This window comes from Excalfactoria chinensis, chromosome 4 (genome assembly GCF_039878825.1).
Source record: "Excalfactoria chinensis isolate bCotChi1 chromosome 4, bCotChi1.hap2, whole genome shotgun sequence".
Lineage (NCBI taxonomy): Eukaryota > Metazoa > Chordata > Aves > Galliformes > Phasianidae > Excalfactoria > Excalfactoria chinensis.
In genome coordinates this window covers 17301688-17445866 of record NC_092828.1, presented here as the reverse complement: position 1 = coordinate 17445866, position 144179 = coordinate 17301688, and the positions used below count along the sequence as shown (strand labels likewise).

At 38.1% G+C, this 144179-nt stretch overlaps 3 protein-coding genes across 4 annotated transcripts; 1 reads left to right on the top strand and 2 right to left on the bottom strand.

Annotated features, from left to right (window-relative positions):
• Positions 1-6702: 6702 nt before the first annotated feature.
• On the bottom strand, positions 6703-65000 carry STIM2 (stromal interaction molecule 2). 2 transcript variants are annotated; one of them, XM_072334800.1, is made up of 13 exons: positions 64656-65000; positions 32438-32568; positions 24249-24363; positions 16376-16487; positions 15695-15810; positions 15277-15454; positions 14182-14359; positions 13483-13650; positions 13199-13299; positions 12712-12950; positions 9388-9589; positions 8964-9112; positions 8122-8546 (listed from the first exon to the last, which is right to left on the bottom strand). In XM_072334800.1, the coding sequence occupies exons 1-13, from the start codon at positions 64858-64860 to the stop codon at positions 8509-8511; spliced, it is 1932 nt and encodes a 643-aa protein (XP_072190901.1). In that variant the 5' UTR covers positions 64861-65000; the 3' UTR covers positions 8122-8508. The 2 variants fall into 2 exon arrangements, with proteins under 2 accessions (XP_072190900.1, XP_072190901.1); XM_072334799.1 differs by lacking the exon at positions 8964-9112 and having other exon boundaries at positions 6703-8546.
• A 13063-nt stretch (positions 65001-78063) lies between these two features.
• On the bottom strand, positions 78064-121291 carry TBC1D19 (TBC1 domain family member 19). The gene is made up of 21 exons (XM_072334604.1): positions 121044-121291; positions 114080-114152; positions 113253-113298; positions 112310-112385; positions 107636-107710; positions 106482-106545; positions 105618-105664; positions 102483-102593; positions 101729-101801; positions 100956-100994; positions 97052-97164; positions 90925-90999; positions 90339-90401; positions 87445-87529; positions 85510-85554; positions 84245-84277; positions 82470-82579; positions 81262-81353; positions 80539-80654; positions 79465-79535; positions 78064-78436 (listed from the first exon to the last, which is right to left on the bottom strand). Exons 1-21 carry the CDS (start codon positions 121140-121142, stop codon positions 78362-78364), a joined length of 1581 nt encoding a protein of 526 aa, XP_072190705.1. The 5' UTR covers positions 121143-121291; the 3' UTR covers positions 78064-78361.
• A 15685-nt stretch (positions 121292-136976) lies between these two features.
• On the top strand, positions 136977-142681 carry CCKAR (cholecystokinin A receptor). Its single transcript, XM_072336144.1, has 5 exons — positions 136977-137097; positions 137840-138091; positions 139913-140174; positions 141459-141586; positions 142155-142681. The coding sequence occupies exons 1-5, from the start codon at positions 136977-136979 to the stop codon at positions 142679-142681; spliced, it is 1290 nt and encodes a 429-aa protein (XP_072192245.1).
• The last annotated feature ends 1498 nt before the right edge of the window (positions 142682-144179 follow it).

Genomic DNA, 144179 nt, shown 5'->3' with positions numbered 1-144179 from the left:
GGGTACTAGGGACAAACTGAATTGAAGCCTGTGGCCATCTTAATACACACCCACCCCAAATTGCTCCTGAGGTAGTCTACATTGCACTGCAACTGAAAATTTATATATGGTCAATTTACAAATGGCTTCAATTACCATTAACCCTGTTTTCTCCAGGAGAAACTATTCATAATTTAAGTTGTCTGAAAACCATTCACACTGATTCCACACTCCCCACCTGCACTGTTACTCACTTGCCAATTTCACTGCAGTTTTGTCACCTGTAGATAGATGGGACTTTAGACAAAAGGTGTTGAGTCTGAAGCATCAGTTACCAGACAACTCCCTTTGAAAAAAAATCACTTTTTGTTGATGCACAGGTAGTGCTAGTTCTCAGAGCGGTGAGATGTTACCAACTTAAACAGCCATTTTTTTTTGGTGTGGTGTTTTGTTTGTTTTTTTTTTTAAGGGAGATGAGGACAGAGACAAAAGATTATCTATATATTCTATACAATCAAAATCACAAGTCTATGCATCATTATGATAGTTATTTGGAAAGGCTTTTTACCTTTAGAATAAAATTAAAGAACTCCAGATCTTCAATATATGAAGCAACTTACAAACTCAAGGGTTATTTCAAGCACAAGCCACTGGATTTCCAAGGCTAACTGTAGCCCGCAAGCTGCCAAGCAGAACTGACACCACCTTTCCCTTCCCAGTACAGTAGCTGTCAAGGTTAATGACAGCATGATAAGCAAAGAAAGTCTGGCCAGATTTCTATGCATAACAAAGAAAAGTTACTTCAAATTGTTAAATGTTTTGTAGTTTTTGTTTGTTTTGAGAGTTCATATACTCCAGGAAAAAGTCTAAAATGAATTAACACTACATAAGATTTTCACTTACGCATTTTCACTTTTCAGAACGGAAGTAAGATTTATTCAACATTAAGTGTAACAACACATCAGAAATCAATATCCACTTATAAAATAAAGCAAAACAACATGAATAAACACAAGAAAATACTGTCTGAGACTCTCCAAGCAGGACATTTCTCATAAGACTCACAGAAAAAAATATGCAAACAAAGACTCGATTCCCAAAAACTCAGATGTTGGGTTGCAGGGATTTTTTTTTGTTGTTTTTGTGTTGTGTTTTGTTTGTTGTTTTTTTCCAGTTGTAAAGCAATATATAGCTAATGGGAGGTAAACTAGAAAGGGGAATGAAATGCATCATGCTGTACAACACCAAAGAAATACTCCAACCGCATTTTTGTACAGCCTTAACAACATGCAGTAGATGAAGTCAAAAGTAAGTATAGTGTGTATATACTAGAGAGACAGAAGCTAGTCAGTCCCAGGGCTTTGTTTCTTACTTCAGTTCAGTTAACAAAAACAAACAGAAGTAAATAGAGGAAGAGCAGAGTCTGCATGGAGGACAACATATCTTCCCAGAACAGTAAAGCCTTTTGAATAAGATTTAAACTGTGTACACATTTATTTGTCTTGGTCCTCTTATTATGTCATTGGAAAAAAAACCTAGAACCAAAGACAGGCTTTGTGCAGATATATACATTTTTATAAAGCTGTAGTTAAAACAAAACAATGCAAGTCACTCAAATTCTGATAATCTTTTCAGTCAGGCATTAATATGCTGAACACTTACTACTAAATCTTTTTTAAACTGAAAATAAGAACAGGGCAAGACAATTCCCAAACAGCCTTGCTAACATATAGGGCAATTTAATTTTTCTGTTGCTTGCAGGAAAACAGTGTGAAAACACACACGCTATACAACTCATTCCACAAAACGAGCCTTTCAGATCAAAAGCTGGGATGTTGGTTCAAATCAGTCCATACCTGGCAGAATTATCTTTTGCCAGTCTCTTTTTTTGGTTGTTGTTGTTACGTGAATTTCTTTTAAACAAACCCCTAAGAACTCCCAAAGTTCTTGTCAGATATTGAAAAGCAAGCAAGCACAGCACACATGCAGTTATTAGAATTAGCCAAATATAATTAACTACAAAGTTCCAAGCAGTAAGGTACATCTACATTCCCCTGGGGAGACTCAGTCCTATTGGGAGATGGATTTCAAAGCTGATACCTGGTTCAATTCAGTTCTCTGCCTTTCACCAATAGACCTCCAGAAATCTGTTCTACCAACAAACTAATAAGCTGGTACAAATATCGAAGATGGGTGTTTCTGCAGAAGACTGATTTTAATTAAATCCAGTAAGAATGGGCTGATGGCCGACAACTCAAAACTGACCTTTATAAGACTGGACATACTGACCTTAAATTTAAATTACTTCAAGTCTGAAAATAATTGGGCAGCATCAAGTTAAGATACAAATAATAATAATAAAAAAAACAAATGAAAGACAATTAATTTAAGACTGATAACTTTACCACTAAAATAAATCGCACCAGTCAATGACATACTTGGCTCAACTGAAGTACAGCAATGTTTATACAACCATATCCAACCATGACTTAAGTCTTTAAAAAAAAAAAAGTAATCTACCACTTGTCTATAAGTAATTCTCAATTACTGAATTTAAAAAAAAAAAAAAAAAAAAAAAGCTGTACTCTAAACACAATTAACTACCATTAGCTGTATATGATTTTTTTCTAACAGTAGAAGAATCGCAAAAAACTGAGCAGAATTAAAGTAAAAGGAATGTAAAGGAGAGTTAATTCAGATGTCATCAACATTAAACGAAGTCACCTTTAAGACATACTACTGAAATCACTATCCAGAACTGCTCTGAGGTCTGGCGATCACTTAAGTTAGTGCTGTAGCTACCAAATCTAAAGCAGGTTTGAAAATGGAATAGAAAGATCAAGGCAATGCCGTGAAGAGTTTGCTCTGCAAACAAAGGTTAATTTCTTGAACAAAGTTACTGATCTGAATGATGAGATTGAAAATATCTCAACCTCCAGCACCAAAAGCTGTGAATATCCTTTAGCCTTCTGATATAGGAGCAGATGATACATGCCTTTGCATTCTTTTTCATTGTATGTGATGAGCAAGGATTGCCCTGTAACACTTGAGATCAACCAATTTCCATTTAAGAGAATTTCAGCAACACATGAAATATATGGAACACATTCTAAATTTGTTAAGCATGAAACTCCCACTCACAGATCAAAAATTGATCAAATACATTTTTACTTTTGAAAGACAGTGGATTGATAAGTACTGCCATCTTGCTTAGGTAACATCAGATGCTAGCAATAGGGAATAACCATTGTTTGAAGTTGTTCTAATTAGCATGAATTAGTGCCTTTTGTTTATGCAAGGGAGGACTAGGTAGAGTTTCAAATCAGTACCACATCAAGTGGGCTGGAAGGGAAAGCCATCTACGAAAAATGTGCGTGAAATTGTTGAACTACTTTAGCCTCAAAATACTGCTATCTAAACATTTACATGATGTCAAGCTATGACACACTACAGGCAAATCCCTTTTCCTGTTGTTATTGGCTATACCCAAATCTGTGTTTAAAAGACAAAAGCAGAAAAGTTTATAAGCACTCGAAATTAAACAGCCTTAGCAAACAGCCATTATTCAACAAAGATGCAACATCCAGGATTAAAATGCCTTGAGCAATTGGGAGCAAGCTGTGTTTCAATCACAAATCACTTTAGTCAGCACATCTAGAACATATTAGAAAACTATGTTCATCACCCTTAACATATTGCACAAGGAGATAAGCAAATGGTAAAGAGGTCCAAGAATTCCGCTATTTGGCTTCAAACAAAAAAAGTTAAACACTTGGGTTTATTTGCATTCTTCTCTCCCGTTTCTAAGTAAATGAAAAATAAATGCCTGTTTGCATATATTATACAATTTAGATAGCAATCCTTCAGAAGCCTATCTTGGAAGTGGACTGAAACTATCCTGATGCTGTAAATGCTGGTGGTGTAAGATACGCTGATTGGAGTTGCTCTATATTCCGCACATGCTCCTTTCCCATATATTCAGAGGCAAAAAAAGCAGAATACTTTAGGCTTCCATTTCTAATGAATTTTATGCATTTAGTCATGAAACTAATACCCAACTCTAGCTTGCATCCATACACATCACAAATAAACACAAGACATCTTGGGTTCCAATGCTTCCAGATAAGGATGGATAGGCTCTGATGGAGAATTTGATGAAAAATTTTCCACATTAGGCAACTGTCCATCAGAAAATACATAGTAATTTGCTACCTAGGTATCAGCAAAGTGGGGAAAGATAAGTATACTGTATGTGTCTGGAACTGTGCAAGTACAATTTCAAATTCCACCATCCACCAAGGAAAAAAAAAATAACAGCTTTAATCTCAAAGAAGTCCACCATAAACTGGTCATAAAGCACTCCCCACAGCAACCAGAAATACCTTTACTAAAGTTTTTGTGCTATAAGGAGAGAGAAAAATCATAGTTTTCAGTAAGGGACTGTGGAAAAGTTTGGCCTTTGGGTTTTGTTCCTTGTCAGTATATTTCTTGATATGAAACCATCATAGACAGACACATAATCCTCCCTGAAGAGGCTAGACAGCATCCACAAAGGGGCCCCCTATCCTGACAAAGGATACTTCAATAAAATGTTTAAGAAAAAAATGATCCTCACTTTCAGAAGGTGATCTTAAAATAGAACATGATTTTAGCTATAAGAGTTCCAACACAAAAAACCAACAACAAAAGCTCTGATCACAGCCATGCAGAGTTTAGAGCTCTAATGTCTAATGATGACATTAGATTGTCCCAAATGACTGTCTTACAGTAGTTCTAGTGGTTGGATCACTGATTGGACTCAGTGGCTGCCAGCTTATTCAAATTACATTAAGCAAAGAGAGGTAAAATTTGGAGGACCTTTTAAAGCTTATAATCTCACTTCTGAGATGTTGACACACCTCAGCTATTCCAGTGCTGAGGGTGGATTTGATGTTTACCAATGAGGATCTGCCCCAGTGTCTATGAACTCAACATCCTTCCTTCACCTCATCAGATGCCTGACAATTTTAGGTTTTTTTAGTAGGGTGGAAAAAAAGCACCAAAAGTTTGAAAAAAAAAAAAAAAACAAAAAAAACAACCAAACAATTCTACAGTAGTCATAACAGCAGGAACACAAGTCATTGATATTGTGGACAAATTAACCTTTAAGGGCTCAATTAAATAATGGAGAAAGCTCCATGAATTTCAATCAATTACAATTTATGCTCCAACACACAATACTTACCTCTTCTGATCATATTAACTTAAGCTTTTAGTTATTATATTTATTGAGTAGCAGCTATAGAGTTACAGGACAGCTGGTGATAAACTGAGTGTTGAAAGCAGGCTGTGCTCCAGAAGCTATCACTATGACAATCTCATTTGTAGAATACTATAACATTTTTCTTCCAGAAGCTGGTAAAATTGTGTATTTTAATAAATACTTTTTTTCACAGCCAATTAAGAAGCTACCACTGCTTCTGTTCTACTTTTCAGTTACAAATACTACAGAAAACTTAATTTGGCTTTTCAGTATTTGAGCTTGCGTGACTTTCACACAAGTTCTCTAGGGAAACTGAAGCAAGGAGCTGGACTAAATCATCTCCAGAGGTCCCTTCCAACCCCTACTACTGTGTGATTAGTAAACCATATACAAATATTTGCACTCTATCAAAAAGCTGCTTTATCTTCTTTGGTAATGGTAGAGACAATTCCTCAACTTAACATTGCAACATCTACCATTCAGCCTCAAATCTTAATTAAAACTCATTTATTGCTATAGCCTTCTCAAGTGCAGACAAAAATTGAACATTTTCTGGTAGTATTTTTCTTTATCTTGTTTTGAAAGCAAATTAAGTTCCTTAATTTTATGCATTTTCCCTTTTTACTTTTTTCAAGTACTTCATAAGTACTTTTAAATATGGACTCTGAAGACTCAGCATGGAGGTGGTTCACCCTGGCAAAAGTCTTTTTACATAGGTGCTTTAGTACAGTCTAACAAGGACAGAGCAAGCAATCTTAGTTCAAGCACATCACTGCTACTTTGTGATGACTATTTTTGCAGTTTTAACTGTTCAGTGATGATTCAGAGAACAATATAATTCCGTTGTTTTCTATTCAACCACTTTTCCTTTTCTCCAAACTTCAAAAATAGTTTATTTTCCCTAAGTTTTTTGAATAGATGATGTTCAATCACTCCCTGACAGACAGCAGAACTCTGGATTCTTTCTGTTCTCTTAAAGAATTAATCAGCGTTCCAGGACTTTTAAGGTACTTAAACATCTCCATCCCAACTTCTAATGTTCCTCTTCTAACCATTTCACTACCCCACTGTAAAGGCTTCTGTTAACATCACCACTACTTACTAAGGACAGAACTAACATATCATTTATGTACAATGGAACCTAAACAGAAAATTACAGAAAAGAAATGCATATCATTGGACTTCTGTTAGATACAGGTTTTTGTTAAAGGCTCCTTACTAGCAAAAAAATTTAGGCAGTCAGTGAATTAATTCTTTCACACAGTACAGCATGAACATATTGGCGAGGAATGAGCCCCTACTCACAGGCCGCTTGCTGGCAGTGGCACCCCATTACTGAGGCAACTAGCATACCCCCTTATGGAAGAGCTGAAACAACTCAGTGAGCGCTGGATAAATTGCTTGTGTTCACTAGAGCAGGAAATATTTCTTTGGAATGTACCTCAAAATAAATTCCTGCTCAGTATTAACATTTTCAGACAAACTGAATAAAAGGCACTGTTACTCAAGCAGTACATTTGTTGTTGCCTACTGTTTAAAAACAAAAAAAGTTTTTCAACAATTAGCTACTGTTGCCCTAAACAGGCTTCCTTGCTACCTCATAGTAATTTCATCTCACTGTATAAAAGCTCAACAAAAACTCTTTCTGAAGCACGTCGAGTCTCACCTTTATGTCTAAAATTATGAGTTAGTATAACAGTATGCATTATAAAATTATACCATTTACTTCAGACATGTCTGGACAGCTAAATCTTAAAACTATACAAAAATAAAGTGTATGAAATCTTACAAAAGAAGGACATTAAGACATTAATAGCTAATCCAAAAAAATATAACAATAACTTATACACAGCAATAAGCATAAGCAATGTAGCCTACAAGAGCTTTGAATAAACAGAACTCTGAAATATGTCTGAAACAAGCATCAGCTAAAATTGGAACATTCCCAAAGCACAATAATGTTTCCAATTTATTATCTTTGCCACAGTACAAACGTTCACAAACCAGATGTCCGTTGTCTGTCAGTCTGTAAACAAAAGCTACTAATCCCCTCCTCATTTTAAGAGGGTGAATATTTTCAGTCCCCAGTCAAGTTTCATATCGATCACTTGCATAAGGAATCAAGAGCTTCTTCTCTTGTTAAATTACACGCAACTATATAAATTTATCATACAGCCTGCAGTGAAGTAAAATCACAGTGACAGTCCTGGGAAAAACATTATCTTTACAGCAGGACTTGAACCATCCTAGTAATAAATGCATTAACAAAGCTTCCCATAGTAAAAGCGTGGCATTTCCATTTCCAGAAATCAAGTCAATTAGAAATCCTAGGTCCTACTTAAAAACCCCAAAAATCTAAAAGTGAAAAGTTTCGTCTTCTCAGTCAAATGTAAGTCTTTCAGTTTCACTTGCAGAGAGACTTTTCCAGTCTGTAAAACAGTAGTGCAATTCAATTAATTCTACTTTTTATTTTTCTTGAAGTCCAGTAGATAAGCGTCCTAGCTCTATGGAAAGATAGGAAGATGCTCCAGTAAACAGTAAACTTTGGCAAGCCCAGGAAGGCTTACTAGTTCATTAAAGCTTTTAAGTCCAAAGTGGCTTAAAAAGGATTTACGAATAAACAAAAGGAAAAAGAAATAAATAGGCAGAAATGAATGTAAACTGTCTGAAATTTTTAATGATTTCTCATTGACAGCTGGCACGATCTTTGACAAGAGAGTCAGTTAAACAGACTTGACCTAGAGAACATCCCATTTGAAAACGGAATGCTCAAATGGAATTACATTCCTAAAGATTTTTAAAAAAGAGTTCTTATAATGTTACTACAGACTTCTTCTGCCCACCTCACTTACACTTCTTCTTAAAGAGACTTTTTATTTTTGATGGCTTTTTGTTTTTTTCACCATTTTGGTACAGGTCCTGTGGGATGCTACTTATCCTAGGGACAGAACAAGCTTCTTGGCTGGGTTTACTATCACTGCCGGCTGAAGAGCATGAGGTGTGCCGAGGCTTTACAACTGGGATTCCACTTGAAAGCTGGTTCATGCTGCAGGACTTCTCCAGAATTCCGTTATAAACTTTGCTTGCAGGGCTAAAAATCATGCTTTTAGTTTCTGCCATGCCTACACAGTCAGGAGAGCCCCTAGATATATCTGCAGTTAGAGAAGAAGAGTCTCCTGTAGATGATTCCTCCAGTGAGAGTTCTTCCCGAGATACTTTCTGAGGAGAAAGCGTCTGGTACATCTCAAGACTAGATGGAGGAGACTGCTTCCTTCCAATGGATGAATTTAACGAGTCACATTCCGAACCTGTTTCCTGTACTTCCCTGAGTCAAAGCAAACAGAGGAGAAAACAATGAAACTTTAATTGCATGGAAAAGGAAATAAATTTAGAATTAACATTAGTCTAAAAGCACCACCCACTTTTCCTTAGTAGTTAATTAACAAAAAAAAAAAAAAAACAAAAAAAAAAAACAAAAAAACAAAAAAAAAACAACACAACACATTAGGTCAGGCATTTTAACTTACAACTTGAATTATATCATTTTATTACCTAAACTTTAGTTAGCTTCTGTAATCGTTTTTGTGGGCAGCAGAATCTGCCCAGAATCAGTCATTTGTATCTCACTGAAAAGAACAAAAACTATCTTTCTGGCACGTGAAGTCAGGAAAAGTTATGAAATGAAAGGAGGAAATTTAAGTCTATCATATATAAGAAGTTTCTTCAGGACAAGTGTCCCTACCTTTCAACAAGCTCATTTGCTCCTTCCAAAAGGAATTTAACCTTTTCCTATGAGGCCATGTAACAAGAGTAGGTACACGCTCAACATGCTGTAAGAATTGTGTTACCATCCATCTTCTCTTCGCCCAGTAGCTGACATTGCTTTTGATCCTAGTTTCAGATGTGAAAGCCAGTAACATATTGTAATGGAGAATCAGGGTTAGTTCAGTGCACCCTGGATTGTAACATTACTTAACTGTATATGACATACTAGCTATTTACATATTCATACCAGACAAGAACACTCTCTGCTCCCTATGAACTGTATTATTTATATTATCCTATAGATTACTTCAATTTTTTGACTTGGTTCAATCTCTAATTCTAAACTGATAGTCTCAAATAATCCTATCAGATTTTCAAGTGCTGTTTGCTAGTCTCCGTACCATTGTTTATCAGCAGAGAAGTAAATGGCTTCCTCCTCCTCTTCAGTTCGATAAAGAGCTGGACAGCTCGACACAGAAAGGATGTCAGGGTCAGGGGAGTGCAAAGCATGCTGAGACTGTGGAGATGATGGCACAACATTGCGTCTTGATCGACACAAGCTACTGCTTCTTGCCAGTGTGCTTGGAGGTTTTACAATGGACCCTGAGGCAAAGAAAAAGCAAACCAAAATCCCCCAAGTGACATTGATGTTAATAATATCTACTCTGAAGACTAAATAATAGGTGTCTGCTTCAGCCACAGTGATTCTTAAGCATCTTCAACATCGCCCAATTATTCAGTGGACACTGTTTAACTGTTTAGAGAGAAGACAGACTGACATCACCTTATACATTCTACTGTTAGATGAAGTGGCTAACAAAGATCCAACTGCAACAATTTTGTGTTTGCCAAATACTGACTGTGCACACCACTGGCTTACTACCCTGTATTGAGAGCAAGACTCCCAAACCCTCTTAAAGCAAGAACAGCAGTGCTAAAATTAGTGCGTTAGGCAATATCCCTGCGTTTTTCTTGTGTAGTGATTTGAAGCTTAAAGAATATGTGAAAGCTTTGCAAGTTAAACATATCCAAAAAGCCAACTGAATTGCATTAGTTGAGAATTAACATTAGACACAGAAGACTAATTTATCATATTCCATTTAAATTAAAAGATAGTTATATATAATTAAGCCTCATTTCAAGCTCAAGAATTTTGATTTGATAACATATTCTTTTACCATGCAAATTGTGAATATTAATGGGTGGAGACTGCAACACAAGAATTGACCATTCAAGCATCTAATATGAAGGGAAAAACTATTATCTTCCTCATCCAATTTCTCATTTGGAAGTTGATTAGGTAGCAATACTTTCATGTAAAGAAACTACAAACCTACTTTCGAGGCAAGCTGTTATCAGCCTCGTATGCCTTCTTCCCACTGCCCCACAAAATGCATCACTTTGCTTAGATAAGACTGTTGAAGATCCTGATGTTGAAGATCTTTATCTAATTCAGAACACCATAGATTCAGGTATTCTTTGGTTTTGTGGTTTTTGTTTGTTTGTTTTTTCTTTTTGGTAAACAAGGATGCCAAGCCCTAACAAAATGCATCTTTTTTTATATACCAGTTTTGCAACTGCTAGATTAGCTTCTCTTCCTGGAATCTCAGAAAAGGTTCAGTTCCTGTTTTCAGTGCAGGAAGTCACAACTGTCACAAAAGAGCAAACAGCTGAACCTTCACCAGTGCTTAGACTTCATGATCTACTGTGCTGAGAGATAAAGAACAGCTTTCAAGTTCCAACATAACAGTTGTCATGTAACTCAAACTTTTTATTATACTTTGAGGAATGCCCTACTGACCTGAAATGCAGGCGCTGACAGCTCAAAAATAAGGTTTTGTCACTACAAAGAAATTTCTAAGAAACAAAAACCTGGAAGTTTACTAAGGTCAAACTACAGAATCCATTCAGGAAACATGTTCTGTGTGTCCAGGTAAATCAGATGCCATTCTACTTGATGGTATAAAAACCAAGACTGAACCATCGTTGAGAGGAATTACAAACATTTTGTTTCCTTGTAGGTGCACACACAGAGGATTATGAAGGATTAAGCTATGGCAACTTAACAACTAGAGTTTTCAAATACAAATGAAATACACTATGTTGAGGAACTAGCAGAATCCCAGTGAGCCAACGGAAAACAGGAAGTTTTATTATCGCCTTTCTTGTAATGCCTTCATTCTGTTCTCAATCATATTTTTCCTAATCCCATTCTGTTCTTCATCTTAAGGACTGATTAAATAGATCTTAAGAAGAGATCAAAGGATGTTGGGCCAGATAACGAACCCAGACTAGTAAGCTCAGTTTTGGTTCATACACTGAAACAGCACTGCTTGTAACTGACCTCTCTGCACACTGCCTTTTATCAGACATTTTACTTCTGTCTTTCCTAGTGTACATTTGCCATTTTTTGTCTGAAGTATGAGAATAAACCTAACCATTATCAACCAATTGCATAACTTTACTATACTTGAACTGATTTCAGCAACATCATTCAGCATATTTTCTCTTTTCCTGCTTCCAAACATCTCCAATTGAGATTTTCATTTATTGTGTTTTTCCTTGTTGTTTTTCATTGAGTACAAACTTGAAAAATCACTTCCATGAAAGCAGGCTCGTGCCTTACCAAAGCTCAGAAGGCACATTTAAAGTTTTTTTGTAGTATTATTGCATCCACTGGTCATCCAAAGAATTTGTTCATAAGGTTTAAATCAAAGTCCTCATTGTAAAGATTATAGAGACAGTATTCTTTAGAAAGTGAACAGAACTTGCAGAAGAAATAGTGTTGCAAGGGTTTTCAGAGAGGCCTGTAGAATACATGCAAGAAGGTTGGTAAGATCAGAAGGAAAGCGTGCCCAAAGCATATGGATTGAAACCAGCTAAGTGGCAAATAGTCCCATTATGCAACTTTAAAACACTAATTCTAATTTCTTCAAGCCCTGGAAGAAAAACATACACATATGACAAAAGTTTCCTCCCTACTTAATTCTCAGCTTGATGCTTCTTGAACAGCTACCTCATCTTTTTGATTTGTTTCCAGAGCCAAGTTAATCACAACTTCCCTGAAAAAAGCTTGTGTTGACATAATGACTCAAGATATCAGGGTGGTCTGAAACCCCAGTGTATATATTTTGATCATAGTTTAACCAAAGCTGGATCTCCCTCCCTCCAGCATTTGGCCTCTGTGCTTTACACTCAAATAACTCAATGCATCTCAACATAAACATTCTCCCTGAAAGCTTCCCTTGGACAACAACAGGAATTTCTTTCAGGCACTGAAGAATGTTTTAATAGATATGTATAACACTGCCTCTCAAAGGATAGGACCTTCCACATAGCTGAAGGGATCCTAGGCAAACTCCATCCCTGTCATCAGAAAGAACAGGTGCACTGAGAGAAATTCAACATTATGGATTATACATGTTTTGTCTAAGTCGCAAGTACAAAACGCAGACTTTCAAAACTTCAGCTGGCTTTGCACCCTGCGTTCCTCCTTCCTGCCCAGTCCCCAACAGTGAGAGGGAATAAAGGCTTTCTCCTTATTACAAAACTCCACTTTCAGTTTATGCAAGCCTCAAAGGAGACCTGAAAAAGTTACCTCAAATTTTATTTCTTCTGACTTTGTTCCAACTCTGTATTATTTTTAGCACTCTCCTCTCACTTGACTTTAAAATCCCATCCCTCCAACACTTTTTCCCTTCCTTTATATTGAACTTAACACTTACCGTGAAACTGTGAAACTATTGGAGGAGTATCTTCATCTAAGTCATCAACTCCCCCTGCAATTGGATAAGGAGGAATGGAGACTCGGGGCATAACTACCCAGCTGTGATCAGAGTAGAGAGAGGAGGTCAAGCTGGGTAGCCCAGAATTGTGCGCTATTTGAAAACCACAAATCTTCTCAATCTGTTGCCATCGATAAAGACGCTCCCGCAAGCAGGTTGTCAACTCAGACAGTGCTTTCCTGAAGAAAATCACAAATTAAAATTATATTTTTAATGACAAAGCAACCACTGTGCAGTCATTCTAGAATACCTCAAGGTCTGTTAAGACTGCCCAAATATTCCCAACATCAATGTATTTTAATCTATCCACATAAAAATGCAAAAACATTAAGTTCCATAACTCCAATTCAATTGCTTCAGGAACACAGAACTTGCTTCCCTCCAAGAAAAAAAAACAAAAAAAAACACATCTTGGTATTAGTCTTACTTGGCTTCAAGGATTTTATGGTCCACTTCATCCAGTGAAGAGCTGTGTGCAACGTGTAATGTTCCAAACACAGTGCTTCTCTTCTTTTTTATCTTTTCTGCCTAAGAAGCAGAAATGCACAAATTAAATGCTTAATGCATACAGCAATATATATGCAAAATGGATGAATAGTATAAACCAGCCCAAAGCAGAAAAGATATCCACACACTTACCTGAGTAATTTGTATTTAACGTTAAATTTATTTAGCAAAATATTGGTCTTTACAAAACAGTGAAGTCATTACCTCATCTTTGGCGATTGCTAATTGCATTTCAGCATGCTGTCTTTTGATATTGTAATATTGTACTTCCACTTCATGCGTTAACTGAAGCCACTTCTGCAATGCTTCAGGAACTGACCAATTACTCCTCAGCTCAAATTCCTTCTCAGCCTTTTTTAAAGCCATGCGCACCTGACAATCAAAAAGAAATGAAAGCATCACCAAGACTATCATTAGAACTGACAGCAAAAAAAAAAGTAAAATATAAACATCTTTCTACCACACAGCAGCATACTCAGGCTTTACAAATCTTTTGCAAGTGTCACTCTTCTCAGGAAGTATAGCAAACATTTCTGAAACTATACAAGGGCTGCTCTGAATGTTATACCTCCTGCTACACTGGCCCACAACATATATCTGACCTGCTTCTACTAAGAAGAACAAAACAAAGCCAGTTGTTCCACTAGTTCCCATATGAAAACAATGCAGTAAAACTTCTGTAATCCTGTTCCTTGCATCTGATTACATGAGCTCCTAATATCACAAGGTCTTACATAATAAAATACCCCGAAACTATAATGACAATTGACACACTTTTGTTTTAAGTATGTTTAGACTTCTCCATTCAAATCTAGCATCAGAGAAAGACTATTTTAAATACTCCTAAACTCTAATAAAGCAAGAACTCATTTAAGTCAGCATTCAAATACAGTTTGCAGATACCTGCACCAGCTCCTCCTCTGCATATTTGAGCCTGCTGAGCTCACATTCAGCTCCCTCCCTCAACTCCCTTAGGCGATGAGCTTCTCGTTTGGCATCATTGATCTCATCCATCATTTTGCGCTCCAGATTTTGCTTTTCCACAGCTACATTTCTATTCTCTTCCTGTGCTTTCTCAAGCCTTCACAATCAAACAGAAAAAAATGAGAAAACACACAGCAGGTTTGTTAGATGTTACCATCCTCCAGAGAATGGAAATGTGTTCAACATCACAACTATACAAATTGAATGGATATAAATTGAAACCGAAGACTCCCTCTGGACGCCAGGAAGAACGCCTGTGCTGTGCAGGTGAGCAAGCACTGGCACAAGGTGCCCAGAGAGCCCGTGGAGTCTCCCTCCTTGGAGATCTTCAAAAGCCACCTTGATGCAGTCCTGGGCAACCTGCTCTGAGTTGGACTGAACAGCCTCCAGGGATCCCTTCCCACCTCAGCCATTCTGTGACAATAAAAACTGAACAAGCTGCATGAATCTGCAGCATCATGTTGAGATGTTCATAGTGTCAAGTAAAACACATCGACTTTTTGCTGAGCCTTCATTAAAGGTAATAAGATCAAAGTATCAGTTCCCATAGAAAATTGAGTTACAAACATACCAAAAAAAACCTAACAACTTTCGTAACACTAAACAAGCAATATAATCAGTCACAGTGTGATTCCATCTTAAGAACTAAAAAGAGATGAAACATGCTTCCATGTTGTCACTTTAAAGTACATAATATAGATTCCAAAGTGAAAATAATCATACCTACTTCTAAATCATTAGATAAAGATGGAACCTCTATTCTCTACTCATATCTTTCTTTCAATCATATCATATCTATCATATCATATCATACTTTCTATCACAATCTCAAGTACCCAGGAGCAATACCTACCCAAATCCCCATCAGCACTGAGGTAACAGTTTTCATTTTAAAAAATGAACAAAATCCAAAGGAAACTTAAGGCAAGAGGTTTTTTTGTAAGTGGTCTGTATTCAAACTTCACTTCAAAAAGAAATCAAGGACAACATTAACTTTTGTTTTTGTTTTTATACCTTTCCTGCAAGTCAAGAAGACTTTGTTCTGCTGTTTGCAGACTTTCCAAGTCCTTCATCATTTTTGTGATGTGTTCTTTTGAGGTTCTGTTCTGTGTATATGCAAACCAGCAGCCTCCAAAACCAATAACTATGGAAACTGTTAATACAAAATCCTTCATCCAATTGTGAGGGGGACCTGTACAGAGAATAACACAATCATTAACTGCTTCGTAGGTACAGAAATCACAATAATGTGTTAGTGGTGGCTTTTTTGTGTGTGTGTGTATGCATTGTGGTGTTTTTTTCCTTCCTGCACAGCATAGGCTGTGATTAAACCTGATGTTAAACAGAATTCCTACGCATTTCATACTTCAAGCTAACTCAAAAAACTCCTGTTCATTTAAAAATAAAAAGGTAAGGTAAAAAAATTACTAACGTGTAAGAGGTCCAAATAAAACAACATCCAAGGCTTTAAGCTGAAGTTTCTGTCTATGGCTCCGGTCAATTATTTTCAGGTGAGAGATCATGAAAGCGTGTTCATTTACTGCTATCCTGTTAATGAAAAACAACACATCACATACTTCAAACTGTACTCAAAACATTTCTTGAAGAAAATGCAACCACACTATACAGAATTTTCCAGTTAGATAGACTGTGATCAAGCAATTAGATTAAGAGATACAATACAATGATAGTTTTGCTATGAAAAACCACGTGGTCAAGGAAAAACAATCAAACCATAGCACTACTCTTTCTGGAATATTCATGAAATAAATCCCTCTGGTATGGCTAAAAGCAATGACTTATCTATAAACTTGTGACAACAACTCACCAATATCCACAAAAATTATGCTCAAGTGAAAAGTGTTTCTGCAGATAGTTCTGATGCATACCCATGCAATACATTCAAAGTTGTCCAAAAGAAATTGAGCTAATATAAATATAATGTAAGTCAGTGATAAAAGCTTTGATAGAAAGAGATAAAACTAAGATGAAAGGAATAGCAGGAAAGAAAACTGTATCTAGAATTACTTCAGCAGAAAAACATTAGCCAGCCTTTAGAAGCACTATGGCTATTCGGTGTATCATTTGAAACTAATTCACAAGAAATATTCACCTGGGAAGTGTTGTTCCATTAACGTTGCTCTCCCTAAAATTCTTTTCATACTGGGGCAGTTCAACAAATTCTGACAGCCACTGAAGAGTGTCCTCTTGAGTCCAGTTATGAACTGAGAAAAAAAAGGTTTTGATTAATTCCAGCAAAAAACAGTAAGAAGACATTGTAGACAAACAGTAGAAAAAAAAAAAAAAAAATGAAGTTACAATGAGTAAGAGAGTTTAGCCAAAAAGAACTGCAGACAAATTAACATTTACATTAACCAATGTATGGCAATAATTTAAGTTAACATAACAAAATTCCACCCAGGAACCTGCTCCCATTTTCACAGAGACTTGTGAAACTAACCACAAAATGGGAGCACAGAAGTGAGTAAGATGGGGAGAGTGAAAGAAAATACTGAAAGACAGTAGATATGTGACAACAAAACACATCAACTTCTTAAAAGTCCAAGATTTGTGTTATACACACTTGTATTCCTGCTACAAAAAATGTTTAAATTAATTCAAAAATCTCGAGTATATAATGGCAGGAGTCGATACAACTTGTCATAGCTATAAATGCTCTAAGTAAATAAAGAAATACTATCCATAGATTTTAACCCCAAAAACCAATTCCAGCCATCACAGTCCAGCTGCCACAGCTTCAAGCTTCACACTGACAAATTAAAAAGGCAATTGTTTTGTCCCATTTCTTCCCTTGCCTTTGCACCAAACCTGTTCTCCAGATGTTGATCTTCAGACTCCATTTTGTCATAATACTCTAAACTTTGATAAAAGATGGTTCAAGTCTATTTACAAACAGATCCTTTCCACATTGCAAAGATTCTTAACTGTTTCTTTAATGTGAAACCATCAGATTCACAGGTCTTCCTAAGAATATCAAAAGGTTAGTCAAGATCATCCAAGATAGTCCTTAACTGCATCATACAAGTACTACATTCACAGATTCAAAGCAAGTGCACTGTCTGAATTAGAAAATGTCATCTCAAATAGCTACTACACACTGGAGACCTCACTGCTGACAGTACAGACCGCACCATTCTGGAAGCGGCAATTCGATGAGTTTACAAATAGAACTTTCAAGTTTCACTTGAAAGTTTTCTGCAATCATACTGTTAAAAATCAAAGTGAAATTGTTTATGTTTTTAATAAAAATTCAATAATATTAAACTTCTTATTGAAGAAGTATATACATTGAAGTTGCTTATAATAAATTACTTCTGCTCTATTGCAGAGACAAAAAGGTACAATGTCTCCTTCACAAAACATTGAAGAAAGTTCCCAAAATCATCTAGTTATCATTAGGAAAAAAGTCACTTTCCTATTCATTACCCATCACAGTACCAGATACCTCCATTAATAAAGAAACTTCATAAAGCATCAAGGTCGATCAGTTCTGAACTAAAATGAGAGCTTACACTTGCTGTGATCTTCTCATACAGTTTCCCTCTGACCAAAAAAGTAAATGCTATTAACAGTTATACATAGGTCTGCCTATCTAAATGACCTTTCTCAACTTTAAGAATAATCATAATGTGGAGTCAACTCTTATTCTAGGGTTTCACGTTCTGAATCTGTCCACAAGAAAGCTAGCTTTGTCTGATAAAAACAAAGCCGTAAGGAACAAGTGTTTTTCCTTTTAATAAACGTCTCCTGGTTTGACCTTCAACACCAACATAGCAATCAGACTGCCTGTTTCAGTTCTACAGAAACCCACAGCAAATTAGCTGTCTGACTAAAAGACTGTATATCACACTGTGAAAGCATAGAAGTTTCATGCTTGTCTAGATCTTAGTTCACATCACTGTAATCACTAGATTGGCAAGAACCCTTGGATTCAGGAAATACCTTTGCTTTTTTGATTTGTATTTAACCATATCATACTTCCCATGTCCACAGAAACCATCTTACAAACAGCTACCTCCACTATGACACTACTCAGTCAATGTTAAAGAAAATACAATTAAGCCTGAGTCTTGTGACTTACAAAAGCAACTAAACTGTACATACTTGCAATTTATTTTTTCTGATTCCAAAAAACAGTACACTTCATTAAGTCAGAGATCATTCTCCCCCCATAAAAAAAAGAGATGCAAGAAAAGCCTTTTCCAGGAGTCAACAGCTTTCCAAAGGTATAAGAGAAATGTTAGAATAGTTCCAAGGGTCAGTCTCTTAATTAAATAGAGATTAAAAAGAATAAGACAACAAAGATCCAGGGGGGGAGGAGGGGGGGAGGGGGCTGATCCAGATGTCAGTAAGAATATAATCCAAAGCAAAGTAAAACTATACAGTGTCATACACCAGGTCTGCTAAGTCCTAGACCTGACAGTCTTTCCATTTTTATAGACAAATTCCTGCATCCAAGCAAAGACCAGACAGTAGCTAAATAAAAACACTGCCAACTTTTCCTCATGTATGAGAAGTTATTTTCCTTGATCCTTGATCCAAAATTGATCATGTTCCCCCTCACTCAAGCTCTGCTATCCACAGCTAAAAATTCAACTGCAGAACAAGCTCCTAATTCCCTACAGGATCTGTCAAGTACATCCCACTTACTCAGAAGCAAGTAAGAAATAATTATCTGATTAACTGATCCAGTGGCAAACAAGTGTGGCTGTAAAAGAGGATGTGCAATTAACTAATGAGTGAAAGTAATCAGCAGCTGGAAAACAGCACACATGCATGCTGCTTCCAAATCTGAAGAAATGTGTGGTGTTTCTAACCATCCAGCAGGGGAAAGAGGATTGTAATAAACTGGAGAGAGTGAAGCAACAACAATCAATGGATTGAACAATGAAATTAAGAAATTTTACACAGCAAGCTTAACCTCAAGAAAAGACACTTGCAACCAAACTCATGTTTAGAGAGGAGTTAGAGCAAGGCTCAGAGTTCCTCTGTAAATAATTAGTAGCAGAATAAAAATAAGGTGCTTTGAGAAACAAATTGTACAGAAAAAATAAAACTTCAAATCTGATAGAGGACAATATTTTCAGTACACAGAAATGATTCAGTTTTTAGAAGTGCATAAAGAAAAACATCAGGATAAATGAAAAGTAACAAAACTTTGGTCACATACCCTCTCCCCTTAACATCACAAAGAGCAAACTAGTTGCCCTGAGCAACACTAGAAGGTACTACCATCACACCCAAACATTTGGGCAGACTGAGATACCATTTAGTTTGTAAAAAAGTACACTTGTTTCCCATATGAAGCTCAGTTTCCACATTTAGAAACTGCTTCCAATGTACACAATTTCTTTGTAGAAATTGTCAGATTTTGACCTTTTACTTTCTATGCAATAGTTAGTTGCTTTTTCATCTCTTCGTTTTATTTAAAAGCAACAGAAAACAGCTTTCAGCTGGATGGCAAACTAGGGAATGAGGGCAGACCCAGGGACTTTCCTGGGAAACCAGAAACAAGCATTCCATAATAGATACGTCCTTGGAGCTTCCTTTTAGCACCACAGAAGCTTCCTTCAACTTAAGAAGAAATTCCTTTAGGTACCTGTAATGTTTGAGAGTATTGAGAGCATAATACAAAAACAAACTGCAGTTTACCTTGTCATTTTATAAAGCCAACCTTCATGTTAGACAGCTTACTCCAGATTCCAAAATGATGCTGAGCAACGAGTGCTCTACCCAAAGCTTTATCCTACAGAAAACTACTTTGGTGTTTGTAAGTTGTTGTATGCCTGCTTGCAATCTACTTCCACACAAGTGAAATTCTAATACTAGGTCTGTATGTCCCTACCTTTTCAAGATGGAACCTCAACTTCCCTTTCCTGAAGCACCACAGTAGAGCCCTCGAAAACTGATTTACATCAGCCATAACATTCAAGCTTTCTTTTTACTTATCTTCTATACAGTATATGCCAGTCAGAAGTACCACCTGACTTGTCTCCACTAAGACCTTACAACCAGTATAGACATTTATCCCTCAACAGCATACAGTAGTGAAAAGAAAGCTGGCCTTCATTCGGCAGAAGCAGCAACAGCCTGCTGAAACATGATACAGGAGAACTGACGACATGAGCGTACTCAAAGGCAAGCAGGCAGCTGCAGTTCACCTCCATCAGCACTGCCAGTTTGAATGTGACAGCTTCAAGTGTGCTGAGGGAGTGACTTTTCCTTATTTTCATCACCCAGAAAGAATACAGTAGATAGCGGATAGAGGAGCAGCAACTAAACGGCTCTAACTTAAATGCATATGGCATTAAAGAGTAATCGTAGTAACCTTCCATGTCATACCTATTTCTACAAGTAACTATCTTGAGAGACAGTATGTCAGCAACATGCCTTGGGCAGGCAGGTGTAAAAGCCACAGTGTTCACACCCCAGTGCAGCACTCAGTCTCTAGATTTGCTTCAGCTGTTCTATTCTAGATACCAATTTTGGTGTTTCTTGTTAACAAACAGCTGTAAAAACATGCTTGAAGGTGAAGGTAGCAAGATGACCCTGTATGGAGCTGTTCCTTGCAAACCCATATTCATTGTCCATTAGGAGATCAGGCAATAGATATACCGTTATTCATGTTGAACTTATCACATAGAATACAGGGAGGCAGCTGGAAAGTAAAAAATTACAGTTATCAGTCCCAATACTCTTATGGGCCTCCAACACCTTTCACAGGTCAGAATACATAGAACAGTAAGTAGTGAATGACAGCCATATTTTGAAAGCTGAGAACAGACTAATCAGGCAAAAGCAACACAGAATCACTTTGGTTTATGTTTATGACAAGCATGTGAAAGGAGTCCAAGGTTTTTACTGTAGCAGCACCTGCAGCAGCTGCATTATGCAAAATATTCTGCAACCAGTTCTTAACAATTTTTAATTTACATTAGGTAAATGGTGACCCTATCTTTCCAACAGCGTAGCACTAAAAGCACAAGTTTAATTCCCCTTCATGCAGAATGCCTGTCTGCAGTACTGTACCCTCCTGCTCCAAATGGCACGCAGCCTTACATAACCCAGCCTTAGCCAAGCCCTGCACACGTGTTTCCAGCCTCCGGTATTTAAAACCTGAGACAGTAAACGAATTAGAAAGTGCAAGGCAACCATAACATCTTTGTGGCATGCAGCTTAGACCCAGCCTCTGCAACAACACTCGTGAAATATTACCTCAGATTAAAACAGGTGATCACACATAAATAAAGACTTACAAAAAAAAAAAAAAAAAAAAAAAAAAAAACACCTTTTCCTCTAATAAAGAAGGAACTAAATTTCAGGTTACCTTCATTTAACAGAGAAAGAAAAAATACAGGACAAGGGGGACAAGGGAGAAGCTTTTTTGTATTATAGAACAGTTCAGTGGATGCACTCACTACAGATTAGACATCAAATAAGCCATAAAGGCAAAAGAATGGCTTGCAAAATTCTCTTTTATAGATTTTTACATTCAATCTGTCAAAAATAAACAACTCATTAACTCCAGATTTGACCAGCATATTTTTGTTTTGATACCAAAATAATAATAATAATAATCAAGCCCAGAGTGCAGCACCCTGTCCATTCCCCAAGACAAGTCAGAGAGGATGCCCAGCTGAAGGCTCCTGCCCTGTTTGTACAGAATTCCTTAGTAGGGGAGGCTGGGCACCTAAACACCTCTTCTGGTAGTAGCCGAATTTACATACTCTTTGTCCATTAGGGAGACAAAAACCTAAAAATTTGACTGAGCAGAAGCAGCAGAACAAGTTCATCCATCATCACCTCTGTGCTGCAGCTACTGCTTCTTAAAGGACCCTTGTAAACAACAAAAAAAACACATGAGGTGGTGACTCTTCACCTTTAACTCAGCAGTAACTAAGCCTGATGAACAGATGAAGTACTCTGCACATGCACAATTGATGATGTGTTAAAAAGACAGACAAATGCCCTAAGACAAGCAGAGGAACCATAATGAAAATGCATATATATGCAAAAAGATCAGCACTAATAGAAATCACAAGGCTTTTAAGAAACCTGTGCTTTCTAGGCTGAAAACAAGCTATGCTAGTTCTGAGCCACTCCTCTGAAAAGAATTCTGTCTCTCCATGGACTTAAGATTGAGATTAAAAAATTCAAATAATCGGTATCATCAACAAAACTAAGAGACATCTGTTTTGTACTAAGGACTCACCAAAACTGTCTGGCAATGGAACAACCAACAATAGCCTAAATGATGATTTAAGCTATAACATGGTTCTTCTTTGGAAGGCAAAACATAGTAGTCCTGGAATTCCTTGAACTTGTGCCAGCGCAGACTGTGCCTTACATATTGAGCCAGATAGCAACATCATGCCAGAAGTAGTTAAATAGAAATATTCTAAAGCTTTTCTTGCTTCAAACTTTGTCCATCTTGCATCATAAAAAGCAACCGTGAGCTGTTTGATAAACACTGAAGAGAAACAACCACACAAAGTAATCTTTATGGAAAGGGCAATTCTATTAAGTATAAACACCTTCTAGATGTATTGTTTCTTAGTTTCTGAATAAGCAGAGGTGACAAGGGCACTATTTGGAGCTTGTATAAGTCACACAATGTTTTGCTGAGCAAAGCCTTCATCTACTGATACCACTACTTACACTGCTTTCCACACTCTTGATTAATGTTGTCAAATTGCATTAAACTGGCACTACAAACTAGCAGCACTTAAATCAGAATTCCTAAAATGTCTAGAAAGGAAAAGTAGTATCTTCCATGTTTCCCCAAGTCAAATGAAAATAGATGAGAGGATTCACACTTTCTACCGGTCACCAAAACCAAGCATGTTTATAGAAGAAATTCAGAGACATTTCAAGACTACTTAGGTTTACTTTTAAGTTCTGAAAGCAGTGAAAAGGTTGGTAATCACAAAAACAAGAGTTTGGGAATCTCTAAATTACAAAAATTTAAGTGAATTTAAAACACCTGAACAACTTTTCATCTTATGAGGAAAAATTAAAAGAGGATAAAGTAAATAAGAAAGCATCTCCAACAGCTGTATTTCAATTAGTAACATAAAGCTCAAACATCTTTAGCTTAAATCTCACTTTTCCTAAAGCATCATTTACACCACACCATTAGTTTCACTTCAGAGTTTCATTCTAGAGGGAACTTTTTCAGTGGTCAAACCGTATCTTTAATGAAATGCAGAACAAAGTCACTATAAAGAGAATGAGATCTGACAGTGCCCTCAACATCTTTTGAATCTTACACTACTTGCTACATTCAAGAGACCTGGAACAAATTATACCAGAAGTACCTGTTTACTGAGTATTATTACAGCTTGAATTACATATAAGTCCAGAATAGACCATATTCAGCAATGAACAGAAAACAGCTACCATTTGATATCTGGGATATCTGTCCTAAAAATTCATTCAAACTGAAGGGGTGCATGCTGGGCCATTATTGCATTAGTCTTGCATTCCAAGTTTTAGAAGACTTTACAAAATGTTTTGTACTAAGAACTAGGTTTCATAGCCCAAAGGCAGCAATAGAGTGGAGGCACAGTGCAATTTCTACTTTATAATAAAGTGCATAATGTTTAAAAACACCATGATAGTCACCTTCAGGGATTACTAAATTAAAAACAAGTTTATCTGGAATTCAATGCCTGCAACAGGTACTTCCATTAATCACAATCCTGCATCAATGAATTTAAGCTGTCCTAATTTACTCACAATATATCCAGCAAAGCAGGTGGAAGTTAACTCTAGCTGGACTGTGTGTGTGTTCAATTGGATTTCTATGAATATCTACTCCCTGAGCTAAAAGGTACCATTACAGATTCATGAAGATGCTTAAGAAAAGATCATCCATTTATAACTCTAAGTGACTTGGTAGAAAATGGTTGAATTATGTCTATTTCAATGAGCACCAAGATCTCTAGGTATCCTTTTTTACCTACCTTCAGATGTTTTCCATCGTCTCCACAGATCCTCAATAGTGATATGCTTGTCTTCTCTATGCAGATGGCTATGTTTATTAGAAGCATCCTTATACTGCATATCTTCCCTTAGAAACTGGAGAAAACAGGAAAATAGCTTTAATTCCTAAGTGATGTTGACTTCTAAACAAACTAAATAAATCAGGCAGAAGAGAAGCTTTGCCGTCTCTTCCTTATGCAAGCACCACAAAATTCATGCAAATCAACTACGTCAGATTCAAAAAGTTTATTACTTTTTACAGGATTTGATTCTGCGATTATTAAACCCTAGAAAAACTGAAGCTGCAGTTGCTAGTATATTGACAACATTACTACTTTATCTTAGCCTTACAGCATTTACAAGTATGCACCATGTCAATCACACCGCATACTTCTCCATTCTGAATATACTTAATCTTCTTCAGCTGTGGAAGACCATATAATATTTGATACCATATCAGTCCTTTACAGATAGTGAGTAATACTCAAATCCTGCTGTAGCAGCTAAAGCAAACTGTCTGATAAGAGTTCACTAATACTACAACAGTCCTATGAGCAAGTACCAAAAATTTGTTCTACTTCAAACTGAAAGTCAGAAATCGCCCTAGAGACAATTTTCTTCTTGCTAATGATCCCTCAGTGGCTACATTCCAAGTACCGAAGAATTACACATAGCTGTTTCATTTGCAATGAGTAGCAGGAAGCCTATATAACAAGCTACCATGCTGTTGGGCTACAAAGCCAGCAGAGGGAGCAAGAGTTAACAGATCTATTCTCAGCCGGCTCAGCTGTGAACACAGTCAGTTACACCAGCTTTTGGGTGGAAACAGCCGAATTTCAAGTTTTCTTCACAAATAGAGACAACAGACCCAAATTCAAAGCACAAAGCTTTCAGATAGGAGAGAAGGAAAATGGAAAATGTCAGTTAAATACTCAAGAAAAACCTGAGTTTGATTTAAATGAAGTACCTACACACAAACTCCCAGCTTGCATTTAATAATCCACATGTAGTAACTCCTCAGGAGAGGTTATGCCCTTCTGAGAATTTCTCCATAGAATCCTGTTCACCTGTTCAGTCCTACCCACCTTACCCACTTCAGATCCTGTGAGAATAACAATAACATCTTCCTTCATAGGGTCTTCTAACAGAAGATGGTCACAATGAGAAAGTTACCACATGTATATTTAGACCAGACAATGTCACTTCTCAAAGAAGGAATGCATTGTTGTGTAATGAAGAGACAGCACAGTTGAACATGCATCTTTTTTGTTTAAAATACCATTATTTCAAAGCAGGCCTAATACAGAAATTCTTCAGTAGAAGTTGCGTCCTAAACTGAAGAAAGCCCTAAAAACAGAACAGTTCTGGTAAGAGGAAAAAATAGGGGGGGAAGAAAGGAGGGCAGATTTTTCTATTCTTCGTCACAGCAGCTAATCTCTCTTCTGTTGCCTTGGCCATTAAGTACACAAAGAGCAGGTTAGAAAAATAGCTCTAAACAGAGAAGTTAAAAGAATGAGCTCTGCAAAAAAGAAAAAACATCTAAGGATTATCTTAGGCAGTGCAATTACTCAAAAGAAGAGAACTCCTTTTAAAAAGACTACAAATTTGAAACCAAGAAAGCAGACGAATTACATAAAAATACATCAAGAGAAAAAAAAACATCTGTCAATGTAAGTACTTAAAGTAGTAGAAAGTGTTTAAATAAAAAAAAAAATAAAGCCAGACAGCTAAATTCCAACCTGGAGCTTCAATTCCAGATGTTTGGAGACAACTATACTCCTACTACAAGAACTATCATCCCAAAGGCCAGAATACAGCAATGTAATAAGGTGCAGTGGAAAATTTCTCCCTGAAGCAAACTGAAGGTGGAGTCCTGTTAACAGCTACAAGGTTAAGCAAGCCACCACAGTCCACTTTAGAAAACCTTCAGTACTCTAACAGTTAACTGAAATTGCACCCAGCCTGTAAGGAAACACAAACCTGAAGCAAGAACTACCACTACCATAAAATTTTGGTCCTTCTCAGCAAGAAAAAGAAACAAACCAAAATCCAGTACAGGTTTGACATGCAAATAGCACTGACAAACTAAAGCCATGCATAACACCACCAAAAAAACCCCCAAACCAAACAGCTGCGTAGGTTTGAGTACTGAAGTTGTGAAATATCCTCACATCTCAAGGAGCAAATGAATAATTGCATTCTTCTGCAAAATAGTGGTAAAGTTAAATTAACCACTCACACTAACTACAGAAGGAAGCATTCATCTGCTATGTTTATTCCTTTTTCTGGAGTAAGACTCAAGCTTATGATTTCCAGTTTCAGAAACTTAAAATAGACTCAAACTGACACAATTACTTTAAGAGCAATTATTAACATCTCAGTGTTACCATCTCCCTCAAGCAACTATTCACTTCTACAACATAATTCCCCCCCAAGTTTTATTATTTTCTCCAAAGGAGACATAAAAAGGTTTTAAAAAGTTTGTTCTTTTAAATTACTACCCTACCTTCAGATACAGCCAGTTCTAAAAGCAACCACCATTAGACAGCCTTTCAGGAAGCTCTATTGCTATGTATTATCCACTGCTACCAGATACATGACACCTGGCAAGAATGCTCTTAAGGAAGAATGTGACACACAGCATTCATCAATTTCCCCCACAGAAGTGGTTTCTAAGAATGTGAAATAAGGCAATGTATCAAAGCCTACTGAACACACTACTAGAAAAACTATAGTCTATAGTTGTGAAAGCAGAGGATACTGCATCTTAAGTAATCTAGAATTTCTAACAAAAAAAAAAAGATTACTGCAGTCCAACTGAACATTTTACTTATTCTACTGTAACTGTGATAGTCCCTTCAAAAGAAGCTTGAATTTCCACAGTCACACTTCCTTGTAGCAGGACTGCCTGGCTGCAATGTGCATAAACAGGTGCAGACAGCCACATATTAGCTTAAGTACCTCCAGAGGCACAGCATGAGGTAAATCTGATTCAAAACACCCTTGAACAAGTTCCCATGCAACAGCACCCACGATAGCACCCGCTGCTGTTTCTCAGACAGCACAGTGACACACACATCACATCTGGGTGCAAAGCAGGCTCCTGACTTGCCTGCCCCGAAAAGGAACCACTGGTGGAGGTGCTCCAAGTAGCTACAAGAGAAAAGGCAGTTCCTATTTTAGCTACCCAAGACAAATGCATTAGTAGTCGAATGACAACATTCAATGTAAACAAGACCTCTTAGTACATCTGCAACAAAGTTTAGGTAACTAAAAGAGTAATCTCAAGAGTAAGCCAATGGCTTTGAAGGAAGAGTTCTGTCAGTCACACTAGTGAGGACATACAGCATACTCATGTGAAAGACCCATGTTCTTCACAGAATGTTTTTGTACAGAGAATTAAATGAACTCCATGGATATCCTGGAGATGCAAAGCAGCTGTAGCACTTGCAGTCTGATCTGCTTAAGTAGACATCTCTACAACAGAGCACTTTGCCCAACAGTCTGACTCTGAAGCACTGACTACATAATTATATATACCAGTGCAGGGACATTTATTATAAAAATGATGACAAAATTCAAAATATAAAACGTTCTTCAAGGTTTTCTTAGTATCTTGCTGTGTGTACATCCACAAATACGAAACTGAAGCTCAGCTTATAGCAAAACTCCTCCCAGATGAAATGACAACACCCGTGGTAAGATCCTGGCACATAACAAGGTCCCAAGATGCTAAACAAAAGGGTAATGAAGCCTTCCAACCTCATTACACAAAGTCTGTAGGTTTAAAAACATTTGGTTGGATTTCTTCATAGCAGGCTCAGAACTACATGTTGTAGTTTTCTGCCTTGCTACCTCTAAATACAAAAACATCTTAGCACGCAAATTCTGTCCATTTGTTCCATCAAATGCCCATCCATACTGTCTACCAGACACATTTTAAAAGTTTATTACATAAAGATGTACTTGTCTCTGCCCTCCAAAAAAAATGTTTTTCTAAATCTTCATCCTAAGATGTATCAATCATAAAGAACAGAGATATAGTGTATACATTTGACTTTCTTCAAGAACACAGAAGGGGCTGCTCACTTACGGACATCAGAGTTTAATGGCACACTCATGCTTCAGTGCTCCTAATACCCAAAATATTCAGTGTTAGCACCACATTACTTGACGCTTAGTTCTTTAGGATTTCCAAGCATGGAATTGCTGCAGTTCCCCTGAAATGTTTAGTAGTTACCCCCTGACCAGAACAGATTATTGAAATGAACAGAGCTGTAGTTTAATCCAGTAAACTACACAGTTTTGTATTATTTTATTTTCCTTTATATATGATTACTTAAGGAATTAAAGAACAAAAGATATCCACAGAATTCTTATACCTACTCATATTCACAGCTTAACAGCTCTCTCTGGAGTAATCTGGAAAATTTCATGTTGGAAGTAGCTGTGTTACATTTTATTTCTTCAGATTGTAAAATAATAATATTAATGCATAATATTCTAATTTAGTAACCTTCTAAATCAGACAGTGATGTATGCATGTATCATCCTAACCGCCAAAAGAAAGGAGGCCTATACCACTAGGAAACCTATACAACTAGCAAATCAATTATACAGTAAAAAGTGAACAGCATGAGCTGGATCTCCTCTACTACAAGAAGTTAATCACACATGAACACCAAACATAGGGTGCACAGAAGGAATACACTTGACAAATCACCCCAATTCTAGAAATAACTTATTTTCAGTTGAGCTGTTGAGACTTCACTGCTCCATCTCCTTCATTTTGACTTCCTACTGGATTATCTATTTAATTATTTACTTTTTTGGATTTTTTTTTTCTTACTCCAATTCATCGTCATCTTCCAAACGTACTCTCTCATGACACTGTTTCTTCCATCTTTCTTGGGTTGCCTTAGATGCAAATAGGACCTCAAACCCTCCAATAATGGCTGTACAGAGCATGCACACATTCTGAAATGGTCACTTCTACTTAAAGAAAAATCTTTGACTATCAAACATACTACAATGGAAGTGCTGTTTTACTATTCCCAATCATATCATACAAGCTATTTTTCTGCTTTAATCACTGTACTGGAGACAGTTTTCCTTTTTTCTTCATTATGCAAGTATATTCTAAATAAAATATGAAGATATTAAATCATCTACCCAAAGATTCCACAGAAGCTGTAAATTCACGCCACTGGCTTTTGTGTGATATTGTACACACATTCAAGATATCAATATTTCAAAAACGCCAACTTATCTATTTCCTAGAGTGATATCTCTTAAGGAAATTGCTCAATGCAGGATCCACATATGGAGCTTCGTTGGAAACAGAAGAAAATTCTACAGAATTAACAAGCATATACATCTGTCTTACTGTTTGAGCCTCACCTCTAAAACAGGCAGTACATGCATGGTGTAACAGATGCTTCCCGAAGCAGATAGCCTCCCACAGCAGATGACTAAAATCTCTGTCAGCAATATGTCCTCCCTTTAAGTTACCCTTCAACAGCCTACATATTTAAACCAATGTAAACACTCGCAACCTTTAGTACATAAATAGTAAAATATTAGCAGGAGCCAGAATTGATAAATTCATATTCACCTATCGTAACAATAAATACAGACTTCTTTCTCCATCCTTCCTTTTCCCCCCCACTCTCTCCTGCACCATCCTTTGGCTTTTCATGCTGATATCCTATTTCAGGTAAACTAATAACTAGACAGTAAAGCATAATTTATTATCCAAGTAATCTTTTTTCCTTTAGTTTTTCTACCTTTAAAAGTCTTAGGTTATACTAAGTATCATAGAATGGCCTGGGTTGAAAAGGACCACAATGCTTATCTAGTTTCAACCCCCGCACCACATGCAGGGTCACCAACCACTAGACCAGGCTGCCCAGTGCCACATCCAGCCTGGCTTTGAATGCCTCCAGGGATGGGGCATCCACAACCTCCCTGGGCTATCTGTTCCAGTGTGCCACCACCCTCTGTATGAAAAGCTTCCTCCTAATCTCTAACCTAAACCTCCCCTGTCTTATTTAAAACCATTCCCCTTGTCCTGTCACTATCCACCATCATAAACAGGTATTCCCCCCTTCCTGTTCTAACGCTCCCTTCAAGTACTGGAAGGCTACAATAAGGTCTCCCCAGAGCCTTCTCTTTTCCAAGCTAAACAAGCCCAGTTCCCTCAACCTTTTGTCACAGGAAAGGTGCTCCAGCCCTCTGATCATCTTAGTAACCCTCCTCTGGACCTGCTCCAAGAGCTCTGTGTCCTTCCTGTACTGGGAGCCCCAGGCCTGGACACAGTACTGCAGATGGGGCCTCACAAGTGCCGAGCAGAGGGGAACAATCACTTCCCTCTCCCTGTTGGCCACCCCTTTTTTAATGCAGCCCAAAACACAGTTGACCTTCCAGGCTACAAGCACACACTGCTGGTTCATATCCAGCTTCTCATCCATGAAGACCCCCAAGTCCCTCTCCGCAGGGCTGCTCTCAGTAGTCTAAGAGGTCTAACATATCTAATAAAGACTGAAGGGGGGGAAAAAAAAACAAACATCTAGCCAGTCTACACTAATGAGGTCCCCTCTATCCTCCTTAGTCACCCAAATGCGTAAACCATTTACTGAGGTCATCTAGTAAATCCCATAGAATAAAAGTTAAATGAAGTTTAAATCTAATTTCCCACAAGAATGATACCCAAATTAACTGTGAGCTTTTTTCAGCTTCCAAAAAGCCTCCAGGGAATACAAAGTTTCCTAGGTAAGCGCAAGTTTCCTTACTCCCTAGAGAAATTCACTGAATGTTTTTATGTGAGACTGCTAATTTACAGAAAAATTAAAGCAAAAAAGGGACACAAGAAACTTTAGAAGACGACACCTGGAGTTACTGTTAGGGGTTCTCAACTGAATTAGCAAATTAAAATAGCAAAAATACTTTAACAGCTTTACCTCTTGTTACCTTTCCTCTCTCAAAATAACTTATTTACAAGAACTTCCTTCCTTTGTGTAAATATACACTTGTAATCATAACACTGTTCTAGTACAGCAGAAATTTAATGTGCTTTGTTGTATTTTTCCTGCCAAATAAAAAATGTGGTGAATATGATGCACTTCCAGGAGTCTTGCTGTAAACTAAAACCATGCAGCATGGAACAGTAGGAAATAGAACTTGCTGTTAATCCCCATATTTAAGCGACACTTATTTCCAGTAAAGTGGTTTATTAATTATCTGTTCTCATCTTTAACCAAAAGAAGCAGCATTATCCACTCTTACAGTTACAGAAAACATCTGCTTCTGAAGCAGTGTCTATTAGGACACATTTTGTATATATTCAGATCTACTGTAGTGAGGTAATCAGGTAAGTACATTGTTAAACTATCAAATTTTTGAAGATTGAGATCTGGTTACAAGCACTGAAGGAATGTACAGATTACTAGTTTAATTTACAATCAAAATGCTATTCTTATTAGCAAATCTGAAATTACTATCTTGAAAGAAAGTACATCTGTGCAAATACTCACTGATCTGCAGGAAACTAAACGTAGAAAGCAGCTAATGTAGATTTCTTTTCATTAAACACTTCAATATTTAAAAAAAATGAAGTGTCAGAGAAAGGGCTACATTTCAGCTATCTTAATTTATGCACAGTGAGTATTTTGAACATACAGTTTCAGTAATGTGTATGCCGATTATGACAGCATCTCTTCAAGAACTGCTGAAATTTCAGTCACTTTAACATTTTTATGAGTAGCTTCAATTCCCTTTGACATTCCTCTGGAATGGGAAGAAACTTGAGTTTAGAAATAAAGATGAAGTCCATGTATAACAAATGCAGTGCAAGTCTAGAGAGTCACACAATCCTCAAAGGCTGCTTAGAAATCTCACAGCCACAAGAGTTTTGGTTTGCACACTGGACTGTGCATACCCTGAACATTCACGATAAGCAGTTCAGCCCTAATGTTACTGAATGTTCTCATTGCTTAACTGCTGCCTGTGGCATATTTTCTTACCTTCCACATTTGGCGGTAAAAAAAAAGGGGCTGAAATTTAAAAAAGGTACAACTACTAGAGTTCTTGAATATCAGAGCAGCTAAGTAAAACAAGGAGAAAAGGACAGACCTTGAAGGTATGCACAAGAGAGGGCTTTCTATTCTCTTACCTCATCACTTTCATCTACTTCAATTCCACCATCTTTGTCATCATCCATTTGCTTATGGATCATGCGAAGTGCTTCCAGACTGAACCGGTCCTCCTCAGTAAAGCACGGTGGGCTGAGAGAACTGCAGGGATCTAAAAGGAGAAAAACAAATCAGAACAAATATATATATATTAGTTGTCTCTCTAGAATACGATGATTCCAAGCAAGACATAGAATGTGAATTTCATATGTGTGTATGTACTTGACTGCATGTAACCTCCAGGTTATAGATAGATGGCAAAATTTTTACCAAAGAAAAAACATCTTCTCTTTAACTAGCCTCATAGAAGAAGCTGGGACAGTTAGACTCCTGCAATTTCATCCCCTACCCTGTAATTATCTCTACTTCTTCGCCAGCCACTCTGCATGATCTATCATTGCAGCACCAAAGAAAACCACTGTCTCGTTTCCAACCTCCTTTCAGAAAGCCTGGCAAAATAGAAGCAGAGGAGGATGAGAGCAAGAATAAGTTCTCATGTCCTGCAATCACAGCTTCATAAGCAAATAACAAAGGAATGATAGCTATACTGCAGTAATACTGTAGACATAGTACATATAGTACTGTAGCATACACAGGCACAATACACAAAGACTGCAAGTGAAGAAAGCACACCAAAAAGAAAACACAACTGACAAAAATATTTGATACCTTATAACCCTGTACACACTAGTTCCGATGCATGTAAACCCAGATGACAGAAGATGCAGAATGATTTTTTATTTTTTTAAAGTTCAGCACTATTTCCTACTATATAGTCATTATTAAAAGGCACAATTCCAATAAACTACAGCTAGGTACACTCCCACACCAATGAAAATACGATTGGAGGAGGCATGATTATCTTTTGCTTCTTTTACTATCTACCAGAAGACTAAGCTTTCATGTTGTGACAAAAGATATTAAAGGTTCATTTATATTAAACATGAATGAAATATATACAAATTGACAGAATCTAAAGCTAACATAGAAAAAATTAACATATCAATTAAATTGGCATGATTCTGTTTTTGTGCCTGTGACACAAAAAAATAACTAACAAGAAATGCCTAGAAGACTCTACTTGCATAAAACTACAGAGTTGAAGTAAAAAGCTGGCAAACAAATCACAACTGAGATCTCAGACACATTAGCAGGGCTAATCCTACTACAGACAGACACGAGTCCAAAGCATTCTTACTTTATATGCAAGTTTCATTACAGAGAAACTGACAGTTCCATCTGTGTCTGCATATCAATTAAATAACCAACACAGCAGCACTATTATGAAACAGAAAGAAATCTCAGAGATGCATGAAACAGTTGTAAAGAAAAAAATAACTAAATATTTAACCAGACCCATCATCAAAGTTTTCAGCTTCGGAATATAACTTGAAAGAAGCGACACTTCAAGATTTAGTCTTTTAATGTAAAAAGCTGTTTTAATTTGTTTAACTTGCACTTAGTACTAATTCTTTCATAGTAGAAAATATCAGATAAATGGATAAGAGTTTGCAAGCACTCAAATGCTTTTCCATACTTTTTTTCAGCTAAAAGGCCAGCTTTCCAGATCGCAAGTCTTCTCAGACTACACCCTCTTAACACTGGGGCTGATCGGTTTCCTAAACAGAGTACTTATAAATACACCTAAGAATAGAACAGTTGAGTTGGAAGGGGCCATCAAAAAAATTGAGTCCAACTGCCTGACCATTTTAGTGCTAACCAGAAGTTAAAGCACATTTGTGAAGGCATTATCCAAATGCCTTCTCAATAACGACAGGCATGTGGTACCAGTCACCCCCAACCAAGAAGCTAGTTCTACTGTTTAACCAACCCACACTGAAGAACTTTTCCTTATGTCCAGCCTGAACCTCTCCAAACCTTTTTCGCTTATTTAAACATGAAGGCACTTGAAAAAGCTACAGCTCTTCAGAGAAGTAAACAGGCCTCTACTTATGCTTCAAATATCCCACGCCTGGTCCCAGGAACACTTGATCTCTCTCAACGACAGAAATCCAGTTGCTACTTTTTGGTTTGAGAAACACAACAACAGGAACACATCAGGCACAATGAAAAATAATCCATCCTAAGCAGAATCCAGATTTACCTCCAAGTTTATTTTGATACAATCAAGTTAAAAGCAACACTACCAGGCTAACAATTGTCAACCCCCTCTTCAGAGAACAATCTCAAAATCACAAAAAAATTTTACAACTATTCATAAGAATACTTATAGAATCCAAAACAAATCCAAAACAGGGTTCTAAAATACAGCACCTTGACTCACTGGTAAAGCAGAAGCAATTAAAATCCTAAGATTATCAGCAACTTTACCCATTCAGCCAATTAGGATGAAAGACATGAGGAAAAGCCTTAAGATAAAGCTAGCACCATAAATAAAAAGCCCAACAGCAACAAGTGAAAAGACTATTTGTTAATTCATTTCTCATTTGGAATCCTCTCTAAAAAACGGTGTTCTTAGATTCAAAACCTTCTACTACACTTAAAAGACAAACCTAATTCTTAGTTCTGGACTACTATGTATGTCCTAGGCTGATAAGTTGTCACAAATACTTAAGAGTTCAACATTATTATCACAGGAAAGAGAACAAAGACTATCAAGCATTCATTCAAGGACGTACCCAGTAACTTAAATTTGATCCCTCCCTTAATGAATAAATCAACAGGAATCAATGAAACAAACAAAAGTAAAAGATGATGTTCAAGTGAGGAGGACAAGAGGCACACCAGCACACCACATTGTGAGGACATGCCTTCAACATAGGTCAGAAGTGAAGAAATTTCAGACATTATGCTCACAGTAAGGACAGAGTGTTTTACTGAAACATGAGGTGTAATTCATGGCTCAACAAACTTGGCAGAAGCTCCAGGAGTAAACCTTTCTCCTGCCTTGAGCAAGTCAGAGGCTGCCTTCCTAGCCCTGACAGAGCAGGAAACAGCAGTCCTCAGCAGACCACTGTTACTGACTGCTCTTACAGGTGGCAGTCTGATAAGGAACTGAGCTCAGAGAGATTCAATCTAGTACACAGGAAGCTGTTTGCTCTTACAAATAAGGGGAAATTAGCACTTGGTTCTCCTCCTCCCTTTTAAAAAGGAGAAAAAATAAGGCAAAGCTACATGAGAAACTTCTACCTGAAGTTCTGAGCTGTAGCATCACAGCTTTTCCATCTCATTTCCTGGAGGTAACAGGACTTAAGCTTGCAGAGTGTCACTGTCAACACAAGCCTGTAAGAAAAATTAATTACACCCATATCTTCAAGCTATCGTGTCAGCAAAGCCCATGAAATTTATTTTAGGAATACACGTGGCTCCAAAGCAAAAGGGTGTAAGATCACAACACAGCCCGTCATCTACCCTGCATTTACTTTTCCTCAAACTGCTGGCAGCGTAACAGACTGCAGAATGAAAATGAACACAGCAACAAGCAGGCAGCCCTGCAGTTATTGCCCCCATCCTGCACATGGATTCTAGAGCATCAGAGAGGTAATGGTGCCGGAAAGCATGTCACAGGGACTCTGGTCAGATGCTTGTAGTTTTGATCTAGTCTCAAAAGCATGCCCAAGGCTTCTCGGCAGCTCGAGGCACCTCTTTAAGAGTTAAGCCAACAAAAAATCTCAATGATTTTTAAGAGTACCTAAAATCCAGTGCATGCCTTGAAATTTCCCAATTAATTTGCTTAAAGGAACTTGTTGTTGAGTTACTTGGCCAGTTGGTTACAACACATGTTTGTTCAGCACTCACCCAGTAGGAACAGTACTTTCTTTTTCCTTACACTAAATGGAGCAGTCCTACAGAAGCCTACAACACTCCTGTGACTGCCTTTTTCTGATACATTCAGGAATATACCCTGTTCTGCTAGCTTTATGGTTTCCCACTACTAAGAGGCCATCTGGGATAAAGGGAATCCTCACACAAAAGGCAAGCACTGTACTATAACGTCAGCTACTGAATCACATATTCCAAGCTGAAAATAACTGTACTTCAACAAGCTGTGATGACAGAAGTGGGATTTCTCTGCATTTTTCAGAGTTAAAGCATGTGGTCACAACACTCCCTGCCACCTCTCCAAATGCATCTTCCTCTCACTACAATTACTACTTCCTTATATTTCTTTTCATGATTTAGTTTTACACTGTACACTAATACACTCCGTTTTCCTCATCAACTCAGAAAAACAAGGAACAAAAATTTAAAGAAATGGGTACTGATCTGACACATGAGAGATTACTGAAGTGTCTTGAAAGCGTTATCACAAACATCACCACATTTTAAATGGCTACTTAGAATAAAAGCAACAAACATACAGCTTTTATCTCAAGTCCTTACATAAGGTGTCATTAAAATCTTCAAATGCTTGTAGAGAGATCCTTAGATTGAGCTTCATTTAATCTTTCAATTAACAGCTCCCAAAGCAAATCACTCCTACTCTTAATAATTAAACTCCTCCATGCGACAAGTAGGCTGAGCAGGGTAACAGTTAACTTGACAACGTTATTTATGACATTTATTTAAGTGATGAGAGAGAAAAAAATAAAGTTCATCATTGCAGCATATCTTTCCACTAAAAACGTTAAAGCAACAGACAATTTTGACAAAAGAACAGAACACATTTATCTTCTAATCAAAATATTCGTGTTACTTAAATGAGCTTTCTGAAAAGCAATATGCAGTAACACTAATGACAGCAAGAAAAGGGGAAGGGGTGCAGTGGGAAAGGAGAAAAGACAAGGACGTCCTGCTGTCTCTGAAGAATTTTAAAGCTTTACAAAGCTTCACGTTAGTCTTTTCCGATGCTACATATTAGAAAGACAGATAATTTCTTCAATTGTTTCTATTAACTTATACAATAACAGATGAAATTCAAAAGATTAAACTCATCTGCAAACTCTGGTACCTGAAATACTGTTTCTGAATATATATATAAAGTTTATTGATTAATAACACAAAGGGAGGCTGAGAGATGACATGATTTGCAGTTCTGATCCGAAAGAGCTTCCATAATTTTTTAACAATCAACTGAATAACCTTCATTTAACAAGAAAGGACACTTTAGACAACCATAAGATAAATCAACATCCTTTCAATTTGTATACAAGTGATTTTTATACCAGTTTCAAATCTGTTTCTGCCACTACTGAGAAGCATCCATTTATTCTGCTGTATCTTTGGTATATACAAGTTGATTACATGTACACATACAGCAATTTGATGAAGACAGACCAGGGATTTTTTCCTGACAAATCACCATCAGCTTCTGCTTTCACCACACCAACAAAAAGTAGTTTTGAATTTGAATACTCCTTTTCTCTCTCTCTCTCTCTCTCTCTCTCTCTCTCTCCAATAGCATAATTCACAAACTAGTGAACTAAGTGCATAACTTAAAAGAAAGAATTCTAGCACTACCAAAACCAAGTCTTCAGGTAGGTTACAATTGTCACTTCTCAAATCCAGATCAAAAGCTGTGAAACGAACAGCAGGGCAGACATGGTTAAGTTTTGATCACCTGCTAAGACACAAAAAGCACCTTGCACAATTTGAGAACTTTCTGGCAATAACTGTTTACTCAAAGGAAAAGATATGAAAGGAAATCAAGAGAATTAACCTTGATATCAAATCTGATTTTCCTTTAACAGATACAGAAGCAAATCTTCCAACAATGCTCGTTGAAAAGGGAAGCTATCATACAGAGCTCCTAATGCATTACTCATTACAGATTGTTCTAACAAAAACTAAGTGTCTGTATAAACATTTCACTTAGATTGTAAGTCAATTAGCAATCTACAGCACTTCAGTGACTAGACAAAAGCCAAGAAGATGAATTTGTGACTCCTCCATCTCCTTTGCACACCTTCCCCTGCACAAGGGGAGAAGCTGAACCACATGTGTATGAAATGTTCAAAGACAGCTGACTTGAAAGAGGAACTCCTGCTAGCCCCAGTAAAACAGGACAACATGGGGAGATGGAGATGTATCTTAAGGCAGCCAATAACAATCTTCCTTTCTCCTCCTTCCAACCTTATTTATAAACAAGATTTCCTATACATTCATGAACAGTGAAAGAAAAAAATGACAGACATCTAATATCTCCTCTTAGCAATATAGCAATATAGAGAGGTACTTCTCACTTTAGTAAACTTTATCATATACAAGAACAAGGACAGAAATGTAATTGTTTAAAGTTCAGATGTGCTATTTAGCACACCTTTTAAAATGTACGGTATACCTTTCACTTTAATGACTAACATCTGAAATTAGAATACATTCAAGAAGAAACAATTTCACATAGGTTCAGAAGTGACCTACAAGAGAAACAAACCTTAATTCAAATAAAACAATTAGATAGTTGCCATGTTCGCCTTGTATTACTTACTTTCAGAAGCCATGGTTATTAACTAGGACTATGAATTTAGTAATCAAGTTCATATGTCAACAGAATACTGATAAAGCCGATTAAACAAACTACAGGTGCATATTCGTATAAACTAAATGACTGTTAGTGCATAGCGTATCTAAGTACAAAATGGGTAGCTAAGCCTTCTACATGTTTTAGGTCTAACTAGTTATTTTCTCCTGCTGTCACAGCTTCCTCCTTTTCTAAGGGTGGGAAGTTAGAAATAGATGTACTTTGTGCTTAATCATTTATGTGAATGCACACAAAAATCTGTCAGCTCCAAACAAAGAAAAGAAGACAGCATAGCATTTAAGCCACTTTCTAAATTTGGTCAGGAAATCAGATTTGAGGATGACCTGCAACTGCCTAATAGTGTGCCCACATGGTTTCTGCAGACTTCTTTGTAACTCAATTCTATATTAAACCTCATCATCTTGCTTCAAATTGCATACTTATTAACACCTCTGCTACAAATTGATCTCACAGCCTGATCTTTAGCCTTCTGGTGAAAGCCTGCAGTCAGTACTCAGTGTACCAATCTGTACTAAGATACAGCTCATGAGTTAAGCAGAGTATGGGCCACTACATCTCTCTGTAGAGGACAATGATCTGCAGAACTGAACAATCTCATTGCTGTGGCATCACTGGTAAAAAGTTCCAACGTCTCATGTTGAAAGTGTAGTTCAAACCTTAGAATTAAAATGAGGGAGCTAAAGCACATGAAAAAGATTCCCATAGTACTAAACCTTTTCTATTTAAAATTATGTAAAAGACAAGTGTTAGAGATGCAGCTCTAAAACCTTCAAAATACCTTATAAGACCCAAACCAATTCACATTTAGGCAATTAGAATTAAGTGTCCTACGATTATAAATTAGAGGATTGTTTTAAGTCATCGTTTTCATTTAAAATCATACATAAACTTACATTCGAGTAAAACCAAAATAATTACACTCATATTTGTTTTTACATGTGATTCATAATCATATCCTATATCCATGAATCAGACACATAAGCATGACATTGCTGACATTACTGAATTACTTCAAGTCTTTTACACCATCCGATCTAGTACACATATTATTAACTGTTCTAACCAAGGAATCAAATTTAATCCTCCGTGAGCAGCATTTGTAGCATCATCAAATCCCTCACAGTTCCTGTAACAACATGTTGTCAGAACGTATTTATACTTTAAAAGAGCATATCAGAACTGTACAACTGAAACCTAAACTACCAAAATGTAAGATTATAATAAAATAAGCCCCTAACATTGAGGCACCTTTTTTTCCATTGTAAGTTATCTGCTAGAATTTCAGTGTTTGAGCATTAAATTTATTAGCCTATGCCTATACTTTCAGAAATCCAAAGGTGCTGACTGTAGATTCATGTCCTTTAATGGATATGGCCATTAAACAATTCCCTCCAGCACTGAATTTTGAGCATGTACATATATCAATTTCTCTAAGTAGTTCCATTAGCCTAGGTAAAGATTTAGTAGCGCACACTGCTAGCTAGTAAAGGACTATTTAATTCCAAAAGCTTCTACAAACTGCTCTGCAGTTCACACTCACACGCAACTCCAGATTGTACAACCACACTGCACAAATGTTTTGCTCCTCCTGCTAATATACTGCCTATTTTTCTTATGACAAATTCCACCACGTGTTAAACCAGGCTGACAAACCTACTGCTGTCGTCCCAGCTCACCTCAGTGGTTTATTTCATGCAAATAAGATCCAAATGTGTCCCCTTGTTTCATTTGTTAAGGTTTTAGAATGTGTAGAAAAAGAAGATATTCACATACATGTCAATAATATAACATCATTACGTTGTTGCTCGAACTTAACACAGGCAGAAAGGAGAGTGTCAGAATAAGCCACAGATGTACATACCTTACATACATTTCAGCTGACAGAGCTTTGATGAGTGTATTCTTGGGTCTGCAGTAGTGAAGGGCATAGTGGGCCAACACTTATCCCTTAGATGTTAAGTGGGCATTATAAAAAGAAGCCAGCTCTACTAATACAGTGAGGAGAAGCCAAACATCACATATAGAAAAAGAAAAAAGCAGGAAATTTGGATCACCCCAAGAGCTGCAAACCTCAAAAAAAGCGACGTAACATGGTCTGATTATTAAACGGTGCATGATAACAAAAAACATAGTTTTTCTCTTCAAAAACAGATGCATACTTTCTATATAAATTTGAAGCAGGAGGCTTGTGCCTCCAGAAAAATATTGAGAAGGGATGCACAATAGTAATGTGTAAAGCTCCTGAATTCTCTAAGTTCGCCTGAACAACACTAAGTGTTACTTCACCATTTGTTCCCTAACAGCACAAACACATCCAGGATGTACAGAGCTAAGGCAATCATTCCACATAAGCTCTAAAGAAGAATAAGCCGAAGCACAGCGTTAAAATGATTCCAAACTGTTTGTACCCCCACCTTCCTGCCCCATACTGCTCTCTTCCTTGTACCAACAAAAGCACATTAGTGCAACCATGCTGCAGGAAGGCTCGGGAACTAATTCAGCATGAATAACTTGCAACTGCAAAGGAGAAATCAAAGCAGAAGCAGGCAGAACTGCACAGCATCTGAACCTCTCATACAACTAAACTCAGCCAGCAACACAGCAGGTGAGCAATAAACAAAAACAGAATGAATGCAATGGAACAGTGGCTATGAATGCAATGGAACATCTACACTGCTGAGAGAAACTCCAGCCCCATATCTTAAATCCTCACCCTCACTACTGGGATGCATATTTGCTGCAGATAACAACCACCAAGTTGAGATGATGTCACACACATAGTCACCTGCAACAGGCTGCTGTGTGGCTGCACATAACACAACATAGAACTCAGTATATTCTTCATTCAAGCTAATTGTTTTGACCACTTTCCAAAATGTAAGAACCAGAACATGCAGAACACACAATAGGATCTGTCCCAAAGCCAGCAAACTGACACCTGTCTACCCAGCACAAGGGATTGGAGTCTTTCATTTTGTTTTAAATTGTAGATTTCATAACAAAAGAATTTCCTGAAGAGAACAAACAGCCAGACAGGTATTTACAGAGAACTCAAGGGAAAGCACAAGCAAGTATGAAGATCTTTAACACTGTGACAACTGAGATTGCAACCACCTGCAGAAGAATACTCATTTCAAAATAAAGTTTAATGTCTTTGTTTCTTCCTCTTTCCCCAGTGCAAGATAAGTACAAAATCAAATGAAAGACCAGTAAGCTTTTTCCAGATAGCAACTACTCTTCAAGAATACTTCATGACAATTACACATAAAGCTAACTAAAATTAAGAGTCTGACAAGAGACTTTAAACGCTAACAGTGACGTGCAACTGTCAGACTTCAAAAGACTAAAGCTTGACAAACGACATACCAGATTTTATTTAAGCTCCACTGGATACATGCTGTAAATGGAGCTGGATCTCTCATACACTGAATTACCAACACTTCTGCTACTTACTTGCTGCAATAGGCACAAGGAGAAAAAGTGGACCAGTGCCAAATTCCAGTGCAAGTGTTTCCACTACATCGCTCTTTTTAAATATCAAACATCAACAAGTATAATCAATCCATCATTCCCAATTATCAAAATGAAAATAACTTCCAAAAGGTAAGAAAGGTTGCCTGCCCTTAATGAAACCAAAAGCCAGCCAGAAACATGAAAAATAAATTCTACTTCAGTATGTTCAGTTAAGATTCTATTTCATTTGAATTCATTGAATTTCAATCACGCAAGGCTTTCTATTTCCCACAGAAAGAGAAAAGTACCACAAATAGAATATATAAAAAACTTTAACAGAGTTGTTTTAAAGAGTTGGAAGTATCTTTTGTCAGGTATCCCACTGCTGTTTTATAGCCTTCACAGACTATAAAACACCTTTGAAGTTCATTCATATCTCAAAGAGAAGCATACTCAATACGTTGTAGCTTTTCTTGTGTTTAATTGAACATAAAGAACTGTACTTTATTTCCATGGTCTGTTGTCATGCATCAACTGCAACACCTGACTAAGCTGACATCTGAAAACCAACTATTTCACTTCATTCACATGTATCAACCAGTACAAATGTTATAATCTTTTGTGCATCAGCACAATTATTCGTGCATTATAAGTCTCTGCCTTAAATGTGTTTTTCGTAGGTAACAAATTCAAAGTAATTTTCATACCAAGTCATCTGCTGGAGGCAGAAGAGGACAGTGTTTGCATTTCTGAAGAATACTGAACAGAATTGGTGTATAGATTATCTCAGGAAAAGTTAGGAATATCATGTCTTACTCTCTATAACATAGATCTAGAATCTCATTTTATCTATTGAAATACAAAACAAAGTTTCCCCTTTTCATCAAGTCCCGATTCTTTACTAATGCTTCCATCAGTACACAATAACACGCTGAAGAGTTTCCAGTTACCGTGAAAACAGATTAACATTAAAATATCCTCTGCAGACATTTTGAACTGTTTACAGAGGTTCCATTCACTCAGGTGAAGTTTTACTACCAATGGCAAATGAAAGCTACTTAACATTATCAAGAAATTAATCAGAAGTTTTCATACTGGGAGGAGACAAGCCCCACATGGGTACTCAGAAATTCTCTGCCATGCAGATGAACCCAAAGTCTTAGAAGTGCTCCAGACAGACCAAAGAATGGCAATATTTGCATACGTAGCTACTGCATGAAAAGTGAAACCAAGTTAGAAAAGAAAAGCTGCCCTCTGTTGCTCTGAAGTGCAACATCAGAGATGTAAACTTAGTATGCTCACCATAGCCTAAGCAGACAGCTATCTTACAAAACTTCCTCATTTTCATTATCTACATCACATCAGCCAGTATTAAACTACAGGACTGACCTATTGCCTGCTAGCTCAGCAATTATCATTCTGCACCTGGAGAGGAATAAACACATACATCAGTATAGGCAGGGGCTGATCAACTGGACAAAAGCTTTGCGGAGGACTTGGGTGTCCCAGTGGACAATGGGATGGCCATAAGCCAGCTGTGTACCCTTGTGGTCAAGAAGGCCAGTGTTATCCTGGGGTGTGTTAAAAAGAACATAGATAGCAGATCAAGGAAGGTTATTCCTCCTCTGTTCTGCCCCAGTGTGGCCACATCTGGAGTACTGTGTTCAGTTCCATGCTCCTCAGTTCAAGAAAGACAGGAAACTTCTAGGGAAAGTCCAACAGAGGGCCACAAAGATGATTAGGGACCTAGAGCATCTCTCTTATGAGGGAAAACCGGAGACTTGCTGCTGCAAGACTGTTCAGCCTAGAATACAGACTACTAAGAGGGTATATTATCAACACTTATCAGTATTGAATAGGCAGCAGTCAAGTTAATGGCACCAGGCTCTTTTCAATGATGCCCAGCAACAGAAGAGGAAACGGGCACAAACCGGAACAGAGAAAGCTCCATACAAATATGAGAATGAACTTCTTTACCCTGAGGGTGAAGAAGCACTGGAAAAGGCTGCCCAGAGAGACTGAATATCTCTTCAGAAGTCTCCACAAAACTCTTAGATGGTTTTCAATATAATCTATTGCAGGAAACCTCCTTTAGCAGGCCCCTTCCAAACCCTACAGTTCTGTGACACTACACCGTATCCAGGTAACCCCTGCTTTTGTTTTGTTTTTTGTTTTAAGTAAAATATTGTATCGTTTGACTGTGTGTATACACACAAACACAGACTTGCAGCATGCAGCTGATTTCAACCTTCTTTCAGAGGCTTATTTTGATTCCAGTACTAGAACACACTCTTAAAACTTTCACATTCCAAATCTTGTGTTTAACATACTAGTTCAATTTTATAAGGCTTAAGAAAACAAAATGTTTCAGTCTTGCGTAAACTCAAAGAGACCACTTATTTTCAGAAAGCTGTGCTTGTTCAGTAGTCACGTGAAGAGGATGCTATGGTGATTAACAGCAGCCTGCAATCTCTTGACAGCAGATGGTAAACCCTATTCCACAGTGGTAGACACAGGGCAACAGTCAAACTATGTGCTCAGAGAGTCAAGTTACACATCAAGTAAGTCTTTCTAACCAGGAAAGCATTGCTACAACCCTATGGTAGGCTAGACAGAAGACACAAAATCTCCATCCTTGGAGATCTTCAGGAGATGGCCAGAGAGCTAAAGATGACCAGCTCTGGTTCTCTTGCTTATAACACAAGACTAAGTTCCAGGGGTACCTTTGAACTACCATCTGTCATCTTCTTGCATGTGGAGACATTTTGTGTAAACTACCTTGCAAAGGCAAATCCAAAACTGTACTTAAACATGACCACACCCAGTCCCAAATAAGTGGGGACCTGTATTTCTAAGTGAGATGTCTGTTGCAGAAATATACAGCTTTTGTGCCATGATTAAAAGAAGAAAGCTTCTGGCACTGTTCATAGCTCCAAGGGGATTCAGTGATGTTAAGGTACACAACATAAGCAGCATCACCTTTACTTCCACCAACTTATCTGAGATTCTCTAAAGATGAAAAGAGATCAAGGTTTAATAGGTCTATTAACATTCACAAACAATTTATAGGTTCAAAGTTTCAAGAAGGGTTAATTTCCTTTCCTACAAGGGAAGAAGAGGGAAAAAATGGAGTTGTTTTGAAACTCTTTCACTGCTGCTGTGAGCAGAGAAGGTAATTTATGAACAAGTGTTACATAAGTTACTGCACTACAACTGCAATCTCGATCAAAAATAAGATTCAAGATGCTTGCAGCTAAAGGGGGGAGGGAAAGGAATTACAGACAAGTGTAGCAAAAGTATCTCATGTAAAAAGAATCTGATATATTAAAAAATAAGAATCCGTGACCATTAGACTTGTTCCACGTTTTTTAAACAGGAGAGCAGTAAAAATGGTTGCTAATTAAATGCACTAAAACAGAGAAGCAACTAAAATCAGAACAGCAGAAGTGAAATTAAGGAGATCAGCAATATTAAAGCAAACAACATCCTGAAAAAGTACCCAAGTTTACTCCCATAAAGGTTCACTCTTAAACAAAAAGAAGTTCTAGCTCAACAAGAAAAATACTGATAAGAAAGCTCAATTGCAACTACCTGTGGCAGCACCCTATAGAGAAAGCCAGTTTGGGGTTTATAAGAATTAATTCCAATCTTTTCTGAGCAGCACCAGCCGTTCCATGCAACTGTACAAGCCTAAGCATTATTTACTGAAAGGTGGGTTTAATGAACTTAAAGCCTTTTATCTAACATTTGCCAGGAATAGCTTACTCAGTAAGGGGGGAAAAAAGATAAATCATTTAGTATTCAATCAATCAGCAAAACAACAGGTAAAAATCAATGTGAACATTATTTAAGTTTACCATTTTATTAATGTACACAATTGGAATTTGTTTTGGTTGCTGTTTTTTTTTTAATCTACAAGCTTTGGGAATACAGAAATCAGTAGGGAATATAAATTGGAGTAAAGTTTAATCTCTGCATTTCATAAAAGATTCTTTGTTCATTTTGTTTTAAACAGTAATTATTTCAGACCAAGTTTTAATAAACAAATCTAAACACTGGAGTTCTTTAAATTCCTTTGTTTCATGTGAGATCACATGGGCTATTGGCTTACTTATCCCTTACAAAAGATTTTCTGTTTTAGTAAGACCTGATTAATAGAATTCTTTTAGCTAGGCAATTATTATACCATGATTTTCAAGGTAAAGACATGACAGCAAGACAACTAGACTAAGTCAAAAATTAAGCACCTACTATTTCAATTTCATAAAGTAAAAGAACTACAGCAAAGAAAACATTTTATAATTTGAATGTTCAAACCAGTGTTCAATTGTTCAGTGATGACAACGCTGCAAATATCAGCAGAAAAGATAAAAATTATAGATCAAAGTCCATTTTACCAACACTTAATTGTGCCTTTCTATATGAGAGGTAAAACAAACAGAAGAGATCTTAAAAATCACACCAGTAAGGTGGCATATGGAATACTAACTGACAGAACATGCATAGTCTCTATATTTTTACTCATTGGTCCCCATACTTTTACACTAAAAGCATGTATCCCATTTAGTCTAAGAAGAATTTCTGCCCAGTCTAACATGGAACACTATATACAAGTGAAACGCTCCTTATACTAACACAAGCATACAATTTTCTTACCTGCAAGGCTTTCTACCTACAGGCTAATTTGAAACGACTCCCTGAAAGGAGACAACAAGAAGGCGGGGTCTGTCATTTAAAAAGATCTTTCATATGCTTAAACACTCACTTGAACTGCTCACATTAGATGAGCAGCTGTTATAACTGTTATGTACGCACAGAATCCAGTACACTAACACCCCATCCCTGGAAATATTCAAGGCCACACAGGCTGGGGCCCTGGGCAGTACACTCTAGTGGGTGGCAATCCTGCCCATGGCAAGGGGACTGATCTAGTTAGTTTTTAAGGTCTCTTCCAAACCAAGCCATTCTATGAGGACAAATAACTGTATGAAATGGCCTTTAAAAGATATGCTAAGTAACAAAAACCCAGCAACTAGGCACGATGAAGACAAGCAGGATTTTAGTTAGTTTTTCCACAGAGACGTCTTGATATGAGCGTCCTCTGAAGACCTACCTGTTTCCTAAAACACTTTTTTAATCCAATCCCACAGGTATTGCTACATATCACATTAATACACACCAGCTTCATATATCAAAGACTGAGCACATGCCCACTGACCTACTTAAGAAAACCACCTGCAGTAGCACAAACCAAACAAAGGAAGAATTTGAGAGTTTTCAATCTTGTCTAAATTAAGTCTAAAGACAACTTGGAAAAGGCAAGACAGGGCAAGAGTTTCACAAGCAATTTATTCTTCAGAACACCGTTGGAGAGCAGAATTCACTCAGCTACCCGTCATCTCAATCCCAGCTTGCCGGTGTCACCCCAGCTCTGCCTGCACTGCAGTGCCTGCAGCCAACAGCATTAACCACCCACACCAATATACAGCTGTGAGGAGCCACACCTCGGGGAGGTTTCAAACAGGAACAAGGAAATCAAGCCAAGCGTTCAGCCATGCCTTGTTACCACCAGCGCAGCTGCAAACTGCCTCAAACCCATCATTTCCATCAGCTTCTTCCTTCCTCGATTAAAGCACCACTGCCGAACCGCACCCAGATCCCCTGCATTACCGGGGGGGGGAGCAAACTACAGCACAAGCACAGCCCCAACTATGGCATCAACTCATTGGGAAGACAATAGAAAACCGATGTTTGAAACGAGTCCTGAGATTGTTTCTACGGGTGCAAACATTAAACTCAGCTTGCGCACGCCTCGGGCAGGACTTGCAAAGCAAACAATCGCTTTTAGCACATCACTGAGCAATCGACGGCTACAGCCACCACTCCGTGGTTTGGCATGCTCAGTTCACAGCCAGGAAAGCAGCACCATTTGAACAAGCTACAAAAGTATCTAATGCCCCAAACACTTTGTAAATACTTTGTATCTAGCACAAAAGCAAGTTTACAGGATTTTGCACAGGCTGCCAGACAGCCTCTGCTACCAACACATACTGTAACGTATCAGGAGCCCGGACAAGCACGTTTATTCCAACCATAAACAAGCATAATACTTAAATAGGAGTAGAAAACTGATAGCTTGTTACTTTCTACTTTCAATGCAGTCCCTTCCTAAAATAAATTGGGTTGATGCATTTCCTGTTTGTGTCACTCCTCCCCTCCAACCCTCAATGCACACAAACATCCCCTCCATATTTTGCTCATACTTTTTCCTTTCCAGGTCTCCTCCATGCTCCCCATATTACATGTCCAGTATCACAAGGCTTTCATTCCAGTTCCTAATCAACTTCTATCTGTGAAAGGGATATAATTAAGATGGCACTGTCTGCTAGTTTGGATATACCGATACTAAACTCATCTTCTTAACGCATCCTTAAGAAAAAACTGTGCACGTTTTATATGCCACATATAGTGACAAATCAGTCATTTCACTGTGAAGAACCTGCTATTCTCATCCCCTCCTACTAAAAATTCATTCCTCACCTTCTAGGGTTTTTTGTTTGTTTGTTTTAAAGCAGTGTCAGCAACATCTTTTTCCTTCCCACTGCCTGCAACTGTTACAGTGGGGCATTTTCTCAACAACGGCAAAATATGCATAACTAAATATCACTGATCGGTTGTTTTTGTTTTTCACAGAACCAGCCAAAGTAACTTTTGCACAAGCATGCACACGCTCATCCAAATGGAGTTAGAAAAACCCTGATTTCCAGGCTGGCTGGATTAACTAAAAAAAGACAAATCTCAGTGTACAAAGATGATTGCCACTGACTGTGAAGGAAGATCCCTTAAGTCAGCTAAGCAAGCCAGGAACATCTTTATACCATGTGCAGAGAACAGAAGTGAAGAACAGTCTGAGTAGCACCTTCAGATGTCTCGCTGTAACATGGAAGTAGCTCATCTGTTACAGAAGCGCTGTACCTAAACTAAAAAGCTCTGCCTTCCAACCTTGCCAGAACATGCCGACAGGACTGCCTGGTGCTACACAGCACCACTAGAGTTCACACCAGCTCACAGGTCTCAGCAGAGCATTTCCTCAAACCATGAGATATGGTCCATCACGCACCTATTTCTTACTCAAGAACACTGGCTGTGTTCCCCCATTCCAAATTAAGCTTTCTGAGTAAAGATTCAAGACGTAGTTTTGTTAGAAGGTAAATACCAGAAGAAACCACCACCTACGTTTACCACACCCAGAACTTTTCTCCACTGAACTAAATCATACTGTGGGGATAAAAAGGAAAAAGAAAAAAAACCTGCAGGTGCCTCAGTATCCTTATTTGTTCTTCACAAGAACAGAATTTAGCTTTCACATGAAAACGTGCTTGCTTTCTTCCTTTACCATTAGGAAATAGCAGAGAACACAAAGCTAAAAGAAAATGTCGCCTTAACTACACACAGAATTTGAAAAACTAAATCACTAGAAGATAATCCACACTATCAAGGGTTTGTGTAAAAATATACACAATAGCACAATTTATTCAGTAGAAATCAAGAAAGCTTTCCCATATTTCCGTTTGGGCCCACAGTTGAGCTCTGCTATGTAGAGTCAAACTACTTCCTCATAGTATGTTCTCCATCTGTCTGCTTTCTTAACATCAACTGTTTACCAAATAGGGAATAGCTATCCTTCCTTCCTTATTAGCTTCCTTTTGATCAGCCTATCAGAGTACTTGGATTTTTTTCCTTCTCTTGTCAATAGAATAAATACTGCATAATTATGCGCTAGGAAACAACAGCTACATTCAGATCTGTCTGGAAAGCACTGACTTTCCTTTTGAAGTTGAAATCAACAGCCAAATAACGGTACCAGATCCTTTTAGTAAGCTTTTGTACAACAGCAGAAGAGACATTGTAGCTCGTACAACCAAAGAAAAGACAACTGTTCATAGATAGGCTATAAATACTGCAGACAAATAATGAACGCTAGATACAGAATAAATCTTTTTTACTCAAATGATTTATCAGCTTATATTCAAAACAAAGCTTAAGGCTTTCCTTCTCATCAGTGTTGGAGATCTGCAAGTTTAATTGCAGAACTGGATCCAAGTATAACTATTCTGTTCTTTCCCTCTGAATTTTGCTATTGATCATGTATGTCAACTACAAAGCCCACCTACAATAATTCAAGAGGAATCCAAGCCAGAGCTGCAGGAAGGGAGATATAGAAGGGAAGGTGCGGAAGTATAAAACCAACCACTGCTGACTGGTCTACACAGAAAGTCACCTGAGGTAATTATACACATTGGAATTTGCTTTAGCAAAAAAAATTTCTTACCACAAAGTTTGCTAATTGGTATTAACTCAATTAAGTTATTTGCTTAATAAGTAGCTGTTAAATTACTAAATGGAGCAATGCAGAGGTAATTATACACCCTTTACTCAAGTACTCTCCCTAGTTCTAATCATCTCAAAAGAGTATTCCGAACAAAAGAAATCTTCATATGCAAAGAGCACACAAGCAGAGTGATAGAAAAACATGAGGGAAAATAAATCAGACATTGGTTTTATTTTTTCTAATTGATATTATTTTGAAAAGCTACCAGTAAATAAATAAATAAATAAAATTAAAACTGTCTTTACATGGTGCAATGTTCATTTATGACACTGAATTAATTATACTGAAGATCATCATGCCCAAAAAAACAAAACTCTTTCCAAAAGGGAGATGCACATCACAGAACGATACTTTTTATAGGTAAGGAAAAAAAAAACAAGGAGCCCCGTACAATTCTTCACACTAGAACATAAAGCAACACGTAAAAACTTTGTTACAAGAAGTCTTCCTGAATCACTACACTGCAGTTATGTGCTAAGACAACATCCTTCTCAAGCCACAGGTAGATGGCTAATTCAAGACTTTAGATAAGCTACTTCACTTATTCTGTAAGATCACGTTCTTAAGTTTTAATCAGCCCACTTCTGGATTACCAACAGCTGGCAGGGCTGTAAGAAGGAAGCAGACAATAATATGACTAAAACCAATATTTATTAAGGAATATTTAGTTTCTCTATATAATTTTAGCCATCATTCATCTACTGATGAACATTCAGAAAGTTATCACAGAATCACAGAATTGTAGGGGTTGGAAGGGACCTCTAGAGATCATCGAGTCCAACCCCCCTGCCAAAGCAGGCTCCCTACACCACGTCACACAGGTAGGCGTCCAGGCGGGTCTTGAATATCTCCAGAGAAGGAGACTCCACCACCTCCCTGGGCAGCCTGTTCCAGTGCTCCGTCACCCTCACCGTAAAGAAGTTCTTGCACACATTCATGAGGAACTTCCTATGCTGGAGTTTCAGCCCATTTCCCCTAGTCCTGTCCCTACGCACTACTGAAAACAGACCAGATGCTAGTAATCCTTCATTATTCTTATTTTCATCTGACTTTCCTATTACTTCTCTTGTGTCTACCATGTGCTTGGGCAATAGTGGTGGCTGGGTGGCATATTAAATGTTAAGGCCAAGCACATGCACAGTCAGAACGAAGGAATTAATCTTGAGCCACCTTCCACTGAAAACTGACTGCATTACTCTTGTTATGGAATGTTTCACTTGAGTTACTTACTAGAATCACTATACACAAACATGGTCCTAGCAGTTCAGAGTGGATATTATGATATTACAAGGCAAGTCCTTCTGCATATACTGTGCGCTAGAATGAATGCAAAACTCCCTCTAACATGAGATGTTGAGTCAACCACCAGTTCCCAATACAATAGAACAGCAAAAGAGCACAGAATTTTCACAAGCGGTCATTAATCAGGACAACACCACAAAAAGTCAGAGTAATCTCAGTAAAAATGCTTTAATTAATCTAAACAGATTGGCATCATGTCTAGTAAAAACATGAACTCCAAATTTTCCACATATTCACATCTATAATTCATTCCATATCTGAACTGCATCATTAACTTATAAATAACACAAAAGCTGATCAGGAATCTACTTTTGGTTTTTGTTTAGTACTTTTTTTCCCCCACAATCAGCTGCACTCAGAAGTACTTTACAGAATTTAAGCATCAGTGCTGATTTACTGCAACTTGCATTAGCAATATGTAACTGCTAGAAGTTCTCCATTGAGAGCTGACCAAGAAAAGCACAGAAAACAGGTGTTCTAAGGACTAGGAAAGACCCTTCAGTTCAAGGCAACTGTAGCCTTCAAACAAGCTGCATGTTAAATGTCCTCAACCCTTCTTGAGTATTTTAGATTTTCTCCAGCTCTCTTGAAGACTAGTCTATGCTATCATAAAAGACACTGCCCACAAATTTCATCCTTCCCACGTGAAGTGCCTATGAATACTAATGAATCCCTAAGAACGACTCTAGTGCTGTGGTAGCTTGCAAAGACAGAGTAGGCAGACCAACATTCTCCTTGTGACTAAACCAATCACAGTTGCATGAGTCCGAACAATTGTGGGCGAGAATATCACAATTTCCAATTTAGCACAACATTCTGCTCTGAAGTACAAAGCGTTACTTGAAGTTCCCAGATGCAATCAATGCAGAGGTGGAATTGTTCTCTTTCTTTTGTATCTGTGTTTCACTTTTATCTACAGATCTAAAGCATTTCTGTTAAGAGTTCCAGAACCACATAAACTGATGGCAATGTAGTTGATACCTCTGGTACACCTTACAGAATACAGATATTGGCATATAGATCTGTACCACGTGCAAAAAAATGAGAGGCCTTGCACTGTAAGCCAAACATTCAAATTACATCTGTAAAACAGTTCAAAAGTTGAAGTGACTTCAAGCATGGATCATCTTCTCTAATACATCGTCCACTAGGAAGTCCCAAACATTTTGAAAGTAATAAATTATGGCTAACAAGGATATGAAAGATGGGGAGAAGGAGTTAACACCACCTCCCCTTCCCTAACACATTAATTATAGCTTCCTAGCTAGTATTACAGATTGACTGAAACCTAATCCCACAACATTTTAAACCTAAATGGCAGGAAACAAGACTTCAGTGCACTCAAGAAGTGCTATGAATGTAAATATCAAATTAGTACCCAATCTGAGCAGTAGTTATTCTCCAACACTCAAAAGTTTAAAACATTAAAAGCAACTTTTTTCCTCCTCCCCCTCACCCCGTGTCTCAAGAAGCGTCTAAGGTTAGATATAAGATTACGGTTTAAGGCTCCTCAGGCAGGATAAGATTTTGCTCCTAGAAAAATATCTGTGTAGAACTGAGAGCACACGTTTTTGCCTCTTTATATCCAACAGGAATTTTACACTGAGGTAATGGTGTGATTCACATATCCAAACAGGCTTTGCTACCTCATAGAAACATGAGTTTGCTCTCCATGCTATGTTACAGAAGGAGGCTGGATAACTAACTTGGATATCAACACCAAGAGCTTTAAAACGAACATGAACATGAACTTTAAGGATAGGATTCAAGTAACAGCACAAGAAAGCACTTTAAGAACTAAGGGCTGGGTCATACTTCTACAAATTCAGCAGTGTTAAATGACAAATGAAAATTATTAAGCAGGAAACTATGTACAGTGAAACATATCCAACTATACTTTTTCCATCCTGAATGGTCTGAAACACCAGTTCCTAAATGCTACAGCACTCTCCAAGTCCAGTATAGCACTACCAGCTCTCGGCATGACCAGCAAACAGGCAAAGAAGCCAAGGAAAGGGCAGCAGACCTACTGCTGGAGATACCCAGTGTGCAAAGCACATGCTGCTGGGTCTGGCTGCTTACCTCAGCCCCAGACCCTGTACTTCACCAGGAAGCATCCCACACACTTCCAACCCCATCTGGAAGCAATGCTGAGACTAACAGTAAAGCCTTCCATGTGACCTGATGCAAATCCTTATTTGCCTGCTTCCTCCAACAGAAAAAGCAGCCAGACAAGAGCTGAAGGAGACCTGAAAGGCACCCTTAGTGTGACATTGTAACAATAATAGAATACAATTTCTGATCACAAAATAATTTAATTAATTAGACCTCTATAACTGAATATAAGTTATCTTTAAAACCTTTCACATCAAAAAATAAAAACTGAGGTTGATTTCATTGTTACAACTATTAATTCAAATGAAGTTCAAACAAAATGACTAAGAATGAGTAAAATCAAGGGGCTCTGCCTGTTTAACTAACCAGCTAATTAGAACTCACCCTTTGAAGTAATGGGTGTTTATCACAACTTTGAGATAGGTCAAAGAGGAAGTGAGTTTCAAAATAGTTCTAAGTAAATGAGAAACTTAAGACCATTGGGTAATGCTGTTTCATAAAACAAGTGAATAAATCAGAGCCAAAGGCTCATTATTCACGCAAGTATGAATTCATCCAAGTATGAATATAGCTATTTAAAATTCTTGGACAAGATATACTAGATAGAGGCAAATACTGTTCATTTCCTAACACTTAGAACTGCAATACTTTGACAGCTTCATTATTAGTATTGGTACCTGTACTCATAAACACTATGAATGTTTTAATTCACCTTGTATCACGTTACTAACATATGCTTACTTCACATACAAACTTTAAGAAAACATCCAATAAATACATTATCTATTAGGCAACCACGGGACTAACAGCTTTGTATGGTTCAGTTCCAAATGACACAAACTGCTCTATATATTCAAGTTCTTCAGTTCTCACTACCAAGCCTCACAAAATGGGCCCTGAAATACCCAAACGATTGTACAAATGGCAGCCTCCATGATGACTGCAGGACACACACCTACTGTTGATTTCTACAGCAGATTACGGTTGATGCTTCTAATTCTCATCTATATACAAGAAGTACAAAAGAACTTCATACATACCCCTGTATTTTCCATAATACTGAACACAAAACTCACCAAGGAAAACATAACCGGAGCTCTGCTTTGATAATGACATAAGTGCTCCTTGAACCTAACATGTCTCTTACTACACTCCAACTAAACTGTCAAGAACTAAGTGTCTCCTTATTGTCACTGAGAGTACAACACAGACTTGGAAAAGTAAATTGTATTTTTACTTCACATGCCATGCTTCCACTAACGTCCTTGTTACCAGACTAATTTCACTTCCACTTTCATTTTTTAGCGTGCACAGCACAATAAAAAGAGGCGAACTGAACTACACACGTTCACGAAATCTTTCTGTAGTCAGTTTTCAGATTAGAACACATGCCAAGATCAGATGGCTTAACTGCTTCTTGCACAACTGTGAATGTTCTAAATGGGATTATTAATTTCATTCTCATAAGCTTCTGAAACCTTTTCACGAGGAAAAAAAAAGTATAAGAGACCACAAGATGTGCCAAGTTGTCTTCCCTCAACATCCTGCAAATAAGAGTATAGAAAGTAACTACTGGGGTAACAAGACAATGGTTGTCTTATACTTTAGTTTCTACAAGCACTTTAATCTGCTGCTGACAGCTTTTTGGACATACGAAACTATGAATAATACAGAAAACAAAAAAGAAAGTCATTGTAATTCTACTATCTTCCAGCAGAAAATAAATTTCAGCTTTAAGATACCATTTAGGAGACCGCAAAAGTTCAATAAAATCAATTTACCAAGTCAGTGCCAGCAAAACCAATCCACAAGACAACAGCTTCCACTTCAGAACTTCTCCCCACAAATTTACTATACGAATTATGACACAACATACAACATTATGATATTCTCCTTTGAGCATTTTAGCCTTATTCCTTTCACACTAGCAATCACTTTAAGCATTTGCATAAAACAAAAAATGAAACGCCAGTGGAAACCAGCAAGCATTTGCCAAACTGTCCCATCTCAAATAACATAGCCACAGTGTTTCCTGGTTTAATTCCAGCTCTTCAACAAAGGTGTGCTGCCCTCCACCTTCCTTCCCTCCCCCAAAAAAAGAAAAGCATGGAGCAGGCGGGATGTCTGTTTCAAACCTGATCTTCAATTAATGCCCCAGGTCTTTTATCAGGAAAATAACTACCATTAACTAGCTACAGTTGCCTCTATTACGATAACAAACAGGTCTATCACACCTTCAGCAACAGCTCTTAAGACTTGAAACCCACCCAGCTTCTGCAATGCCCTTCATCCACCTCCTTGGCCTTCATCGCCTTCCTTCCTTTGCTGCCACAGCCCCTGTTCCATTGACCTTCACATTATTCCAGCAGATGTCAGTTTACTCAATTGAAATCATTCAGAATGAGGAGAACAGGCTGGAGGCCTAACCCGCTGCTGATAGCACATATTGGCTCAGGCTCCCAAGGAAGTATGGCTGCAGGCAGGCTTTTTAAAACCAGAGAAACCTGATGCTTCTTCATACACAAAAAACATACACACAAGAACTCTGGCAAGCTTTATCCAAACCTTTTCTAAGTCTTACATATCCTTCACAAGTAATAATAGTATATCTACTATTTTCCTTTCTTCGTAACTTGCAGTATTTCTTTCCAACCAACAAGAAGGCCTTTACCACAGAACAATCCACTCTCAGAATCAGAATTATAACAGCTAATCGGAATTTCAGCTACCAAGTTAAGTTCAATCCAAGTCTTTACTTCAGGGCATGAAAGTATCCAGTTCAGTAAGTTCCTCCTTCCTTTTCTCCCCCCTTCCCCAGATTCTGGGTTTTTATTGTTGGCTTTTGTTTTCTCCCCCCTGCACATCAGACACAGTCCCACATCCCATCATCCCAACATGCAACCATCACTTAACACCTTCAGAGAGCCATGTGGACAACAGGCTCCCCTTCATCATTCTGCTGCATGTCCAACTTTCACTCAACTCTGAGCTGGCGCTCCACTTACTATTTACTGGTTTGAAGTTGCATCATTTTTATTCTAATTAAACTTAACACTTTACTTACAAATGCATATCGCTCTTTAAGGAGATTTTGATTTTTATTGATCTCATCACAGTCAAGGTTGTGCACAGCACTTCCTTTTTATTGAGATACGAAGTCTTACTATTTTTCAGCATCAAAAAAATCACTCTTGCCTATCCTTTAGAGGATGCTAGAAACAGGCAAATATGAGGCAGCATAAAACAGTGTCTGAGTGCTTTGGGGACAAAAAAACACAGATGCATAGTTTCTTTTAGGAAAGTTGTTTATTAAATAAAGGAAACAAACCAGTTCTACTTGGATCCATTATGAGAAATACTAAAAGTGGTTAAACCAAATCCGTTTAGAGCTCAGACTCCATTTCTTCTTTCAAGTTGCTAAATATCTACAGCTCAGTCAGAACGGGCAATGTCTTCATTATCCTGTTCATTTACAGAATCACATTTCATTAGTTTTGCCTTATGCAACTAAGTAGTTAGGACAAGCATGTGATTTCGGTTTTGAGTAATGATCTCTCTCTCATACAAACAGCTGGTAAAAACTGAGTTAACTCCTGAAAGAAAGGAGTAATTCCAAAACAGAAAACTCTACTCAGCTCACATAAGCTTCTACTCAAGTGGCCAGCACTACCTTCTGCCAAAGCTGCTACCTTCTCACACATGTTCTTGTGCAGCAGCGCAGTGAAGACCTGATCCTGCTGGGGAAAAGCACCAACCTCCAGTGCAAACCGTTCCCAAAACTAGCTCACCTCCAGCCACAATAACATTAAGGAAGAGGTCAGGACAGACAGAATAGGCAGGGAGGAAGAGAAAGCAACAAGCAAAGGAACAACACTTTGTGTAGCAACAGTAGGTACTGAGGTCATTTAGATCAATAAAAAGCCACATCTTTCACAGCGACGGTCACCGCCTGCAACTCAACCAAGAAAAGACTAATTACAGGGACTACTGTTTCATAAGACCAAAACAGTTATTTCAAATGCAGTGGTAGATTGCAGACCCAGAGAATACAGAACACAGGTTCATACACTGAAAACCAAAGGATCCCTCTAATTGTCTCATTCAGCTGTTAGAGCAGTATCTACAGTACCCTCTCTATGGGCATCCCAATAGCATTTCAGGAGATGCATCCAAAGAACATGGAACAGAGAAGAAACTGAGACAGACACGCTCCCAAAAGAGTAGTGATAAAGTCACAAAAAAAAGAAGTAAAACATACACACATTGGGAAGACAGAGCTGCCTCAATGCATTTCACTTGCACCTAAAAAGAAAAACACACGTAGACAAGGATATTTTTCCTTCATGTCACATGATATATTATTAGAGCTACATGGAACTATATAGTTTAATTTTCATATTTAGCAAAACAGTAAGTCATACTTAACACTAAAAGGCAAACTTTCATTTTCAAAACATTTAAGACTAGGCAATGAAAAAAGTCAAAAGTATTTTTCATATAGGCTTGCAGTGTTACAGTAAGAGGTGATCGAGCAACCTTCTATATATAGCAGTGTAGAATTAAAACCACACTAGAAGGAAGTCTCCTACTCAGAATGAGTAGCTTTGTTTCAAAATCGCAGACCACATGGCTTGGGTGGTTTTGTTTACTTCTCAACAGTATTGTATGCCTTGCTTGCTGTTCTTCTAATACTAGAAGGCAATTCAAATTCAGATAAAACAAACCAAGCTTGTCATTCTCAGACTGTAAGCGAAGAGAAACAATATAAAAATATTTGTATATGCTTTAGGTTAGGCAGACAACTTGAAAATCCACTTGCTTACTGAGGCTAGGAAGGGTATATCCAGAGGAGGAATAAGTTTCAAATAAAACCCTATGGCTGGAAAAAAACATCAAAATATAGACAAGTTACTTCAAGAATTTCCTAGTGAAGCTCACTGAACGTATTTCAACATGCAAACAGATGGCAGTATAAAGCACTTACTGAGCCATTCCCTCTTTCATAAAGCACTACAGATGCAGGAAAAAAAACACGAAATGTTTATTATTGATGACAAATCTCAATGGCAGTCAGTCTACTGGAGTTATTAATATTAACGTTGGTGTTAAAATTCCCTTTCTAAATAATATACTTGTTTTGCAGAGAATTATTAATTTTAACTAATTCAGTTCACAGCCACCTGGTGGAACAGATGAAGAACGGTTCCTTTGCAGTGCAGCATTCCTGCATGAGTGGAATCATTTCCAGCTAACAACTTCTTCCCCTTTGTTTGAAACCACAAAGTGAAAAGGAGCATTCACACCACACCTCAGTGTATAGAAAGCTTACTGTTTTAAGCAGAAACTATCCCAAACACAGAAACCCAAAATGCCTTCACCAGGTTTTTATTCAGTAAGAAATAATATTTGAATTAACACATTACCAAAGTTTGCACTTGCTCTTATACATGGCTTTAAATCATTTCATATAAACCACTGTCTGCTGCTGATCTCTGTCTTAGAAGCAGAGCACATGACAGTTTCTTACAGAAGAACAATTAGCCACAAAGAAAACAAATAAATCAGGTATTAAAACTTTAACTGGAGACAGCAGCAGAGGGCTGGGCTGTTGTCAGTTCTGAGGTGCTTCATAATGAAGAAGCAGCAGAAGGAAACAGAACACAGGGCCTGGAGGAAAGGGATCGGAGTTATCTTTCCTATAAATATTGGTACTGCACAAGCTGAAGCTTCATACAACAGCCTGGACCTCAACATCTGCTTCAGACCAATCAAGTTCCTGCAGTGCTGCTTGCAGTTTGCAATGCAAGTTACAGCAATGCCATTCTCCTCCAGCCCTACACCCAGGAGATCCTAGAGAAGTAAAAAATTTACCTACAGCAGCATCAGGGTGTCTGCATGCAGGGGCCATCCCCTCATGAGCTATATAACTCAGAACACAAGGAAAAGATGTAAACTATAAAGTCAGTGGTTCTTACTGGCCAACAACTCCGTTAATGAGTTAACTCAAGTTTTTTGTTTTTCATTTTTAACTAATCTGCCAGGCACGTTATTTTTTATTTCCAAGGCAAATTTTAGTCAAAACTCTGGAGTATTATTGATGATATGGAATTAAGTATTCCTCTAAGAAACCTCTGATAAACACTGTGTTTTTGTGATTGGAAGGAAGACGAGGAAGGTTTAGAAAGAAGAAGTATTAAAGAAAGCGACAAACACTCTTCAATCAAGTGTGCAGCGCTCACAGAAATCAAGCAAACAAACGCAAGTTGTGTAGCACCCAGGCAATGAGCGCATTCCATTTATGCCTGATTCTAAAGGAGAACTCTGCATCCTTGTTTTATTCACCTCCCCCCTCTCAGAGATGCAAAGATAGTTTCCGTGGCAACAGGAAAGCCTTCACAGTATCCAGAAGCAGTAGAAAACCAACTTACGTAATGACTGGGAACTCACCTATGTTTTGAAGATGTATAGGTGCTTATTTAATAACACCACACAGTGATTATTTACTCTCAACACAAACCCTATGTGGTCAAGATAAACATCTGAAATTCCTGTATTTGAAAAAAGCGTTTAACAGGTGTGATGCAATAGACTAGTCCCAATGAAGTCTGCTTGTACACTGAGGTTTCCACAGCAAGTCTCAAAGTCGGCTCTTACATAAAACGTTTCTCACTTCTCTGGACTTTTAGACAACACATTAAAACTCCAAAAATCTGAAGGCTGTGATTCTCCTAGCCTTTCCACAGCACTGCAGCTCTTTACAACATGATCCTCCCCCTAGAGCTGACAGAGAACAGATACTGAATTCTGAAGGACATACAAAGTAGAGCAAACAAACTAAAATCAACTAGAAGGATGTCAAACTGTTTACTTCATATAAACTTCAAAAAAAAAAAAAAAAAAGGAAACTATACTTTTCAGTGTTTTCCACAGCAATAGTATCATCGTGGGAAATCTTAACGCTATCAATTGCCTCTGCCATTGGGTCCCGTTGCCATCCTTTGACAGATGCAAGGCAGCTCAACGCAGTTTGGATAGATCTTTATCAGCGAGGTTAGCTAGAAGAAAATGAGTCATGCCCGGGTTGCGTAGGAGTAGCCAGCCTGAGCCTGGTAGGAGGTCCCCAGAAAAGCAGAGATTTCTTCAGAAAGCTTACAGCTGAAAGAGCAACTCAAAAACCTGCTGATGGAGCAGTGATACCGAGTTAAGTAACTGTAGATAAGTGCTCTGAGATGCAGTCAGTAACCGACAGCTTGAGGTCGGCATCATTAGTGGACAAAGGACTCCAATTTCTGTCCTCCCAATAGAAACGACAGGACCAGATCGTTAAGGGCTTAACTACAGGCATAAAATAGAAGTAACAAAAGAGAACAGGCTTGGGATACTCAGTTTTTATCACTCGAAACAGCAATCACCCTTCAAAAGCAGCCTGCTGCTGAGGAAGTGACAAATCTCACAGTCCCACTTTATATGACCAGGACATGCCAAAAGCCTCAAAGACCATTTTGCTACATGATCAAAACCACTACACTCTGTACTCCTCCACCACGTGAAGCCTCACACACAACTGCACCAAGTTCCAAAGGGATTACTCCAACTAAAGAAAGGTCACCGCAGCAGTCCCAGTCACCTCAGGATGCACATACACGGACTGCACGGCTGGTCTAATGACTCACCGCCCTTCATCCCACTGCTGACCCGCCCGCACAGCCGCGCTCACTGCACTGCTGTTAGCCTTCAGAGCGTGCCATGAAGGAGTCCGATAAGAAATCGGGTTTTCTGATGCCTGCGTTTCCTTTCACATTCCTGCAGACTAACGCAACAGCGCTCATCGCCACCCTGAGGGGTGCAAGAGGGGTTCAGAGCAGTGAGCTCGCTCCTTGCCAGCTCTGAGCGCTGGGATGAGCATGCCTGCTCATGAACGAATAACTATTATTAAGCAACACACAAATCTTTCAATAACTTTCAGAAAAATGGCAATTTAGTTAAAGTCAGTGAATAAACAGAATGTGAAAACCCAAGGTTCTCTTCAGGGCTAGAATAGGGGATCCCTTCAACTTTCTACCACACCAAAGAGCAAACAAGCAGAATCCAAACAAACACACAATGCCTCTCAGTACTCCATTTAGTGCAAGAAGACTTACAGATCTCATTTTCTTAACGATTTGAGATGTAAAGGACAGCTGTGTATAGGTCACAAATTGCCATTTAAAAAGGGAGCACACTCACAAGACACAGCAGTAATGATTACAAATTAAGACTCTGAATACCTGAAAGTATAACTGTCTCCTGGTCATAAAAATCAGTCGCACATCCCTTCACTGTCATGTCAGTTAATCCCTAGATTAACTTTGCCAACTTTGCCTCTAACCCAGCAAAACCTTTCAATGACAGGATGCAACTTAAATGCTATTGGTAAAAACATCCCTGTTGATACTTAACCTAAAACTCCCCCAGTACAACTCACTTCCTCTTAACCTACCTCTTAGCCACAGAACAGATGGAAAAAGTTGTGGTTTTTTTTTTATCAATACCCTTATGTGAGCTATTTCTTACCTATTTAGTGACACAATCCTCCCACAGCCTTTTCCACCACACAAACACAGCAGCATATCAGTCAGATTCTGAGCCTCACAGTCCGCGGTGCTGCTTCCTTCTGTCCTCGTTGGCTTGTTTAATACTCAAGACTAGACACAGAAGAGCAGTGAAGAACAATAAAATGTTCTGGGTTTTCTTTAAAGAGTTTTCTGCAATTCAAACCAGATTAACGTATCCCAGGACAGCATTCGCTCCTACCAGCTGCATCACGTTGTTTGTTCAGCTCAGTTTGCAACTGTAATTCTGGTTAATTTCCTACAGCTGTGCTGACTGTACACCTACACCTTGTACACCTACACCTTATTTGAGCACCTGACAGACTCCTCCTAGCACAACACTCCACACTTTGTTAACTTATCTTCTGGATTTTACCTCTTAAGCACAGAGAATTTGATTTTCAGCCAATCCAGATGACTGCTTGCATCGCTCCTAACTTGCTCTCGCACCTGTATGTTCTTTCCCTAGAAGATTATAACTATTATAATCATTCCCTGTACAGTCACAAGGTTCTCCCGTAACCTTCAGGAGTTCCTCCAGCACTGCAACCTGCAGCCTGCAGTTGTTTGAGTTCACCATCAGAAAGGCAACCAGCTCAAGCTATCAGCCATACGCTGCACCTGCAACCAATGAACACCGCTAAAAACCACCGATTCTAAGACAGCTTTTAAGCACATAAGTTCTCCAGACACAACTGTTACATAAGTAACACTATAAACTGACTCCTAATACGTTAGATCCCTCAAATTTATTTCTTCCCTGGGCACATTGCTGGTGGAAACACCACAGCATCTGACAAACATCTGATTTTACAGTCCAAAGAACACACCGAGACTTTTCTCCACCCAAACTGACACCTTTTGATTGATTGAGCATGAAGTGTAGACAGCATCAGTACTATGTATAGCAAGAACTGCTTAATGCCACCTACAACCTGATTAATTACGCTCTGGAAAAAGAAAGAAAGAAAAAGCTGCTCCAACACAGCACGTTCACAAGAGCCCTAGGAGGTATGGCTCCTGCCTCCCAGGCTGCAGATGCTCACGCTTCCTCACTTTGCACAGCAAGCCAATGGAACGGTCATCTTCGAGTCCAGAAGTGCCCTGTCCTCCAAGCAGACCACTGGTACACCACTGAAAACTCACAGCTCGAGCAGAGGGTGCCAATGCTACCTTCAAGCAGTGGATTTTGCTCTGGCAGGAACACTCTCTGCTTTGCTTTAGAAGCGGTGCATTTCCCCTTTCTCTCCCACCTTCCTCCAGGCAGCGGGCTCTCAGAAGCACGCTATGAGACATGGCAAACTTCAGAACGCTCAAGTGCTGCTTGCGCACAAACGCTGCTCCCCTCAGAGTACGGTCTGAGGACTGTAGAGCCTCCCACTGCCCGCTACAGAACACAGCTCCAGGAAGCTGTACGAGCACCTCGGAGGCACCAGGACCTGCCGAAATATCATTTGTTACAGCGTTTCACTGCAACTGCTGACCGCGTGCAGACAGACACCCGTTCGCCACAAGCACAGCAGCAGGCACACCGCCACTTTCCCTTAAAAACAAATAAATGAAGCTGTCCGCAGACAACAGCTTCACAACAGCTTCTCACACTTGTCCTTTCGGGAGGAAGGGCCGAGGGAGGAACCGCAGCGGTGCCCGCAGCCGGACGTGCAGCCCCCCAGGCGGGGTGGCTCCGGGAGGACACCGCACCCCGCTGCCCCGCCGAGCCCCCGCCCAGCTCAGCCGGCCGGGAAGGCGGTGTCGCCGTGCGGCAGGATCCGGCCCGCATCCTGCGGCAGCTCCGGCCGGGGAGGGGCAGAGCCGCAGTGCCGCCGCTCCGCGCCGCACCGGGGCAAGCAGGAGCGGGCAGCGCGGCGCCGGTAGGCGCTCCCCGTTCCGCGCGTAGCCGTTACCTGCTACAACCGCCGCGCTCTCCGCCGCAGAGGAGGTGGAGGAAGAGGTGGCGGTGGCTCCTCGCGTTCCCCGCCGCCCACCGTGCCCGTCCGCAGCCTCCAGCTCGCATTCCGCAGCGGCGGCGGCGCCGACCAGCAGCAGCCCCAGCAGAAGCAGACGGCCCGGCGACGCGGGGACACCGCGTGGCGCTCGGAGCCCGCTCATCGCTACGCCGTCCGTGCGAGGCGCAGGGGGAGGGAAGGAGGAAGGAAGGAAAGGGCTGGAGCCGCTCCGCTACCCGCTGCCGCCGCGCCGCTCAGCCGGTCCCACGCCGCCTCCTGCCGCTTCCGGCGGCCAACGCCGCCGAGCCGAGCGGGCGACACGTCACCACGCCGTGACGTCACGGGAGGCGGAGCCGGAGCGGGGGGGGCGGTGGTGGCGCCGCGCTGTGGAGCATCGGGCGGGGACTGTGTGAGAGCGGGCGGACCGCGGGGGGGGGGCGGTGGTGTAAGTCCGCGTGGCTCCGTGCCGGAGTAATGAGCGCGGCGGGGAAGGCGACCACCTCGGGGCGCTTCCTCAGGGGAGGGAGTTGGTTTCCGTGCTGCGCTTGGGCTGAGCGTTGTGCGGTTAAAAGCACGCGGTACTTTACGGCAGTTCGGAAGCACGTGGAGGTGTTGTGAGGCGTCCGGGCAGCCCCGGCGCTGCTGCAGGCTGCAGTCAGCAGCGGCTCGCCCTGCCCCGCGGCCATGGTGCGGAACGGCGCCGTGCGTGACTGCAGGGACGGGAGCTGCGGGCAGGGAGACACAAAGCGGCTGTTAATGTAATTGATTGGGTCATTCTACAGTGGACTTGTGTACACCTCGTTTGCTGAGCAGGCCCAGTTACAGCCTTCCTCTACAGCTTGTAGTCTCTTCAAACTTTGCTGCTAGGTCTTTGTGAGACCTGAGAGAAAGACCTGAAAGCCTCTCAGGGCATGGAGCATCTCATCCTTTTCCCTTAGGTCACCCCCTCCGTTCAGCAGCAGACCCTTGGTTCTCAGGGTTACCACGCTTGTACTTAACGCAGTTGAGGAGTGTTTTCTCTGCCTCTGGGTATAACTGAAAGGTTGAAGCTGGAGAATGAATGGCAGTCTGGGTGTTGACAAACCTGACTAAGCATGCGGCAATAAAAGGGTCTGTGCTAATGGCATCCCAATTCACAGATCGTGAAGACCAGCACATCTGCGCGGAGTTTTGCAAGACGCACTGATTAGAAGGAAAAGAGCAGTGAACAAATCCTGATGAATCACGGAGACGTGATGAAAGACACCGATCTCTATCAGCTTCTGAATGCCCTGAAGAACCATTACCAAAATCTCCACGTGGTCACCAACCTTGGAAGAGCACCGGAGCAGTGGGGAAGATTTCAGCGCTGGCATCATTTGTCCTTGCATACTTTGTAGTTAAAGGTGTTTCATTGCATCTTCTAAGTAAAGCAACCTTCCTGTCAGATAGCAGGGATACTTGGTACGTTGTTGTCACAGTGTCACACAAGTACATATGTTTATATCTATTATTTGTAGAAAGCAAACTCATCTCAAGATGTGGGCTTTAGCCATTTATGTGACTTTTCAGTCCTGATCAGTAATAAGGGACTTGTATAGTTTTGGTCATATGTGCTTTGCTGTATGGATAACCCAAGATTCCTTTTGGGTCCCGTCTTCCACTGATCTTCAGAGCGGTTTTGTTTGTTTGCTTTGTTTTTAATGCTCTCTGTTTTGCTGCTTTGGGTCGCTGTTTCTGTCAGCAATTTGCAATCAGCAAATTCCTTCCATCTTGCTTTGCTGCACACATTGATTTATCCAAATAGAACAAAATGGAGAGGAACTAATCTTCAGAGTTGCTTAGTGCAGTGCTTTCTAATAGGTATGTTTGGCCGGTCCAAAAGGGCCCCGTGAGCAGGTTTGAACAGCAAGGCAGAATTAAAGACAAACAAATATCTGTGGTGCTCTTTGGTGCTATTTACAGTCTCTGTAAATTCGTTTCTCTGGGGAGAAATGCAGACAATCAGATTAATTTGTTAAAAAACGTTGCAAATACAAACTGCCAGTAGATCAATGTACATTCAAGTATCTTATGACCTCCAGATTATTGTAAGTTGTCTGAAGAACAGTTGATTCTACACAACCGGTGTGAACAGAAACAGTCACTTGTGAACAAGATTGTTAGTAAAATTAAGCTTTCTTCTTGAGCAGATAATAATTTGTATCTGTAAGCAACTAATGCAAAACAAACTAACCACAACCTCGCAGTTCTCTTATTTCCTATGCTGATAAAATCTTGCATGAAGGTGGAGTTGTAGAGTTTAGGGCCCCATCCACAGCTGTTTCTGAGTTCCTGAAGTTATATTTTGTATAAAGAAGGTTGCCAGCTGAAGAGGAAAAAAAGAAATGAATATTCTAAGTGGTCCTGTATTCCCAGCCCGTAATGGACTCAGAAATTATGGGCGAAAGATATTATCAAGGTCCAATGATGGAATTAGAACTGAAAGAATGGAAGTGAATTAAGTGTTCTCCTTGTCTGATGAGTGTATTAGCCCTTACGATCTTATCAAGGACCAAGAGGCTGGGTATCTCTGAAATGAGCAAATTGCCTGGAATTATGCTAAGATGCTGGCAAAATAACGACATCTCTTTCAATCAGTGAGAAGGAACAGTCATTAACTGCAAACTAAGCGTGTAGCTCTCTGAGAAATGGTTGATTACGTCTCCTAATTTTATGGTGCTTTTCCATCGCAGTAATGTGGGGTTTTTTTTTCTCTGACACTATAAAATAAAGCAAGTACAAATATATTAAAGAAAAGTCTTGAAAAGCACAGAATATTCAGTGAATGCTCATTGCAGCTGAGTTTCCCATTAGCAGGGAAGCTTTGCTTGTGGTTGGTTTTGTTTTGCAGCTTGTTGCATTGTTTCTTCTTATGGGAGCAAAGATGCCACTCCAGCTGGAAGATGTTGGCTGTGCATAATGTGGTTGAATTTTGTTTAACAAACAACGATTCGATCTGTTTACACAATAACTGGAGGCATATCTGGAGATACCACATCTGAAGGAAAACGATGGGCAGAATGAATGACTGAAATATCTGAGGCAGCGCTTTGATTTATGGAATATGGAGCAGGAGCAGCTTGCCAGGGCACAACCTTATTAGTGAGAGAGGAGCAGGAATCTTCCTATCTCACTGACTGTTATTTGGCATGACAGTTAGATTACAACGAAATGATGGGCTGTTATATGTTTTGACAGCTACAAGGACATTCAAGAGTAACACAAAAACAGCTATGGAATTAATACCTTACAGATTATAGTGATCAGAAGTTTGCTGAGAACTGCCAAGGGACAACCTTTGAGATCTAGATGTGATTACATCCCTTTCCTCATCTGATGTACCTGCCTCATAAATGAATACCTACCATACCTTAGCATATTTCATTATACCCCCCTCTTTTTTTTTACCAGCTAAAATTGGTTGCCAGGCAGTGAAGGTTCAGGTGTGTTATTAAATTTTAAGAAGGCTTTGATTGTGACAATTTTGCATCCTTGGTAAAGACGTAATCAGTTCGTTTGCAGTTCAGATTGACTTTAAGTGATCAGTGTAACCATTCTTAAAGTCTAATGAGCAGCAATATTACACAACCAATCTGTACACCAAAGCAATGTGTCTGCCATCTTTCTGTTCTCAAGCTTGAAAGAATTCAACCAATTTCAACACAGAAGCAGTAGCTGTAGAGATGAATCACCAAAAGGGGCTTTCTCAGAGGGATGGAAGTGCAAATAATTTAATGCCACGTGAAGAAAAGGATCCCAGCATGTACCTAATATTTCTTTTACCGCCTCCAAATCTCGGTAAATCTAAACCTCCCCTTACCTGGTGTTGAGACAGTAAGCGCTTTGTGACTGCCTAGAGAGCAAAACAAGGAAAGAATCAGGGGATGATAAGAGCCCCTACTTACAGGATTTGCTTTTTATAACAAGCATACTGAAATGTTAGAATAGAAGCCACAGTTTATTTAAAAAAGAAGGGGGGGGGGAGGGAATTTGGGCATAGTAATTTAGCATGTGCCCATGTATTCACAGCAAGGAGTGAAGACTGCCTCCTGGGTCATGCCTGGGTATGGTTTCACTGGAAGAAAAAGGCTTTTCTGCTCACTTGTAATAGGAACCATTCTGGATGGAGTCTGCCTGTTCCAGCTGGGAGAGGTGTTCTGAGGAATCAGCTGTAACCAAGAGAAATGCTGCATTATCACTAGCTTACATAGCAACTTCGAGATATTTTTTTTTCTGTCTAAATAAAGAGCCAAAGCCATGTTAGCTCCTAATACATAGAGCTGTTCTTTGTCTGAATGAGCGAGGTCTGAGCAAAATGCTGTCAGCTTAGTTGTTTAACATTGAAGTCATTTGCCTCTTTAGGTAAATATTTGGGATAAGAACAAAGAATATATTTGACCTTATGTGGAGGCAAGAAGGAAGTGACTGGAGATTTACTTCAGATGTGGTTCTGGTGGTTCTAGCAGCTGTTGACTGAAAGGTGGAACAGCCAAGCACTCATTCAGAGAACAGAAATTAAGTGTGATTATATTCTTAAGACCTATAACTAGCAGAAAGTAATAAAAAAACCTGGTAAACTCATATATTGTGCGTAAATACAATTCTATTATCAGATGTCTGTAGTGAATTGAAATGGCTGCTCTGAGGTCACAGCAATCAGACAGTTTCCTGGAATTTCTGAAGGCAAGCTGCACATCCTGTAAACAGGAGCTCTTCCCAGATCCATCAGACTGCAATGGTATGTGCAGCCAGGTACTGAGTGCTGTGTCACATCATAAATAAGATCATTCAACAGAGGCAGAGACAGCTAGTCTCAAATCACCCAGGATGTTGAAGGAGACACAGAAACCATTGCCGAGAAAATAACAGCTGTTTTGTCTTCATCTCACTTTATTTCATTTATTTATCTATTTGTGTGCGTCCTTTGGTTTAGGTAATAGGGGAAAAAAACAAGAGGAAAAAAAAAAAGCATTGGAGGCCATATCCTCAGTTACAAGAATGCTGGAAACAGATGGTCTTCCTACTTGCAAATACAACCTTGGGCATTTGGCATTAACAATTCACAAGAAGCTGTATTTCTCAGAACAGTGAAAACAAAATTCATATAAAACTTGCATCTTCAGAAGCAATACGTACAGTTTATTTCTGCTCCTGCTTGCTTTGCAGGTTATGATAGTTGGAGGTTGTGTGCAGTATGCTAAGCTTTTCTGAGAACTGTATTTACTAAGTTTTAACAGGTGTTTTTTTTTTAATAAACCATTTGTGGTAGTTAATGGGGAATTACAGGGAAGGGTTCAACTAAGAGTTAGATATCTAAATGAGTGTATTGAGTTTGTATGTTCTGGTAGCAGGAGGGCTGCAGGGATGGCCTCTGTGGGCAGAGCCCAGCAGTGTCCCACATCAGATCAGAGTTGTCTCCAGCTGCTCTAATGGGCTTCCGCCACTGCCCGAGCTGAGCCATGAGCAACACTGCTGTGGTCTGCAAGAGCAGATTAAAGAAAGGGAAAAACTTCTGCATGGTGGCAGCTGGGAGAGAAGGGTGAGAAACTGTGAGATAAACAGCCTCACAGCCACCAAGGTCAGTGCAGAAGGAAAGGGGATGCTCCAGGCATGGAGCAGAAGTTCCAAGCAGCCTAGGAGAAGCCAGTGGTGGAGCAGGCTGTTCTCTGGCAGCCCATGGGCGCTGTGCAGAGCAGATCCCCATGTGCAGCCATGGAGGAGCCTGAGCTGCAGCAGCAGATGTGGCCTGAAGAGTACCTTCAGGAACAGCCGGAGCTGCAGCCCAGGGAGAGGAATGGAGCCCAGGTGGAGCAGGAGGGCTGGGGGAGCTGCAGCCAAAATGAGAGGACTAGACTGGAGGCAGGTGAGCTTCCTGGGAACAGCAGAAAGTGGACCTGGTCTTTTTCCACATCTTACTTCACATTATCAGGAATAAGTAACTGCAAGGCCTTACTGAAACTGATATACCTGGTAAACATCCATAAGGATGAATGCTTACATCTTGCTTGCACATCCAGTGGCAATGGGTAAACCTTTCCTGATGATTTTCTATTTGTCATTATATTTACACTTCCACTAGTTCAGAGGATATCTTCAGAACCAATCTTGAAAGACTGAAGAGGAACTCTGAGTAGTGCTTGGCTCCAGAGATGCATTCCCAGTGGGATTAGGTGTGCTAACACCAGCAATGTTCCACTTCATCTGGAACTAGCATTTGTGATCCTTCAAACGTTTCAATATCACTCCAGGACCTTCTACACAGTCTTGATGCTTTTATAATCTGAAGAAGAAAGACGAGCTCAATAAACAGTTATCTACAATTCCCCCAGAATTAGGTTTTTAATGCAGAATTGAGGTAGTTGAGGCACTTGTCCAGGATTACTGGAGAGGCATGGTGGCAAACTATGAACTATGTCAGTGGGTGCTGCTCTTTAGAGCAGGGCAGTTACCACATCCTGGGGGTCTTAAGCTGGAAGGAAGAGCGTGACCTGAGGTGCACTTCTTTAATCCTAACAGCTCCTCCCTTCAGACAGCAGGTGCCCTGTAAACTCATAAAGAAATAAGAGGGCTAGTAAAAAATCGAAAGAAATAGTATGAAGGAAATAAAATGCTAAAGTGCCCAGCTTTAATCCTCAGTAAAACATTAATACAGCCCTGAGTCTCTAAAGAAGGTTTCTGTCCCATAATAACCCTGCCTTTCAATGGTCCAGAACCACCAAAAGCAGAGTGTGCAGCCTTAACCTGTTTGCATTGGAACAGTTTCCTGAGCAGTATCAATAACCATCTCTCTGGCTAAACATCTGCAATGAAGTCAGAAAGGAGATATTCACCCTGCGCTTGCTATTTAATATCCTCACCATGGTGTTTCCTAAAAAGGGGCAAATATTCAGTCTAGGGCTAATTGAAAAGGTGACAGTAATTTCAGTTGGGTTAGGTCCCTTTTTCTGAGAGATTTACAGCAAATTCTACAAAAGGAGAGCAAAACATTGAGGCTGTTCTTCATTATTCTTCATTAAGTTGTTTGAAACTTGTGAACAAGAAACACATCCATAAAGAGATGCATTGTGTAGCATTTTACATTTAATTTTCTTTGTGCTGCTGAAGAAAAGATGGCATTTTCCTTTATAAAACTACAGAAGACCGATTGCTTAGCTATAAGAATGCTAGCCTTGAGTTGGAAACACAGCTAGAATAACTACAAGAATCAAAGTTCCTGCTCCTGAACTAGGAAAACACAAATATTTATGTAAATAAAGTCCTTTATATAAAGGAGAATTTCACCATTTCACCAGATATTTCACCATGAAATACCTGACAAACTAGAAAGAAGTCTAACCGAACTTCTGTGGTTGGACTTGATGATCTTCAAGGTCCTTTCCAACCTGGGTAATTCTATGAGTAGCATGTAACAATGGGAATAATTCAGTTACCTGATTGAAAGTTATTACATGCACAGCTGGGTGTGACTTCCATTAAAGCCAGGCTACTCAGTATGGTCTCAAACAGGCTCCTTTTAAAATCTGAGTGATCAAATAGACTAACATCCAGCCTGAGAAACTGACTGTTCCAAGACATGGTGGTCAGAATATCTCCAGTGTATCACAAACTAAATTTGAATGTCTAAATATGCCCTTATGTAGGAAGCTGTGGAGTAAACATGAACGCAGAAAGCAACCAGAGCTTCCATCACAAGCTGTAACGCTGCCAGTTTTCCAGTCAACACTAATGAACCAGAACTAGGCTTCAAAGCAATGCTTATGTTTTTGTAACCCAGAAGCACTTTAAAAAGAGAGAGAGAAAAAAAAAAGGGACAATGTTTTGACACTAGACAGATAATCAAACAACTTGAGATAATAATTCTGAACAGACAGCAAACTAAGTACGATTGATTTTTACAACATATATGTGTAATGATTTACTCCTTATTACTGGGCTCATTAAGAGCATAACTTTATACTACATAAGAGCATAACTTTATGCTAAAAAGAACTTTGCAAGAAAAAATTACAGAATCCAGCATTCGTGAAATAAGCTATTGTTGAATTAACTGTCAGATATCCACTAAACACATTCTGTTGCTATAGCATATTTTGTCTTTGACTATCTCATTCCAAGTTTTGTCATTTAAAACAATGCACAGAAATTGATTGCCTGCTTTGTCTTACATAAACTGAGTATTTAAAGTCCTTTGTTAAATATTGCATTTATTTTGGTCATCATCCCAAAAGAAAGAATTTGTTCAAACTGTTCAGCCAAACACAGTGTCATTTGGCAAAGCACTGTGGTCCTCCATAAAGCCAATTCTCTAGAGATAATCGCTAGCGCGTATCAGTAGTCCAACATCTAAAACAACACACTGGCTTTGAAATACAACTTCACAGAATGTGAAGCTCAGCCTCTGCGGGCTGTAATGTCTGACACGGTGCAGAAACAGGTGAACCTCCTTGGGCTGGTGTGCAGTCTTATATAAGCAAAAAAAAACCAAACAGGTTTGCCAGAAAGCAGCATTACCCATCTTGCCACCATTTTGGGGCTGATCTCCAGGCAGTATTTAGCACAATTAGATCACATTACAGCAGGTTAGGGACTCCAGTTTTGCAAAGCACACTGAACCAAAGGCAAACACAGTGTTCTAAGCAGATTTTGCCCTGTCCCCCTTGACGTCTGCTGGATGCTGCTGCACCACATGACATCCGCAGTGACACAAGCATCCTGAAACGTTTCCCAAAAGTGTGATTAGTCTGTATGGCAGTCAGTTGGTGTTATGGCCTGACCAATGAAAAAAATACTAAGAGAGGACATTTTATGACTGTTTTAAAGCGGAGTGCAACCATTCCACTGTTAGATCGAACCGATCTTCCCTGCTCCAGCATTTTTGTTAAGGTATTGAAAAAGCTAAGAATAAAAATCTGTGACTGATTTCAGTCAGCGGCAGAACTCATTTTCTGTCCCAGAGCTCTCTCAGTTCCTGCTGTTCTTTATGGCAACCAGTGGTTCCCACAGAGCTGCTGGCAGACGTGGTGCCCTGCAAGATGAGCGGCCTTGTGCAGAGAGCCTGGAGCCTCTGCAAGCTGCCACCAGAGAAAAGGGACACTTCTTCCCCTCTCATACCAGGGTGACTTCTCCTCTAGGCCCAGCCCAGGCCCTGCTGCGTGCCAGCCCAGTGGCCACACGCCTCGAGTTATCTGCAGCCAGAGGAAGCTGAGTGTGGCCGGCCATATGAGATACAGAGTTCTGTTAATCTCAAACCCTGGTTAGGACTGATTGCCTTTCCTGTGTCCGCTCTGGGGATGAAAGCAGCACCGTCTGCCAGCAGTGAGGCGTGAACAGGAAAAGGCTGTAAGAAAGGAGGGAAAAGGAAGAGCCCTGCAGCTCTCACCACTCCTGCATCCTCCCCTCCCTCCCCCATTTCCTAACATCAAATACCTGACAGAGCAGCAGAGAAGTATTTCACTGATCAGATAAAGGAGAAAGCCTCTTCTCCTTCCCAATCGAGAATAAACTCCCACAGTTTCACAGAATATTTCAGTAGCTCTTAAGCAAGCTCTTACTTAGGGTTGATAAGCAGTTCCCTACACATTACATTCCCATATTTGATCTTTACACAGCAATCAATTCAGTCTTGTTGGAAGAACTGTATGAAAGTCACTGACTTACTTTCTGTTTAGAAGAGAGTAAAATAGAGTTTGGGGTACAATTTTTTGCTGTTTTTTTGGTAACACATAAACACTTGCCTTGCAGCAACGGCTCCTCCCAGCCTTTTCCCTTTACTGGGATATTTTACAATCACCATCCTACATTGCTCATAATAAAATTTGTTCCTATGACCAAAAAAATCCAGTGAAAAGTAGAAGCTGTTCTAGTTATTCAGCTGTTCCATTACCCAGCCATCAAGATGAAAGTTTCAATATATTTTTGGAAGTACTGATACAAGATAACTTGGTTACATTTTTAGAAAAGCCTATTTGCTTTTGCATTTTTTTTTAACAGTCTATCTGACAATACAAGAAATCTTTGACAGATCAGAGCCAGAATTCTAAAGGTAAACAGCAAAAATCGATCTTTATCTGGAGAGATGGAAACAATTGGTTCTTGGACTGAAACATCTCTATGTTGATTTCATACAGGGGGGTACAGAGTAAGGAAAAGAATTTGGCTAAATTGACCCATTCAAAGCTCAGCTAATTCTCTTTAAATTAATGTAAGCACCCATTTATTTATGTTTGTTGTTGTTTTTTTAATCAAAATATGGCCACTGTTTATAATGGCATAAACAAAAAGGGAGTTTTATGAATTTGGAAGTCAAATGATATGACTGTGGACTTAAACAGGTTTGAACTGCTCACTTCAGAGTTAAGAGCTAACACTTAAAAAATGAATATTGCCTAGTAGAAGTATCTAACTGTGAGATAGAAGCCAGTCATTTTATTTTTATAAATATTTGAAATGAAGGAGGGTTATTTAAACAAGAGAGATGAAAAATACAAATACCATCCAGAAACTGAAGCACAATATTTTGTTGAACTAGAAGGAGAAACTGATGTGAGCACAAAAACAAAAATACCCCAGTAAAAGCAATTTTTTAAGAACAGATTTCAGGAAAGTTCTAGAAGAGTACAGTTGAAATCTAAGGAAAGGATCCAGTTTGGTTTTAATCTTATATTAATCTCGTTCTAAGGAAGTTATACTCATTATTCCTATGTACACCTGTGTTTGTGTCTCAAAAATGTCATCTTAAACATACAATAAAAGTCAGCATAGGTCTTCAAGAGATTCACTGCCATAGCTGGTCCATACAATCCCTGGTTCAAGAGCTGCATGTAGTCTGTGAAGCCTTTGGCCAAGCCTGAAGCATGAGGCACAGCATCAACATAGGCTGAGGAAGCAGCAGCACAACTGCTCTGGCCAATGATGCACATTGATCCACGGTAGCTGCAAAGAATAAGATCCCCTGTCCAGCCACCAGGAGAAGCAAAGGCAAAGAACTGAAGGAAGAGCAAGTTTGCCAGTGGAGAAGGTAGAGGGGACAGGAGGGAGAAGTGAGAATGAATGTTAGAATGAATAATGAGATGCCAAGTCACGGCAAAATAGACCACATTGAGATTCACAGAATTCCTTGTTTGAACCATAATCCCATAGTCTCTATCTTTTCCTAGTTATAATCACTTCAAAACTATTGAAAATGGGAAGAAAAAAAAAAAAAAAAAAAAAAAAAGACAAAAAGAAGAATGAGAATAAAAGCCCAGCAAGGAATGGGTTAGAATAATGGTCAGATTATACACCATACACTGGAGCGATGGCAAGGAATAGAAGGTCACCAGGCCTTTACGGGATCTCATTTGCTATTTAGTAAGCACTTCTAATTCCCCCCAAAGCCACGGTAACCTTGTAATGACCTTACAGAGCCACAGTTCTTGTGAATCCTTTGTAACATTATGATTTCTAAGTTGGTACCACAACTCACAGCTTTTAGAAACTGCAAAATGCTCAGTTTTCAGAGGTAGATGTGCATGATGTGCTGTCCTGAAATACGGTCCTGTACTTAATACACAAGTTGAGCTTCCTGAAATATAAACAGGAATTCAGGAGAGACTGCTCATGTCTTAGGAATTTACTCTGTAATCTTTAGCAAATCTCTTAATCTTTCTATGCCTCCATTCTCCATATGTAAAATAGGGTAATACTGTCTGTAAAGATAAAAGTTGTCATGTGTGTCCTCTTTTTTTTAAAACTAAATGTCTAGAAAAGCCTCTGGTAAAAATGTTAAACCCCTTCTGTCAAATATTAAGGAAAATATCTATGTTGTCATCCAGAAGAAAACTGCTGAAAATACTCTTGTTCAGTGTCAAACCTATTAAATGGTTTTGTTCTTCATAAGAAGTGACTGCGCTGAATCCAAAGCTCTACTTTAATTAAAATTAGCCTTATAAATTTACTAGCAATCTATAGAAGTTGAGTCAGTTTCTTCCTGTATTATATGGGTAGACATAATTAGAACCACAGACATAAAGCTCAAACTAAGGCGAGATTACAGTTTAGACCGCTTCTCAGGCAACTGCTGAACAAATTAATGAGGATTTGTATTTCACTGTCACAGATTCAGTATGTACCACAAATGACAAACATATATATGAACATGGGCTGCTCTGCAAATAATGCCTCCTATTTTATGATGTCAGCCCATGAAGTCAGAGATGTATTTTGGTGGTATGGCAGCAGAGGTTGAACCTCACCACAAATATTCTGTTACATTTCATGACCATGCAATAGGTGGCAGCAGAGGGGCAGTCTGACAAAATGGCGCAGGACACAAGTGAATATGAAGTGTGTCATTGAACTCCTCTGTGAATTCCACCAGTCTGTCACTGAATTCCTCCATGTGGAAAAAATGGCACCCACTGACATTCATTGACGCTTGCTGAACGTTTATGGAGACCAAACAGTGGATGAAAATACAGGGAGGTAGTGGTGGTACATTTCAGCAGTGGCGACAGCAGGTCACCTCCACTGGTATAGGCATTTATGAGCATGGCATGCAGGCTTTTATCATCACTGGTGAAAGTGCATAGCTACTGGTGGTGACTGTGTTGAAAAACAGTGCTTTGTAGCTGAAAATTTGCTCTCTCAAATAATGTTATTGTGCTCTTTATGTCTGTTGTCACTTCCACGGAAATAAATAGGTTGCTCTGAAAGTAACACGTCTTACATAACTTAGATGAAGACAGAAGTCCCATTGCAAGTCCCAAGGAACCCCTTATGGCCTCATGACTTTGCCCCTTTTCCACGTATTAAGACATGCTGAATCAAATCACATTAATCATTTCCACTTTGGTATTAAACAAGTCAATGGAAAAAACTGGAAGACCTCAAAAATGGTATACTTGCTAACAGACAACAAGCCATCCTGACGGTGTAGTGAAAATCCGTCACACATTGATACGAGTTTGGATTCTGAACTGAAGCCTGAGCTGTTGAATCACCAAGGCTGGAAAACTGGCAAAGGCATAACGCTGCCCTCCCAAAGAGGGCGTGGGGTACTGCGAAAGAACTCTTGGCATCATTCTCAGGGGAATATTTTGGCTCATGCATGGACTGGCTTCAACAAGTTCAGAAGGAAGCTATGCTCAAGCTTTCTACAAGGGAACATATCTTACTACATGGGGCCTTTGATGAGACTCTGGGAAGGAGTTTAGAAGACTCCTGAGAGAGAAGTTAAAGTATCTTCATTTTCTCAATTTATGGTATCAGAGCTGATATGCTCTAACCTGTGAGCTGGAAAAAAGTTTTTTTTAAGATTAAAAGAGAGCTTTTATAATTCTGACATTAACATTACAACACTCAGGGGAAGAATTACATTGTTTATTATATATTACATGCATTTTAGACACTGATTCATAATCATTTGTTTGCAGAAGTTGTCATTCTTAATGTACAAGTAATAACCATTGTTGCAGTGAGAGTCAGCAGCATGCACTACACACACTTCTGTGTGAAGTTACTGTTTCCAGTTAGAAAATTCTATTCAGATTTCTAAATGGATATTATACATACAGTTTAATTTTGGTTTTATGCAGACATTGCATAGTTGATCATTAGCTTCTCATGAGAGACTGGAAATGCAATATCAGTATTGTTGAAGCAGATCAGGTGACAGTAGCAAACAAGAAGATTTGAAGAAGTGGCATAACCTTCAGGGTTGAAAGGTCAGCAAGGACAGCCTAGGATAAAAACCCAAAAGGCTTGTTAAACTTGACATTTGAATCACATTTCTTTATAGAAGCTAAAGAAGTCAGGAAAAGATTCAATATTGACTCATAACAATAGTTAGTTTCAGATTCGACTAGAAACAAATTACACCGGTTTACATCAGTGTGCCAAAAACTTCTCTTGCTTTATTTATCATCCAAACACTTCAAAGAAAAAGTGTATGTTTACTTATATAAAACCAAGTAACTTTATTTTAGCCTTTAGTCTTACTCGAAGTACACAGGGCATCAAGAGGTCTAACATTTCAACTTGCTTCTAAAAATAACTGGGAATTAAGAATCCTTATCCTGTGGCTTGGCTAGTACTTGTGAAGCAAGTCCAATGAATGTAATGACTTAAAGAGTCAATGTCTTCTGATGAAGTGTGTTTAAAAACCAAAACAAACAAACAAAAAAATCAAAACAATCACAATCTTTCAAAGCTTTAAAAAATACCTATCACTATTTTAACAAACTATCACTATTTTAACAAATTAGTACAGATAAACAATAATAATCTTCATCTTAATGAGTGATTTTTTTTCCATTTCCTATCTGTAAAACGATACTACTTGCAATGAATTTTCAGATTCAATATTAACAAAATTAACTTTGTTAAATCTTTGTAATATTAAAAAAGCACAGAAGCAGCTGCATTAAAATATACTAAGGAAGAAAAAGTACAAATCTCCACAATACTTTTAAAAACAATATATCTCACAAACATATTTTGAGAGTAAAATAGAAAAAAAAAAAAGCACTAATTGCACAACACAGTTCGATAACTGGATTTTTGTAAGAAAGATACTTCTATTTCCATTTAGTCCAGAGCAGCAATATTATGTACTGCATGTTCAAAATTTATCTAGTTTTTACCTAAGGTAAGAATTTAGGCAGAAACATTTGCACTATGTACCACGTGCCATGTGAGGCTTAGGTTACTGAAGCTGGCAAAGCATCAGAAACTATTTCAATCTCCTCTAACTGAAACTTATCCTTACTTCAGCTGCAGCCAATGATGTCACCTCCATCAGGTTGACTGCTCGGAAAGCAAATACAGCAGCTGCCAGGACTGGAAAAAAAAAAAAAGAAAAAGCCAACAAACCAATATTTAAGTTGATGACCTATTAATTAGTGGTTAGGATTAATCTTGATCTAAAATGCCAACCTTCTCTGTCCAGAGTAATTAGTTTGATTTTGAATAATAATATACTGAGAATGTCAGTGCTCGAGTTTCTTTGGCTATTCACAAAAACTGATAGGACAACAGACATCCTTTCAGAAATGTTTGAGTGAAAACGCTTGTGTTTAAGATGAGTAGCTTTTACTTACAAGGGACAAGGTGATTCTCAATTATTTTATTTCTAAGCCAATCACTTGGATTTATTTCAATTGTGAGCATTATATAACTTGGAAAAAAAAGTGTTAATTCATTTTGTGATCTCATATATAGGCATACATATCTGCATAGCTGTCTCTTACGTAGAAATGGAACTAAAACTTCTCTTTTATAAACATTCTTTGTACTTAAAATGTGATCCAACTGAAGATACATATAACTTCCTTAGAAGCCTCTACCATGCATAAATCTTAGGGCAGAATTTCCCTTATAAAGTACAAAACTTTCAAAGTCTCTTAAAAGATGGGGTTTTAAAAAAGAATTACAGCAAATCAGGACAACTTTCAGCTGTGCTAAGTACGGAGGATGTACTTTCCATAAGATTAATCTTGTGTTTTGTGAAAGGTAATGAATTCAAATCTTAATCATTGCCACATCAAACATTACCAATGAAGGTGGGAGAACATCTTATGCTTTGCTCAGAGCACTACTTTTGGACTGCTATCACAGCAAAGAATTATAAAGAAGAAGCATATTAAACAATTACTTCATGTTTTTGTTAGAGGTGTGGTATTTATACCATTTCTGAAAAGTATTCTCTTTGACTTGCATATAATCTGCTTTCAGCATTTGAAGAACAACTAAGTTTTCTTGTCACAAAATAGACTGTGAGTTAACATGTATTTGCCTTTCATCTATATGGACTTAACATATTTTGTAAAAATAATTCCCTTACCAGCAAGAACTTCTAGGGAGTTGTACCCAAGGATTCTGTCCCACAGGAGCAAGAGCTGATCTGTAGCTAAATAACCAGAAAATGCTCGTACCATCCATTTAAATGAAATCCGCAGTCTGAAAACAAGAAATAAACAGTATTAGTTAGATTTTTCTCTCTCCCATGATTAGACAAACCCTCTATCACCAAAATATTCTGACCAAAAGATTAAATTAGAACGATCCTCAACATTTATCGCCCCAAATGTTTCATCAGTTTCTGCTACTATTATGAATATCAATTATGACAGTAAGATTTTCAGGTTCTATTGCACTTGGTGCCATGAATATACTACAGAGAATGACAACCACCTGCTCACTCTCCTCTTCCTTCAATAACTTCTGCCCTACTGAGCATATCACAATGTAAATGAATAATAAATATTTTACTCTTCCCTTAGTTGCATCAGATCTGATGTGAATTATTGAAACTTAACCCAGTAATATCTATCATTTCTCATACAAAGAGCAACTACCCTTCTTTTTTCATAGAACATACTGAAGGAAATGCACAATGTACGTATATGCATGTTAGACAAAGGACTCCAGATGACTTTCAAGGAAAACTGGCACATTCGTGCCTGCAGTTTGGAATAATTTCTCATGGTTTTTAAACTGAAATACAACAGGACAGCCAGCATCTTAAGAACAATTAATCCATATCAAGTTAGTAAGATGTACTTACGGCTGAGCCCCAATTTCTCGAAGGTGATAAAAGAGCTGAGGCAGATGAGTTTGTAGAAGAGTCTCAAATAGCAAACACAATGACACAATGCCCTAATGAAACAAGATTATATCCTGAAAACTAACACTCATGCTGTCAAATCTGAGAAAACAGTATGGGAACGTAAATATGCATGAATTTTTAATTCAAGAAATAAAACACTATGAATGATACAATATACAGTTCAGGTAAGCAGGACATGAGCAACTCTAATGTCTTCAGTCATTAAAGCTAAAATTTTATATATATATTTAGCAATGTTATATGTTCTGATAGCCCCTTTCAGCTCTCAGCTGCATGCCAGGATCTACTCTGATTGACCTACTCAAAATATTTCCATTTTTACAATATATGTATGCTAAAAAAATGGAGGATGTGAGAAATGATAACTGAAATGAACAGCAGTGGGGATAGGTACAAATAATTTAAATAAAAACACATTTTAAAATTTCTTTAACAAATTACCATGAAAAGGAATAGATTCTAGTCCGACCAGTTTTCCCGCTATTAATGACTGAAAGCACAATGGCCAGCCTTGAAACAGTATGTTAAATATAAGGAAAGGATTTTCTTTTAACCAGGAAATGGTTTGAAAACGAAATACAACTATTCAGCCTTTTGTGAGGGAGAAAAGAAAAACATTTACTATGTTCTACTCTTAAAAAATAGAAGATGAGCAAAAACTTCTACAACTCTCTTACAGTTATAACAGATGGCTGTGAATGTAAGTTATTTAAATTGTATCTGCAGTAATGATAAAAAGCATATGCTTTCACTCAAAGATGGCTGAGTTAAAGAGCTGTTAACATGATTTTACTGAAAAGATATCTGTATATCTTTGACTACCTTATAGGCCATCTACCCTAGAAAACACTTAAGTGAGCAACTGCATGTCATCAATTAAAATAGGACAGAATATGCATTTACATAACAGCTAGAATTAAGAAGCCTATTAAGCAAAATACATTATTTCATAAAGTACATTATATTCTCTAGCAAAGACTGAAATTGAGATAGAAAAAGATATCCAACATCCTTCCCAAGCTTGCCTGAAACATTTCATTACATCATAGGATTTCAACCACAGAGAAAAATTATGTCACTGTATAATATCATTCTATAGCAAAGAGAATAATAAGTGATTGGATTTTAATTCCTAATGAACTTACAGAGGGATGAGAAGAGATGGAATGGAGTCTGAAGAAAAAACGCACATACATCTCACGGAATATCTGATACAATTTGGAAGGTTCATGGTACAGAAAACAAAGTGGAGCAACTGAAAGGATAGAAGAATTATAATTGACACAACATTGTCAACTGCTAAAAGAATTTAATGGTTAGAGGCATGAAATATGGTGAAAACCATGTAATATATATTGGCACGATTTACAAAACTTATACTATAAAACCTATTCAAAGATTGTTAAAATAATCTACCATTTGAAGCACAAAGTTAAGCAAGGGAATACAATACATTCTAGCATACAATTCTTAATATTTCAAGAATCTAAACTGCTTAGAACATGCATGTGTGAATTCATTCTTTTACATATATAAATCAGAGAGGATGGATTACTATAAAATGACACTTGTGTATGAGAGGTGGGGGCACAAAGGCAAAGTGAGATGTTCACTGAAATACATATTTACACTGGCTTGAGAAAAGCAGAGGGTTTTACTAGTGTGTACGTGTAAGGATTGAAAGCGGAGGGAAAAGAGTTGGCAAAGTGCTTTTGTACACAGAGCCCAGGAGGATATGAGAACAGTGCCGGACAGGTGGCACGGTACAAGAGTATGTGTGCAAACATGCAGAAGTATACGACATTTACATCAGGTCCCGGGTTACTTCCTCCTAGAGCAGCTGTTCGGTCCCAGCTTCTGCACACACAGCTTGGATTCTTACTGTAGTGTTTCCACTGCCTGCCTTTTCAGTCTCCCTCCTTCTCACAGCCTGTCTATTTTGTGCCCATTCCAAGTAAAAGGGGAAAAAAGGGAGGGAAGAGGCTCCCACCCAGTTTGATAGCGCTGTTCTAAAGGGCAGAGTCAAATCCAAACATTTTGAAAAGCAGTTCCTCATAGAAGAAATTGAAAGCCTCCTAGTGAGCACTTAAGGAGGAGTGTATAACCAAGCTGGTTCTTACTTCAGAAGGCTTAGATTCCCCATTCCAGTCCAAATTTCTATTTCATACTAAAATTGCCTTTTACCTCTGACAATTAAAAGTGTGGAATCATTCAACTTTATTAGTAGCTAAATATGGAATTTTAAGGATAATCTTGAACTCTGCCTGAAAAGAAAAAAACAAAACAAAAAGAAACAACAAACTCACCATCAGCACCAACACCAACTCTGGAAAACTGTAACATAAACTCTCACGGTGCTTGAGTGCCTCTCTGCAGTACATCTACTCTGTAACGTGCCTTGATGCCTCGCTATATCTGAGAACTGGGGGGATTTTTCTGCTCTCTTCCTAGAAATCATGTTGATAATCAAGCTGTCCTCTGTGCAGGGCAGTAGCAACCAACCTATCACTAAATGGTCCTTTAACTCCTATTCAAAGACAGAGCAGCAGGCCTTTCACATAATTCATGTTTTTAGGACTGACAGATAAATTGGTCTACCCAGAACACATGAAGCATGAGGAAAGAGAACTCTGCAAATGAACTTTCTCCCTCCATTTAAATATATTAAGATGCCATTTTTGACTTGGATCCCAACAGCTCAGTGATTAGCTCTCAAACTGTGTATGGTATAAGGCTGTAATGTGAGGAAACAGAAGCATCTTAGAATTTTATGAATCACATACAACAGCTTCTATATACAAAGAAGTAGAATATAGAGAGCAGTATCCTTACAGAAAAGTACATACAGCCTTATACTATGATACAACAAAAAGAAATCCCAGACTGTTAGTATGTATGAGTTTGTATGAGTCATACTTACCATACATAGAAAAGCCATGAAATGGGATTACACCTAAAAAACAAAGATTTCTCTTATTGTTCTTCCTTATAAATTGATTTTTATCCACGCTAGAAATGTACTTTCCCCCCAGGTTTCTAAATTGTATTCTGCCTGCTACAGGGATAAAATATCTCTTTGTTATAGCACCCACAGTCTCAGATCGCTGGCTTGTATCTAAGTATAAGAATTAGGTAATTTACTTCTCTACCACCAATGGCGTGCCATAACACATGCTATAGTTCCTAGAAAGCCAAGTAGAGCTCTGTTTCCATGAAGTTACTAAGCATAAGCTTTGATGAAATCAGAACCTAATTTCAGTTAAATGACAACCAGTAGATGTCATGCACTGACAAGGAGGGAGCTGGAAAAAAAAAAATGGCCAAGACTTCCAGTAACTCATGTACTACTGAGACAAAACATTTAGAGGACTTGGCACTTGTATGACAGTTCTCTCCTCCTTTGCGACTGATCTCAGCACCCATTCATTAATTTTCCATGGCACCAATGAGAGGGAACTACTTTAACAGGAGATCATAAGGACCTTCATAGCCATAAAGCTGCCAGGAAATGTGGAGGCAAAAATGGAAGAAAGGAGAGCAAACAAATGTGCTATCACTGACACCACTGCGGCAGAGGAGGCACAGAAGGTAAGGTCAGAGATAAGGATTCAAGATTGGTGATGTGAGGCCTTGAAAGCAATAGCAGTGAGCCTGAATTTTAAATGTGGCACAAAATCAGGGGAAGGATTCAACAGTCTAAGACTGAAATGATCAAAATAAGAGCTGAAAAGAGAAAATGAACAACTGAGGTAACAACAGCAATGATAGCGATTTAAAACTGTATAGATTTGTTAGGCCTGAATTTCTAAAATGAACACTAATTCTGACAGAGACTTTCAAACATGGTGTGCAGAGCATCAGAGCATTGAAAAGCTGGGGGTCAGGATGTGTCTTTCACATCCTCTAAGTGGAAGATCCTCTGCCACTGGAGTACAAGCTGCTGCACCAGAAGTTGCTTTCCCTTTTTCTTACACATACAGGCAAACTCCATGTCACTATTAACAACAGGCTGAACATGCTTCTGCATTAGCTTCAGTCCAACGTAATCCTTTAAATTAATGAATATGGCAGAATAACAGTAAAGCACACTTTGAAATAGAAAAAGAGGTTAACACTTAATTGAGGATAAACATATCCTGTACCTTTCCAGTTTACCACTAGAGGAGGCAATAGTATCATTCTCACCGTTTGGTGGATAGAAAACAGCATATTCTTCTATTCCAAGTTTTCCTGTGAATCATCAACAATTAAAACGCAATAAGACTATTAAAAGGCCTAAAGATATAAGTTAATAAATAGATTTAAATGACAATTATAAAAATGGTAACTACACATGTTATTGATCATTTGATACTGTCTAAAAGCATGTAAGCAATGTAATAGAACTGATACACTCTCAAATGTAAAACAAAAATGCAGCACCACCAAGGCACGATGATAAACAAGGGAAAAAAAGAACAAGAATTTTGGCTGAGGCGTAATATTAAGGAGATTTAAAGTTGTTTGCTGCAGTACATGAAGACAGTGAAGTAAGAGGGCTAAGTCTGTCATGCCGTGGTAAGCTAACTTAGGGGACGGAAAGTCCTTTAAAAAGATAGAAGAACACCAGATAAAAAATATTCCAGACTTCACTAAGTCTGCAACAGAGAGGAATATGCACGGTACAGCTGTGATAAATCAAAACAAACAAAAAGTGATCTAGTGGATACAAAAGACTAATTGAGTCATGAGAAATGTTGACTATACAGATTAAACCTACTAGTTTTCTCTGCAGAATGAACATCTCACATTAGTCAACAGTATCGTAACTACACAACTTTCTCATTTTAAATCCGCTATACAATTTTTCACAATTTATTTAGCACTATAAAAAAGGTTTTTAAGCATTTTACAATTACTTAAAAACTCTTTATTGTCTCTCTGTTTTAAAATAAGAAATTCAACTACAATTGTTTATGTGAAAATTAATAGGATATTGACAGGTCCTGCAGATCTCTGTGCATTTTGTTCCTTCTACACAGAAGAATGGCACAGAAACTTTGCCAGGTTCAAATTAATTTGGACTTAAATATTTTCCCATAGTACAAATTGACAGAATGAAATCCAAAACTAACTTGTGAAGCTCTTGCCCCCCTACCCATGAAAACAAAACCCAGTATTTTCCAATTACAGGGATCACCTGTTTCATTAAACTGTGAAGTATTTTCACTTTTCCTTTCGATTGTATGCTTGCCCCGTAGCTGGGACTTGTAACCTGGAAGGTGATTATTTTTAGCATGAAGCATTTCTCTTGGAAAATTAGCCAAAAATAGGACCTACAAGCATTGCACATATATGCTGCACATGCTCAGCAGAGACTTAGATTTCAGCAACTTCATTCTCCACATTTGTTTTGGAATAAATAGAATAGTAGAGTTTCTGGGCTGCCATGGCTCTATGCCTGAAATGGCTAAATCCAAAGGAGGTGAGGATCTAAGAAGCGAGGCAGCAGAGCTCAGAAACATGGCAGAAGCTGGCTGAGAGGGCAAGTAGACTGAAGTGATAAATTTAAGACTATTAAGTTACCAAAAAAATAAAAATAAAATTAAAAAAATCAAGCCAAAGGTAGGGTAAAACTCAGGAAGACACCGTGCAATGAAAAAAATCAGCATAAGCCTGCTTGGTAGGGCTGTACTTTTCCAGTCTATGTAACAGAGCCTGATATTCTTCAGCAACATGTTCTGTCCCTGTCTACAAATAACTTCCCAAAGCAGAGTTTTGAAGGAAACACTCTACCCCCACTTCCAGTTAGTAAATCTGTTGAAGTTGCAGAGGACAATGATGTGTATTTCAATTTCTATCCCAACTGATGACAGATGTCACAATTTTACTATACCGTCATAGATGGGTTTTTAATTTATTCTGGAAAAACACTGAATAATTACATACAGAAAACTACCATAAAATAACATCATCGCAATCTGGCCTTTATGCAATCAGTTTCGAAATTGCAATAATAGAAACCACAAAGATGTCATCTGGATGCATGATGTTCTTTATTCTTTTAAATGTAGTCTATCAGGTGTAACAAACCAAAAGAAATTCACATACTGTATTCTTTTTTAGAACAACCCCCATTACCTCGTATGTATGATTTTGGTGGGGTAGCACTGCTGTAAGCAAAGTGCTCCAATACTGAAGTATCTCGGGAAAAACAGAGTAATACCTGTAAAAGACAGCATAAAAAAATCAGCTGACAATCAACACAGAAATGCCAAATAAAGATTCAAGCACCCACTTTAATTAGCACTTGTAAGATGCTACTGAAGAAAGCTAATATGGTTGAAAGCTATTGACCAGCTCCAGTTTGCAGTGTCTTGTTAAAATTTCCAGGCTGACTTTGAGCTTGCTACAATATCATTTTCACATTCATTTGTTGTCAGCAAAATATCCACAACCTCCAATCTTCCTCTGCCTCTAAGCATCAGTTTACTCCCTTCTGTCATGTCATATTGACGTACACCTGACTAATGGATATGTTGGAACATTCTGGAATGCTTCAGAAATACTTTTCAGTTTTTTCTTAGCTCCCCCTTTCCCATTAATCTCAGTAGTTAAAGTGGCTGTGCATGCACCTGGCTGCTTTGATGTCTAATAGGTCATTTTCCCATTTGGTTACTATGACTTAGGGAAGTCCAAGCAGGAACATATGCAAATGATGAATTTACATTTTAATATACATGCATTTCCAGAGGACTGATCCTCATATTCTCCCTCATTCCCATAAGCTTTGCAGAATGCTTGCACTGTTCAGTACTTTCCAAAAGAACAAGTGAGAATGTTCCCCTCATATCCTTAAGTTCTGAAATGTATACTGTATTTTACAAAATACACCTGCATTTTTCATTGCTTACATAAAAGAACAATTTACTGTTCATAGCAGCTGAGTAAAAAAAAAAATATTAAATGCATTCCTAGGGAAAAAAAATAAAACAATAAAGAATCTCATCCTATATACAGTTGAAAAAATACAATAATTATTTTACTTCAATATGTTCCTTCCTGTTTTTCATGCAATGAGAGACTGTGCTATCCAGAATGGACACAGGAGGGCAGAAGTAAAACAACCTACAATTTGCTGACTTTTAAATAACTAAACCCATTGTTCTTGCAGTGCTTTCAACAATTTTTCTTTAAACTGTAGCCAAGGTGTAAGATGTGGAGATGGTTTATACAGTGTTTTACTACATCATTTCTTACGAGTGAAACAAATGGAGTTTTCCTTCAACAAATTATTGCAAACGTTTTCCGGAGATCAGCATTTATCGAAATGAAACATGCAAAACTGTGACATCTGATGACCGCTCTGGCTTTTTGAAAGCAAGTCCAATTTGAGAAATTTCCCTTTTCTGAATTTCAACGTCACTTCACAGTTACAAACATCTTTTAAAAAATAAATACTTTCTTTATCTTCAACAGTTTAAGCTAAATATTATCTTTGTGCAGTACACAGCCATTTTCACGGCTGCCAAAATACAACTGACAATAACAATACACAGGCAAATGTAATTCTCTGTATATGTTAACTGAGGTGAGAGAAAGAGGAACTAATCTAGAAAGGACATAAATTGTGTCCTCTCACAGGGGAAAGAATGTAACCTTACTTGAGGCCTCCCTCACCCACAGAGGGGGACACAGTGCCCAGCACCAGAATCAGGAAGTCTTTAAATTAAGACCATGCAACTTTACAAGAGGTAGACTCCAACCCAAACACAAGTTCTGACTATACTGAAAACTGCAGGGTGAGGCTCTTTGCACATATTCGTTATGTGGGATGTAAGACTCAAGTATTAAAATAGAACATCTGACACGAAATCACAGATGTACAAATCTGTCGATTTCTATGTTATTTTTCTCGTTCACGGGAATGATGCTGCTGTAAGAAATAATGACACGACCACCTGTTAAGTACAGAAATGTCTGGTAAACTACTGGATATGGGAAGACCAATGCTGAGTTGTCACTCTGGAGTTATTTTTTTTTAATTGTAATCCATTTTAAACAAAATCACATGCAGACATTAATTTTGTAACCATTTTAAGTGAAATAAACGATAATTTTTTGAGGCTGCGATTTTAAATGTTCATGCTTAAACAATCACTATGTTAAGAAATATCATATGTAGACATGATTCAATAACATTTAAATAGCAACCCATTTTTTTTTCACTCATATGGGCTAAACGACATTAAGGATAGTTTTTGCTTTTGTTAATTTTCCATATTAATGGCAGTTTTACATACTACCATTAAAGTAGAACGGTTTCACATAGCTCTAAAAACAAAAAATTAAGCAAGTCTAACCTAACAAGTGTGACTAATGAAACTGAAAAAAACATGGGAATGTGAAGTTTGCTGCATGACATCTATGTTGACACTGCAATCAAGTACACATTAGGAAATTCATAAATGTAATCTCCTTCTGTTCAAGGGTATCTGACAGACAGCAATGAAGATAATTCTGTATAAATTAGCTGTATTCCCTCTTGCAAGTAGCAGCTTTGGTATGGGAAGAAGCTTAGAAGTAACCATACACATCATTACCTTATGCAAAACCCATGTGTTCAGCTCAAGAACATTGTCAATAAAATATATTCTGTTCCTATTGCAGTATGTCACTGCAATATTTTTGTTTTTAAACTGGAAATCTGAATATAATTCTCAACTCTTGACATCTCTTCATAGCACATCTCCTGTTAATCATTTTTTACTATTACAAAGCTAGAAAGAGGAAAAATATAGCTGACTTCATATTTTTTTTACATTGGAAGGATGATTGAGGGTCCTTCAGGAGTTTTTAGAAGCAAGTCACGCTTCATCTGTACAAACACAAGATTCGCCTACAGTATATATACTTCAAAGGCGCAATAAACATAATGCAGCAAACATGCATCTGTTAAGGATCTCGCCATATACTGCCACAGCAGTACATTTTCTATCTCCTCTGGTAATAAATTAATAAATTAAGGTACCTACCTGATACAAATAATCCTCAAATACAAAATAGTAATCATCATTGCTTGCTGTTAGCTTTACATCCTGAAATTTAAAAAAATAAAAATAAAAATGAAGCAGTTTGAAGCTGAAAGATTTTGAACTACACTTAACTGAATGGCAGAAGACACTGTTTCACCATTTAATAATGAAAAAGCTTATGTTTAAGCATATAATCCATATTGTAAAATGCAAAACCATGCTATTTAGTTATTAAAGTATTTAGAACTGAAACTTGAAATGGAATCATTTGGGCCGCAGTGCTATCTGACTTCAGAAATCATTTATTCCTCAAAATGAAGTTACTATTTTCTCTATGACTAGTTTTTCAACATTTTAAACAAATGTCTTACACAAGAGCCACTGCAGGAACAAGAAGAGAGTTTACAAGAATAAATTCACTCTAATTATTCTGACACTTCTTAAAATAGAACTATGTAACATTTTCTTTCTTTTTAAAAAAGCAAGAAAACAAACAAACAAAACAAAACAAAAAAGCCACCCACAAATAAGACACTGGCGCAATGACTACATAAATCACTTGGGCACTGGTTAATGGATTACTTACTTTGTATATCAGGCTGTCCACTAAAAGGTCATGCTGGATCACATTTGACTTCAGCTGCTCATAATACAAGATATCCTAAAATTGAAAATATTATCATTATCAGTCAGAGAGAAAACTGCAATTTATGTTTATAATAAGAAAGATGATTTTTAATAATAATAATAAAAAGAACAATTTAAAGCACGTATTAAACTCAAAGTCTCACTACATAATTTAGGAAGCACTCCATCACTGTTAATTTGCCTTCAGAAATGAGGCATATATTTGAGACTTCATAAAGTGAACTTCTCTTTATGTTTATTCGCATGTTACATAATTAACAGAATGAGAACGAAGGAACTAATTCAAACCAAAGATTCTCATCTTTCAACTTCTGGGTCACTGAACAGTCAAAACAGTTTCCATGCTAAAATCACTGTGATTTTTTTTTGGTTGTTAACCTCTACTTTCGTGAGTCTCTCCATTAATGAGTTCTGTCATATCTTCCAGCATTACTGAGCCGTAGCCAATATCTTATATTAATCTAATACGAATCTCTAAATTTTTAAAACATTGAAAGATTAAATCATGATTAAGTATATAAAAAATCTGTTGATGAATACAAATAACTCAGATTTGTTTTAAAACTTCAATTACATCCCGAATGCATCCAGAAGATGAACAAACAACAAGAAATTAAAAGAACAAACATTTCTTTGCTTTTCTTATTTTATCCCTTTATTCACAGAAAGAGCTTGCAATGGGAATAAAAAATATGTTACATGTTACACTATCATCATGTAATTCATAAATAAGTCTGTGCCATTATGCCAATAATTGGGTATTACCATTTCAAATTGTTTTAGATGGATCTAGAATAATGTATTAACTAAATTACCAGTCCCAAGGCCTTACTTCACAATGCTTTTATTTAAAGTTTCAGTGTGTCTCTTCAGACACCACACTATTATATTACTAGATGTACATAATATTGCTGATTCCTTTGCAAAAGATACAAGACTGAAGTAAGGATCTAAAGAAAAAAAGAGAAGCAAGATAAAATTTGAAGACAGAATTACAGAAGGAGAGAATGAGAAGGCCAAGGGAAGGCCTTACAGAAAGAGAGAATGAGAAGGCCAAGGTACAGGGAAGGCCAAGGAACACTGCAACTGTTCTTTGCATTGGTCAAAAACTGGAAAGTGGTGAACAGCATACACTGAGAAAGTTATTAACACATTACTAAACTTAATTTGAAATGAGGATAAATGTATTATTCCTTAAGTACTGGTAACTAGCAAAGGGAATGAGGAGATGAAAAAAAGAAGAAGTATAAACAGTGCACTAATTCTTTACCAAGGGTGATGCAAATATTTACTAAATATAAACTAGCAGCAGCCTGAATGTAGCACAGTTTTTAAATGCTACAGATAACTACTCTAATACTCAGGTTAGAATTTTAAAGCATTAATACAGTGGCCTATAAACGTGCAGCACTGTTGAAAAAATTATCCATAAAGTTTTTCTGGTTTCATTTTTTTTTTCTCCTATCTCAAATAGCTGCACATATTATGACAGATGAAGCTAGCAAAAAAAAGCAAAACACTCAGCATATTGTGGAATTAACTGTTTCTGCCCTGTGTGCAAATAAAATGCCTTAAACATATTCCACAAGCACTAATGTGCTTGATATTTCACAAAGTTTACAACCAAGGCAGCATTTAAATCCTTTAAGAAACACGTAGCCAATTTCTCAAACATGCACAACAAAATAATAATAAGAGTTTTAACTTCAAGAAAATACTAAGACAAAATGGGAAGAAGATGAGAGTGGTTTGCTGTGAGTGTCAAATTCTTATTAAAATCTAATCATTCAATAAGATTCCAAAATATGAGATCCTCAAGGCAGCAAGGTGATGAGCTCTCAAGCTCCTGAGGATCACTTCCAACACTGGAATGAAGTCCAATTAGAACATTCCAACATTAGAATGAAGTCTTCTGTTGCTCTACATAGGCAAGAAACAGTAAGACAGTTTGTGCAGCATAGAGTCTGCAGTCAAACAGAAGCATCATGATCTCCTTTTCTACAAACCAAAACATGAGAGACAAGAAGTTTAACTTATTTACAAGTAATCACTCAAAAACCTCACAATAGTGATAGACACTGAACTAAGATCAGCAGTTCTTCATCAATAATTTTCACCACAAATAACCTCTCTGAGTTACATGATCTTTAGAAGAGAGGTGTACCAGACAGTACAGCAGAAGAAGTTGTGATACACTTCTTCTTGATTATCATTAGGCTCCCATGTAATTACAGGTCAGTTGTTTAGGGTAAGATTCAGTAACGCATAAATTGCTCATTTTAAGGCACACAGCCTGCCTACACACTGCAAGAGTTAGGCAGCTCTGAATACCAGTGAGAAAACGGAAGCCTCTCTGACAAGAACAGTGTTACTTCATACGGTGACAATCCACAGGGAACCCCCCCAGAAAAGTGCACCTTGAACCTCTTCAAAAATTGAAAGGCTTCTGTCCAACAGGAAACCATAGCTTGGAGAACTCTGATTAACAGAGCTCCCCTTTCTTGCTGGGGAAGTTTTGGTCAAACTCAGAATCAGAACTCCAAGGACATTTTATATATATGGCAAAAAATATCACGTCTTGAGCCACTCCTCTGTGTTGTCTTTATAGTCACTCTCACCTGCAATTTAACTAGCTTCAGATAATACAAATCATGCTTCAGTAGCATCTAATTTTGCAGATTATGAAACCACCCTAGAACTGTGCAATTAGATCGTATGGATTACATCTTCAGAGAACTGTAAAGTCAATAGGAAAAGTACCTGAAGTTACTGCCCTCAAAGTTCAACAGCAAATGAGTGACACTTTTACCTAAAAATTCCCCCCCCAAAAAAATATTTCACCCATCGTTTTCCAGATTTATCTATTAACCACTTTGCCTTGGCTGCCCAGAGGCAGAGATAATGGTGTTTATGTACTATTCATAGATCTGTGAAGCTTCATGAATTAATGCTCATATTCCAATGCGAGCTTTTTAGTCACTATGTATTTGCAACTAATGCTGTATCCTTAAATTGCTTACATTTAATCAGACTCGAAAGCCAGAAAGATCAGGTTGCATTAAATCGTTGTTGCAAGTCTATGTTATTTTTAGTCTTTACAATTTTCTCAGGCATAATTCACAGAAAACATTAAAAAGTACAATAAAATCCCATGCCAGATACTCAGTGTAAGTCAAATATAGTCCCAAATCTCCGCATTTTACTTGCACAAACTAAATTCTGCTACAACTCCGAAAGCCAAAACAATAATGTAATGTTTAGAAAACAGAAGCAGCAGCAGAGAATATTAACAACTTCATCATTTAGAAGTTGTTTGTATAGCACAAACCTGAGCTTCTTCCCCTTGGTGGTTGTTTTGCTACCAAAGGAAAACATTAAAAACAAATTTTTTCATAGAATGCATTGAGAAGAGTTAATTTAGCAATATCAGATGGATCTGTCAGTTTCCTGGGAAATCTTACATAAACACAGCAGAAAAAACAGTCATCAAAACAAACTGAATGCTAAATCCACCTGAACTGACTCTGCAAGTGAAGGTTAGAGGCAATTTCAATTACAAACAGGGCTCAGACAGATGTCAAGATAACATCAGAAGAATAAAAACAAAACCTGGCATTCAAACACGAAAGTATATCAAAAGAACAAAAACATTCAATTCTTTTAAAGATTGAAGAATATTTATAAATTGAAAACTAATTATCTATCTATACACATACACACACTTCAGGCTTTGTAGCAATTTAAGGAATGGTCTCAGCTTTCCATTTTATAATTTTAAGGTATCTTAAAATATTACTCTATAAAGTATGACTAGAAGTTTAAATAGAATAAAATCCAACCAACAATCATAGACAAGATACAGCCGCCATTTATTTTAATTAATAATAACTAGCTAACTTATATCAAATAAACATTTGAACTGCAGAGAGAAAGAATTTAAGAGACTCTTAGTAACTGCATGTCATCCCATTGGTGCAATGGAAGAGACAAGATGTCCCACAGGAAATCCTGTGACTGTGTGATTCAAGGTCACATGATAATACACACACACACACACACACACACACACACACACAAACTCACACAGCAAGTTGGAGTGTCTGTACAGACTTAACTGTGATACTGTTTGGCTTTTAAATATTTCACTACTCAATCTTAAAACAATGCACTTTTAAACAGTTTCTTAAAAATGTATCATTACAAATGAAAACTAATAATTCATTGCTAGGCAGTGTATTTAAAAACATCTAAACAACTGTACATAGAACTTACAGTTGCTGACTATGAAGCTAGATTGACAATTATAGCCCAGGATAACAAACACTATGCTACATTATGCAGAAATAGCCTTAGAAAATGAGATAAAAGGTTCTGTCACAGTAGCATACTATACAAGCATTTGTATACTCAGTGTTCTAGTAAACATTCTCCAATATAGTGTATCTTTCTACACGTACAATCATTTCTGTTCTATGTGGAAGGATGTGGGGGATTTTTTTTTTCCTCTTTTCCAGTTCCTAATTTCAACAATTAGAAGCTGTTGACAAACTTGCAGTTCTGCACCATTTCATCCATCCTCACTTATCACTTTTTCTTGAGGTTATTGTTACCATTCTCCAGTTACTTGACATCACCTCAGCTGCACCACAAAGCATCGTCTCACCAATAATTCCCTACATACAGCCAAATAAGATCATTCTCAAGGCTCTAAACTCTGTAGGATACCTCCTGAAGGCGAATGTGAAAACAGAGCTTCTTCCTCCTTAAAAAGAAAAATGACTGTTGAGAAACATCCACATCAATTTCAGGAACTAGATTTTGATAAACCTATTTGCGTACTAGCTCATGCTTTACACGAACATAAAGTTAAATATTCTGTCTTTTTATTATTATTTTATTGACTTTCAGTCATCAAAACAGAATGCTTGCTTTTTTTTATTATTCAACTATGTCACTTTCTACATTAAGATAAAGATGCTCGGAGAGCACAAAGGACTCAGCGGAATATAAGCTGATGCAGTATAACCAACAACATTAATTTAACATGGTAACAATCCTGCTCTCTTACAGAGAAATACTTCTAAAGTTGAAGTTGATCTAAGAAATTCATAGCACTTAAGTCTTGTGCTAAGCATCTTGATTAAGATATACAATATTTTCTTATTATTTCAACAGCTCTTTCTTCTACAGAAGATTTAATCTTTACTTACTAGAAACAAAAGCCTACTTCACTTTTTCAAAAAAGAATAAGCTAAATAATTCCGATTCCAGGCCAAATATTCTTAATAAAGACTTGTTTTCTCACTAATACGTGCTAAGTAAATTGTCAATGAACAGGATTCAGGTTTGTTTTTTAAGGATAAGGGCTTACCATTATACTCTGTAGTTACCAGCCTCAGAGTTATAAGAAAGCGACTACATCTTCAAAGGACATGAAATACAGTAAAATTGACACATTTATGACTAATCCTACATCTCTGCATGTTATTTTAGTTGAAATCTAAATATTGTATCAAAATATTCACAATTCTGCAATGACTTAAATAAGAATTTAACTTCCTATGGTATGAATATACTAGATATACTGATTGTCTTCTAATACTGCAACAGATTTCACTCTTGAGGACTCCAGTAAAACACAAAGTACTATGAAAAACTGCTGTTGTACAAACAGGCATGAAATCAATCCACAAATACAAAGCAATTTACCAGATATGTATATGCAGATTATGACTGGTTCTAACAGCCAGGAAAAAGGTATATGTGTTTTCTTTTTATAAAACTTCAGAGAGTTTCACCTTGATGAGCTTTCTTGTCCCCTTTGAAAAAAAATCAGCACCATTAGGGAAAAGCTTAGAAGTTGGCTAGCTCAAATAGTCTGTTCCACGGTATTGTGTTTATACACTTAGAGAAGAGCCTAAAAGACTTCGCCACAGCACTGTTTCTGAAAGGAATTTGTATCAGGTAGTGTGAAAACTCAGTAGAACATTTCTATTCTTGAAAAACAGCACAAAAAAAATGTGTTTGCACACATGTTCACATATTGCTCTTGCTTTGCCCCTTACCTCTGGCTGATTAGAAATATTCAGAATGAGGGCCCACAGATCAGCTCGGAGTGCTGTTGGACATCCCTGACGAACATATTGTTGAGCTGCAGCACTATCTTGCTCCGCTAAAACTAAAAAATGAAGCAAGCAACAAACAACTATTACTTTAGATTTCCAAAGCTTATCAGACTATCAAGATCCTTATTTTTTAATTGTTATTTTCTAACTACTGAAAATCAAATTTATACCAAAAATAATAGAGTTCTGTAACATTTCTATGTATTTGAAATGGACATTAGTCTGGGATACAAAAGTAAAAATATAAAAGGAATAAAATACTGTATTATAATGAAACATTCTATTTCATTGAAAGTTAATGCCTTCTTTTTCTCTTTTTACGTAATCTCTCACAGTTTTCTGCGAAACCAACTTTTTGGAACCATTTATTTTAGATGATGTTTGTTATATAGAGAGAATTCAAACATTTATTTGGCAAATAAAACACATACATGCAGGTAACAAAGAATGCAAGAGAGTAAGGTTAGTACTTGATAGCATCTGATAGTGCAGTTTAGCCCTATAAACATGTAACAGTTTGAGTGCAGTTTAGCCCTAAAAACACGTAACACAAAGATTCAGGAACAGGGTGTACAGTCTCGTTTACTATGTTGTAAACATTAAATAAAGAGAAAATAGAAAATATTTAAAAGGTCTGGTTTCCACAATACAGTTTTGAAGTAGCTCCTTGGGAAAGAAAACAATTTACATTCTGCCATTAGCAGATGAAGAGCACTTAAATGTCTTTACTTAAGACTAGTTGCAGCTTCTAGGCTGACATCAAGTGGAACAAGTAGTCATACATAGCCACAAAATACTCCTGTATGAGTGATATCTTATATCAAATATGAGATTGCCACTTACTCTGCTTTCTTATTATTTTGATGTTAACTATCTAGAGATGGGTTGGGAGAATATTTCTGTGAGCTGACTGACTTTTGCAAAGTATTTGAATATTTTAGAAAGTACTGTGAACCATAATGTAAATAATCTCAAGATGGAAAATATCAATTTCATTGAGGCAATTATGATACTCACATTGTCTTTTTGATTTTTCAGCTTGATTATTAGAGCATGTGATAAAAAAAAACTAAGTTGCCATAGACAGTAAGAGCAAAAAACTTAAACAACTGCCCACAGATCAATACTGTTCTGGTAGTGAGATGCTTCCAAATCTGTATCCTCCAATTTTTCAGCAGTAAACAACTTGTTATTCTAAATTTAACTGTAATATTATATTCACCATATCAATCCTGTAATGGAAGGATGAGGTCAGATTCAAAAACCTATTGAATTGATTCCTCTCTTTTTCCCACTCCTTTTAAGTACTGAATAGACTGGTCTGACAATTTCTTGTCTAACCGATATACCTCTAACACAGATGTTGCGTGATCTCCTTTCCTTCCCCTAAAGAGCAAAAAGAAAAGATATTCCTGCAATTCCCACAAAACTTCAGAAAAGACTGTGACTCATCTCAGTGTCTATGAGTGTTTACCTTGCTGTTTTTTACTGAGACACAAAGTATGAAAAAATAGCTTTATCACATACAAGATGAGTTTTTAAACATTATAGAATTTCAAATTAAAATACAATAAAGGCAGCTCCCTCGGGCTAGGTAATATTTTACATAAAAGAAAATCAATGCATCTGTGACAGGCAAGGTCATAAACAACATCCAATGGAGCATGGAAAACAATTCCCCTTGAATGAACTTAAATATTCATGATCAAGACTTCAGCTTGCAGTTTTAAAAGATTCTGTGTCTTTGCACAGATAAAAAGCTAAGACAATCTAAGACACTAAATTGGCTGGGAGTGTGGATCTGCCTGGGGGTAGTGAGGCCCTACAGAGGGATCAAGACAGGCTGGAGAGCTGGACTGAAGCCAATGGGATGATGTTCAACAAGACCAAATGCCGAGTCCTGCACTTCGGCCACAACAACCCCAGGCAGCGCTATAGGCTTGAGGCGTAGTGGCTGGAGGACTGTGTGGAGGAAATGGACCTGGGGGTACTGATTGATGCACAGCTGAACATGAGCCGACAGTGTGCCCGGGTGGCCAAGAGGGCCAATGGCATCCTGGCTTGTATCAAGAATGGTGTGGTGAGCAAGACTAAGGAAGTCATCCTGCCCCTGTACTCGGCATTGGTGAAGCCTCACCTTGAGTACTGTGTCCAGTTTTGGGCACCTCAGCACAAGAAAGATATGGAGGTATTGGAGCAGGTCCAGAGAAGGGCAACGAGGCTCGTGAAGGGCTTGGAGAATCAGCCCTACGAGGAGAGGCTAAGGAAGCTGGGGCTGTTTAGTCTGGGGAAAAGGAGGCTGAGGGGAGATCTTATCGCTCACTTCCAGTACCTGAAAGGTTCTTACATTGAGAGTAGGGCAGGTCTCTTCTCACTAGTGACATGTGACAGGACGAGGGGAAATGGCCTCAAGTTGCGCCAGGGCAAGTTTAGGTTGGATATTAGGAAGAACTTCTTTAAAGAAAGGGTGGTTAGGTACTGGAATAGGCTCCCCAGGGAGGTGGTTGAATCGCCATCCCTGGATGTATTTAAGAGCCGATTGGATGTGGTACTCAGGGATATGATTTAGCAGAGGGTTTCTAGAGATAGGGAACTGGTTAGGCTGTGGTTGGACTTGATGATCTTCAAGGTCTTTTCCAACCTGGGTAATTGTATGATTCTATGACAATCTGTGTAATAGAGCCTGCCATACAACGACAAGATATGAGCATCAAAATTTACATTGTATGTGGATTTAAATCTCAGTAAATTTGAGTGGAGATTTTATTGGGACAAAATAGAAAATAATCAGGATTGTTTAATCTGGAGAAGAGAAGGCTCAGGGAAGACCTTATAGCTCTCTTCAGCTACCTGAAAGGAGGTTGTGGCAAAAAGGAACCTCTTCTCCTACATGCCTAATGATTGGACTGGAAGGAATGGTCTCAAGTTGGGCCAGAGGAGGTTCAGGTTGGATATTGGGAAATACTTCTCCAAAAGAGTGGTCAGCTGTTGGAGTGGGCTGACCAGGGAAGTGGTTGAGTCACTGTCTCTGGAGGTGTTCAAGGAACGTTTAGATGCTGTACTGAGGGACATGGTTTAGTGGGAAAACCCTAATGAGTTGCACTCAGAACAGAGAACAGACAACGGACAAAATAAGAACCACAAAAAGAGAAGGAAGATAGAAAGATTATTGATTGGTTAGTGAAACAACAAAAGGGAATGGAAGACTTTTGGAATTGTATCAACCCCCTTTTTTTGTTTGATAAAGTTTAAAAGGAATCACAAGGGACAGTAACTAGTGGATACTGACGGGATTTCAAACACTGTATGTATGCATTTATAAGCAAATCTGAGCTAAGAAAGGTTTATTCTTTTCCAGATCATTTTTCATCCTTCAAGGAAACTCCTGAATGTTTTCAGAAAAAAAAAGGTGTATACATGGTTGTTACGTACTGCAATATTTAACAAGTACTGCAGTTGCAAATAACCATTACAACATTCTTTCTGGAGACGTAAAACCCATTACACTAATGAGAACTGTGTATGCAGGGAAAGGAGTCCAGAATCTTTTGATTTTAAAATGAAATTCAGCAGTGACCTAAGTTATCGTCAAAAAGCTGCGTGTCTATGCTTCCTATTTAATTTTAATGAAATATCTGTGGAACTATTTATCTGATAGCTCCTGGTAGGCTGCAATGCTTCCTTTTCCATCCTTGTCTAAATTACAATGTTATTATTGACTATGTTTTGTTCTAGTCCGTCTAATTTGTTAAAATTCTAAAGGCATACAAGATATAAAATTACTAGATTTATTTGTTACTAGTCAGTTTTTTTATTTATTTTACAGATGGAAACAGATGCCTACCTTTTTGTCCAATACGTACATGCTCATTTTCAAAGAACTCTAGAAAATAAAGAAATAGAGATAATATTAGATAAGAAAAAAACAAACAAACAAAAAACAAACAACTAGCACAATACTCTATATTTTTCTACATATCTCTACAAGTAAAAATTAGATGAATGTGATGGCAGTAAAATTAAATTGCACCAGCATCCATGTTCTTTTTCAAGGAATAATCTTAACTTCTGGTCAGAGAGACAAAAATACAAAAGCAGAACTATGCTACAAGAACTAAGTCTTCTAATTAGGTAAATTGCCATTATTGCCATTTTAAAAGAAAAATGACTTCATAAGATAGGTCTTTTTCATTTTTGTATAAAACATCATTTTAAGACTTGGTTCTACAAGAATAATTGCATAGAAGGAAAAAAAAAAAGACATTTGTATATATGTATTTATGTTAACAGTGTCGCACTACAGGATTTACTTAAGATTTTTCTGAATTTTCTGTATTTTGGGAGACAGGCTATTTTGTTCTCTAGTGTTCAAATACCTGAAATAAAACTTATTTTCTACTGAAGCTGAAGATTTTATATCTTCTTTGAATGTGACCCTCTCTATTTGAAATTCTGTCTATTATTAGCTATATTTTACCATGAAAATTGCCACAATCCTAGTTACAGAACAAATATTTATGGTTTCTTGTGAAAGAAATACACAGATTATTTGATATTTGCATAGTATTCTATGCATTAGTGTTCTAATTAAATGAGTGAAGCACAGCATTAGCTAACCAGGAGGCACTTGTGCTGAATCATCAATACCCAGCTGTCCTATGTTTAAGTCTAGTTCACTGAAGTCTTCTTTCTGAAAAGAAACAAAACCATAAAAAAGAAATTAACAATATCAAAATCTAAATGCAAATATTTTCTCCACAAAATGTATTTCTTTTAAATGCATATATATGAAATAAGAGCTCAGGTTTTTAAAAAGAGAAGAATCTCACATCAGTCCTTACTCTAGTTTCAGTTCTGAAGTTGACTACAAGCTATGCCAGGATGTAATAAAGTATAAACTAAACATTAGGTTAATGAACTCTAATTCCAAGCTGTTCCTCAACAAAGATCCAAGTTTTTCTACCGGCATAAAGTCCTGACAAACCTTATCAATAGGGCATTAGGAATAGCTCTCCTATCATCCAGTCATAAGATTTATATTCGAGCAATTCCTTTCATTTACAGCCTGAAATTATAACAAAATTGAGAATTAATTTAAAAAGAAAATGAGAAACTGATTGTCACGTTAATCGATCTTGTGCACTTTGAATAAAACTGAGAGATTACGATAAGTTGCAGGTTTAAGATTTAGAGGTTTTTTCCACAGAAATTAAGTTAAGAAAACAGGCATGAGCAGATGTTTAGCACAAATCAACAGCTGCGTGGCACAGAATGAAAATTTCCCAACTGACTGACAATTTGGTATTTATGTTTTCTTTGTCATTAAGAACAATTTTTATAGAAACTTACTGTTAAGGAAGAATATACTTACCAATTCTGGAATATCTTTAACTTTTAGAGGAACCTGAATTAGCCCCAGATGATTTCTGAAACTAGGCTGCTCTCCATTTTCATAATTGGGGTTTCGAAGATTCATCAGTACCTTAAAAATGGTAGCTCTGTCATTCCTTGCACATATTTGGAAATTTACAGTCAGAACTGTCCTTAAAATCAATACTGCAAACTGGACCTTTGGAATAAAACCATTTCCCGCAACTGCTACATACACAGGCCCAAATTATCAAACTATCTACATTTTCAAAACCAGAAAGAAGACAATTTTTTTGAAGAAACAAACATATTCTACTTTGAAAAGTAAGCTCAAAGTATGAAATAAAAAAGCAGAAAGCATTTTTGATAAATAAGATTAAGAGCTGACTACATACAAACGTCTTCAATAAAATTAGCTTCCTTCTCAAAACTGCTGGAAGCCTTCTGATGGCAGGAGTATCTAGGATATTCTACAGCACTACTGCTTTTTTGGAAGAATCTTTATTCATGAATCACAGAATCATAGAATCACAAGGTTGGAACGGACCTACAAGATCATCATGTCCAACCATCCTCCCATAACCATAGCTACATGAACATGAACATGCTTTTACATTGGCAATCCTACATAGTGTTTAATCAAAATGATACGCAATTTGCTACTACAGTATATTCTTACTAAACAACAAAACCTCCAAATATTTTCTTCTGTTTAACATTTATTTATTTATTTGCAAATAAATTAAAAATCCAAAGTAAGGATAAAATTTAAAGGAGAAGAACTTAATGTCAAGGTAAGTAACTGGAATATATAAAAGAATTTAATCTGGCATATATTCTGATTATATAGGTATATGTTTTCATATTATAATGTTAAGCTGGCAAAGATTTCTTCTAAGCTAAATTTCCAGCTTTTATGAAATTCTGCAACATTCTATCTCTACAATTCTCAGTCTTTTAAATATTCTAATACCATAGAAACTCACCATCAGACTTGTAAATTAAAAGATTAATGAAACAAACTGAAAATTCTGGAAAGAAAACAGCATTAGGAAAAAAAAGTTGCCTAGAAAGACACTACAATAGTCTAAAATGAAGATGGATTTGTTTACAGATTCAACATCAAATGCACAACTCAACTGTTAGTACAGTAATGGAAAACAATAAATTAAAATTTAATTAAAATTTTCAGACATTAGTAACTTGAAAAGAGGAGCTCTTCAGAAAAGTAATACAGTGAATATAAAGTTTATTTGGAGGATTCAGAAATGTATTCACAATTGATAAGCATGAAACAATTCATACTTACTACAGTCAGTCTTCTCTACCAATACAAAAGACAATCCACTAAACTTAAAATGAACCACTTCAAACATCAAAATACATTAACTCTGACTGATCTAGATTGATGTGACTAAACGAGGAGATCATCCCAACACTAAAAATCTATTCTGTCACGTTCTTGATGATGTGGTTCCTGTATAACTGGCAGGATATACAAATGAGGATTTTGTCAATTTTATTTTCCATCTTATTTTGATCCCAATCCTCCTACTGCGTAGTTCTTAAGCACTGTTGATGACAGAAAACTTATTGCTCTGTAGGCCATTCCCATTCTAAGTATAGCTGGTAAAGTAAGTTCTGTTTTATATAGACATTCTGCACTTGAACCATGCCAAATGATGGGAAGTACCGTCATTTCTGACTTTAACGTCTTGATAATCATGTAATCTCTTTTCCTGTAATGATTCAGTTTGATTATAGACATAAGTCTCTCAGCTCCAAATGTTTCTACTTAATGTTTGATTTTTCAATCCTAGATGACCTACAATTTCAAACACCAATTAGTCTAGCAGCTCCACGTACTGCAATTTAACATTTATAATTATGAAATAAGTTGGGGAATTGCTTTCAGATGAAAAGTTAGTTTCAAGCAGGTTATTCTTTGGAGAAATAGAAGGTCATCACAAACGTAATTAAAAACTACAGTTAAAAGAAAAAAAAATAGAACAGCATTTTGTTTTGTAAATAATACATGGAATCATAAAATGCATCCATTTTCACTTGTTATAAATACCAATTTGTCTGAAATACCAGCGCAAACATACTAGAAATGTATTAAGTACTACAGAATCATCATTTTTGCAAGTTACCTGTCTGTTTTGTCTAGTTATCTGATAAATGCATGAGCTCCTGCTGCAGATGTGCCTACATGGCCAACTTATCACAGAACAAGAATGAGACTTTACAGAGAATCTCTGGACCTTTCCCAATTACTGTACTTCATAGAATCATAGAATTACCCAGGTTGGAAAAGACCTTGAAGACTGTTAAGACCAACCACAGCCTGACCATAGTACCCTAACTCTAACATCCCTCTGCTAAATCATATCCCAGAGCACCACATCAAAACAGCTCTTACACACATCCAGGGATGGCGATTTAACCACCTCCCTGGGGAGCCTATTCCAGTACTTAACTAACCTTTCTGTAAAGAAGTGTTTCCTAACATCCAACCTAAACTTACCTTGGTGCAACTTGAGGCCATTTCCCCTCATCCTGTCACCAGTGAGAAGAGACTTGCACTGCTCTCACTGTAAGCACCTTTCAGATACTGGTAGATAAGCGATAATGTCTCCCCTCAGCCTTATCTTGGTTAAAAACACAGAGCTCTCTCAACCAAGATTTACCTTGAGCACTCTGGTCATAGACTGGCAGGCAGTCAATGTGATCAGAATGAAATTTAGCCAAAGTAGAACCTCTAAAAACCTACACTGTGAATGCCGCACCAGAATTTGTATGGGTTGGCCTCACAAATTGTTCTGGGACCCTGGCAGCAGTAGTATTTAGTGCACAGTACTGGTACTTAGTCTCAGTGTAAATATGTGTGTGGACAATCACTCAGAAAATAAAAATTTAAGGTACTGCAAATACTGTTTATGAGCTTTCTACTGTTTCACTCCATGGACAATCAACTCTATCACACAAATTGGGGTTTTTTTCAGAATAACAGCAAATTGTACTGCTTACTTGTCTCTTTGAGACTTAAAAAACACTTTTCCCACCTCACATAAAAAAAAAATAATAAACTGTAATGGATGCAATTCAATCGCTGAGTTGTTTTATGAATTCTTACCTCAAGAAAATCTTTAGGTGCATAAACAGGCCTGAAGAGACTTAGATCTGAAATAAGATTTCAATTATGGTATCTTAAAACTAAAAGAGATGAAAAACACACACAATTTTCTCATACATGTAACACAGTCTAGCAATTTCAATAATGTCTTACAACTAAGATTAAAATAACATCACAATCATCCCAAATATCATGCTTAAAACTATTACACATACTCCAAGACTATGTTATCAGTCAGTGCCTTGGCTTTCTAAATCCCAAGTATTTAAGTGAACATTAGAAAAGTTTTTACTGCTTCCACATAAGCTTTTACGCTGAACCATATTCAGACATGAAAGTGATATGACATTCTTAAAAGATGAAATGTATTTGTTGTTGTGCAGGTAGTACTCCATGTGATGTATACCAGTACCTTTGCAAAATAATTTCTTCTGAGGAAGCTGGGTGTGAATTGACTGTGGTTAGCCTTGCTTTCCCAAATGATAATATGACTATTCTGTGCAGGTGTTATATTTATCTTTTGTTAGCAAAATGTCTGAGCCTAATTATCCATAGTTCTGAATATTTTCTACCTATTACCCTGATTTTACACTAAAAAGAGCTGTGTCTTTGCTGTATAAATCTCTAAACCATTGGAATCAGGTGCGTTATACCATGAACTCCCAGTGCTGACTCAAAATTTGCACAGTAACTCGAAACAAAACGACAATAAAATGAATACTTATGCACAGTTAAACATTATAAATTAGAAAAAAAGTCTGAAATCAGTTTACCTTGAAATGATTATGCTAATTTCTGGTTGATAAATAACGTGTATTTGACTATGCATAAAAATTTAATGCACGTGAATTTATTGGATCTTACCTGGTTCATCAGTTCCCATTTCATTCCATTTATTAAGCAGCTCTTTCTGCTCGCTTGCAGGCCTCTGAAAGTCACCAAGAAAGAAACTTCTTTTTTAACAAAATGAGTAAAAGCATGCCTATTTCAAATAGGTAAGTGAATATTACACATTTAAAAACAGGCTGCACTAAGAACACCAACTTACTTTCCTAAAGACTAATCCCAGGCTAAAAACCTCTAGAAAGTCCCAGCCTCCAGTTCAAGGAAAGAAAAGGAAAGGTGGAAATTAAACAGTTTTAAGATTTACTAATGAATTTTAGGCTATTTGGTGGTCAGATTCATATTACTGAGCTAGAGCTGGAGCTGCTGAACTTCGTTCTCAAATTCCCATCTGCAGCACAGTCATGAAAAGCAAAACCAAGTGCACTTTTATCAGTGATGAAGAACCACATTGTAGAGAAAACCAAATTACTTATTGTATCAAAAATTCTGTACACTGTAACAAGAAAATAAATAAAGAATGCAATATTTTAACATGACTATCCCAATCTGTGATCTTTAACATTAAAGCTGATAAATGAATAAAGAAACAAAGGCAGATTAACAAGGGAACCAGTAATGATGTGTCAGTATCTCTCTCCTAAGTACCAATTGCAAGGGTGTCAAACCCTTTGATTTACCTGGATCCCAGAGTGAAGACAAATTGTCTTGGGCCACATAATATTGTTAACATAAGTATCCTTGTTTTTATGAAAATCATAACAAAAAAAACATACAACCAGCAGGTTGGGCACATATGATCCAGCAAACAAAATACATTCATGTTATGTATAGGCTATACAGCTCTAAGTTATACAGCTGAGTCTGCACACAAAAACATTCTGTTAAAAGCAATGGACATAGCAATTAGCACTCCCACATGTTGCTCCCTCAAGAGGCCAATTCCTGCAACAGCAGAGGAAGATCCTCCTATAGACTTCTATCTCCTCTTCAGTTCAGCTCAAGCATACAGTCATTATCTTTGAGAATTACCCTTGTATTAAAAAATTCTGGAGAGCAGCCTTGGAGCTCTTGATAACCCAATGTACAATGAACACTACAATAAATGCGAGACCAGGCCTGATTTCAAGAAAAAAATATGTCAGTTTGGCAACAGAAAGTTAGTAATACGGTACCTTCTGTGCAAGTGGGATACTGAGCTCTGTGCACATACTATTCAGGCTTTTTAGAATTCGCTTCTCCCAGCTTCCCTGAAACACACAAGAAAATTAAATGATTTTAAAATTATTTTTTTCTCCAATTTTGCCATTGTCTGAGAATAAGCAGCTTTCTAAAGTCAAATACAAAGAAGGAATAACAAGATCCACTGACACTTGCAAAAGCATTACAGGAAATTTTACATGGTTGCTTAAATAGAAACAACAGATGAAACAGATTTCATCATCTACATTGCAATAAAGAACCAGAGAAGTGAACTCCTCAAATTTTAGATCTCTAAAAAGCATACATTTCACAGTCGCTGATTTATGACATATGCCTAATGATTTCCTCATACCTCAACAGATGACAAATTCCACAAGAGCAAATGGACCACTTAAAGAACAATCACATTCTTCTGATTATTGCATTAGACTTCAAGCTCACTACTGTGGCCTGATCTGTGGATAATTCCCCTGCAATTAATGCCAAGTAATATCAACTTCCTAGTCAAAGGACTTTGGATTTTGCTTCCATGATTACAGCTGCACTGGTAGTTTTTATATTTAATTTTGTTTTCTGCAGATGATGAGTCAAGCATCAACCAAATGAATGTGGGGACTCCTGTTAATTTCGTTTCACTCTATTTATCATTTGTAATTAGCTCTAGGCACAAATTTGACAACAGTTAGATACCATCTAACCATTTAAGCTCTTGAAATTTCTATCCAAAATGGGCTGCAGTTCATTAGACATGAAGCAAATGAAGGGAAGGGCAGAAGTTCAAATGTTACCTTAATGAAAAAAAAGAAAGAAAAAAATGTCTTAAAAAAAAAAGATCGTCTTGCCTATAATTTCTTCATCTTAGCTTCCATTTATAAGATTTTATGACATTTTCTATCAAACACAATAGTTCTCTTTTCAGTAACTTTTCTCTAAAATCAAGTCATCCCTTTGCCTTCTCCTCAATAAAGAAAACAGGCTGAGTATTGACTGTTACAAATATTCTCCTGATCACTGTAATTTTTATAATATTCTGTATAATGCTTGTTATTTCATTGCATTACTGTACCCAAATGCCTTCCAAATGCCACAATTACACAACAGCATGACACAAAACTATTTATTCTCTCATGGAAGAACAAACCATTAATGGTACTCTAGTTTGCTGGAGATGGTAGTTTTGTTGCTGGAAGAAATGAGAAGTGGGAAAGAACACAAAGACTACCAAACCATACATGCAAATGGAAGCAAAGAATTCAGAGGTGTTAGTAACAGTTAAAAGAACATGAAGTGAAACATTTAAGACCAAAACTTACAAAATACAATATGCCAAAATATAAAAGATGCAAAAGAAGCACAGTGGAGTGAGACAGCTTTGCAAAACTGAGCATTAGCTCATTCCAAAGAGTGATGGAGGCTGATACTCTTGACATGACAGTCAGCTGCCCAGCCGGAGCTGGGTAGGGTTATTGCACTGAAAGTGTAGCATGTTAGTAATCTATGGTGTTTAGCTTGTTATGAGCTTTGTAAGATCAAAATAGGACACAATTAGAATATGGTTTCTAACATCTCCCATGAAACAATTCCTAACATTTCTTTGCACTCAGCTTCTCATTTGTATCTTTACCTCTATTTGTTCTTATATATTTACACTGTCTACTTCGTTTCTGTATTGCTGTTAGAAGAAATTCTCCTAAATCAAGGAAAAGCTAAACTCAGAGAGAACTAAAGAGCTGACAAGGCTTGCATCATTTCTCCTCACCAAAATGCAGATATCAAAATGAAGAAGTCTAACAGATTTAAGAATTTTTCAACTCAAACCAGTGCCTGCTGGGCAGCAAAGCGAATTAGCAGTCTTCCATTTTTAAACCTACAATTGAGTAATTACACCTAGTCTGCATTAAGATGCTTAAGTAATAATTCTGCTACATAGCAAAGTGGGAGCAGGTGACCTAATCCCCTCAAATTGTAAGCAAATGAATTAGTATAGAGAACACCAGAGTGCGAAATTATCTGATGCCTTTAAGAGAGGTCCTGGATATTGTATGTGTCAATTTCCAAGAAACAAAAATAAATGAAAAAGAACCTCTGTTTAGGAAAGACCTAATCAAAGACTGAATGAAGAAGCTGAACCTAATGATCTACCTTAACTCAACTACAGGAAAAGCTCTTCAGCTACAGCACACAAAATTAAACAATATACAGCATGTTTAAGTTAATATTCAAAAATGTAAACATTAATTGCAGTACTTTTTCTACACTGAACAATGCCACCACAGCACGACTGATTTATAGCACACATTGATATGAATGCTCTGTCATTTCCTAGAAACCTGTTTTTATTTTGATACAATGAAAAGAATACAGGACATAAATCTAGGACTGCCAGCTAAGAATCAGAAAACATAATCAATTTGAGAAGAAAAAGGGTTAACCATGAACATTTTAATATCTGTCGTAAACAAGAAATATATGCAAATATAGTTTTAATTAGTGATTCAAAGTCATCCCAATAAGTGATATCAAAAAAAGTGATATCAGTTTTCAGAGAGTACTATCCTTATTTCCAGAATTCTGAAGTAGAACAAAACTAATTAAGATAGAAAAGGATAAAGAAAACGCCAGTGAACTCATAACAACAGAAAAAGCATCTTAAGCCATGCCTACGCATAATGACAATCAAATATAATGTATACGGAAAACATTTTTCTATTAGGACAAATATTGTTGATAGTAACAAAATATTCTTCTCCAACTGTTGTGATGCTAAAAGAGAAATAAGGACAAAAGGATCCACCTACAAATAAATCAGAAACAGTCTTCTACCTTCAAAATATTCATTAGATTTCTGATACCTGGTGGAAATAAATCAGTAAGTTTCCACTTTTAGTTTACTTCTAGTAGGCATCAGCAATCTGAATAATTGAATTTTAGCTATTTTCAAATATTTTAAATAAACAAAATCATGGAAACACTGACTTCATTAACTTTTTACATTGTTTACTGTTCTTCATTCAAAAGATTAACAAAATAAAACCTAGCTGAGATTCAACTGATCCCATCGCCCTTGTTTTCTTATGGGTCTACTACCCATAAGAAAATATGTGTGCCTCCGGTGGCGCAGTGGTAGAATTGCTGCTTGCAACACCAGAGGCCTGCGGTTCGAATCCCCCTGTGGCGCAAGTGGCAGAAATGCTGCTCTGCTACATAGAAGGGCTCAAATTCCGGGAGTGGGACTCGATGATCTCTAAGGTCCCTTCCAACTCGCACGATACTATGATACTATGATATGATGATACCAACAGTGATAAACGAGTGCCTCTCAAAAATCACATGCTCACACACACATCAGGGTGTTTGGATAATGCCTTGTTAATCCCCCAACCACACTCTTATGCAACTTTCTAACCATCACCACTTATCAATATTTCCCTGCAAAAACTATTTGTATTTCAAGAAAGAATTTGAAAGTAAGTATGCATAACTCTCTTTGAAATAGGTAAGTCCAACTTTGAAACAAGGAAACACGGAACTTCTCCTTATCTTTCCTAAACTATTAGAAAAACCATCCTTTCCACATGGTACCAAAAATACTGTGCTATCTAAGCACTATATACACTTTTATAAAAGAATAGCCAATTAAACCGGTTCAGACAAACACATACATACAGATGTATACAAGTATACTTGTGTATTTTTCATGTCAGCGTTCATTGATACGAGTGGTTATTTCCAGGTAGTAAATTGTAGCATTACATTCCACATCACAGTAGAAAATTTGTTTAAAACAATCCTTATGCCCACATCCTAAAGATAGAAAACCCAGTGCAGCACAATAAGACTTACTGCAACAAGCAACAAAATGATTGAAAAAGTAACACAATTTACCGAATAACTTGTAGAAGAATACTGCAATATATTTCCACGCACGGCTGAGTTAAATACAATTTTGCCTTTATCTCTGATATTCTGGTTAGATCACACTCTTAAAAATGGAAAGGAAAAAAAGTCTCAAAAGGAGCAAAATTGTGTTTCAAATAGCATGTAGTGATGAAAAAAAATATCCAATGAAGTAGAAATATTCTTCCCTTATACCAAAATCCTTGTTCAATATTTTATAGTCCTGTTTCACACATTCTCCCCTTCAATATTCCTTAAGCTCCTTAGCTCTAAAGCTTTCACCTTTCCTTCAGATTTCCAAGTATTGAAGATCTCTCTTCTTTCTGATCTCATTATCTACGCAGCTTGTTGTCTTTCATTGCCAAACTGCCTATCTAAATCTCTTCAATACAATATATTTGTAACCCTAAGTTAAATGACCCATATCTACACATCCTTTTCCCAAGAGAAATAAACTCTCCTTTATGTGCTTCACATAATCTCTGTTCTAAAATATTCACCCATCTGCCACTACATCCTACTTCTTCTGTAGCTGGAGAATTACTTGAGCATTTATGGTATGTATAAATACGTGACATATACATTATTATTAAACACTTCACACATACAATTACAAATCTGTATTTTTCCTAAGGTATAAGCCCTCAAAAATGCACATTAACATTAAAATTGAAATAACAAAATTAAAACAAACTTGAAATAGTCTAACCAAAGATATAATAAGAACTGTGAAATTGATAACAACCAACCTGTGCTTTCCTCATATAAGCCAGTGGTTCTTTCATATGCTCAGGAGGTGCTGCAGGATGACACGGTGAAGGATACCTTGAAGAAAATACAGTATACTTTAAATGTCATTTTGCTTTATTATTTGTAAACCTAAACATAATTTCTTTCATGAGAACAGTGACAAAAACACTGCATGCTATTATCAAAATTAAAAACAAATAGTATTTATTTTTTAATCATTTCTTCCTCATCCTTCCCTCACCCACACACACAGTTTCTCCCAATTTTTAACTGGTGACATATACCAGTACTTTGCTGAATCAAGACCCTTGTACCCTGAAGACATACCATTCAAAACTATTAACTGTATAAAGCTTAGTTAAAGTAGCAGAAGTATTTTTGCATAAACAATTTTTATTACATAATTGCAGTTTGGGCTGCGTGTATCGATTCACCTTTCAGTCTTTCCAGAGTGCAAATAGGCATTTATACACCCCAGAAGTCTAATTTAAAGTGAGCTAATTAATAATAAAGAGAGAATTTCTCAAATTTCAGTGTATTTATAACCATAGCAAATGTGATGACATTGATTCGCTAAGTCTAAAGATGTCAAACCTTAAAGGTATTTGAGCACATAATACTGTTACAAACATCTGAAGATAACTTTTAATTCATTTGCAATATCTAACTCAGCTACAACAGAATTACATTATGGATTTTGGTACTTCTGGAAGTAAAACAACAAGGAAATGATTAAAGTAATGTTTAAAAATATGGGAAAATACATCTAAGTCCAGCATTTGTACCAGGATGAGAAAGAAATGACACTTCACAAGCAGAAATGAAGCAGGCACCCTTGACTTTGCACATGATAGCAACACATCATACACCTTCACATACAAAGGAATGAAAAGGAATTCACGCAAACAGAACTTAATAAATTAACGCGCTAAATAAACTCACACAATGAGTTCACTATAAACAGCATTCTGAAGCTTCTTTTCCCAACCTGTTAAAATAAAAATTAAAAATAAAAATAAAAACAAACCAACAAAAAACATTAGACAACTTTAAGAAATTAATACTAATGAAACGTGAATCAAAGATTACTTTAGACTTGCTAGAGTTTTCTGTCCTGTCTCAATTCATGTCTACATAGTGGACAGACAGGAAGAGAGGAAGACACCTTAACCTAATAAAGGTAGGTAAAACTACAAGTTAAAGTCTGCAAAAAAGGTTGAATATCCTTTATTTCCATCTGCTGTTCAAATAATTATGATACAGCTTTGGTTAAACAATTATAAGCTATTTCTCTGAAACCACCATATTTTTAAAACAACTATAAATGTTAATAGAAATAGCATTCCTGGTGATTACAAACCTTATATCACTGATAATCAAATCTTTACATTATGGAGTACTATATCCTACAACTTCCAGTGGAAATTTACTGAAGGGTGTAATTTCCAAAAGGACCTCCACAAATGCTAATTTCCATTTTCCAAATGTCCTGGACTCCTACTTCATTCATAACTTTCAAATATATATATATATATATATGTATATATATATATATATAAATTACCAGTATCCTGTAGAATGACAATATCAGATTTCTGCATCTCTTGTTGAAATGCTGCCAGAATACAAGAATATTTCCCCTATTTATTTTCTCTATCCTGTTTAGTAATCTAATAAAGTTCTCATCCACTATTTTGTGTACATTTAACACCATCTCCGTGTTGAAGTGCCAACAACTACACATCTTAACTATGTGAAGTATCACAAACCTGATGTCTTCAGAAAATCCTTTATGTCTTCTTTTAGTGATTCCAGTTTAATTTCTGGGTTGTGTAGGCTAATCTAATGTGAGAAAATAAATAAATTAATAAATGAGCGTCAAGCATTCGTTATAAAGAAGGCAATATGTGTATTTAGTTATGAAATAAGAAACAAACAAGCTTAACGTTGAACACACACGGTAAACCACTTCCTAGTAACTTGAAGGTAGTTGTTACAGTCAAAAAATAATAATTTAAAAAAAAAAAAATCAGCTGACTTTTTCCTAAGTCAACATCTTTGTTTTTATGTCTGTGATAAAAGCTGTATGCAGGTAAAGGAGAAGGACTACCTGTGACACACACTTACTATTCCTATGTACCCTACCTACAGATGCCAGGTTCTACACATTAAAGGACTGGTCACTGCCATGATCAAATGGAAAACGTTCCACAGCTTTCTTCCAACTAAACTTCCCACCGTTCACCCACCAAATAAGAGGCGCCATCTTCAAACTTCAAATAAAACCTGGACCAAACATTCACCTCTGCAGCTGTCATTACAAGGTATATACAGCAATATGCAGTGAAGTGCATTTGACAGATGTCAGCTGGACAACAATTAGCTTTATAATCCTGCTGCAGATTCTCCAGCAACAGCATGAGCAGCTGCTATGGTATCTCCTATAGCTAAACCAAGAGGAGAAAACAAAGAGACCAAAATGCTCCAAAAGGACAACAACCTAAAACTCAGGATTTTCTTGAAGTAGCTTTAATGCATAATTTCCAAATCACAAACAGCTGGTTGGTACTAGAGGATATAAAGCCAGAGGACAGGAGAATAGCAACCCTGGTTGCTGACCTGAAATTAACACCATGAGACCTGTGAAACTTACCCCCAGCCATGCCAGAGCAAGGCATGTTAGAAGCACACAGCCACTTCAGCTCCCCATAAATGCAGGATACTGCTTACCAAAAGCTACTAAGCAACATGCTGGAGACATGTCAGCTGTTGTCTATTATGATAACTCATGCTGCTAATAGACTTTCATGCTCATGCAGTGTGTCAGCACAGACAACACTGCTGACAGCACGGCAAGCTTTTGTTCCATCACACTCAGCTAACAAACTCCACATCCTTGTCATCTGCCTTGCATAGAAAGGCACATTTGCTGTGCAGCACAGCTTGCTAAAAGACTTGGTCTACATACATTCATAATGCAGAATTTTTAAAAATCTTTCTATTTTTCCCTGTAAAAAAGGGGAGAATGACTGAAAAAAGCTACTAGCCTCACCAATTCTCCTCTTATTTTAAGTCACTTTACTACAGATGTTGAAGTCTTTAATATTTGTGTATTACTGCATTTGCAAAGAGAACACAGGCATGCTTTTTGAAACAGAAAGATGGTCAATAAGGACAAACCACAAGGTGTAAAGAATTGCTACAGAGCCATAGACATTGCTGTTGCTAAGGTCTTTTTTACTGTACATGAGATTATAGATCTATTCAATACCCAAAACACAAGAATCTGGCAGACAGTCCAGCTTGTGGTTGCAGCCAGCTGTAACACAGCAGAACACATCCTAGGGCTATATAATATCGCCAAAGAAAAGGCTCATTTGGACAGGATAAAGGAAATCCCCTCTGAATTGCTTCCTCTTTGGATTTTATATGGGTGTTCATGGGCATTAAATTAAGGAGTCAAGAAGACAGAGATGATCTTCCAAAATTAGTAGACCGGATCTCCTACATACTTTAATTTCTTCTTTGGATAACTACTCTAACTCTACTGCCTATGGCAGGAGGGCTTGGAGCTATGTGATCTTTAAGGTCCCTTCCAACCCAAACCACTTCCGTGATTACAAGTTATTTCTGTTAGTAAATTTTCTTATTAGTTGTTAACACTATACTGCAAAAAAACATTAAGGTATTTCAGGAGCTTTTGTTTTGAACTGCTTGATTCAATGTACTGCCTAAATATTATTTGCATTTTTGTCCACTATGGGTTTGGTTTTTGTTTTTTTCATGGTAGCATGAAAAACACATTGACAACATTTTCTTATATTGAAAGCATTACTATGATTTACACTGATAAAAACTCTGACTACGGCTTACTGGGGAAAAAAGAAACCCACACCGTGATGAGACATACTGATGAATTGAATTAATTTCCTGCATGATCAAAATGCAAGGTACACAGAAACAGGATGACAGACTCTCCAATTTTAATATACACATATTGATGAATGAGTATCTACCTTTTTCTTCTTCCTAATCTATCAGGAAGATCATAACAGGCAGAGTAAAGGAAAAGGAGCAATGGTAGATAAAGAATGGCAGCCAGACCAGGGAAGAAATGATGCCACTCACGGGCTCAGTCAGGCCAAGGCTGAGTCCTGAGACAGGGATAAACACAGCGTATTTTAGCAAACAATACAAATTATTTTTTAACAGTGCTCATGCCTACTGGTGTCCTTTCCAGTCTATGGAAAGTCCTTTCCATGGCACTGTGCATATTTTTATGGATAGGACAGCAGGGTCCAAGGGTTGGGTGTCTGCCTTCATCAACAACCTCTGTCCACTCCTTGTTAATCAAGGGGCAACTGGCTGTTGGACATTCCTTCTCAAAACAAAGCATCAATGCAGCATTTGTCAGCACCTTCCGGTCCTTCAGCTGTACAGAAGAGAAAGCAGAACTTTTGGACAAAAAATTTTGCCAAAACTTCTTACAAGTGTCTCAGGTACCATTAGCAATCATTTGTGTTTATATCTCATGCACAGCTTTGACTTTGGTACCGTATCCTGTTAAGAAGTGAGCAGTCGTAATCAGAAACGATTCAATTAGGATCAAGCTGACTTGATCAAAGTCACTTCAATTACTATCACAGCAATTCCAGTATAAACACTCTCTAAACACCTAAAAATCCTACAGAGTTAAGGGAGTGATTCTGGATTTATTCTACACATTTCCGTAACCAAAAGAAGGATAATTCTGAGCATAACTAAGCCAACTTCAGCAAGTATAAAACCCTGAATGCACTAACGCTCTTCCAATGCTTGCACATTTCTATTGTAGTTAAACTAAGGGTGAAAGTATTATGAACTTTCCAATGTAACTTAAACATGTCAAAAATCCAACAGTTGAAACAGACAGCTTCTATTTGCGTCATACTGAAATAAACAGTTTCAAACACTGCATTCTCCCACAAGATATACAAGACACATCAATTACACACCAACAATGCACTATTCAAATTGTTTCATTTCAATATAAAATTAGTGCTTCAAATAAAACAAAAGTTAAATGAAACATAATTCATATTCCTAAAATATAATAATAATAATAATAATATCTGTGAGTTAAACCCACATCACTCATATTGTTCCCGAACTCCACAATCTGTTCACAGTGTTCATAATTGCACACATCTTAAAATTAATCATACTGCAATGTTGCTGCTGGACCAATTAGACCAAAGTACAAGCTCTATCAGAAGGGGATAGCAAGTCATTTGTCAATTGCAATGCACAAAAAGGAATCATTAATTATCTGTGATGATGACTCATGAGCCTATGTTTACTTGCTAAGTTTTATTAAATAAATACTGCATTCACAGAAACATTTTCTTTCTTAATACGATCTTCTGTTAAGTAGGAATCATTCTCAATTTCTCTTTTTTAAATGTTAGGGAAAAAATGTCATAAAATAATACCTTCAGAAATCTTGCAAACCTTTACACCAAGTGAATTAATCTAATAAGTTCACACACACGCCCTCTCAAAGCACACACTCAGGCAGCATCCCAACTCCAGGAGGCATCGCTCCCAACGCTCCTCTCTTCCCTCCCCCATTCTAAGTCTTGTGAATGTCAGTAGCTCTCACTCAGATCAATAGTCCCTTTAGATCCTTTGGAAGTAGTTACAAGTCTCCTCCAAGAGTGCTGATGGTATCCTCTTCTCTGGACAGCCATTCTGATCATGTATTCCAGCTTAGCTCCTTGCCATACCCTGCTGATACCTACAGACAGCTCTTGTAACCTTTCACTACTCCCCAGATGTGTTCCCTCTCCCCTCCACCCTACACACCTGAGTTATCAGACTGAGGTGGGGGTGTCTGGGCCAACTCCTGCACTCCAGTTTCAGCTTATTCAGTCAGCTCTGTCTTGATCTGCTACAAGCTCTCCTTCAAGTACTCCCACCACAAGTAACCTACAAGAAACACAAATCTGCAAATGTCTATGCAGAAAACACCAGTAGGGATTCCTTGTTTTCTGAGTATTGTTTGCTTCACAGAGCTTAATTTAGAACCTTTGTTTCACTTTATTCTCATCTGCTTTAGGAAAGATCTTCAGGAAGAAACTACTAGGGCTTATACCTTATTTTACTTCTATGTTAAAGAAGCTTTACTTGTTATTTGCCTCTGGTCACCTGGCAAGTCAGAGTCAGATTTCTATTAGAGGTCTGAAGAGAACAAACATTTTTAATATTCTGTTAAACATTCATATTTAAAAGGTGGTGTCAGATCTCGGAATCATTCTATTTGATCTCACACTAAATTTCCTGCCTGAAGATTTCCACATCTCAGTTTTTTCTAGTCACCCTACATTATCCCTTAAAAACATTTCAGAAAAGGAAGGTCACAAATGGAGTTCCCTGGGTCTGTCTCGGGACTGCTGCTCTTCAATATCTTTATCAGTGACACAGATAATAGGATTGAGTGAACCTTCAGCCAGTCTGCTGATGACACCAGCCTCAGTGGTGCAGTTGATACAACAGAAAGAAGGAATGCCATTCAGAAGGACCTGGACAGGCTTGAGAAGTGGGCTCACATGTACCTCATGAGGTACAAAACCAAATGCAAGGTGTTGTGTTTGGGTCAGGGCAACTCCAGGTATCTGTACTGGGAGAATTCCTTGAGAGCATCCTTGGGGGTGCCAATGGACAAAAAGCCAAGTTGGGGGTCCCAAAAGACATGAACAAACTGTACCCTGGGCTGTATCCAAAGAAGGGTGGCTAGCAGGGAGAAAGAGGTGATTGTCCCCCTCTACTCAGACCTTGCAAGGCTCCATCCAGAATACTGTGACCAAGCCTGGGGGCGGCACTACAGGATGGATGCAGAACTGCTGGAGCAAGTCCAGAAGAGGGCCACAAAGCCTCTAAATGAGCATAGAGTGAAAAGGTATGCTCATCTTTTTTTCTGCATTAATCTCGTTGCATTAGCTATAGACACACTATCAACATTAAAACTCATCCTATAGAATTATCCAAACATTTCTTTTTCCAGCCTTTATTAACAAGCACTTGACTCTACCCTATTTCACTTCTCAGGACAAAAATGTGATTATCTCATGATACCTGTGACAGTAGATCATTTTGCACCCACGGTGAACTTATTTTAAAGACATTGTGCATCACAGCCCCTGACACCCGCACAGGCTGCGTCAAACAGAGCACTGGTGGGATCAATTCATAACCACAGGCCTATTCTATCACCTCTTACAAATAACACCAGGAAATTGTGTTTTGCTCAAAATTATTAACAGGTGAAAGAGATTGTTCATTCTGAGCTCTCCTTCCTAGACCCTAAAGAAGAGATCAATTTATAAAACAGCTAAAATAACATTTACAAGACATCTTAAAAATATCTAGTGATATTAAAATTCACCTTGTGTTCAGTTGTGACTCATATTTTCAGAGATGCTGGGTATTTCTGAGGAATGAGACTCAGACTTCTAACTGTCCTAATAAGGGCACTGATAAAGTTCCCAGGTACTACATACCACAATCACACACCAAGTCCCAGACACACAGAGCTTCCATGACTGAACAGACACATAGGCATCATGGCTGTGAATGAGGCCTCCAGGAGTCAGAGGGCAAGAGAACAAAAGCAGAGATGAGCATGCTTTTCATTGTCATCAGAAATGGAGTTGTTGGAAGAGATTCCTGTTCTGAAATCCCTTCACTCTCTAAATGCCACGTCAGGCTCTTTGTTTGAATGAATTTAGAGAGCTGCCACTCAACAAGAGCACAGCAGACGCGTTTAAGACAGTATTAAGGACCAAACCGGCAGGTGCTTCTAACAAGAACAGAAACAAAGAAGGTACTTGGAGGGTGGTGACGCACTGGAACAGGTTGCCCAAGGAGGTTGTGGATGCCCCATCCCTGCAGGCATTCAAGGCCAGGCTGGATGTGGCTCGGGGCAGCCTGGTCTGGTGGTTGGCAATCCTGCACATAGCAGGGGGGATTGAAACTAGATGAGCATTCTGGTCCTTTTCAACCCAGGCCACTTTGTGATGTCTCCTGCTGGAGAAAGACTCAGGGACACTCAGAGAAGAAAACCATGTTTCATTCCAAAACTAACCAAAACGAAGGCAAATAACGGGCGTTCTGCCCAGAACCGAATCTCTATAACTTCACACATTGTTTATGAAACATAAAACCCAAAATTCTATGAAATCAAAACCCGAATAGTTCAGTAAAGCACAATAATGGCTACAGCACCAATACCATGTTATTATGGTTATGAAAACAGAAACAAATTTAATCTCATGAGAGATCACCTGGCACATAAGAAGCCGAGGTCTCAATGCAGACCAGTAACTAAACACAACTACTTTCCCGGCTACAAAACGAACTTTTCGCGTGCATTCTCCATTTATTTTCACATCCTTTCGCCAAACCCCCGTTTCCCCAGAGGGCACTTCGGAGGAGGGCACAGAAGGGGGACAAAGCTTCACAAATCGCAGATTATAACCCAAAGCCGTTCACTATCTGAAGGAGATGGGCAGAAGGCAGTGTCCGCACGCTGCCTGTCAAATCCTCCAGCCTCAAGAGGGAGGAACGACAAACAGAGTGACCGGACAGGCGGAGAAGGATGGCAGGAGGCCGCGGGACCGCGCGGAGCAGGGACACAACGCTGGGAACAAAGCGGCGAGGCGGGGAGAGGGAGCCGGGCCTGGGTGCGGGGCTCACCCGGGCCTGTCGCTCCAGCTGAGAGTGGAGGCTGGAGCCCTTCAGCCGCTGCACGATCCGCGCTATGGTGAGGGAGAGCCCGCCGTCCTCCTCCAGCATCACGGTGCCGCCGAGCCTCCACACCGGGCCGCTCTCTCCGCAGCGCCGCGCCCCGCACGCGCCGACGTTACCGGGCAACCGCGCGCGTTGGCCGGGCGGAAAGCGGCGCCTCGCTGAAGGGTTCCGCCCTGCACGATGGGACCGGCGGGGACGTGGCGGCTGCCGACCCGCTCAGCGCCCTGCAGGGCCATGCTACCGCCTCGGCCTGGCGGGTACCTCTGGCCCGAGGGCTGTGCTCACACAGAGCTCTGTGTGAAATGCGATCCTGCTGCTGTTTACTAAGTGAAACCATCTAATACGACCCAATGGGAAATAAATCGGAAGCATAAGGAAATCTATGAGCAGATCCAGGGATTTTGCAGAATCGTAGGAACGTGGAGCGGTTTAGGTTGGAAGGGTTTAAAGGGTACTCACAGAGAACCTGCTTTGTCAGGGGGGTTGGACTCGATGCTCTCTGGAGGTCCCTTTCAACCCCTACGATTCTGTGATCCAAATGGCCCAGGGGACTGGCTGTGAGCCTTTCAGTGCTGGCTCAATGATCACTTAAAATAGCATTTTTGTTATCATATTTAAGGCTTAATTAACATGTTTGCCTTTGCATTGGAAAGGATCAAGCTTTCTCATTCAGCCAGTGAGTCTATCAGCAGCTACAAGGCAGAATCCTCTTGAACTGTTTCTCAGCTGGAAGTGACACAGCTTCCAACCCATGTCAGAGCAGTCAGAAAGATTAACTTCATAAAGAAACTTTAGCTGTGATTTAAGTGGCTTTTCACTGGTGTGAGGTAGCTGAATTCAAACCCTTAAAGCTTGAGAGACAGTTTAAAATGTTACTGCCATGTGCCTGGGGTATATTTTCTATATTCGATGCTATATTTTCATACCATATACTGATGGTATGAAAAGCAACATCAGTCACACAGCTTTTTTGATGTGTGCTTCATGGGGATGATATGAGGTAGTAGACCTGTATTCCAGTAAAGCTTTATTGCAATCTTGAATATTTTACCCCTGTGTGCTCTGTAATTGAAGCTGAGTACCAGGAGCCAATACAACCTTCATTTAAACAGGACAGCTGTGTAGCACCAGGTGCAGCACACTGGCTGGTGTGAATGCAAGGAGCTCCAGTCCACTTAGCCCTTCTGGGAAAATCTGTTCCTATGTACATCACCATGTAATCAAATTCTTGCTTAGTAACCTAATTTACTAAGTCAAAATATTAATTTAGAAAACCCCAGAATCATTAATCAGCAATCTAAGAGATTTCTAGGAGTTAACATGGAAAAGCTGAAGACTGACTTCCAGAGTAAATAATCAGTATTCATTTCTAGCTCTGAGGATGTTTCCCTCCAAAACACAGAATTTTATAACATACTAAAATATCAGGGCAATGTTTTCATTACTGTGAGTTTTGCAAGTGAGCAAAGCCAAAGCGAGGAAGTGAAGATAATTGTAATCAACTACCTTGCTATATATATATGTATATATATCAGTAGATGTAACAGGTATAAAAACACATCTGAACTCACAGAACCACAGAATTTTAGGGGTCGGAAGGGACTTCTAGAGATCATTGAGTCCAACCCCCCTGCCAAAGCAGGTTCCCTACACCAGGCAGGTCTCACAGGTAGGCGTCCAAGCGGGACTTGAATACCTCCAGAGAAGGAGACTCCACAACCCCCCCTGGGCAATCTGTTCTTGCTCACATACATGCGGAACTTCACATGCTCTAGGAAGGGCTCTCATCTCTCTGCAATCTCTTTTGACTTCTCTGAAAGCTTTTCTGAATAAAATGAAGTGTAAAGGAAAGCATTAATAGAAGTTCAGAGATGAAAGTTCCTTAACCAACTGCTAAATTGAAACCCTACGGACAATTCTCTCCTCAGTTCATGGAGAGGTGAGGAAATCACGTGCCCAGCAGTCTACCAGTGCCTTGAATAGTTTCAGTTTACATCAAATTTTTTATCAGTTCTTCACTCACAAACATATGCAAAGTTGATGGCAACAGTAATCACATTTTCTTTTCTCTTTGTGTTGAAAGTTAACAAGATATTGGCCCACATACCCAACTGAACAAGAATATAAAGTATAATAGTTTTGTGTGCTAGTTTATACTAAAATTCTGTGAAGGCTTTACACAGAGACAGCTCTTTTATTGCTGAGAAGGTTCATTTGTTTGTGTAGGAACATCTGTTTAGAGAGGCACATGAAAAATAAAACAAACAAATAAACAAAAAAACCCACTAATGTGCCATTAAGCTCCAGAGATCAATACCTATAAGTCCAGGCTTTTACACTGCAGATGCAATTAGTGTGTAAAGAAGCCTTACTTCCTTGCCTGGCATAATCCTCAGCTGCAAACGAATGATTTCCTACAGCTGGCAACCTTCACTCTAAACCTATCTTAGTCAACTTCACTCCCACATCTGTCACTATCTATTCCTTGTTTTTCACAGCTTTTTCCAATCTGTTTTCCTTCCTCTTATGTATTGTATTTTTTTTCTCCTGCCAGTTATGTCTCCAATATGAGTACGAAAATTGTTTCTTATGAATGCCAATCAAAGCCAAAAAACAAGGGAATATAAAGAGATTATTTCTACAGCATCTTTCTGAGTACTCTTAACCGCTTTGTGTGCATCCTTACCATATCCAGTTAAGAAATCTCATGCTTAAGTGCTTGCCTCTTCTTCGTTTCCTTACAAGGAACTTAAGCATAGCAGCTTAAGAAATATAGGGTCATTGTTAAAAAATATCATTTGAATAACAGTCATTGGCAGAAATCCCAACATGAATGGTATTCCTGTTAGCCCGTCCCCACTAGATGACACAACTAGTTTAACTTTGTCGATGTGGTAAGGATTGGGCCATTCCTGCTTTTTCATTGTGATTTACTTTACTCTCAAGTAAGCAACTGCAGTACAGTCAACATAGAATTGTTTTATGAAGTGCAATGCCACATACCAAAGGTAGCATTCTGGTTTTGGCAGGTCTGGTGTGTCTGTTTTCTTGGGGTTTTTTTGTTTGGTTTCACTTTTTTGTTGTTGTTTTTGTGGTCTTTTTCCTCGTCATCCTTGTCCTACACCCTGAACACTAACTCTTCACCATCATTTCTCACCTCCAGTACAGTTTCACTGCTCTATAATTTAACACATCTTTATTGTGCTTTGTACTGAGTTACTGCAGTTTGCTATAACTGATACTAGTATCCCAACTGGCTTGTATTTATCTGCCAGTGTAGATCTGGAAAGCATCGGGAATTTGGCAAGGGAAAGTAAAAATTGCCAAGTCAGTAGCTACAATATTTCACCCATGGCCTGTCCCTCTTTTCCCACTGGGTTTTATTTCGAGAGAAGGGGGGGGCTCTAAATCAACAGATCATACATGATGCATTGTCATCTTTAAGGCCACATAAGACAACATGCGTTTTAATACTGCCTCGTAATTATGAAGACTACTTTCTTTCCTGGAATGTATGTCGGTTGCCTCCTATTTATTTTCATAGAAACTACAACAGATACAAAAAGCACAATGACACCATTAGCTTGGCATTTTTGCTAGCAATGGACAAGAGCCCACATGCTGCCCTCCTAAAAGATTGAAGCACTTGCCACTGTAGGTGAGACTTACATTTTCCTGAGTAACAGTGAGATAACGCTGTCTAGAGGAACTACACATTACACTCATTAGGGTAACATCACTGTTCTATACCCACTCAAATGAACACATCAAGATACGACTGCTCAAAGAAAAACCAAACTTTCAGTTCTGCATTTGTTTTTCCCAGTCCATCCTTTTTTTCTAGCATGCACATTTCCTCCTAGTTTTCATGCTTCTACCACCATTCTGACCAATTTATGAGCACTCAGTACGATTGTAATTTAGTCAAACTAACCTAAGGGGCACAGGGGGTTTGCCACTACTGTCACAGAGTTGCTAAAAGTTGTTTTTTTCTTGTGGAATTCAATGTCTCATCTCTTTTGAAGTGCCATCATGCCTCTAATGCAAGCAGAAATTTGCTTGTGAGTTGAAAGTGTCAGGTTCAAGTAGCTGCTCCCTGGGTTTCTCAGTCATTCAGCTTGTTTCAAAGCATAGCATTCAGTCCTTCACTCAGTGTGGTCGCTCTTTATATTGGACTATTGCAAATTAAGCTTTAATCTCGGCTATGGTCCAACATCCAGTGGTTTTCTTTTGCAATCAGAACCAGGATATATCACTTATAGCTGCTAACGGAGAAATGTAACAAAAACTACAAATGCAAGAAAAATGAAATTTCTGTCAGTGACCCATTTTCACCAATTTTAAGCTTTATTTTAATCACTTCCCCAAAAAATGGCAATACATTTTGACAAGTTTCAATATTTCTTAACAATAATCAGTCCCTGTGGAGTAATGAGATTTTTTTTTGCCCAAATACCTCAGATGCAATCTGAAGAATGTAGGAAGCTTAGATGCATCTTCACTCATAAGGGCAGAAAACATCTCTTATTGCAGACTATTGTTCATGAAAAGTAATATATTTTATCTAATACACAGCTGAACTTGGGAGCTAGACTTGACTGCCAATGACATCAAGAATTATCAGTCCAGCTTTAGGAGTATCACATTGCTTCAGCTCTTGATTTGAGGTGATTTCCTACCAGACCTTGCCTTTATGCAGGTTTAATCCTTCCTACAGAGGATTATGTATCTCAAGTCATAGCATCTTTTGCTGGCACTTTTTAATGGCATTGCTGAGTCATAATAGCAACTGTCAGTTTTGAGCCATGTAAAACCTGCACAGAGTCCATAATTTTTCTAGTGCTATTAGTTTCAGTTACTTTGTCATGTGTTTTGTTATTAATCAAGCAACCCAGCCTTGAGCACTATCATTCTGGATTTTCTGGTTCTTAAAAACCCATGTGCACACAAGACTTTTAAAATACAATTATACAGAGGTTGGATTTCATAAGCTTACAAAAGAAATGAAGCCTGTTGGTCAAAGACAATTTTGAAGAAAAAAACGTTCTAAATGACAGATGCAGTCTATATACAGCATAGTATATTTACAGCATAGTATACGCACTTCGTACTTGGTATGTATTTTAATTATAAATTGTATGTTCAGCTGTCATTATGTCTGTCTGGAAATTCACACAATTATTGTATATAGGCAAACCTTCTAAAAGATGTTCTTCAGCGCTCACATGCATTTCCCCAATATGCATGGACCTTTAGTTTAGACATTTCTCTTAAGGTTCTGCAAACACTAGGGCAGTAAGTAAGAAATGCATTAAACTCTCACACGGGAGTTTCTCAGCTGACGTATTCTAGACACAGATTATTAGGACATAGGTATGGTACTGTAAGATTCTGTGTTGCCTTTTCAATCCTATTGATTTCAGTGAGACCGTATGATATAAACACAAACAGAACTTAGATTTCACTTGTGGCAAGATACCTAAATCACTAAGGAGCAGTTCCATAAACTTCAGAGACAGAATGGGGATCCCTTCTTGGATACCAATTCTAGGTAGTTCTTTATATTCCTCTAGTTACAATTTTACGACAAGTAATTTATCCTCTTTCTAAGTTCTTAATTATTAATAGGAAGCATTAGTAAACTGATTAGATACTTTGTTACATTTTCAAATAGAAGATTCAGAAGTAAAGAATAAACTAAGAGGATAAGAAAGCTCCTGTAAGGTTCTGTATTCTTTTCTGTTGGTTAGGGTAGGGTTGGAAAATGACCAGATACAGTAATCATTACAAAGAACGCTCTGGCTCACAGTGATCCTCATTTCCCTTGCTAACATTTTTCAGATATCCTTCTTCTTGTCTTCTGCTTCCTTAACCTGATGGCTGCTCTGTTAAAAACACAGCCAGATGTGCCAGCAAGATAAATTACCTGGTGGAAACACTGAATGAACTGAACATGGCAAGCAGAACAGTCCTAAGTTTCTCACAGTTTCTCATAGTCTTGTCTACAGTGATGATGATTCTCTTTCTTTGTACAGACATATGCTTTCTACCTCTGAAAAGAAGCACGGCACACCGAATAAATATCTTAACCAACTATGGAATAGAGTCTTGTCTGATAGATCACAGGCAGTGTCAGGGGCCTGAAGAATCCTATACTGAAATACCTGGGATTGTCCTGTTTTAGACTAAAATAGGTTAAGTCAAAATGTAAAATGGAGCCTTGATTTGTAAACAAAGTTGCTCCATTTACATACAAGAATAGATTATAGAAGAAAACTGTATGAAAAGTTTAAATACTGTGCTGCCTCTTATGGGAATTGTTGAGTAGGCACAAAACCCAACTAGATAGACTGCTTTTACTGTGGAAGTAAGTTCAAAATAAGAATTGGCATAAGAATTCAAGGCAAGCACCTAAAAAGAGTGGAATGAGCAGGTGAAAGTGCAAGCATGTGTAAGACAGTTCTCAATGCTGTATGCAAAGCCATTGAATTGCAGTCTACATCCTTGTTCTCATTAACCCCTCAAATACATATTTTTATACAAATCTCTGTAATAGGAGAGGAGAGGAGAGGAGAGGAGAGGAGAGGAGAGGAGAGGAGAGGAGAAGAGAGGAGAGGAGAGGAGAGGAGAGGAGAGGAGAGGAGAGGAGAGGAGAGGAGAGGAGAGGAGAGGAGAGGAGAGGAGAGGAGAGGAGAGGAGAGGAGAGGAGAGGAGAGGAGAGGAGAGGAGAGGAGAGGAGAGGAGAGGAGAGGAGAGGAGAGGAGAGGAGAGGAGAGGAGAGGAGAGGAGAGGAGAGGAGAGGAGAGGAGAGGAGAGGAGAGGAGAGGAGAGGAGAGGATGACAAAACAGTTCAGGAACACTGTACAGATTTGCCCTGGCTGAGCTTGTCGATCATGGACATGAGTAAGTAGTAATATAGGAGTGTAATTGGAGGAATATGTACTGTCAGAAGGATAATTGTGGTATAGTTACCAGACAGCTAAGGCAGAGAGCATTTTGCAGCCAGATTTTCCCTGATCCAGCTCCGGGAGTTGAGACCCCTGAGCTGAATACTGCCATAGTCCATCTTCCTCAGTAGGATGCCTTACTGCTCTTTCTAATTATTTTTACCTTAAATTGCTTTTGTTCTTCATTGGAAGAATCCCTGCAGCCAACTGGCCTACCCACTGTTTACCAATGGACATATTTTCCAGAGCAGATGGGACAAAAATTGCTCCCCAGATTGAATATAGACATAAACTAGTAGCCACGTGGATAAAAATTTCTGGTTTTTGTCTGAAATTGCATTTGGGCTTGTACCCACAGAGAGCTGCAGCAGGGTACATTTCTGCTGGATAGCATATAGTTATTTAAAATGTAGCAGAAAAATTCCTTCTTGGAGTTTTTCAACACACACATACCAAGTTTTTTTTGTTTAAGTTAAATTAGATGTACAATAAAGGCAGCATTCAGAGGGTTTAGATCAGTGAGATGTCTTTCCCCCCACATATGTACTGACACATAGAGAAATAATAAAGGGAGAAGACACCAACTATTTAAGGAAGATGCTTTCAAAACTTAGTTAATATTTTCCTGCAAGTGTGTCCGTAAAGGTTTACAGTGAGAATAGGCATGGCACAAAGACTTAGAATAGCCTACAGAGCAGATATGATAAGTGATTTAGAGGAGAAAATGCTTGTATTTACACATATGTATGCACATCCCAAATATATATACCTCATCCCACCTACATCTATAGGTGTATACATTCCATAATCATGTGGATGCTTAGAAAAACACTTTACTCTGGCATTGTTATATAGTGTTTTAAAGGCACCAAAACTGTAACACAGCCACGACAAAAACATGACCTATGGCTTACTCCTACTTAAAACAGAAAATCAAAGTTTATTCAGTAATTTATATTATGATCTGTTTTTTAAGATTTGATTTTAATATTTCTCACATGATCCAAGCTGAAATTTCCAGCAGTCTCTAAATAATGTCCTGTAAATGAGATTTTTCAGCGTGAAATAACTATTTTAAGTATTTAATAAAATAAATTATGTTTTCCTCTTTCTTTTGCCAGAGCATTCCCATTTGACTTCTAATAACACCTTTTATGAGTAAGTATTAAGAATTAGGTGAAACTTTGAGGAGGTCTCTGTTTACAAGCTATAAAATTGAAGTTGACGGTTCTGGCTTTCTTCACTGAACTGCAAACGAAATTGAAATAGGTAAGAACACTGTACAGTTGTGGTTTGAGCAAATACATGCACATCAGGTTTAAAGCCAGAGTGAGTGTGAATAGAATCTGGGAGCGTGTTACTAGCATATTTAAAAGAAGCTTTACTTGCTTCAAGCAGCTTAAAGAAAAAGAGGTTTTAAAATGAAACACTAATTGTAACTGGACTTTTTTAATGCCTTTATCAGAAATACTTTTCCTTCCTCATTTTTTTCATTTCCCCACATTACAAGACTAAAAAATGAATGTTACAGAATAAAGGGAAAATACTGAGAAGAAATTAGGTATCCAAGAAACAATGCAGTAGCCACAGCTCACACTGTGACTGCTTTACACTGCTTTGTTTGTGCAAAGAATGCTTATTACCAATGACGGTGATTACAGGAAGGATGAAACCGGTATGTATGGAATTGCATATGTAAGATAATGACTTGAGAAACACAAACTGTTTGTAAAAGCAAAATTGACAATACATCAACCAAGCGTATCTTTTTCATATACAAGGATTACATCTCAAAGATCCAACTTTATCCAGTACATTTGCCTTATTTGTAAGCCCTTGGATATCTGGGAAGTAGCATAGCATCCAAACTAACTGAGGTTTGCTGTAACAAAAAGTGAATGTAGGGAATTCTGAGCAGAATTTGTTCTCGGGGTTTTGCCTCTTCCTTCTTCTGAGAGTTGAATGTTCTCCTTAGCAGCTTTAAAACAGTTTTGTAATGTAAGCAAAGACTGAACAATGAAAATGAATTTAAAACTTACGTACTTTCTGTCACATTAACTCCCTGCACAGTGTAATATCGTATAAACATAAGCAAATAGTCCAAACTAGCTAAAGCAATTGTTCCTCAGAGTGTGCTTTTCTTAAGAATTGTATAGAAAAAGCATGGCAAGATCAATAATACCATCTTGTAACAGTCCATCTGTGGTGGAACTCTAGAAACTGCTATTTATTTTCAGTGTTTGAATAACATTTTGAAGTGACTCTCTATGGAAATACTGTCAAATGCTCCCAAGAAAGCTTAATGTAATAGTTGAAATAAATCCAAGTATTTGGCATCTCTATTCTCTGTTTCTCAAAAAAAATATATATCTGACTGCAGTCCAAAATGCAAAGATAATTGGCTAATTTGCAAATAAATATAAAAATTCCACAAATTAAGACCAATAGCAGAACTTCAACCTGTGCAAGTTGTTTTCCCCCATGAAGGTCTCCCTGTACCTCCTCTTACTTGGTTCGATAATTAATCTAAACTGCTCGCTAGCAGAGTTTCAGTGAAGCAATATAAAATTAATAAATAAAAAAGGCCTGGAGATTATCACAGTGTAAGAGCAAGAGTCAAACAACAACAAAATACTTAATTGTGTAAAAGGAAAATACATGGCCACAAGTCTGACTTAAAATCTTACTTTCATCCTAGGAGTCCTGGAACTTGAGCAGCACAGTCCATTATCTCATGACCTCAGTACCCTTCCGGTCCTTCCATTGAAATTCATGACAGTGGAAAAACAGCAAAATTCTAAACATTGTATAATCCTTTGCTTTTATTCAATCAAAATTTTACTTGGATTCTTTCAAGGAGACTGTTTTAAATCTTTGTGGAGATTGCTTGTAGGAGTCTATTGATGATCTTTGTTGTAGCTAGTAGTAATAGTAAAAAAAGGCCTTCTAAATGACAGATGCATCTCCTAACATATTTAGAGAGGCCAAGTACAAGGTGGTATACTTGGGTCAGGACATAAAATCATAGAACCAGAATTTCAGAGGGTGGAGGGGACCTCAAGAGATCATTGAGTCCAATCCCCCTGCTAGAGCAGGTTCCCTAAAATAGATCACATGTGTAGGCGTCCAGATGGGTCTTGAATGTCTCCATAGAGACTCCATAACCTCTCTGTGCAGCCTGTTCCGGTGCTCCTTCACTCTTACCACAATGAAGTTCTTCCACATGTTCAGGTTTTCATAGAATCATAGAATCACCAAGGTGGGAATCATAGAATCATAGAATCACAAGGTAGGAAAGGACCTACAAGATCATCTAGTCCAACCATCCTCCCATTACTGTTGCTACAGCAAACCACTAAACCATGTCTTGTAGCTTCTCATCCAGATACCTCTTGAACATTGCCAGGGATGGCAACTCCACCACCTCCCTGGGCAGCCATTCCAGTGCCCTTTCCACTCTCTGAGAGAAAAAGTTCTTTCTTATGTCTAATCTAAACCTTTTCTGGTACAACTTGCAGCCATTTTCTCAGGTCCTGTTTGTTGCCTGGCAGAAGAGGCCAAGCCCCTCCTCATCACAACCTCCCTTCAGGAAGTTGCAGAGTGCAATGAGGTCTCCCCTGAGCCTCCTCTTCTCCAGGCTAAACAGAAGACCTACAAGATCATCCATTCCAACTGTCTGCCTATCACCAATAGTTCTCGTTAAACCATGCCCCTCAACACAACATCTAAATGTCCCTTGTCTATTCTGCTTTTGACATTTATTAAGGAGTTTAGTACTGACAAGAACAGTTACATCATTATCTGGTAGGTGTCATGATGCATGTTTTTCACCCTTACATTGGTAAGTTTGGATGAGCATTAAATAAACCGATCTTCATGGCAGTTATTCTGAAAACCTAATGGGGCTCAAGGTCAGATCATCAATAGCTTTATGTCAGCATAACTCCTCTGAGAACTGAACTAGACCTTGACTTTCCGTATATATTTCTTCTAATTCATTTATCTTCTTTCATTTACCAAGACAAAAAAGACCTGGTAACAAATCCCAAACAGTTTGTAAATATGACAGAAGATAAAAGCTAAGCTTTCCCAAATTCATAATTTTGCAAGTAGACTTTCTATTTAGAGTAAGTGAAAGTCCTTGGTAAGTAAATGAAAAGAACAGATGCTTATCCTTGGAGAAGAACTGTGAGAAAAATTTAAGTCGATGTTTTTTGATTTTGGATAAGAAAAGCATTGTACACATAGCATGAAATGACAGAGCACGCAATCTGTTTTGGCTACTAAACTACTGTGTTCACCATGTGACATAACAGAAAAAATTAAATAATTAAATTTAAAAAAAAAAGAAAAAAGTCCTTTTGTTATCAGTCTGGCCTTTTCTTCTTCAAATACTGGAGAATACATTGTATACGTTTCTCTAGGCTACCCTCAGAGGTTCACTATGCTACCATGATACCTATATTATTTCTTAATCATCAAAGCCAGTTTTATTCATAAGTCAGTGTAGTTAATAAGGCAGCCGACTCTAAGGAAGTTCTTGCCTAAAATTGCCAACATCCCCAATAATGTGACCAAATAAATGTAAACATTTAATTTTTGTTTCTCCTAAATAATAAAATGATGTTTATGATTATCAAGCATTTCATTAAAACAGTTTCCTTTTTTTCTTTATCATAAAGCTTGTAGGGAGACATTGACATGATACTGATCAGCCTGAGAGGGAGTGATCATCATGCAATTAGTCAAATGTACTAGAGAGAAATTATGTTAAAAAGACAACTCAAAACTGTCCAAATACTGAGATTGTTGGATGTACATTTGAATAAATCTATGCAAAAAATGCCTAGAAAAACAAAAAGCATTTCATCTTAATTTGTCTTAGGCAGAAATCAACTCCAAAAGGGGAGTTCAGTTCATAGCAAATTCCTACTCATTTAGTCTGGCAATTTATCCAGCAGATACTGAATGCAGCTCAGTCCAGGACTGGATAGTGTTCATCCAGAAGTTCTAAAGGAGATAGTAAAATCATTAAATATGAAGTCTTGCAAACATAATGTCAGTTTTTAAACAAAGTTACAATGAAAACCTTTGAGATGAAGAGCCAGTTTGTAAACCTGGCATCCACAGAAATAAATCTAGTGCGTACTGCAATAATGCATACAAATCTCTGGACACCTGGTCTATACTACAGAGTTTTTAAATGGCAGTCCTAACTTTCATGAATGCTTCAGGTTTTGTGTTTTGTTCCTTTAATGTAGAACACTGTCTGCATTGTGCTAAGGGTATAACCCATGTTACTGGGCTGCTGTATCACTTCTGGGTTTGTATCTTCATTGCTTCTCCAGCAGGAGTTTCCCAAGCCCTGGGTAATTCAACATATGCAGCAATCAGTGTTTGCAAATAGTCTTGAAATACTAATCTAGGCTAAAGGATCAAAGCTGGCATGGATTTGGATGCCAGAAAGAACCAGGAGAATCATGTAAGTGGTATTTCAGTAGTAAAGAAATATCATAGACAAGTACGAGGCCATCGTTTTAGAGTGAAACAGGGAACAACATAAAAAGTAGATAAGAAAAGGAATTAATGGAGCCCCATAGGAAGCCTTGCCTCAGCCATTCATCACTTTTAGAAATGTACCACAAAATGGAAAAAGGAGTGAGATGAAAGAGTTTTCTGCTGGTGTTGGATCAGTCAAGAAGAGAAGAAGCAAAAGCTGACTTTGAAGAGGTGCAAGAAGCTCTTTCTGATAAAGCAGGGAGAATAAAGATCACAGCAATGCAGAAAACAAATATAATTCTTCATGAATAGTGTAGAGCTCTAAGCTAGTTATCACTAAGCAGGAAAGAGATTGCTGTAGTTACAGTATTATTTTTTCATGTAAACATCAGTTCAATTCTCAGTAGTTATAAAAAAATGGCAAATAGGATTACAGGAATTATTAGGAAAGGAACAGAGAAAGAAAAAAAGACAAGCACAAAAATTCAATATGCCATCATTAAAATCCTTGGTTTATCTTCATATGTTACCATCTGTGAAAAACTGTACATGAACTAGAAAACGTTTAGATCTGGGGCATGGTGCTCATGGAAGATATGAAACAGCTATAAAATACACAAGGAATGAATAACTAACTTCATGTACATCAGACATGATAAAGTCATGACAGGTATGAAGAATTCAGCTCAGAATGGTAATTTGCTGTAATGTGACAACTCATTTTGGTTCTTCCCTGGAGTCTTCATAGAGGACACTTGGAAATGTAGTCCAGCAAATCCGGAAGCCCAGCAGACTTTAAGTTTTCAGTCTCAGACTTTATCTAACAACATAAAGAAAAAATAACCTATCTATTTAATATACCTTTCTTCCTCAAGGCACAGGAATAAACAGTGTATAACTCATCGGAACACCAGCAACTAACCTAAAATTTACAGTGGTATAACCAGTATAAAAGCTGTAGATGAAAAATGAATTGAGAAAGAATCCAACTCCAAGCAGCAATACATCTGGTAAAAAATAATGAAGGAAATACTGCTAATACCAGTCAACACAAACGAAACTGAAAACACATCCAATCATTTCTCTAACACAGATCTAATAGAAGGTGCCAGGAAACCAGAAAGATCTTTTCCACATTAAAAATAAGCCCAGAATAACAATTTGACATCTTGCTTACAGAAGGACTCTAACTCCATTACAGGTTATTTAATTCAGTAAAGGAATTGCTAAACACAATTACCCAGCCTGTGGTTTGCAGCAGGTCAGAGTATTATAATAATTGAAAATAATTATAATAACTTCTGTTGACATGCAAAGGTCTCAGACCAAAAAATTGAGAGAGCTCAAAATCGTTCTGACTGAATGCTGCCTTATGGCTGCTCTAAAATTTAAAGACTTAAATGAAATGACTTGGAAACAGATACCGAAAGCAAGGCACATCTTAGAAAGGCAAATATAAGCTACAAAATTTGGTCTGAGTTGGTTTTGTTATTGATTTTACTTCTATAGGAAGTAATTTTCAAAGGAAAGAGAAGTTGTCCGCTGGAAGCTTTGGCAGCTTTAGCTAGATTTTCTGCGTCTTGCTGTCTCTGAAGAGTGAGAAAGCATTCTAAATCCAGAAGTCCTTCCCAGAAAGTATCTGGGACTTTTCCTGCAGTTTACCACCACCAAATCAATGCCTCTCTTAGCTGCCACTCCCATGTTTGGGATATTATAATACTTTGAAATCCTGGAATAATTCAACATAGATCTGAACTGTTATTCAAAATAACCTGAGCTATGATTCAAAACTTAAGCTGAAAATAAATAAATAAATAAATAAATAAATCTGTGTTTAATTAAATAGGCAAATTTGTCTTTTAAGAGAGTGGATGGTTGATAGCACCCATCAACGTATTCCTTAAAATACACTAAGAATTAAAGCTGAATTAGGCAGCTAAAAGTTCAGTACTTAAAGCTCAGGCTTGGTGGTCAGTTATTGCAAAAACGGAGACAAAATTCAACTTCTATTTCTCCTATATAATTGTTTTGAAATCATCAAGTAGAAAGATAAGAGTAGGATTAATTTCTTACCAGTGTGACGTACCTTTGAGGCTGGAAATGAATTCTACTGGACTGAATGTTTCCTTGTGATGAGACAGTTACATTTTGTACACCCTCTTTGCAAGTTTGAGCCTGTTTTGTCTCAGATTAAAGCAAAACAGAACAAAAACCACAATGCAAGAGTATGCAAAGGAAATTGCTATAATAAAAGTGCTACAGGAAAGATAATTTAGAAATCAGAACCTTTCAATCTACTCTTCTGCATACCCCTTCCAGATATGGCACTGTAAGCCAAGGTTGGAGAGGATGGAAAAGAAATCCAGGACTTCCAGTCATTGTATATCAACTTTAAGGGGTTAGGAACTTGCTATTAGCAGCCTATTATCGTCCCGTGTGTTTAAGAAGAGATCCAGTGTTACCACGCTGAAAGTCCAGGACACTGTGGAACACCAGAGAGGGTAGTGTTTACATATTCACAAAGCTGAACTCAGAAGAAAGGGCTACTTTTAAACAGTCAGGGTTGTTGTATTTTGCACTAATGCATGACTAAAGTGCAGTATTTTATCAGCTCAAGTTTACAAGTCAAATAGAAGCCCTTGCACTGAAAAAATGTCTAGGCTTCTGCTTATATTAGCCGACAGTTCTAATGGCGTACGTCCATAAAGCTCAATCCAGGAACACTGGCATCTGTGGCCTTATTGAGCTTTGGATCAGGGACATGAAAATCTTCAGTACCTTCAGTTACTTCGCTAAATGAGATAGATGTAACAGCTCTTGCTTTCCTGAGTCGATTACATACCCAGTCTTCAGTTTGTTCTGAAAAATGTGAAGGAAAAAACACTTTCATGTAAGGCATGCAAAACCTTGGTGTTATTTTTCCTTTCTGTGCCTGTCTGTTTAGTTCCTCTGGACATTTTAAGTGGTGGTGGTTGAGAGACGGATTTATCACTCTCATCATTCACTGGTTGTGATTTATTGGCTGTGGCACAGCAACCTCCCTCTGAGAAATATTGCAGAGACGTGAGCAGAAGCAACCTTGCAAGGGGTTAACGCTGTAATCTTTTTCTAGTCTGTTTATAATCCCAACAGTAGGCCAGTAACAGAAGAGGGTGGATCTAAAAAAGTACAGGAGAGGATGTGTGCATATGTGCATATGTGTGAATGTGTGTCTGCATGCTTGCCCTGCTTTTCTAAACTGCCTCATATGGCATAAATCTTTTTCAGCCTGACCAGTGTGCTCCTAACGGATGGTTAAAGAGCTTACTTGCACCTCCGCCTCTCTCGCATTCCTCTTGAAGACTTCATTCAGAAGATATTTGTTTACTGAAAGAATGGGCAGATAGTTACAAACCAGCCTTCTTCATAGCAGCTAACCTGCGGATCCTGAAGGATGGAAATAGTTGATGCCAGCTTCCTTGAGAACAGTACCAACATCACTGCTTTGCTGTGTGATATCCTCTTGGAAAATGAGACTTTTTACTGTGTGGACGATCCACCTTATTCTTCTAAAGGTAGGTATAGAAAGTAGTTGTTTCAGGCAGTTTGAGTCCTAGCTAGAAGTGAGCACAGAGACAAACAGCCAGACAAGGCTTTTTCTGTGGGGGAATGCAAAATCAACTACTTGCTGATAAGTTAGGATGAGAAACAGGCAGGAAAGAGTTTAGTATGTACTGGTTTTCCAAGATAAACAACCAGCTGGAACAAAATTGGGTTAGAATGGAAAACTGACAGTAGGAATATTGGGCACAAAATGTAAACAGCTTTAAGAAGGACATGGAGAAACACTATTTTAACTCTGAAAAAATCCATAGCACTGGAGTTATGTGATCTGACATCATGTGTAAAAGAGGTTAAATATGAAATTATAACACTATGAGATTGAAATAATCATCGCTGTATTAAAATGTTTTTGGTTGCTGTATCATTTTGTGCTTTCATATGAAAGGAGGAATTTCTGTGGTGAACGAGCAGTGCCCGTTAAGCAGTTTGAGCAGAACATGCCATTCAGAAGTTGTATTTGGCTCTTCAGAAGTGCACTGTATGTGTCCTGTCTTAAAGTTACACAATTCAGGTAGATCAAAATACATTTAAGAATTTCAGAACTTCCATTGATTGGTATAAAGGCATAAATCTCAGCAAAACTAAAACCAGGCAGGCTTTTGAAAGGGTTTACCTTCTGATTAAAGGATGAATCATATCATAGTCTGTGATCTGTATACTTCATACCTGATTTCTCTTTGTGACTATTTTCAGATCTGCATCAGATAATCCGGATCCTGCTGTATTGTTTGATATTTCTGCTCAGTGTTTTGGGGAACATTCTGGTCATCACTGTGCTGATAAGAAACAAACAGATGAGAACGGTCACCAACACGTTTCTGCTGTCCCTGGCAGTCAGTGACCTAATGCTCTGCCTCTTCTGCATGCCATTCACCCTTATTCCCAACCTGCTGAAAGATTTCATTTTTGGGAGCACTGTTTGCAAAACTGCCACTTATTTCATGGGTAAGTCTTGGAAGTTTACTCTTGTTTTGAATATTAACTAGTGGGATATGTGAGAAGGTCATTAAAGACCTGATTTTTTTCTGTCTGCCATTGAACAGTTACCAAAATCATCAAGAAACAACTCTGTAGGGCAGATATTTATAGATCTGGTTTCCTAAGCCTGATCCAGCAAAACACAGAGATACTCAGTTAATTTTAACTTCACACAGAAGTGTTTTACTGTGAAGGTGAGGTGAGAAGTGTTTTGTACAAATAAGCTTTAATGAGGAACCTGGTACATAACACTTGCTTACCTATCCCTGACAGAGCTATTAGCAGTGTCCAGATCATCCATCAGAAAGGACAGTGTGTATAGTCCTCACTACACAGATTTTTGTTAGCAGTGGTACATGAAAGGACAAAAATAGTCAGAAGCAGGAGTAGCTACTATTTGCAGAGCTGGATGTAAGAGCAAGGGCTTTGTAAGTACAGATCAGGTCAGATCTGAGGTCAGCAGTAGACCACAACATGCAGGCTGTGCACATACGGCTCTTACACACTGACTTTGGGGTGTCACATCTCTGTATGCCATGCTGTACCCCTTTTGGTTGAGGAGGCTGAGCCGGCGTTTCAAAATGCCTGCACTGTGCCCCTCCAGCTTGCGCCCTTGAGAACTTTGATGTGATGTGAAAGTACACACCGAAACTGGGAATGGGAAATCAACATCTTTTTGTAGATAAAACCAGTACAACTAAAGGCTGTGTTTAAACAGTTATAACGAATTGCTGCCATAAATGTCATAAAAATTTACCCACGCAACGTCTTTCTCTGATTTCACAATTTGTAAGCTTATAAAAATCCAGTGAAGTGTTTCTGATCCTGTACATTTCAGCTACACAGGTGTCTTATTTTAAGAATCAGAATGTGGATATTTCCCTTTAGCGTCTCAGGTTAAGAGGCTTCTATAGATAAATATGCACTGACTACCATTCTATCACCTCTGCTCTTACTCTTTAAGACGTAAGAAGACATATTCAGTTGCAGATGATTTGTGTAAAGCAAAGGGTAATATGAAGACACTAATGTTTTATATTTTGACTGACATCAGAGCATTCATAAAAATTAAAGTTCATACACAGAAAGAAAAAAAATGGTTGTAAAATCAAGCAAAAATATCTATAATCCTGCAGTGGTAAACCGAGCTGCTTCAGTGACAGAAATACAGACCAGTGCATTATATTTCATAACATACGAGCAGGTGAAATTAAGGAATTAATGGTTTCAGTTCTCCTGCTTTTTAAACTAACTCCATTACCGTCTAATTAAAATAAATAAATAAATAAATGAACAAATACTGAATTCAGTTGAATGATGAAATCAGATCACCAATCTAGCAGGACAAGTAAAAATTAAAACAATAGAATAGGGACTGCAGCACTTTATGTTAAAAGGGTATTAGCAAAATTCCACTATTTCAAATGCTGATTTGAAATGAAGCATGATTACTCTGGTGCATAGACCACAGTAGGGAAAAGGAGAATCAAAAGGAAAAGTGTCTCCCTTCTGTTTTCAGAACTATATGGTTTGAATGAGTTAATCTTTTCTCTTGGACTTCTGGCACTAGAGCAATGGGCATGAGTATTGGCATGGAGACCTGGATCCATTTTCTATGCACTCTTCACTAACTTAATCAGTACGTTATTCGTGAATAATTCCATTTATGACCAGCTTGCTGTATTTGTGTTTTTTCTATGTTTATATAGAAAGTTAGGAAGATTATCTGAATGCACCAGAGGCATTTAAAACAAGAGAATAACCTTTTACTTTGTTTTCTACGTGCAGGTATCTCAGTAAGTGTGTCTACATTCAACCTGGTTGCCATCTCTTTGGAGCGGTACAGTGCCATTTGCAAACCTCTGCAGTCCAGGGTCTGGCAGACAAAATCTCACGCCTTGAAAGTGATTGCTGCTACCTGGTGTGTTTCCTTCACCATCATGTCACCATACCCAATTTATAGCAAGCTGGTCCCTTTCACCAAGTACAACAACAGCACAGCCAACATGTGTCGGCTCCTTTGGCCAAGTGATTTCATTCAGCAGTCTTGGTAAGACTTATCCATCTCTAAGCAAATGCATAATTATCTGGTGGGAAACAGGATTTCATGGTAGCATTAAGCCTGTTGAAAATTAATCATTAACCATCAGGAAACACGTTCACTTCTCTCAGGCTTATTTATAGAAATCTTATTTTTAAGCTGCTTACATTTTGACTCTTTAACAACTTTTCCCTTGTCATAGGAAGGACATCTAACATGGCAATGATTCTCACACTGGTCTGCTAAGCCCCTACAGTAAAGAAAGCATCTGCCACTGATCAAGTCATAACACTTCTGCTTTAACTAATTTAAGCATTAGCTTCAGTATTTTCAGATAAATCTTCATTAATCTAAGAATAACACACATAAGCTCCCTTCTGTGTGCTACCTTGCCCGTTAATATTTGCATCTAAACGTCCTCTTAAGGAGATAAGTAGAATATGAAAACTTGGAGAGACTGAAAATGCCCTTCTTGAGAACTCGGCCTTTTTGGTTATTTGTAGAGAAGAGGGGAAGAGAAATGAGGAGAGGGGTAGAGCTCCAGGTCATACACCTCCATACAGGCTAAGTAAATAGTACCACCATCAAGCAGCAATATAATTTTGACATTGTGTCCTTGCATGATGATCAAATGCTTCAATTGGTGCTGAGAAGATGTAAGATTTTAATTTGGATTTTTTTTTTTTGCTCCTGAAGGTCAGTTGGAAGTGGGAACAAGATTAAAGTGTGCACCGCTCATATTAAAGCCATACTGATGCTTTCAGTAGCCTCAGGAGTCTGTCAGTGTGAGTGCTGGTGAGGAGGAAGGATGCAGGTCAAACTTCTGATTCCAGGGTATCACTACAGAGTCTAAGATGCATTGATGAGTTTGTACCCAAGTTCCAAAGGGGCAGCAGAGATGTAGACTCCTGAATGTTTAAACAGAATGGTTTTCCCATTTTTTAGTCACATTAGAGAAGCTACCTTCCAAGCCTTACATAAGAGAGCAACAGACACCGATGTGCAACCAAGCAAATGGCATTCCCCTTAATGAAGGGGCTGCCAGCCCCAGGGGCTCTGCACAGCCCCAGGGATAGGAACCCCAATGGTGGCTGCTCAATCCTTCCAATAGGTGCCACAGCCCATGGGAAGGAAGCGCACACCAGCTAAACCTCAGCTCAATACTGGAAGCCAGTACCAGGGGCTCTTTGGAGGATCAACAGCTGCTCCTGTCCTTCTGCAAGGCCACAGGAAGATACAGAAAATCAAAGTTTGCACTATTCTCCAGTCTCTGTTCATCTATTGATTCTCTAGGTACACCTTCCTGCTGCTCATACTCTTTCTTATACCTGGGATAATAATGATGGTTGCATATGGCCTCATTTCATTGGAACTCTACAGAGGAATAAAATTTGATACCAGCCAGAGAAGATCTTCAAGAGGTAACAGCGTATTTCAGTTTCTTTGTTAAGTTAGAGCTGAAGATGTGAGCAGTCATCTTGAGGCCACTGTAAGCAAAATTTCCTATTTGTAAAAGTGAAGGTTATAATCTGTTTCCGTCAGGAGCATTTATTTGTTGATTGAGGTGATTCCATTATTCTCTTGCCCGTAATTCTTCACCTATGGTTTGTTTGCAGTCAGTTTAGGTGGGAAGCTTTAAATTTAAAATTGTTATAGAGATGTCAGAATATTTTTCCTGCCGTGGATTAGGACCCTTTCTGTCAGTACAATTCAGTTTTGAAAACAATCTTAAGCAAATCCTGGAGAAAAGAGTGTTTTCTGTTGCATCGGTTTGTGTGCAATTATGATGTGAGAATACCAGGGGCCGGCAGACACAGAGCAGCTGATGCAGGAGTGGTACAAAACTGGGACAGTGCTTTGTTTGAAGCAGTTGTTCAGCTGTGAGATGTGTTATTTCTTTAGGCTTAGATCCAGTTCTTCCTTTTTGCAATTTGAAACACTGTTCAGAGACGTTTTGCCAACCATCTAAGCATTCCTTTATGCATACAGAAAGAAAAGGAAGTACCAGCATCACCAAATACGAGGATGGAGACGGGTGCTACCTGCACAAAGCCAAAAGGAAAAGGAAAGTGCCATTGCAACAGCTATCTGCTATGAGCAACAGCAAAATAGACAGGGTGAGAAGCAGCAGCTCTTCTGCCAACCTGATGGCCAAGAAACTTGTCATCCGCATGCTGATGGTGATAGTAGTTTTGTTTTTCATTTGCTGGACTCCCATCTTCAGCGTGAACGCCTGGCGCGCGTTTGACACCGCCTCTGCAGACCTGCATCTCTCGGGAGCTCCCATCTCCTTTATCCACCTGCTGTCCTACACTTCTGCCTGCGTGAACCCCATCATATACTGCTTCATGAACAAGCGTTTCCGCATGGGTTTTCTAGCCACTTTCACCTGCTGCACTAAGCAGAAGCTGCCTGTGATTAGAGGAGAGGTTGGTGATGAAGAGGAGGGGAAGACGACAAGGGCTTCGCTCTCCAAGTGCTCTTACACACACATGAACGTGTCTGCACCCCCCTGAGCTGCATGAGAAGGGGCTACAAGTGGCCCGCAAAAATTCAAGTGGACATCATCTGGTCTTGGGAAGTGGCTGTGGCATTAGTTGAGATGATTTAGTTCCGAGGTAATGAAACACTTCAGCTGACAGTAAATGCTGTGAGAACTTCATGGGAAATGGATGTTGTCTCTGTCTGAGCTTTATATCATTTTCCCTTCAAAAGTACAAAGGATGAAGAGGGCTCTTTGAAGGCAAGGGACTTTTATAAAAAAGCCTTAGAAAATGGTCTATTTGTCATAAATTCCCCTGTAAAAAAATGGGTGTCCTTAACATCATCAGTTTAGCTCAGTATTCAGCTGCACTTCTAAGTATCTCCAAAAACCTCCAAGATGCCAATAGATTCTCCTCAAACACAAACAGATGTATTTCAGTACTCACTTCAGCATCTCTGCCTTACAATCCAAATCATTCAGTCACATCTGAAGTATTTTTTTCACTTTATTTTAGCTGAGCGTGTCGAGATCATGCTGGTGCCATAGCCAATACAGGTGTTTTGGGGTGGGGAGAATGGGCTCGTCTGTGTGAAAATAATGCTTTTAAGTAAAATTATTAATATTTTTTTTCCTAAATAAAATGAAAATAAATACCGATGACTTTTAATGTGGATGGAAAGCATTCTTCACCTGGCAATAACCTATGATAAATGACCACCATTTAAGTGTATCGTTGTTTTGAATAAAAAACAAACATAGAACAAGCACAGAGAAGCAACTTTCTTCCCTGCAGCTGTGAGCACCCGCGTGTGTAAAGGGCAGATGTGAGCTGAGCCTCGAAGGCTCACGTAGAAATTGCCACCCTGGGGAGCATGGAGATAAGCCTGGAGGCGTGGAATGATGCCCGCGGTAGCAATACATTGCACAAACGTATTTGCAGTCGCTCCTGGTCTGGTAATGCACATGGCAAAATAAAAGCCACGAGATGCAGGAGAGCAGAAAAAGCCCATGAAATAAGCACCAACTGAAAGATTTCATCACAGAGTGTGGGGATTTTCTTAACTTTGGAACCATTTTTCCAACTGCTCATACTTTAAACAGACTCAACACAGGAACATCTTTCAATGCTGTGATTATTGCTGTTCTACCGAGCAAGGAATTCAATCTCTTCACTGTGCAGTGTGTGGGTGAGGGTGGGTGGGGGTGGGCGCTTGGTGGAGCTGGGCAGAAGTCAGGTAATCTATTTTGCTCTGTGAAAACATCCCATTGGAGATGCTTCCCTCTCCTAGCTGAGTCAATATCATTTAAAACATTTCTTATTAGACAGAGATTAAATTTGAGTACCGCGTGGAATGAAGATGTGGATATTAAATATAACCGCTCTCAAGGTTTTAATCAGAAAAAAAATCTGATCTCTTTACAGAACGATTTTGAATTGGAAATAGGGTTTGAGTTTCAAGCACCCAGGGCCATGTTCTGCACTCAGTTATTGCCCACGGTGCCTTCCCCATATAGCTTAGCATACAACT

Coding starts and splice junctions, on each gene's coding strand:
- STIM2 (XM_072334799.1), bottom strand. CDS start 64,860: ATGAGCGGGCTCCGAGCGCCACGCGGTGTCCCCGCGTCGCCGGGCCGT. Junction 15,455..15,694: donor TTTATTTGGACCTCTTACAC/GTTAGTAATTTT, acceptor TTCTCTGTACAG/GTCCCCCTCACAATTGGATG. Junction 14,360..15,276: donor CTTCTTGACTTGCAGGAAAG/GTATAAAAACAA, acceptor TTGATTGTGAAG/GCTTGAGAAAGCACAGGAAG.
- TBC1D19 (XM_072334604.1), bottom strand. CDS start 121,142: ATGCTGGAGGAGGACGGCGGGCTCTCCCTCACCATAGCGCGGATCGTG. Junction 85,555..87,444: donor ACCAAAATCATACATACGAG/GTAATGGGGGTT, acceptor GATGATTCACAG/GAAAACTTGGAATAGAAGAA. Junction 80,655..81,261: donor CGAGAAATTGGGGCTCAGCC/GTAAGTACATCT, acceptor TCTTGTTTTCAG/ACTGCGGATTTCATTTAAAT.
- CCKAR (XM_072336144.1), top strand. CDS start 136,977: ATGGAAATAGTTGATGCCAGCTTCCTTGAGAACAGTACCAACATCACT. Junction 137,098..137,839: donor TCCACCTTATTCTTCTAAAG/GTAGGTATAGAA, acceptor GACTATTTTCAG/ATCTGCATCAGATAATCCGG. Junction 141,587..142,154: donor CCAGAGAAGATCTTCAAGAG/GTAACAGCGTAT, acceptor TTATGCATACAG/AAAGAAAAGGAAGTACCAGC.